Source organism: Hetaerina americana, unplaced genomic scaffold (genome assembly GCF_022747635.1).
Source record: "Hetaerina americana unplaced genomic scaffold, ioHetAmer1.1.p SCAF_19, whole genome shotgun sequence".
NCBI lineage: Eukaryota > Metazoa > Arthropoda > Insecta > Odonata > Calopterygidae > Hetaerina > Hetaerina americana.
This window is the reverse complement of record NW_027286752.1, coordinates 8,699,291-8,814,755: the sequence shown is the minus strand read 5'-3', so window position 1 is coordinate 8,814,755 and position 115,465 is coordinate 8,699,291. Positions and strand designations below refer to the sequence as shown.

Genomic DNA, 115,465 nt, shown 5'->3' with positions numbered 1-115,465 from the left:
CTTACAGTGCCTAGCATTAGCTGTAAATTTACTCAGATTGATAAATTTCTTCATTGTCATCTAGAAAAAAGTAATTCAGCATGTCATTGTGATCTACAAATTAATTTCGCAATTATAACAAAAATTAGCCAAAGGAAAGAATGCTAAGATATTTTACTCTACACACAAAGTTTCATTTCTTTACACGTCACAACAAATGTAACAAGTTTTCTTTTCCATGATCATTCATTTGTAGCCAGGGAAATTTATTTATTAATAACTACAAATAATGGGGATTTCAATCAAAATTAATTATCAATGATAAAAAAAATAATTCAGATATGACTTTAGGAAAGGGAATGGAGTAGAATTGAACAGCTACCTATTTTGAAGTTTTAAGTGCAAATTCAATGCAATGGTCTAAAAATTTCTCTAATTACCAAATGAGAATGTCAGCCTTTCTGCGATCACATTCGGTTATTTATATAAACAGAAATCATAAGAGTATGTTTTAAGTATTGCTCGAATCAAACTAAAACTTGTCCAATATAATATGATGAAATTGTAACACAAAAATAAAGAAGCCCAAGTAAACAAAGCAAAAACTAAGAGGTTTTTAGCACCTTTTCAATGTTGACAAGAAAACATAATTGGTAATCATATGGAGGTAGGCTTCCTCTATAAAAGTGTGATGTGATATAGCACCAACACAAGCACATACTAATACATAAATGACTCCATTAAAAGCTTATTGTTCTTCAAAATCAATTACATTCATTCATTTCTTAAGATTGTACTGTATACTGTAGGCCTTGATTATCTCTATGAACATTGTTCAAAATGCAAATAATTAGTATTACTGTTAAATCATGATAAAAACAAATGATAAGGAACAGTTCTTCATTATACGAATATATTACTTCTATTGTGCATAATTTACAGCAAAGGATCCCTCTCAATGCAAGTTGAAAAATATGATTACAATTGTGGTCAGTATGAGTCAAATTAGTTATTTGAAACTTTTCAAATATATCTACAAGACAATTTTCATTTTATAACACTTCTGCAGTACAATAGTCATGGTATACTATACGCCACCAAGCAATGGAAATTATTACATTTGGGAGGTAAACTGCGGGTGTGCTCAAATTATAAAAAATCACGGTTTAGCTGGACTAATAATTACTAAAATTCAAGAATAGGTAGTGAATAGTTCAAAACCAAAATGAATATAATCTTCAACTTAAAATGAACATTTAATCATTGCGAATGCCTTGAACATGGTACTTATTTACATGTATAGCTCGCATGGAAACAATGAGTTAAACATAAAAGAGTAGATATTAAACATGCAAACAATAATGTTTGCCATTTCCTTATACAATGCTAAGTATTGCATTCTCTGTAAGATAACTACAAGGGCCTACATGAAATTTCCGACAGATATCATTTTGGGATCCTTGAGTTAGCAAAGTCATCTTAGATAAACCATGAATCATGATGGTTCCTAGCAGATCTCACATATCTTGGAAGGAATACAAGTAATGGTTTTTTTGACAAGCAGATGAACTGTGATGGGATGGATGTCAAATTTATGGATCTTAAACTAAGTTATGGACTCTGAACTCATTCCAAATGTCTAGCTATTGCCAATTTATGCTCAAATACTCTTTAACTCTGTGTTGAGGATACAGAGAACATTAACAGACTCCCAGTCCATATTGCTGGGTTGGGGACTTTGTTCTTACTGTGCATATAACTTATACCAGGAAAACAAGGGAACTAAGAACCCAGAGCTGAAAAGTATGTTATTCCCTATGTAGTACAAGAGACTTCAATTTTCCTGGCTCCTCATTACTTCTCCATTTATTAATAGCCTATCTCTTAAACTATATTTTTCTCAAAGAACTCTTTCATTCTATTTGGAAAAACTCCTGTGAGAGTCTAACGAGACATTGAATGGAAAACTTGAAAATAGGCGCTGAAAGGCATTTCATGGGATTTTAAAAGCTGTTTTGACATTAACAAAGGAGCAATGGAAAACATACTCCACCAGCTAATACTTTCAACCTTGGGGATAACCTCATATTATTAAGTCATAATAACTTGAAACACATTGCAACCATCAACAGAAATCCCAATTCTGGGTGTCCCGGAGAGAAGAGTATGAATTCTACGTTTCAATTCTCTTTCCCTGAGGGTTACATGTGTGTGTACACTGATGGAGTGGGCTTTGAGCAGTCCAGAAAACTAAAATGACTGACACCATAAATATTAGATCCATATTTTTTCATTACACTTGTATACCAAATAAATGTAGCTATATGGCACCATTATCGCAGTCTTAAAATATTTTCTACATTACTCTCCATGATATACCAATAACGGCAAGCATTTTATTGAAAATATGAAAGTACCTTTCTAAGAATGAATGACAATATTTTGAACTATGAAGAAAACAGTAAGAAAATTAAAAATAAGTAGGCAGTTTCATTTTAAATTTAAGACTCGAACATGGTTCACATGAAAGAAAAAAGTATTTTGAGAAAGGAAGCAATACATCAAGATTCCTCATTGAAACAACTCAAAATCAGTTTATAATTAAAAATTAATTGATACTAGAACTATAAAAAAATCATCAAAACATAAACTGGAACAAGGTACATAGTTAGGGGAGTTTTAGTCTCAGCTAAACAGTAATAAGCTTTACTGTGGCTAGACGGCATGCTTTTATGCGGCTAAATGCTTGAGTATAAACTGATCTCTAAATCCCCCATAACAGTTTTGGATGATTAAAATATCTGAATCCATAGATGACAAGAATTTAATGCCATCTCGCTATAAATGATACTATGAAACTCACTTTTAAGACAATACTGCTTTGACTAGTTCTCCAGTTTTTACCATGAATTATAAATGGTAACTATTCATTCACAGCTCCTATTACATCTTATAAGTAATACTTAATATTCACAAATGAAATAACAACCTGAAAATCATTATTTACAACAAATAATGGTTTTGTATTGAAAAAGTTTTTCCACTTAATTCATTTAAATTTACATGAATGCAATGCACTTGCTGTACAATCACTAAAAATTTGTTATAATATGTCATAAGAAAATTTTAACCTCACTGCTATTTAAAATAAGGCATGAATTCTGCAGCATTAATATTTACATACAAAATATTTGTGCTAATAGCAGCACCAAAAAGAGACAAGAACAAAGCCATCAGACACTTAATTATTAGCCAAGGCTATATTTCATAAGATCACCCTTAATTATTTGTTTATTTTTATTACAAATATTATCTATAAAAATCATGTCTTGATAAAAAAAGTTCAGTAATCACATATACACAGTACTACATATTAACTATTATCAATACATTATGATGCACAGCCAACAATTCACTTTATACAACTCAAACTTAAATGAATTTCATTGAAAATCACTAATCTTATTTCCGAAAGGAATAAAAATAAGATAAATTACAGAGAGGCTTTAATGAATTGCACTTAACCAATGGTCAATGACTGAGTTCTGGCCAAGGTGTAAGAAAAGAAACCGCAGAAAATAATTCTTTTGAATGAATTGAAGGGGTAAAAATCTGCCTTTGGTCAAAATGGACACCCACATATTTCATTTCATCTACCATCCATTCTTGTGGCTGCTATTTTTCATAGATATATACATACATGCATACATAAATACATATACATATATATATATTAAACTAGCAGCCACAAGGATGGATGGTAGATGAAAATTATTTACTGTACATTCTGTACTGCCTCCTAAGTGCTCATCTTGAACTGGTATTAAAACAATTGCGGTTATAAAAAGTTTCTAAATGTATAAGTGATTAACTTCTAAATTAAAATCCAAATAATATATTCTATTATCATTTGGCACTAAATTAAAGTCTTATTTTATGAAATTCAAAAGTAACTAAATTATAGAAGTGGTCCTTGGCCAGTGAAATGCTCCATACAGTCCTGAAGGTAATGTATATTATTTCTAAGTTTAAACAACTGAAAACATTGAAACTATTACATTGACTGAAATCACACTAATAATTAGACTATTGAAAATTTCTGTTCAAAACAAGCCTCAAACAAAAATTTATTTTACAATTACAATTCAATGTGAAAAATGATATCATACAATCCCTATTAACAAGTATTTAAAACATCTAACTGTATTAAAAATATATTAGTTAAAACAACTCCAACACAATTCTTTAGAGAACATTGCAAAATGATTACATTGGATTACAAAAAATATTATTTAAGCTCAGTCGTCTTACACAACCACCAATGGTTGTCCATTTCCTCTCCTTATTTGATAGTTTAAAAAATATCATAGAGGATATGTATGCAAACCAGTGAAGACAGTGAATGAAAGAGATAACCATAGACAAAAATTCATCATATTCTAATTAACGTTGTTCAATGAATTTTTAAACCAGCAAAAACCTCGGAGTATTTACTCATCTTTAACTTAAAGAACAAGAAATTGATTTGCACAAGTGATGCTTCAGTAAATAATAAACAAACAAGAAGAATATAAAGGAAAAAATGTGATATTATGTGATGAATGGGCACCTAACTTGGAAGCAATCAAACGAATGCTTACAGTATGAGTCTGTTTAAATGTGCACTACATAGACATAGATTAATGAAGGAGAATGATTTTTTATCATGCAGTACAGTTTCCAAAGTACAGTCTAACCTTTACCGCAATCATCCTCATCATCTTCATCATCGAATATGTCATCAGGAGAATCTGTTGGGGGCCTCCAAAGAGGAAAACCTCTCCTTTTGGGATATGTTATCCCACGGTACACAAGGGATAGATCCCAGTTGTTTTCCAGGGCCTCTAAGGCAAGTGCGGCAACCTCCTCCTCCCCACCAGAGAGCCCTTGCCAAAGGTACAAATCACCCACCGACCTCAGTCTAGGGCAGGAGTGTATGAGGGCCCGAAGGCCCACGCTGCCACATGCCCACTCCTTACGGATGACCAAGGATGTCAGTATTGGATTTGGATTCAGTGCCAATCCCTTGACAATGGCAGAGTCATCAATGCCAAAATCATCAACATCATCTTCTTCATTAGGGTTGTCATCTTCTGAGTCAGGAGCTTATGAAAAGATTTAAAAAATACCCATAGTTATGCATTAAATGTATACTTCCCCAAGGGTACTTATCACCATTTAACTTACCTTAAAAAAGCAACAAGAGTAAGAAAAAAGAAGGAATGTAAAATATGATTCATAGAAACACAATTTAAAAATTATATGCTTTCAACAAACTCATTTGATCCTAAAAAATTATCTATGTAGATATGAGGAGACCTAGAAACAGAGAACTTTATAACAATCTTTTAGTTTAATGAATAAAATCTGTGGTCCCAGCGGTTAGGATTGGGTTTTATATGCAAAAAGACTGTGTAGTTATGTTGCCTGAGAGCTATATGAAATTACCTTAAGATTGCAACAAATTTTTCAAAATTCATTTTTTCTCAGTGTCCACTGAGGTACACTGGACCTCCCTGTCCCCTGTACCTCCTTACGTTCCTCATTACCTATGTAATTTTCAATATCTGTGAGAAGTAGCACCATGGTCACAATGTAATATAACTTATGACACTTGGTAAGGAGCATTTGAACTTCAATAGCAGATGATGCTGACCTAAGCAATAAGAAATTCATTTTTCTTTCGGTAATATAGAGATTTGATTATAAACACAAAGGGACTACATCTGCAGCAAAACTTCACCTATCTAAACTATAATAAAAAAACAGAAATACGATCACAGTATAATAATAATAGTATGTTGACAAAATGAATGATAAAAAGTGGTGGCAATGCGGAAGAAAGAAGTTAATGGTCGACTAATTCATGTGTATTGAAGAATTTCTTGGCTCTGTTCAAGCCACTTGCTTGCTCTAAGGGAACATTTTTCCTAGGGTATAAACAGCAATTTTGCCGTGTAGACAAAAATTCAGACCACTCTTCTCTTACTGATATCTCAAGAAACTGGCAAGGTAGGCCATCTAAAAGGAACAGCCGAGGACCTCATCATGATAAAGTAGCTTCATGACAATGCCACTCAAGGGTGTCAGACACCAACACAATTTCTGATGAGCCCAGTATTCTCTTTGACAGTAAAATGTGTTGTTATCGTGGAAAAGTCAAGTTGTACAGCCGTTTTCCCCGGAATTAACTGGTTAACTACGCAAACTAAAATTTAAAATTAACAAATTTATTAATTACATCGGTACTGATACGAGAGAATTAGTCTCATGGGTGTGGAAACTCCCAGAGACACACATCGGCCGCGTCTTCATCCTCCCGCCACTTTGCTTGATGCTGATGAAGCAAGATGACGCTTGCTCGGTGGTCCTGTTTTTCCGAGAGCTTAAACTGTCTATGTGCGGTGCAAGCAAAAATTCGGAACAGTCATCGTCACTTGGCATCATCCGGGCGAAAAAATCTGCCCTCCCCCCTCAGTCTCCTCGGAAAAGATACAGCTGACGTCGGTGTCTTGAAAATAAAATCCTAAAACGCTCAAGATAACCAACGGACAGCATCCAAACGTTTCCCGGCGAGACTTCAACGAGGGCCAGACCCAGGAAATGCAAGACACTAATTTTACAATGTCTTCAGATCAAAGAACTAAGTGTGTGTATAATAATAATATCACACTGGTTCCCACGGTCAATTCGCAACAGGAATGCAGTCGTATAAATGAAGCGAATCAATGCAGTTGATTCAGTTTCGTTGAACGATAATCTCAAAGGTGGGAGAAAGCAGAAATAACCGACCGACAAAATTAATATGGTCATTTACGGGAAAATGTATACATATATATTATTACCCTGAGAGATTTATTTAAAATTTAAAGTTGACATTGCTAGCGACAATTAAAAAAACGATTTAACAATTAAGTCTCGAGACGCTGGTACTCGATAAAAATTAGAATGCACATGCCAGATGATTGTCTTCTTCCAGATATCATTCATCATTTAGATCCCTGTGGAATAGAGTAACTTCGCATATTTCATCTTCGCGATAAATTATGTAAACAATATTAAAGTTTTCAAAATTAAAGTGTCTACGACAAGAGACTAGATATTTGGAAGGGTAGCATATTTTCACAAGGCCGTAGCTATTCTACAATCGATCGTGATTAAATGTGTGGGTAGTTCTATGGTCGTGAAAATAAATAGGCTGAGCCTTGTCGCAACGGGAGCAAAATGAGTCCGGTCAGCCTGGAAAGACCGAAAGAATATTTGCATGCTTAGAATTTCACACAAAGGGTCCCGTCAAATCCCGAAAACATCCAGGATAAATATAAGGTCGTGAGGAACACCACAACGGTGTTGATGCTTTCATCTTTACGCTCTTATCGATTTCCGAACTAGTCAATGTACATGCTGTATACACATTTTTTCCACAAAACGTAAAAAAGTTTCAATTAGCATATAACTGTGAATTATTTTCCAACGCTAAAACCTTGAATTTAAATATATGTATTGTTGTGAGCAGATAATGCAAATTTTGCCAGAAGATTTCCTCGATCAATTTTAATCTTCAACCCAAGTGAAGTGGTACTGTGTGAGGACTATACATCAATAAGTCTAATTTCATACGCATGAATGTTAGCTCTTCGAATCATCAGTAGAAGGCTACATAACAGCACAGACAATTGTCTAGGCAAAAGCTCATTTGGGATTTGGAAAGAGGAGAGGAACATGTGAAGCCATAGCACCAATGAGTACATTAGTAGATAAGTATACAATATAATCTGAATGTCTTTGCATATTGGAATATGGGATAGACTGGAGAGATAGGAGGTGACTAATTCAAAACCTGTAGATAAATCAGACAGCAAAGGTAAGGGTAATAAAGGGAGAATTGGGATGGGCAGTAATAGGCTGGGAAATAAGATGGGGTTGTCTTTTCACTGGTATGTACCTGTATATACAAGAAAAGAACAAGGTTAGCATGAAAAAGATTTGAAAAAGGAAGGGAAGCCTTTAATTAGGAGCCTGATGATTTAAAGTCATAAGGTAAGGCTCTATGAGCCAAAACACTCATGAAATTAAGTTTTCCATTAGTGGAAAATGCAATACATATTGCGTTGGGGTTGTCTTTTCACTGGTATGTACCTGTATATACAAGAAAAGAACAAGGTTAGCATGAAAAAGATTTGAAAAAGGAAGGGAAGCCTTTAATTAGGAGCCTGATGATTTAAAGTCATAAGGTAAGGCTCTATGAGCCAAAACACTCATGAAATTAAGTTTTCCATTAGTGGAAAATGCAATACATATTTTGATTCTGCCTTGAGCATAACACTATAGATCCAAAACCTGGTTTTTAAGACAAGAGGATGAGTATATATTGGAGGCTTTTGGATTTAGGCATTGCAAAGAATGGAGAATGCAAGTCGGGTAGGAGGGAAGACAAATATTGAAGTTTTAAATATGGTGGGGGAAGAGAGGAAGTTGCTATGTGAAAACTGGAGAGGGCAGAAAGAGTGGTAGGCAGACATACTGGGAGATAGAGGTATATTGAAGGTGGTGATAAAGAGAGAATGTATGTATAAGGGGCAGTGGAAGGATGAGAACAGGCTTTTTGGATGATATGAAGGTGGGTATAGTGCAAAAAGAATGAAGAAGAATAATGGTAATAAATGAAAAAGAAAAACTTTGTTCCAACCCACCACTTTATTTCAGTTACGACTAGTTTCGACGCTACGGCGTCATCCTCAGGTACAACGACGCCGTAGCGTCGAAACTAGTCGTAACTGAAATAAAGTGGTGGATTGGAACAAAGTTTTTCTTTTTCATTTATTAAAATGAACTTCCACAAAGTTGAGGCTGAAACTATTGAGATAAGAATAATGGTTGTTAGGGACCATCAAAAACCTACCTTTAATAGGGTATTTGACTTTTATGATGATGATCATGTATATATGTATATCTCATGGCTTTTTGGTACCAAGCACACAATTATTATGCAGTGAATTTTCCATACATAATCAGTAACAAAATGAGCATTCTGAATTCTCCCATTCTTTATGTAAATTCTTTGACAACTTATTTCAATTCAATTTCAAAGACTGACATTTTATGATGAAAGGCCATTACTCTTAGCATAGCGCAAGGACCTTGTACTTAGGAAAAAGTAGAAATTAGAACAAATTCTCATTTTAGTTGGCTCTTCAGCTGTAAAACATACATATCAATCTCCCAACCCTTTCTCAACCAATCTCTTATCAACCAAATGTATGGAAAACTGGGCTTTTATTTCAGGGTCAAAGCTGTAGACCCAGGACTTATCTACAGTTATGACCTTTTCCAGAAAACCAGGGTCATTTTTTGTGGCTTGGAGCAAGTCCCCTGCAACTGCAGCACAAAATTTTCGATTATGAGATAAAAAAGATTGCAATGAGGCAGCTGATGACCTTTCTGAAAAAGGCCTGCCGATTGTTTTGAAAAGTTGAAGAGATGCTGGGATAAGTGTGGCAGATCCCAAGGAGACCAAGGCCTCATTGTTCTAGGGAGGCTATTTTTCTCAGAATATTGCATGGCTGGATCCTTTCTGGACAGACTTCATACATGCAAACCAGTAGTATTATCAGGAAGGGGGGACAGCCTTTAACATTGGTGCTACCCCTATTCCTTCATGCTGCCTTATCTCTTAATTCGACAATTCCGGGTAAGAGGGCCAGTTCCTTTCCTAGTGATAGCTTAAGTATCCCGCACTGTTTTAGTGCCCGGGAAATCAAACTAACATGATTGTACATGGTTTCATACACAGAAAAATCTAGGATGCTTTGATCAATAACCCAAATCATTATCACTCACTATTACTCTTTAAGTATTGATTGAGTGACACTGCAAGATTCCCACTGATGCGAAAAACTCTTTGCAACAGGACCATTTTAATATTCAATCTCATACAACTGTTTTCACAAAGTGTAAGTAGACCTTCTTTTATACAGTACCCCAGTGTTGAAATCATTTTCATCATCTGCAGACACAAACCAAAGTTCAGTCTGGCTGTAGTGGTATTTATAAAACAAAGAAAAATAAGACTGGGCTACTCATTATAGCTCTTGATATTTAATATGCACATTTAGAAGGTCATTAATGAAATCGAGGAAAAGACACGAGGCGCCGTACAAATATAAAATAATAATGAATTAGGATGCTGGAATTAACAGATGGTGTATATATGCTGGGAAAGAAGATGTGACAAAGATACTAAGCACTATGGGGAATTGGATGAAAAGTACAACATACTGGTAACAAAAGGTTCACACTAAGGTAATGGTCTGCAGTCAAAGTAGGGAAGATAATTTCCAGGTAAGGCTAGGGAAAGGATTGTTACAAAAAATGCAAGAATTTTATTTAGACAGCAAGATCACTGGCATAGGAAGAAGTAAAGGGACATATTAAGCAGAAGAGAAATGGCTAATGCTCACAGCAAACTATCCTCCGAAAATAATACCACTAGCATAGAAATAAGGAGTAGATTCACTGAAACTTATGCATGGATAATACCTCCCCATGGCTTTGGACATGGACATTGGAGTGGCAGGGAAAACAAGATCGGAGGTGAAAGAAAAGCAATGCTAGAGAAGAATGTTGAAAATAAAATGAACTGATGTAACATACTCAAAATTACAACCAAGAGTCGGTGAAAAGATATGATTATGGAGAACGCCTATAAATCAAGGGGGGGGGGTAGTAACTGGGCACATCCTGAGGAATGATAATTCATTGAAGACCAAAACGACAGAGACTGGAAAAATCATAGAATAAGACCAAGGACGAGCTACGAGAAGGTGATGGATGGTCTCAGCCCTAGGAGCTATGATGGAATGAAGGAATAAAAAAGTTTGGAGAGCTTCTATAATCAAAGCCTCAGATTGATAATCCACCATGATAATTCACTTGTGACTGTGCCACTACTTCACTTTTTCGGCATATGTGAATGTGCCGTGCAATCAAGAACATAAACTGATTTAAGTTACCAATGACATTAAAAGATTTTCACGTGGCATTCATTTACAGACTTTCATACTGAAATTGGCTCCCAAGGTGAGTGAGCACCAGTTTGCTGCGGTACAATTTTAAATCAAGCCAGAGATTGTGTGAACCTCTCAAGACCTGAAAGTATTCTCTAGGAATTTTCTTAACTCAAATCAATATTACTACGAAATCTCAAACGTATATTTTAGATGGGACCAGTGATAAAATATGTAACATTGATATTAACGCAAAACTGAGGTTGGGGAAATATTGAAAACTGTATACTCATGTTTCATATATGAAAGGATTGCATTAAACAGCAATCAGGTCACACAATTAGGTGCCGTAAATATAAATGATAAAGGCCTAAAACTGAAAAATTTGAAGGGTGAATAACTTCTTATTGAGAAAGTTCTCATACACATGTGTACACCTTTTGTAGAATGTCTACCTCCTGCTTCATTTTCAATGTTTTTCCTTTCTTTTGATCTTTTCAAGGCAACAGTTATGATGATATTTTAAGCTATTCAAAAAGCCCACTCTTTCTAGAGAAACAAAAACTAAGTAATGAAAATAACTGATACATGGAGAACTGAGGGACTGGCTCACGTTATATGAGGAGGAGAGTAAACTTAACACAACTAGGCAGGGAGCAGCTACAATACCATAGGTGTGGGTGACCTCTTGAGAATTTAGTTGTCCCCCAATCTATGCTAAATTTCAGTTGTGTATATGCATGGTATTTTGCCAAACCTTCATTTTCCCAAGTTCTTTCCTGAAATTATCCTGTCTCTTTTTCTACAGGCTGCCTCTCCACATTTCCTTCTTCCATCCTCATAAGGATATTTCTTTGAGAAATTATCAAGGATCATCATAAAACTTCTCAAGTCAAATTTGAGACTGAACACCTGTTAGCAGTTTGGCGTCAATCAACCAGGTAAACTGCAAGGACATAATTATGATATATTTTTAAAACCACTGTTCTACACACTAGCATTATAACTTCAATACTCAAATGTCTACTGGGGAATCATTGAGGTAATCTTCCCAGACAACCCATATCCATGAATATAGTATTTATTAAGGAATAACCTCATAACCAAGCTTTAGCTTGTCAGTCAGCCAAGGGGCTGCAAGCATTGCTGAGTGAATTGGAAATTCAGTGCGACAGATATGGGGTGAGAATCAATATTATTAAAACAAAGGTTATGCGATTTTCTAGAAAGAAAAAGGCTAAGTTAAACATTAAAATAGGAGGGCAAAAACTGGAGCACATAGAAGAGTTTATGTTCCTTAGATTGTTTGGGACCAACACGGTTAAAGTAGTAGGGACGTAAGGAGACAAATTGCGCTAGGCGAAGAAGCTTTCACAAGGAGGAGGGAGTTGATGACAGGGACTTTGATTAAGGATATTAAGAAAAGACTCATAAAAACTTTGATTTGGAGCGTAGCTGTGTACGGCACGGAAACGTGGTCATTGAAGCAGGAGGATAGACGTAGATTGGAGGCTTTTGAAATGTGGGTGAGGAGAAGGATGGAGAAGGTGAAATGGACAGAGAAGAAAACAAACGAGGAAGTACTTGGTATGGTGGGCGAAGAGAGGGGTTTGTTGGGAGCAATCCTATGGAGGCAGGAAAAGTGGATGAATGGGGTATTGACCGGCAGCGGGATGTTGAAGACTGTAATTGAGGGGAGAATGTTAAGCAAACGAGGAAAGGGAAGGAACAGGATAGGGATGTTGGATGAGAAGAAGGGAGGAAGGAAGTACTCGGTGATGAAGAGGGACTTCATGTAGAATAGGTTACTGGATTGTGTTTTGTTAGGAGTCACAAAATATTTAATTGGTAGTTGTGTCCATCCAAAAAACTACCTTGCCCTGTAGATAATCTTATAATAAATAACCTCATAATCATTTCATAAAACAAAACATTACTGGTGGTCTCAGGTGACTCTCCACAGGGCCCATGGCATTGCTTTATCATGAGATTTCAATGAACTGTTGGTAGTACTTGGCATTGCATTCATCCAAAATAAAGTGACATGGGAACATCAAGTTTCAGCAGTCTCCCTAGAAGGCACACCTTTGGTTTGGATACCAGGAAACATGAAGCTCAGTTCCCAAAGTAATTGTAAACACATAGTTCAAAGACAATTCAAAAATTTGATTTACACACCCCAATAAGAAGCATTTGACTAACAAAAGCTAATATAAATGATCAAATATAAAATAAACAAAATTTTATAGCTATAAATGGAATCTGGGGAAAAAATAATAAATATCAGCTCAATATCCATTTGTGGGTTGTTGTAGTCCAGGGGTAGAGCGTCGGACTACTGACCGGAGGGCCTGGGTTCAATTCCCGGGCAAGCCTCTTGGAGCACCTGCAGCTCCACCCAAGCTATGTGATTTTTCAGGTACCAGATTTTCCTGGGAAATCGTAACCGGCACAGGGAAAGGAACTGGCCAGCCCCCCTACCCTGATGCGTGAATTTCACATACCGTCGGGCTTAGTACTGGGTGAACTCTACAATTACCTACAAATCTGACCTTTGAGTTGATTACTGTGTTTATGGTTAATATCCATTTGAGAAGGTGTGATTTAACGCTAATTCTGTGTTTTTCTGGGTAAAGTTTTGCCTGAGACTGTCAACGTTATCAGCTGTTTGGTTAATTATTTTTGTGGTGGCTATCTTTGTTATTGTAAACATTATACTCTCCTAAGTGCTTATGGGAACCTTCCATATTTAAGGTTACTTTTGACCTTAGATATTGTGGTAAATGGTTTATCTAGGGCCCTGAAGATTTACAATTTTTGTATTCAGAGCTAATCAGAAAACAGTCAGGTTTATAGCCTTTTACATTGGACTATAAACATGAAATAATGACAACGCCAAACATCTAAGCTCTTGGTGGGGGAAAATCCACCTCTGCAGGAATCAAACCCGCGGCATTTGGTTGGCCAGGTGAGGATGTTACCCCACCACCACTGATGCCATTTCATAATTTTACCAAGGTGAGGCCATACACTATTTTTCTTAAGGAGGATTTTAAGGTGCTACTAGGAATAATAAGGAGAGTCTTTCCCCCTTTTTTTAAACTTCATGTCCATCTTCTGTATAGCATTCAGCTGGGAATCCTTCACCCCAATCCTTGAATATTTTTAATATTTTAAAGTGAGCCAGAAGGTCAACATTTAATGAAACTTGTCAAACCCTGAGTAGGCTATTGTTCATAAATCTTAGAACACCACCTATTCCTTGATTCCATACATTGACTGCCAAGCTTTAGTTAAATCTAATTTTCATTAATTGGTGGATTACTCATGAATTCATAAGTATAGTCCTAGGCAACAAGGTGGCCTTCATGTACCTTCTTCCAAACCAGGAAACCTGCTTGTGGTCTGAATATATTGCTCTCCAGGCATATAATTAACTTCCCATGTAACTTGAGGTCTCCATTAGCACCTCTTTGTTTCAACTATAAGTGAAAGGCTTTTTACAACCCAAATGTTTTAATCGCTTCAGGGACACTTGCCTCTTAAATTCATTATTTTTTCTGTAACAATATTACTACAATGACAAATTGTATTATTTTGATAAATGACTTTGGCATCAATCCTTGATGTTCCTTATATCTTTACATTCTGCACATAAAATATATTATTATTACTTTCCATAGCAAACTGCATCTGATGTTGAGGAGTATCCTGGAATTTATACAGGGCGAAGGATATAGGTAGAGGATTTTATTTACAGACCACTCAACATATACATACACACATGCCTAATGAACTATCAGTGACAGCAGAATAAAATCTGGCATAGTGCTCAGACTGAACTTGAATGGTGTCATTAGGGGCACAATCAGAGCCTAGCAGAATGCTAATGTAGGGCTTCGAAAAAATAAAACAAATATATCTAAGATCATCAATCCTTCAGATAATATTTCCGACTCAAGACCTCTCTGGGTGTATTTCATTCCAGAGTGGGAGTGTAATACACCTAAAGACTGATTGCTGGTGAGCCAACACCAACAGATGAAAGCAAACAAAAATACATTAGATATACAATTCACAATACGACACAACAATTAAACTGACCTTCTTCATCTTCAGCATCTGACCCTTCATCTTGGTTTTCCCTTTCATAACCGTGGCCAACAACAATAAACATCCGGACTCCAGAGCGACTAATGTCATCTGCATCCTCTGGTGTCAAGTCCAAGTGGCACAACTCTGGACAGCCTCCCAAAACTGCGCGCAATGAATGATTTGATCCCAATCTCAGACGAGCAGTTTGCAAAGATGGCAACAAAGGTTTGCTACCTAAATTGGAGAACATATGGTCGATAAAAAAATAAATACCAATACGTTGTGTAATTACTTGGTTCACACCCAGCATTCACTTGTACCAATAACGGAAATACTAGCTAGAAAAATACCATAAATGCAGATAAACATAACACTGATGAATTTAACACTTATTATAAACATAAGAATTCAAATCTTACAAATTCATTTCATAAGAAGAGTGGACCAACCTTTCGAATTCCTCGTTCCCCATCGACTTCCTCCGCATACTTTTGCACTCAATTCAGACAGTGATGAGCAATATTTACTCAGCATGGACAATGACACTGAATAGGTCTGATCCACCAATGCCAATTTCCGGAGACAACGACCTCGGAACTTAAGATAGGCTTCCATTAAATGAGACTGATTATGAAAGTCGAAGTCGACCGTAAGGGACGTCAAATAAGGGAATGTGGGAGCGCACACATTGGAAAGATGGTCAGCGCGAGTGTAGAGGACCGTCAGGTTGGGAGCGGTTCGTCCTATGATTTCCGCTTTTTCTGGAGGAAGGCATGTGTCCCAAAGTTCAGCCAAGGCAAGTTTTAAGGATGGGAATTTCGAGGCCATTCTCACAATGGCATCGCCAACATTTCGATAATATATGAATCCACCGAGGGAACGAAGATGTGAAACCAACATTAGCAGCAGTAGAACTACTGAGAGAGAGGTATTCGTGTCTTGAATTCGCACCTCTCTCAGTGTTAAGCAGCAGGCATTTCGCTGCTCTAAACTATCCAACTCTAGCCATGAGCACTCTCCCCCAGACTCATAATTATTCGAATCAGGATCAAGAAGCAGAAGCTGCCGAATACCTTTATCATCTACGAGCCAGGATGATGTTAAATCCAGATATTCCAGATGAGGGCAGTTTCTTCCTAACAAGCGAAGAATTTCGTTGTCACATACGCTACGAAGCACCAGTACTTTTAAATGGGTCATTTGCCGCAACGTGCGATAAAAGGAAGCGTTCATGCTAGAAACTTTTTCCAGGTCATTTCTCGGATCAAGTTGTACACGAACGCTGAGTTCCTCGAGACCTATTGCCTGACATTGCTCCAATCTTGAAAATAACCCGGCACATTCCGACAACCACAGACGATTATCTTCGTCAATTGTGTTTAGTCTCGTAGTGTACCGATCCAAGAGTATTTCCAGCAAATCAAACAAAACAAAGATGGTGTTTTTATAATTTCTAGTCGCAATTTCGACCAAATGTTGCTTTATACCGGCATGAAGTGACGACTGAACCAATGTTCTTAGTTTACTTATATTTTCCTTACTCTCACTGAAAACGTACTCGTGTAATATTTTTGTAAAATTATTTACGCATATTATGTATAAAGATGGCACTTTTATATACGGAGGCATAATGACAATTTATATCCAGTTATTATCTGGTATATTCAACTACAAAAATACGCAACTATTCCATGAATATGAATCCAGTGATTCTCCCTATTTATCACATTGCCGAAACTCAACTTCAGCGCGGTCTTAATTGCAATTGTTTTGAAACAGTCGTAATTAGATCATTAACCGCAAAAGAAGTACATTAAACGAAGTTTCATTTCATCATATCTCATTTAAAATAATTTGATGTATTTTGAAACCAATATCTTGCTCAGTCATCATTGGATTTTAAACATCTCATTCAGACGTTAACGTGACTTCCAGTTCCGAATCAACTACAGCTGATGGTAGTCACCAAAAAATAGTTCTGAATCAATTAAGTTTACTGGCAATCAGCGGGACCAAAAAACACAACGTAAAAATAAAAGGTAAATAGGTTACGTAGCCAGCATTTTAATAGCCGTCGTCATTTGTGTTTTTCCAATAATTTAATGGTGTAGTCAAGGAGAATATTATTACGCCCATGTCACCGGTGTATGGTGTTTACTGTGCGTGTGCAGTTTACGTCAAGTGGTTTAAGGATCCGATCCACACGTAGAGGTTGGTCTTTTAGTCCATTAAAGCATATATTCATTGACAGCCATTCATAATATCTCGCATGATGCCACCAATATTCTTTCTGCTTATATAGCTTTAGTTGATAAGATACACGCTGGGCGTGAATACTGACGTCCGTAGGTCTTGTAGTTCTCGCTCCTCCCGTAGTCCCTCCCTATCATGAGCGAATACTGCAAACAGTCGCCATTTTGTGTGTTGCCCGGCTGATGAATCTTTCTGATATTTGATTAAGTTCAGCTATATAAGTTCCGATAAAGGCTTGGACAAAGGAATAGATTTTAATTATAAATTGATTTGTAGGTTATGCTGAGTGATAACAGTTTTCAGTGCCAGGTGAGCTTGATTGAAAGGTGTAAACACGTCGAACTTCACCAACGACGTATAATTTCTTCTTTAAACTTTTCAATTTATTTTTAGTCTTATGTCAGATAAATGTGAATTTAGAGCAGATGATAACCTTTGATGGGTCCATAATATGTTGCTTTATTGTGTGTACTACGTATCAGTTCGTTCGATTGAGTCTCCAAATACCAGTAGGCTGGACTCTGCAATTTGACGTCCGTGATGTCGAGGAACTTCTGTATTTCTTATGAATAAAATAATTGATAATCCCAATAAAAATATAAATTAGAATGTTGGTTTACCATGTTATAATTATGCCAATCAAAGATCGCTGAACTCTGCCCTAGTATTGATTTCAAGACGGCAATGCCATGACTCATAATTGGGATACCGATCTTAAAGAAATGTATTGAGACCAACTTCTAACAGTTACATAGGCAATGTCGTGAAAATAATGTGTAGCATTAATAGGCATTTGGACTCCTGAAAATAATTTGAAACATGGTAACGGTTGGTTGGTATTATTTGCAGATAATGTAGCTGACGCAAGAAGTCCACTTGAAGTTTGTTTTATTGGTTCGATAAGTCCTAGAAAGTCTTATGTTGAGAATTGATTGAAGAACAATGACGATAGACACGAGAAGAGGAGGACAAGGCGTCCTCACGGAGCCTCCCGATGGACAGACGACGACGCAGAATACACAGGTTAGTGCCTACAAAGAATGTTTTGCATGGTAAAAGCTAAAAAAAAAATTGTTTTGTTTTCATTAACATTTAGCCAGTATTTTCCTAATTTTAGTGTGATTTGCATGGGAAATACTCTGTATTAACATACCTCTGCGTATGACTTTTCAAGAAACCATTTCATTCGTGTAAGATAGTTTCCTTAAGAGTCAGGGGTTTAGCAAACGAAATTGGTGTTACCGTTGATAATGTATCATGCAAAACACCAGAGTTTGTACAAATTATTGCAGAAAATTAACCGAAAACCAGTCCCAAATTTTTCTGCGTAATGCATTGCTTATTACGGTATTTTTTCTGCAAATGAATGAAATCATGTGTGTATGTCTTTCAGAGTGGTAATAGTAGCATATTGCCCGAAACTCCGGGTATTGTTGGAACTGAGGCAGAGTCTGGAGTCAGCAGTGGAGTAAGTTTGGAAGCTGAAGACGAAGTAGGGGAACCTGATTTTCCTCATGCTAAATTAGCAATGCTGGAAGAAAAGATATCAAATGCCCGCTGGGTGGTTCCTGTTCTTCCTGATCAAGAACTAGAAGTTTTACTGCAAGCGTCAATAGACCTTTGCCGAAAAGGTTTGTGTATTTTCATTATATTCGGGTGATACATCGTGTCTGGTGCAGAATAATTTATTCCAATTTCCAATCAATTTGTAGGATTGGATGTCAGGAGTGAAGCTTGTCAGCGGTTTTTTCGTGAAGGACTTACTGTATCCTTTACGAAGATTTTGACTGATGAAGCTGTCAACAGCTGGAAACTCAATATACATCAATGTATCAATCAAAACTGTGAACGATTGGTTGAACTGTGCGTTGTGAAGCTAAATCAGGATTGGTTTCCTCTACTTGATCTTCTGGCAATGGTCTTCAACCCAGGGAATAAGTGAGTATTGTTATTTTTTTATCATAAAACATAATAGCCATTGAAAGTGATGATACTATAATTAATGAATGGGGTTATGTTTATGTGAATTTATTTCCTATTTAAATGACCATAATATATCTTGAATGTTATGAGGCATATATTAAAATTGATGACCAAAAGTTGCAAATTTGACTGGAAATACCTTTTGTGCATCGTTAAATTAAGTTTGTCTAGCTTAAATTTTTTCACAAAAATGTTACTATAGACCAAGCAGAATTGTTTCATAAAATTAAATGTATCTGCCTATTTTTTCTTCATTCATCCATAACATCATCTCTCATTTATAGTATGAATAATGGCTGACAAGAATTGATTTTTTTTAGGTTCCATACTTTCAATGTAGCTAGACCTTCTGTTACTGTTCCACCTGGTGTACCAATCAGAGATGAAGATTTGTTTGCAAGACCTGCAATGGACACGAGAGGACCCAAGGGATGGCTTGTTGACTTGATTAATAGGTAATCATGTTCATATATGTATCTATAATTAAGGATACCCAGGTCATTTTCATTTTGTCTCGTGTATATGCCACTGAGAGGAATAGAAACAATAATTGTACATGAGATCAGATTTGGAGAAGTTTAACCATTCTTTTGAAAAAAGGTTTATGGTGCATTTTATTTATGAATTTTAATGATACACTAAAGTTAAGAGCTTTTTTGCATTATATATTTGAACGTTCTCATTAGTTGATAACCAATATGCTCATCTGGTGATGAATATTTACTTTAAATATACTGTCACTCTTTTAAATTTAATCGGTATGCTTGAGAATCGGAAATTCAAACAAATTAATAAACAATATAATTTCAGGTTTAACTTTGTGGAACTCTCCATAATGGAGAGAAATTGCAATTTCCACTGTAGCGTTATAATTTCGAAATGAATACAGAAATACAAAACGAATTCAATATGTCTGTGAAGTGTTTCTATAAGTTATACATGAGAATATTTTCACATCATGTCTTCCACAGTAAAGCATTTTTCATCTATCTAGATATGCTATTTCAGCATGTTTAATTTTACAAGGCAATGTCAATTAAAGTGCTAGAGCAATTTAATACAGGAATCATAAATTAGGGTTCATTAAAACCTCCTCTGCAGGCAAGGGTTTGATTGTGTTTATTTTTTTTCACAGAAAACAATACCTTCCATTTTCTTCTTTTAATGTTTTAATTAGATCTGTAGCAAATCGAGCGTGCTAAAAATTGATTAATTGAAAGCATGACAATCTTCTGAGTAAAGGCAATTATTATTTTTCTGCAGGGATGCCAAGTGGGAGCATACTGTTTTAAGTGAGACATTCCGCATCCATGCCTAGAATTTTGATGATTATTAAGCTAATGGTTGATGTTTATTCTCAGGAATTCTTTTGTTTGAGGCAGTTAGGAAGTATTAGAATTTCATTACCTTTGAGAAAACAGGATATTTCAAAAAATTCCAGGAAACAAAAATAATTTCTTCAAAAATAATTGTTCATATGCTACAACAAAATACCCTCATAGTAATGCACTCAAAATAATCAAAAATAAATATATAAATCAACCTTTCACATCTAAACTACACTAACCTCTTCTTCATTTGTGCATCATTTCTACCTTTTGTTCCATCCAGCATTCCTGTCCTTCATGCCTTGTCTGCCTAATGGTTCTCCCTTCTGTCGTGGTTTTTAGCTTTCCATACCCAATTTAAATCATCTGCATCCACCTCTCCTGCATACTTTGACTTTTTCACAAACATGGTCCCTCCTCTCCTCATGTGTAATGATGGTGCAAATTATGATTTCCTTAATTTGCTGTTAGCTGGATAAACTTTAAAATGTCATTCTGCCCCCGAAGTTTTGACAGTCCATTGGTATTGAGTCTGGGAGATTTGTGGAATTCAAGACATCACTATCTGAAATCAGTTTTTTTACCATCATATTGTTAACATTTTAAGTTATAAATAGAGCGAATTAAATTATCAAGGGCATATTATATCTTAGATGTGGTTGCATTGGTGCTCTATTCTACGTAATATTGGAAAAGCTATGTGGTCTATTTTTGTACCAGTCAAAGGCAAAGTGCATTTATAACGTATATGTATTTTGAAGAAATATCAGATCTCTTTGGGGCATTATAACTACAAATTATTTTTTTTGTTTGTTTGTAACCTGAACTATACTTATCTAACGCTGTGCATTATGCTTTAATATTACACAGTTTTATATAATGGAGTCAGCAAGCATGTTGCTCTTCAATTTTTCCTATTCCTTCATTCATGTGTAGTTGAATAATAGATTTTTGTTTGCAGCTTATGCTCAAATGATGAGTTAGCCCATGGAGTTAAATTGTTAGTCTGTCATTTTTTATTCTACCTGGAAGATAATGTATACGCTGTCCTTTTGAGTGGTTGAGTCACCCTACATTAAATGGGTTGTCTTTTGGAACTATTCATTTGAAACAGATCGATGATCACAATCTTCTTGATGAATTAGATTGTCCCAAACTGTCATGAATTTTTTCATGGTAGATAATATTCATGCTCAATATTAGTTAATAGGCCTTTTTCTTAGGTGGTGGAAAGATAAAAAATGTTGAATTACAAAGAATTCAGCACAAATTAGGGATTCTGGAAAAGTATAGTATTCAGAATAAAACATTATGTTGAGAAACTATTCAAGTGAACCATTAATTTACTTGTAAGGAATTACAAAGAATTTATAAGACAGCCTACATGCGTTAGACCTGCAAGAGCTATAAAACATGATTGAATAGATGATTTTTCTGTCTTTTTGGGAAACTACAGGTAGCGCAGAAAGGAGCTTGCCCCTCACTCTAAGGTTTACATGTTATGCAGGACTAAAGAAAGGTGATACTTTTACCCCTCAGATAAAGCTTTGGATTGATTATTGTGGCTGTGTTACCAGAGATTATGAGACAGTGAAAATTCTTAGAGTATTTATTATGGATGGGGTCTGGATTCAAAATTGTTACATCATATAATTGTATGAGATTCAATCGAGCCCTTCCCTGATGTCACAAAATCTTGAGTCATGGGTTGCATGTTTGGGGCTGGTCCAACTATAGAAGGGTTTATTTACTGCACTGTCCACCTCTACTTTCAAGAGAGAAACTAGATGCTCAACTGCCGCTTTCAACATTAAACAGGTGGGCCAGTTCCTTTTCCGTTGCCACCTGTGGGTGCCATGAAAGTTCTGGCGTCAACTGAAATTCACAATCATTAACTTGAAGGAAAAAAGGAAAATGTTGTGCCATAATAGATGTGCACGTGTTTACACTTAAGTGACGAGAAATTACCGACAGAAAATGTACATGTATTTCAGGAACCAAATGACCTCGCTCAAGTGTCCTGAAAGATGGTGCGTCAATGCAACTATAGTTGTGAAGATGCTTAGAACTGACATGCATTGTCCTGTATTAGAGAAAGATGAGGGGAAAGAAAATCACTGTAATTTGATAGCTTTGGAACTGCACAGGACTGCCGTAACTGTCACCGATTCTTTATTACCAACATTCAATAATGTTTATGTTGATGAATTGAAAATGTAGAAGTACTTCTTAAAATAACCTTTTTTTTCTTTAAAAATCCTGAGAAAGGGTCACCATAGATGACCTTGACCTTAGTTTTATTTTTAGGTGTGTGTGTATTGGCAACTACTGCTCTTTTTCATTATAAAATTCTTTTTTAAGTACATCATTCTTAAATGTCTATTTTTTTCAAATTTCAGGTTTGGCAACCTTGGTGGCTTCCAGATATTGCGAGAAAGATTCCAAAGTGGAAAAAATCTCACTGTGCCTGTGATTTATGCTCTTATCCGACCATTTGGGCTATGTTATGAAATGTTGACTGTACCTACAATAGAAAAATATCTAATGCCTATTATTGTGAGTAAAGTTTATTATCTTGTATGAACCTGCAGTTAATACCTGTAATTTTTTTAAATTTTTGTTATTATTACTTTTCAGGAAATGGTGCCAGTAATTTTATATGATCTTACAGATGACGAACTAAAAAAGGAAGCAAAGAACGAATCAAAAAATGATGCTATTTCAGCAATCATTAAAGCATGCAAGTCTTTAGTATCAAGGGTACCTAATCAACAAGATACTGTAAAAAGTTTAGAAATATTTAGGCTCAAAATGATACTCAGGTAATTCAGTTTGCTTTTAAATATCACATGCATGGTAACTTTATTCTGATTGGAGGATCATTCCATGGCATGTCCGATGATTTTTTAGTATAAACTTGATTTATGATTAGGGCCTAACTCTGGAAACAAAAATACAGCTCTCTGTTTGTAAAACATTGCTGAATATTTCAAATTCTGTAATGCATGGTCAATGGAAAAAGCATTATTTTATAGCATTTTTCTGCACGCCTTTATTTGTTATACCATATTTCCTGACCCATAAGATTCTCTTTTTTACTCCAATATGTGCTCTATAATCAACCGGCATCTTATGGGCCAGGGGCACTCTGGTATAATTTTTCCTGCACAACCTGATTCACCAAAAAAATGCTCATATTTTTTCCTGCATCAGGCATAGAAAATGGTTATCATGATTATAAATTTTGATAATATTTCTGTTTTGAGTCATTTGTAAGCAACAGAGTTAAAATATTTCGTTGGAAGTATTCCTAGAAAAATTCCCAAATCTAAAAATAATGCTCTGTGGCATGTTTAGTTAATCTCACATTGCCATGAAACTTAATACACATTGGGCTGACAGGGATATCACCCCCTTCTAATGCATGCATACATTCTATCTTGCTTAATAAGTCCACGGGTGTTCAACCTTAATTAGTATGACAGTTTTGTAACGGTATAGAATATGGTTATTTTTAATACAAATTTTGAAAATATCTAAATAATAACAGAAACTAATGTTGCATTAAAAGTTAAAATGACAATAACCTCTCATGGGATCGTAAGAGAGAAGATTGTCGAACAATATTGCATTTAAACTCATTATATTTTTATAGTTAAATACATAAACTTTGCTTCAGAAAAAAGAAACAGGGCAGTTGAAAGGCATAGGCCAGTTATGATATATTTCAGGGATTCTTCAATGGATAAATGTTAATATACATTTAGCTGCTCATTTTTTAAATTTAGCAATTCAATTTTATTTGTATTAGTACTTAAGCAAAAACAGAACAATGGAAAAGTTGGTACAAGATAATGTTATTGTTTAGGTTGTTTTGATTCATTGTTTTGATGCAATGTTAGGTAATCCCCTTAATTATCGTCATCCTAGTCTGAAGTGATGGTCGAATCACTCACCTCCCCCTCAGCATCTAAATGGAAAACAAGGTGAATATAAACACTTGTGAAGCTGTAGGAAGGGATAGATGGAGTTACAACCTATGGGTAATGAAAACACATACTTACTTTCATCATCCTCGTCAGCAAAAACGTCTTCATCGTCCTTCTCTCAAAGGAACACATCTTTGATGTCCATCTTGTTGCTTGTACAGCAATTCTTGAAAGTCTTCACGATCCTTTCCGACAGGGTTCTCCAAGCCACAGAATCCCATCATGAGACTTTGTTAGGAGAAGCTAGTTTGATTTTTCCCGTACCAGTTAACTCACACTCAAGTGCAGACGACCATGAAATGTACTGTTCTTGGAGTCGGTCCTTGAATGGCTTATTAATGCCGACATCCATCGGTTGAAGAACAGATGTCATTCCTGCAGGAATGACCACAAGTTCTGACTTCATCCTTCTGGTTTTATCTTTCCCAGCATCTGTAAGATAGCCTTTGAAAGAGTCCAGTAGAAGCATAGAGGTCTGATTCAAACAGTTACCTGATCTGCATCCCCACATGGTGTTTAATCAGTCAGTCTTCTGTCATCCAGCCTTTTTCTTGGGCCCGAACGATGACATCTTTCAGGATCACCTTTCCTTTCGGCATCATTTTTCTTTTTAAGATAAGAAATAGCAGCAACTTGCGACTGTCGGATGTAGTGGCTAACATCACTGTCATTCATAGTTTTTCATGCCCTGTTGTCTTCAGGAGAACTTTTTTGGCCTCTCAAGCATGAAATTTGGCAGCATATCTAAGTAAATTACCATCTCATTGGCATTAGCCATCTGTCCTGGCATGAAATTCCCTTTCTTTCAAATATCTATTACGTGTTTTTGGTAAGACAATTTCTGTTAGAAGTCTGCCGGGGGCTTCTAACAAATTGATGTTAGCTGTCACAATGCTGGCCATGGTCATCATATGAATTGACCTGCTCATCCTTGACTGGCCCAAAATTGTGTGCGAGGGATGTCCAAAGATCTTGCTTTGTTGTTGGCTTCCTGTCGTAGTAGGTAGTAGCTCACCAAAAGTCCACCACTCTGCCTCATGTCGAAATATTCCAAAACTGCTGCATCAACTTCAGGGAATCTTCCACGTTTTGGCCCTGTGAACCTCTTTTGCGAAGACTTGAATGCAAAAATAGCAGTGTTTTTTTGAGAACATTGTCGTACACTGCACTCATTTACACCAAATCTTGCAGCTGCTCTTTTGTTCCCATTTTCTACCATGAACAATATAACTTCATGGTGTACGATTCTTGCTGACAAACACCACGTCTCCGTTCTTTACCAATGCTCAATCGGCCTGCTCTCAGGAAGCTATCTGAATGGATTACATAGTCCAACATTTCAAGAGTCCCTGAGCAACAAAAATCGTGGCATCACCCACTTGGGAAGAATTATGGTACAATTATTCTCACTCTTTTCCGTTCCTTTGTACATGTTTTGCGCATGTTCAAATGTCCAACCCCAATTCAGAGAAATGACCACTTGCTAATCCCTGGTAATCCCCTGAAACATGGGTCACCACTTAACGCTAACCAAGGGAACCCTTAAGAGTCAATGCCTGTTACTGCTCTAAATAAGAGGGTCATCCGGAAAGTAGTACCCGTTCGTGAAATAAAGACACAAAAGTAAATATTAACAAACATAAAAAATTTTATTTGAAAGAGGATACTTTAAACTACTTCTCAACATAATCTCCAAGCAAATTAAGGCATTTGTCATAACGTGTGACAAGTTTCTGTATTCCTGCTGCATAGTCCTTCGCCGCCAGCTCATTGAGATACGCGAGGGACCCATCTTGCACAAATTTTTGCATAATGCAGATGGTGTTTAACAATTTCATGAACAATTGTTCGAGAAACATTGGGAAAATGCTCACAGATGTCATCAATTGTGACGCGCCGATCGTTCCTCACGAATTCGTCAACTGAGCTCACCAGTTGGTCTGTAATGACAGACGGTCTCCCCGAACGCTCATCGTCGTGTGTGTTCCCCCTCCCCATGTTGAAGTTGCGACACCACCGCCGAACAGACGACTCGTCCATTACATTGTCTCCATACACCTCCTTTAATTGGCGATGAATATCACATGGGCGAACGTTTCTTGCATTGAGGAATTTAATCACTGCCCTCACTTCACAACTGGCGGCGTTCTCAATTTTTTTAAACATTGTAAACAATCACAGAAACAACACAGGCAATGCTAGCGTCACGCAACTTGGCTCAGAGAAGGCAGACAAGCCACTGAAGCTATCTGACCTCGTCCAGCGGCTACTCGCGTCGTCAGCACTTCATGCGGCACGAACGGGTACTACTTTCCGGATGACCCTCGTATGTTTCATCTTAGAATCGCCTTTCAACCTTTTTTTTCTGTTTTGGGGTTTTAAAAATTGGGTGTGTTTTGAATTCACGGGCACCTAGATTGGAAGAAATACAGCATATGACACATATATTTACATTACACCCCAAAAATATGTTTTGATGTTATTTCCTGAAAGTTAATGGATTATGAATTGCCGAAATTCTTCACGAAAATTTTCGTGTCATCCTATTCTTTAAAGTGGAAGTTAGAGCTATGAGAAAAGTAATTTTGGCATCAAAATATAGAACTTAGGTGGCATTAAATACTCTTTTACGTCACATTTAAGCATTATTTGTAAATTAGCGCTTGTGAAATGACTGCAGTTGAAAGGAAAAAAGCACATTTACCTGATTAAACCAATGGATTTTAGTCAGAGGTTCCATGGGCCTCGACCATTTTTTCAATTGTTTTTCTGGAAAGTTCTTGGCAAATGGCATCAATAACTGGAAAAAACTCTTTGGGTCATTGATTGATTTTCATCCCTTTGAGACATGCTGGGCTGTACTATCAGCAGCTCCAATCAGCACATGCTATCTGTTGTGCCTGCATGTGTTGTTGTGGCATAAAAACGTTTACTTCATTTTTTGTTAACGTAATGAAAATAAGACCTTTAGGGACATAAAATTGATGTGTTGAATATCTGCTTTAACTAGGTGACAGATGCATCAGAGTGATATTTAATTTTGTTAGCTTTGAATGTTTTCGATGATTTTTCCAAACATCCACTGTATCAACTAGAACACAATATTTTTTAATTGTAAAATAGTCTGACACATAAGTAAAAGGTGTGAGCATTAGCTTCCTCCTCAGTGCCCTTAAACCATGCCATTGTGCCGACTTCAAAATATGGCAACTTGAGAAGAGCACTAATGTGAAGCTTCACTCCGATTTGAACTTAGGGGTTTAATTGACTAAAGGGCCAACCTAAATGAGGTCTTTATTGTCCTTAATTTTTCTTTGCCATGAGTTTTAAGATACTCCCACGTTGATTATTATAGAGAAAAAATATACTTGTGCAATTAAATAATCCCTTGAGTGTGTCTGCCAAATTCAACATTTATTCTCCAGGCATGTTTAAGCCTTCCAGTACCTAGGCAAGTAATCTCATCTTTGTGTTGTGATATGATTAGTATTTGAAAAATAAAAATCCCCAAGTTTGCTTTAGTTACTTATTCTTTGTATATGTTGGTTTGTTTTCTGTTGCTTAAAGAATCACTGGCCGTTTATGTCATGCTATTTATGTTTTAAATGATAGTAAGTCGTCTCTTGCATTCCAAGACCTTTCACTCAGTCAACAGGAACCTATTCAATAGATCAAATCAACAATATGTGTGTATGCAGATAGTGTAAGAATTCTTGTCCTTCTAGTAGTAGTAGTTTTAAGGGGAGGCGACCGACAGCTAAGGCCATTTGCGCCATAGGGGATGGACAGGAAAGGATGAAGGGTGGAGAGAAACCCGGCGTCGGCATTAGCCTGCTCTTTACGAAAGGCGCCAAGGGGTCCGCAGTTTAACGTCCCATCCGACGGACAGCGTACTCACTCAAAGTGCCCTCCACAAAGCACCTCAAGTAGGGATCGAGATACCTCTGAAAAATATTCAACACCGCCGGGATTTGAACCCGCGCCCTCAGGGTGGGAAGCCAGTACGTTAGCCCCCGCACCATCTCGATCCCCTCTTGTCCTTCTAATAGCTCTCCACCTGAAGAAATGCTGTGTAGCATTATGCATGTTACTCATCAACAAAATGATGGTTCATACTTTTACCTGTTATATTATGACTAGGAAATTTATATCAAGTATAAAAAAACTTAAAACTCCCTTGCTTAAGTAAGGACTTAAAAAAGGCATGCATTTGTGAAAATCAACATTTTTTGTTCATTTTAGGTTATTACAAATTTCTTCCTTCAATGGTAAAATGAATGCACTAAATGAAGTTAACAAAGTCATAGCTGGCGTATCATATTATACTCGTCACCCGGGGGTTGAAGAAGAAGAATGGTTAACAGCTGAACGTATGGCGGTAAGTCCTTTTATGCCTATGTGTAATCCCATTTTGTGATATAATATTTTTGGTAGGTCCTTTTCTGAATGTATTTTGTATGAATCCTCATATTTGCATGTGATGCTTTTTACTAAAATAAGTACCACAAATCATGTTTTTTATTATTTCATACAAATAATGGCAGACTCTCTCAAGCTTAATTTTGATGAATTGCTTCATTAATGTGTTAACCTTTCTCCCTATTATTGAAAAAGATAAGTCATGTACTCAGAGAGAACTTTAGTTGTAAAGTGCAATCCTTAAACCTTAGTCTTGGTGAAGAATATGAATGCAACATTGCTTTGGTTAAAAATGCATTTTTTATAGAACTAATTTGATTAATATGCTTATACTGTTAATTCAAATTCCCTTTGAAATTCTTAAAATGTCACCATGTCTCAGTTTATATGTTGAAAGGCCATTAATTGAGCTTTTCACAGTAATTTTTCCAAAATTCTTCTTTAGAGAGAGAATGTTTAGCGTGAGTTATGATAAACATAGCAGTTTTGGGTGTAACTTTGAGGAAGTGATATATGTATTCAAAAGCAACAGGCATGTTACTTTTTCACATTATATATGTATATGCAACTGGTTGCACCTTAATAAGGCACAACCTTCTAAAGTAGGCATCTCCATATAGAGTCAACATGGGCAGGTAGGGGTATTTAGAAGGGCCGCAGGTTGGGGAGGGAAAAGGCAAAAAATGAACCTAGGGAAGATAGTGTGTGAGGTTAGTAATAATAGCCAAAGGATGTGCATTGCACCCCAGATGAGGATGACCATTGGGCTGGGGGAGTGTCAACTTGTTAAATGGCTGCAAGTTGGCAACTTCCGTGAAAGGGTATGTTTCGGAATATGGCCGGAAGAGACCTTTTTAAGGTGAAACCAATTGCATTTATTTAAATGAAATATGTGAAAAAGTATTATATTTGCTACTTCTTTGATTGACCTCTGATGGATGATACTGATGTTTTCATTGAAAATATTATTAGAAGTATGAAGTAATGACCCAGTTTAAAAACATTACTTTGTAGCAGATCAATGTATTTTAATTTTTGTGAACAAATTTAAATACCTTTCGGACTCTGGTAGATTTTATTGCTTGAATTCCCAATTTATCTAAAATTTCCAACTGTAAAGACAACTCTGGTGTCTTCACTCATCTGCATTGTATTATTTTTAGTTACTTACTTTTTAAGTATTATTGCATTTTGTATTCATATTAGACAACCTTGGGGAAATATATAGAAAAAGCTATTTTGGTAGGAATGCTAAATATTGTAACATTGTATTCATTCCATTTTGTGTTTTTACTTCAATATTTGTGATGTTCTGCATTTTAAGTTTGGATTAGATCTTAATATATTTCTAAATTTCGTTCCCTAAAGGCTTGGATCAAGGAGAACAAAGTACTTCAGATTGTCCTTAGGGATTCCTTGCATCAGCCTCAGTACGTGGATAAACTAGAAAAAATTCTGCGATTTGTGATAAAAGAGCGTGCGCTTACCCTAAGTGATTTAGATGATGTGTGGGCTGCTCAGGTTGGAAAGCATGAAGCCATTGTAAAAAATGTACATGATCTTTTAGCGAAATTGGCATGGGATTTTTCACCGGAGCAACTAGACCACCTATTTGATTGTTTCCAGGTAATTATTGATAAAGTAATTCTGCAGTCTTCTAAATTTGTGTTGTTTTGTATTATTTAGCATCATTGGAAAATAAGTACATTCAAAAATTTCACATAATATAAAATTAGTTCACTAAGATTGCAAAATATTTTCAATGCATTTTTTACAATCCTTTGCAGTCAAGCTGGACAAATGCATCTAAAAAGCAGCGTGAGAAGTTACTTGAGCTCATCCGGAGATTAGCAGAAGATGACAAAGATGGTGTGATGGCTCATAAAGTAAGAAAATAGTACCATTAGCGATAAACATATTTTGTTTTCAATTTAAAATGATGATATAATGCATATGATTCAGTATGTTGGCCATACTCCTTTTAACTCAATTCAGGATTTATATTTTTAAATGTGTCCTCATAAGTACATGTCTTTTCTCATTTACAGGTTCTTACATTATTTTGGAACTTGGCTCATTCAGATGAAGTTCCCACAGAAATAATGGATCAAGCGTTAAGTGCTCATGTAAAAATTCTAGACTACAGCTGTTCACAGGTAAAGGATATTTGTTTCCTCATTGGCATCTTTGGTCCTTAATCCATAGTCATTGTTTGTGGTGTTCTATCGAGTGAAGAGTAATGTTTGTATGGTAATTTAAAACTTAATCTTTGTCCCAGGAACGTGATGCACAAAAGACTCTTTGGCTGGACAAGTGTGTTGAAGAGTTAAAAACAAATGACAAATGGGTTTTACCTGCATTAAAACAAATAAAAGAGATATGCTGTTTGTATGAGCCCTCTCCAAATATGAACCATAACCAAAGGACCCACCATGTATACTACAGGTAATATAATGTAAAGCCCTTATGTCTGATGTACGTGCATTCTAGGCTTGGATCATTTTATCTTTTAAATTCACTAAAATTTGTTTCGGGAAAACATGAAAAAATTGCTCCCCAAATCAAGCTCACCCTGTACCCGAGCATAAATTATGTAAAATATGGACAGCAGCATTGAGGTCTGTAAAATATAGAATAATCACGAGTTGTTTACTTTACATTTTTGTGCAAGACCAGCAAATCCAAAAGAAATTTTTAGCGAGGGTTCAACATTTTTGGCTGAGTAAAGACACCTAATATCAAAGTAGCAAAATTAGTGTAAGCTGTCACTGGCCGGCTTAAGACCCCCCCCCCCATTTAGTAAATGAAGATTTAAATGTGGTAAACAACACTTGAAGGATGAATTCGTGCTTTAAAACTTCAGGTTTATTAATAAAAAATGAAATAAGTGGCATAGATGGGAATATTATTACAAAACTTAATTTTGTCTTATATTATTGGCTTATGAAAGTTGTTAGGTTGTTATTTAAGTACTATTTTCTATTTTATTGTTTTCTAGTTTAAAAGTATATAATAAATACCTTATTATTTGTAATATCATTGAAATAATATGTTTGATGAAATATTTAATGATTGTTTATCTTTTACAGGCAAGAAATCATTGAAAGGCTGCAAAATCAGCATACTTTGGTTATTCTGGTTGCCAAAAGTTTAACAGCATACATGGAAAAGGCTAGAATTTTATTCAAAGGTAAATTAAAAGAATGATTCTGCTGCAAAACATACTATTATTGTTACTTTTAACATAGAAGTGGCTGTGCCAATAAAATTTTTAATCTATGTGGCTTATTTTATATCACCCTCCTAGTATTTACTTTGTATAATATTTTTTAAATAATTTGTTAGAAAATGTTAATCCTCGAGTGTTCTTCACTCGGGAGATTTTCTGCTTTGTACTAAATGATTAATTGTCCTTTAGTGGTGTACTGTATTGTAATTGTACATATTTAACTCAAACCCAAGTGTTTTCTTATTTCACAGGGCTGTGAAACTTGTTTTTCAAATTCTGGTTCAAACTTTATTCAACAGTTAATGCTGGACTTTGTATAATTTTCAGTGAATTTGGGTGCATTAATGTGACTTATCCCTTTCAGAAAATCCCAATTTGGACCCTAATGATGTGTACCCAGATCGAAGATACAATCACGTTCAACAGGTTCAAGAACGTCTGAATTTCTTACGGTTCTTACTTAAGGTAAGATATTTTGTTCCAAAAAAACAACGTAATTTTATAATTTTGATACTTCCAACATTAAACCATGTTAAAATTGAAACTTTTCATCATCATTTAAACTGCAGTTAATAGCAAGACAAATAATAATTTTTACATATTTTTAAACTTTGAACTACCATGGATTCCAGTAAGCGCATTATTTTGCATGAAACAGGGAATTCTGGATACATTAATAAGTAAAATGTGAAAACCAGAATTAACAGAGTAATGGTAAAATTTGTTGTCTCTGGCGTAACTTTGTGGAATTTGCATAACATATTGAAATGTAATGAAATAATTGACTTTGTAATTCCACACACTTTATTTAAAAAACACACGACCCAGGTTTCGACGTTGAACGTCATCATCAACCTGGGTCGTGTGTTTTTTAAATAAAGTGTGTGGAATTACAAAGTCAATTATTTCATTACATTTCAATATGAGTAATGGTAAGTTCAATTGTATTTTGGATTTCATAACATTTCCACAGTTTTATAAAATTTGAGTGAGACATATGATTCTAATTGCCAAGTTTCCTTCTCTAAACACTTGCCCAAATTTCACTAGCTATTGTGCTTTCTTCTACTCCCAATTACTTTCATATCTATATTAATGCCCCTGAGAGACATAATAAATAATTTTTAAAACCTTGTAGAATATGCAGAGGGAAAATAATTTAACCAAAGAAAAAGCTATTAGTGTCCAATGAATTATTTTCTGTCATAAAATTCAACAATTATTAGGTCTCATGAAAATGTAATAGTTAATATCAAACCATGCAAAGGGAGAAGAATTGCATTGTTCAAAGTTTTCACTAGAGAAAGGGAGTTGATGGCAGGAACGTTGAGTAAGGATGTTAAGAAAGATCTGGGAAAACTGGGATGTGGAGCCTGGTTTTTTTAGGTGCTAAAACTTAAATAAGAAGGAGCAACAGGAACCTGATCATAGGAATGGGATAATAAGCATAGATAGTAGACTTTGGAAACTTGAGTTTGGAGAAGGATGATAAAGGTGAAATGAACAGAAAGGAAAGTAAACGAAATGATGATATGCATGGTATTGGAAGGAAGAGAGCTGATTATTGGCAGAAATAAAAAGGCTGGTGGGGTGGATGCAGAGCATTTTGATTGGCAATGGGATGTAGGAGAATGTACTAGAGAGGAGAATATTCTGTACGAGGGTGGTCCCAGAAGTACCCAACCCAATGAACAAAACTCAAAAAATTTTGGAAAAAATTTATTTATTTTTCAATATAATCTCCTTTCAGCTATATACACTTTTCCCAGCAATGTTCAATAAGTTCGATACCCTTTTCATATTAAGAACCGTCTTGCTCCTCAAAAAAGCCATTAACTGCCGAGAGCACTTCTTCGCAGTTTAAAAACCTTTGACCACCAAGCCATTTTTTCAAGTTTGCAAACAGAAAATAATGGGAGGGGGCTAAATCTGGCAAATAGGGTGCAGGTAATAGCAATTTAAACTTAAATTCATGAATTTTGGCCATTGCAATAACAGATTTGTGAGCTGATACATTGTCTTGATGAAACAACAAAACCAAATGCGGCCGCTTTTGCTAGATTTCTTCGCTCTAACGTTGCAATAAGTTCACATAATACCTACCTTTGATAGTTTTTCTTTTTCAGGATAGTCAATGAAAGCTATCCCCCGCACATCTCAAAAAAACCGATGCCGTGACCTTGCCTGCAGATGAAATGGTCTTCGCTTTCTTTGGAGCCGGTTCTCCCTTTTGAATCCATTGTTTGGATTGTTCTTTTGTCTTGGGTGTGAAGCAATGGATGCATGTTTCATCCATGGTTTTGAAACGGTGCAAAAATCCTGCTTCGTTGCTGTGAAACTTTGCCTAACACTCAATTGAAACATCTTCAAGGCACTGGTTTTTCTCGAGTGTGAGCAAACGCAGCACCCATCTTGCACACAGCTTTCTCATGTCCAAAATTTTCAGTTAATATGCAATGTACCGCACTTTTTGAAATGCCTACTATGTCTGCTAGCTCACTCTTTCAGTCGCGATCATCCAGTATCACTTTGTGGATTTTCTTCACCATTTCTGGAGTCGTCGCCTCATTTGGTCGTTCAATGCGATACCCATCTTGACAGCTCATACGACCTCATTTAAAGTCTGCTTTCCAATATTTTACTGTTGTAAGCAAAGGAGCAGACTCGCCCAGAGTAGAATCCAGTTCAGCTTTTTTATTGGTTGGGCTAAGGCCTTTCAGAGAAAAGTATTGTATCCCATAACGATGACCAACTTTCTTCATTGTCACAAATTCACTGAAAATGTACACTATTGATGGCTGCCAAACAAATATTAAACTACGTGGCATCTTCAAACTTGAAAAATATGCTTTATAGATTGCATACTTTCTAATACAGCGAATTTTCAAACAACTACTGCCATCTCTAGGTCAGGCTGGGCACTTGTGGGACCACCCTCATAAGCAAGGGAAGGGTAGGAAAAGGACAAGCATGGTTGGAATGAATATAAGAAGGAAGTGTTCAGAATTGAAAAATGGGAAGTGTTGGATGTCAGCTTATCTTTTAGGATAGAGCTGGGAAGTGATGCGATGATTAGTCTGCGTCCATCCAAAAACTACCTTAGTTAGTCAACGGCCTTAAAATAATACGAGGGTAGGCTGAAAACTAATGCCCACATGCTTGTAGGCCACAAAAAAATGATCTTCAAAATCACTTTTGGGGGCATATGGCAGTAACATTCCCCCTCAATACGTATGCGCAGGTTTAAGCTTGTTACATTCATCCAGTGTATTTTAGGAAGTGGAAGTATGGAGGCCTGTTCTAGTGTTATGTCAACGCAAGTTAAACAGCGTGCTATTATTGAATTTTTGCCTTCACCTCATCGTCCAAGGTGTAATGATTAACCCTGGGGTGTTTCTTGAGTTGAGGAAAAAAATAAAATCTCAAGGCAGAAGATCGGGGGAATAAGGAGGGTTTTGTTTGTTCTCTTCCATGGGATGACTTGGTGCCCATCGTGCACAGATTTTATGGTATCCCAATGGTTCAGTAATGAAGCCGACACATTCTTTGGATATTCAAATATGGTTTGCAATGCACTATTGAGTGATTCGCTGGTCATTTTGAATCTAATCTTCGACGAGTTAACGATTTTTATCGTTTGTGGCAGTGATCGGATGTCCGCTGCGTGTTTCATCAACAATTATGGCTTTTCCAGGCTTGAAACAAAAGAAATTTTACTACCCATCAATTTTCAATTGACCAATCAACAGCATCATCACCATAAAGAGCCTTTAAACGGCAGTGAATCTCAGTAAGAGTCACTTTTTCAGCAGTTAAAAATTCGATAACAGCATGTTGTTTAACTCGCATTGACATAACACTAGAACATGTCTCCATACTTCCACTTCTCGAAATACACTGGATGAATGAAACGACCACAAACCTATGCATGTATGTTGAGGGGGAATGTTACTTCTACATGCCAAGGGGAGTGCTTCTGAAGGTTATTTTATTTGTGGTGTACAAGCATGTGTGCATTAGTTTTCAGCCTATAGTACTAGGTGAAAGCAATGAATAAAATTTGATTTAGCTGCTAATTATTTTAACTATTCCGTTTTCTTCTTGTTAAGTATTAACATTAAAATACTTTCTTTTTCTGTCCAAGCCAAGTATTTTTCTTAAATTCCAACCTTAGAAATCACTTTGCATCTTATGGGCTGGGAAATACGGTATTTTCTTTTATGATAGGCTCCGTCATTTATGGGCTATTTATTGATATAAACCAGGAAGATAGCTGTGAAAAAAAGTTATTTTCCTGTAGTGAAATAATGATAACTATAAATGGTAACTTGAAGCAATCCTAGTCCTCTATTATCTATCTAGTCATGATTGGTGAGTTCTTTAAATGGAATGTTACATTGAAATGGTTGTGCCTAGTAGTTTTTTCTGTGAAATCACTTACAGGATTTAGGGTACATGTTTTGAACAAAAATTCACCTTCTTTTTCTAGAAGGTCTATCCCCTAAGTAGTAGGACTGAGTCGAGTGAAATAAATTTATTGCCCAAATTGATACATTCACTCAGAAGTCTTCAAAGTGGCACCCTTGTGCGTCCACACATTGCTGCCAGTGGGTTTTCCATGCTCGGCACACCCTCTGGAAGGTAGAGCCTGGAATGCTGCTAAGCTCCCTTGTCATGACATGTTGTAACACTCATCAAGGAACTTTGTTTTTTCAACATGCTTCAATTATTATACTTTACATTAATTTATATGTGGAAAATTGTTTCACCTAACAAATATTTCGCCAATCGACATGTTTCTATCGTTCTAGCATTTAATTCAATGAAAGAAAAATAGAAAATTGATGATCTACTGGTTCTCGTAAAGTAAAGGGGTGGTTTCCATAGCCGTCAACATTACATTGGTGCAGCCCTTTAAGTAATATTTACCACACCTGCAGTGGGATTCATAGGCTTTCCTGGCCGTTTTTTCCCAGGACTGTTATCCTGTTCCCTGAATGTATTTCCTCGACAGTCAGGGTCCCTTGGAAGCGTATGCATTGTTTGGTGTCTCTAAAGGGCTTAAGGGAGAGTATGAACATGGAATAGTTTACAGTTTCATTGTTTCTTTATGTATGTGTTTCTTTGTATCTTTTGTGGGCTATGCTTACCACCGTAACCTGCTGCCCAACCTTAGGAAACTACCAATCTGCCTCTACCCTTGAGTGGAGTTGTCAATCCCTGGCACAGTGACCTTTAATTCATTTTTGACTACATCTACATAATATCCCACAAGGGCGTGTGGTGGGGGGTGTTAGGTCGCCACCCATAAAATATAACAATACCACATGCAAAAACATCAGCATGGAAAACTACACCCACAGCAGACCACGCACTCATGTAAAAATCCCTTCATCCAACACTCATGCAAACACATATACCATAAAACAACAGACAACTGCACCCCAGGATGCAGCATGAAAGCCATCCAACAATACGCAAGCCAGGACACAACAAGCAAGAAGGTGAAACTCCACCACCACATGAACCTGCAACACAAAATGCTCTCTCCCCCAAAGAGACTGTGAAAGGCAGGGAATGCGACCCAACGTTGCAGGTAGCGGGCAGTTCCCCCCGCAGAGAGGAGCAAGGGATTGAAGGGTAGACTGAAAAACAGATGAACAGAGTGAATCCATTGACTAAGTGATTGAGTAAGGGAAAGAATATACTGTTTGGGCATGAATGGTAAATTAATCAGTCCAATAGAACTAAAGCCTCAAGAGCTTGCTTCCTTCTTCTTTCCTTGAGGGGTGAACCTAACATTCAATTGGTTCCTTGTCGGTATCATTCACTGAAAGTGTAAACAAAAATTTTTAATGGGTCTAGTGATCCAAGGTTAAGATTCTGATTAATTCATATTTTACCCAACATTATTTTCGTGTTGCAATTGACCTAGCTTGAAGTACTTAGTGCTTCTTGGGCATTGACAATTTTTTCTAAGAAATCATTACAGCAAATATGATATCTTCATGATGCACACATGAGACTATTCAATATTAAAGAAGCCTAATGTAATGTAGGTCATGGGGAAAATTTTTTAATAATTAAAACATGTGTGAGTCACAGGACTTGTTCATGCCCTTGAATTTAATTCATGACTGACTGTGATTTATGCATACAAAAAATATTGTTTTGTTTTTAGACTGAGTTTGAAATTGAGGTAGATCCAAATAATGCGGTCACTCTGTATTTGTTACAACAAATTAAAGAAAATAATAGTGATATAAATTATCAAGTTGCATTTTATATGTTATGGCCATTTCATATGAGCGTGTAATGCCTAAAAACTTAAAATGTTTCTGAGAAATCTTGGTCAAACCTTCATAATGATTCAACTGAAAAAATCTTTCAGGGTAGAATTTTTTCCTAAAGAATGAGCTTTGCCTCTAGGAACAGGTTGTGCTTCAAAAGACATTTTTACCTTTTTGGTTGCATTTGCCTCACAACTCATGATGATGTTATTTCAATTCCAATATTTTTGATTTGTTGAAAAGAGAATAATTAAATACTTGACATTCCTCATATTTCTCATTGCTCTTATTTTTCCTTTTTCCATTTGACTATTTGATAGGGCACCACACAAAGCAAGCGCCTTAAAGCTACTATGTGTTCCATCAGTATTCTTTATCTTATAAAGCCTGGGAAATTGTAGGTCAAAGTTGGGTAAATATGGAAAATTGTGTGGTTTGAATTTATTAGTCATGCTTCAGAGAACAACAATGCCATTCAATAAAATGAAGAAAAACACCCATATTAGTAGTATCTAGGGGAGGCGACCAACAGCTGGGGTCATTTGCACCATTAGGGAAGGATGAAGGGTGGAGAAACCCAGCGTCCGCATTAGCCTACTCTTAGCAAAAGGCACTAAGAGTCCGTAGCGTAACATCCCATCCAATAGGTGGCATACTCACTCAGAGTGCCCTCTACAAAGCACCTCAAGTAGGGATCAAGATAGCATTGATAAATATTTGACGACACCAGTATTCGAACCCGGGCCCTCTGGTTGGGAAGCCAGTAGCCATCTCACCAGCAAAACATCAATGCCAGACAAAAAATTATGCGGAAAAATTATATAATAATCATATATGTTTTCATTTAAGAGCTCTTCATATTCATGAAATGTGGATTTCATGGAGTCAAATTAACCCAGTACATGTAATTGACTCATCCTTCATCAAATTTAACCAAGCGCACTGAATTGCATGGGTAATCAGCAACCATTGTGATTGACTTCCATTTGTTGTATTTAAAAATGGGCAACCATATGAAAATATAATTGTCTTTCACCAGAACTCACAATTACAGCAGTATGCAAAACTATACAACATTGTGCCCATGTACAGTATAACTTCATTGAATGAATTTCTGATAACTTAATTCATTTAAATTTCAAATTCACTTAAAGATGTTGTGACAAGAATGTGCGCATGCATAACACACATTGTTGGATGGGATGAAGGGAGGAGGAAATTATTAGAAAAGGAAGAACGACTTATCATGTTAAATGGTGTCATGTCAAGTAAGACATAGAAATGTAGTGTTAGTTATTCTATATATATAAAGCCATAAACACAGTAATCAACCCGAAAGTCGGTTTAGTATTCTTTTTCTGGTATGCTACAAAAAAAAAATTTCAGTGGCTGTTTAAAAATCTGCTGATGAAATCTTGCATTTTTTTACTGATTTCCATGTCACTTAACAAATCAGAGAAAAATGTAACAATTATACACAATGTGGACAATAAGGTTATTCTCAGTAGGATGTTCTGGGGAAAAATTTTCCACTCTTTCTCTAAAGTTAACTTGATATAAGGAAATTCATTTGACATATGTGCATCAAGGCTATGATGTGCTGTATTGACCTCTCTGTTAGGTTTGCCGCCTTAAGTAAAAATAGTAGGTTGTTGCATAGTAGGAAATGTACTGACCTGAAAATAAAGTGAAATTTCTGGGCATTATAACAATTTGTAGTGATAATGGCACAGCCACATGAAATGTAAATTTTAAATATATATCCAGGGCAAGAAAGGTATAAATGAATACCTCTGTCCTTGTTCACAGGATAGGAATCTTAGATGAGGTTGTTGTTGGCTCTAATATATATCTCTTGTTATATGGGTTATAAATCTAGTAATTTCTCAGTTTCAAGGGACTATTGCCAAGTTTTATATAATAAATATGGTTAGCATTCAATAGTTTGCTTAATGTTTGTCTATTAATCTAGGATGGACAGCTTTGGCTATGTGCTGAGCAGGCGAAGCAGATCTGGCAGTGTTTGGCTGAAGAGGCAGCTGTGCCCTCTGATCGTGAGGCTTGCTTTAAGTGGTTCTCAAAGTTGATGGGAGATGAACCAGACCTTGATCCTGCGATAAACAAGGATTTCTTTGAGAATAACATTCTCCAATTAGATCCTACATTACTTACTGAAAGTGGCATGAAGTATGTATCTAAAAATTTACTGTTAAATATTATATATTATTGTGATACCTGTTTAGCATTTATGTTAATCTTTTATTTTAGGTGCTTTGAAAGATTTTTTAAAGCTGTAAATTCAAAAGAAGGCAAGTTGACACCCAAGAAAAGAACCCATTTCATGGATGACATGGATCTCATTGGATCTGAATACTTGTGGAGGGTGAGTTATTAAAATGTTTTATTAGAATATTACTATATTGCCCCAAATATAAGTAATGTGGCTATTTTATTGGCATAATATAAAATATTGTCATTGATTGCAGGTTTGAAAAATTTGGAAAATAATCAGTAACTACAGTGTACTTAAGTAACATTCTCTCTTTCTTAGATTTTCCTACTAGTTTCTCAAGATGACAAAATGCATTATCTTGACTAAGTTTATACTAAAATGTTCAAAATTTCATTTCTTTAGCTCCTTGACATTAAAAAAGCTTACATATGTTTAATTCAGTTAATATGATAATGATAGCTTTATTGGTCCTGAAGATACGGAAAACATGTAAAGGCCCATTTAAATACAGAAGGCCAGCGGATAAAATATCAGTTCACCAAAATATAGTGGCAAATTACGGGTTCAGAAATCCATCATATGAATTAAAGTAATTATCATGGAATTACTTAAGTTTGATTTAAAAATTAGAAAGCCTATTTACATTTTAATAGCTGAAAGAAAACTGTTAAATGATTTAATTTAGTGTATAACATAAGAAATGGGATGTTTTAATAAAATCCTGTCTTTGTCTGGTGTGATAGTTATGAACATATTGTTTGCTGATCAAATTTAATTGAAGATTTTATTCATTGAGGTACATGATAGCATGATACATATAAATACACGCTTATGGAAGAATTCCCAATTGCTTATATAGTTTCCTGCAACTGTCTCATATTTTGGTCTTGCAGACAATACTAATCGCCCAGTTGGTCTTTTGCTGATGCTTATACGTAAACATGAAAAGGATGAAACTTGTCATAGAAATTAGTTCAAGCGTGGGTAGTGAACAAGCATTGTGAAAAGCATTTTAAATATGCATCTCTCCTTTCATGAGAGCCCATTTTATTTTTGTGTATTATACCTAATGGTGGTTGTATTTATGCAGGTTGTGACGTGCAGTGGTGAAGAGATAGCTAATCGAGCAATAGAGCTACTGAAGGAGGTGAGTACAAACCTGGGACCACGGCTCCAAGCAACCCTGTTAGATTTCCATGAGAACTTCATCTCGGAGTGCATGGAGCGACTGCGTGCACATTACGACACAGTGTCAGTGCTGACCAAATGCAAAGCAGACTCTACAAACAGTTTAACCAATGAGCCAGACGCGGCATCCGAGTCATGTCTGAGACAGGAGGCTGTAAAAATGTGTCGTGTGATGAAGGTGCTGCAAGAATATGTGAGTGAATGTGACAGGGTTTTCATCGGCGAAAGGAAAATTCTTCCACTTCATAGGTAAGCATATGCGTGGCTATTTTCCTAGAGTAGTCATTTACAGTCCATTTCTCATTTACTTATGATGGAATGGGCTGTCAGCTAAGTTGGAGATGGATTTTGATATAGTATTTCCCTTCTCTTAAAATATAAAAACTTTTACCATTCATTCCACACAAAAGCTGATGTGGCTAATCCATTCTCCTATTTTATGAGGTGTCAGACATTGGCATGGTACCACTGAGTGAGTTTTTGAGCATTAGTAAGTGACGTCAGTGGAATTACAAGTATTTACAAATAGAATAAGTCTGGGAAGTATGGTTTTTCAGGAAAAAGATTACTCCTGGTGTCAACGTTAATCTGCCAGCTTCAAATTTTCAAAGTTGCAGATTTATTTCTTGTAGATCATGATGAAAGAAGACTCTCGGCTTTTCCACTTAAAATACTTTTAATATCACCTTTGTTTTGTTATAGTGTAACAACTTCAGGTAAATTACAATCATTGGACAACATGTATATATGCCATGCTGGGGAAGAGGGGAGGGGAGAAGAGAATTTGATGGCCACTTCTGGTATCGGCTAGCCTTTGTTGCGTTGCTCTAGCTCATGACATTAGTGTTTAATGAGTGCAGTATACAGGTCCTACTTGTTTGTCAAGAGGAGAATATTTTAATTTGAATGCATTTGTGCATTATGTTGACTGTTAAACATTTTAAATGTAACTTGTTGATTGCTGAAAAAAATTTCTTCTCATGCATTGAGTGATAATGTTTCCTAGAGAATCATGAGTTATTGCATTACTCTTTGTTGTCACAAGTAAACTCAAGTCAAATGTAGGGGGTGTTTGGTCATAGTCATTTGAATTATTGGTCATTATTGTTATTTCAGTATTTTAATGATGTTGGAATAGCCAAGCATGGTGTTTCTTACTGTTTTAGTCAAAAATTTTGTGATGGAAAATGCGCTCCTCATATCAATCCATTTGGTGGTCAATTTCCCTTTATTTCTTGTGGTAATTTTGCCTATCGATGCAATCCACTCCAATAAAACTGTAGAAAGGGTCATAGTAAACATAGAGTAGGGGATAGGTGGAATATTATTAATGAAAGAAGGTATTCGTTTGGATAGAATTAATGAATGCATCACCTTAAATAGGAGTAGATGAGAGAGATAGATGACTAATCCACTGCCAGTGCCTCAATATGGGCAGTATTAGGGAGAAGGGTAAGGCGGGTGTCCCACGTATCACCCATGCTTTTCAATGCATATGTGGAGGAAATGGTGAAAGAGACATTGGAGAGAGGAATTGAAGTTATTGAAGACTTCATAAAATCAGGTTTCCAAATGATGAAGCTTTAATTAGCCCATCAGCCAAGGAGTGTTTCAGTCATTGCTGAGTGCACTAAAGTGTCAGTGTGATAGGTTTGGGGTGAGGATCAGGATCAAATTGACAAAAGTTATACAGTTTTTAAGAAAGAGGAAAGCTAAGTTCAGCATTAAATTACGATGGGATAAACTAGAGCTGGTAGAACAGTTCACTTTACTCATATTTTTTTTTACCAGAATCATCAAATAAGTAAGACTCTTAAGAAGAACTGTGTTAGGGAAAGATCTTTTCGCAAGGAGGGAATTGATGGCAAGTAAGGATGTTAACAAAAGATAAGTGAAAATTTTAATTTTGAGCATGGTTTTGTGATAAAGCAAAGATAGTAACAATTTTCCACAAAATCAGTTTAATGTATGACCAGGTTTTGTTGTATTGCATCATCTCAAATTTAATGCATCGAAACCCAGTCGTACTAGTGGAAAATTGTTACTATTTATTTATTTTAAAACATTATTCACATACAGCAGTAGCGCCTATTTACAGTGAAAAATATAGCAAGAGCATGAAAGAGGACAAAATACAATAACAGCATAACAATAAACAACAAGAACCGAACATAGACTGGGGAAATATTAAATTTATTGACTGGTGATATAAAGTTTGGGTAGTGAAATTGTTACATTTTAAATATAAAGGATTGGCCTTGGATGTTGAGGAGTATCTTAGGAATAGGCAGATGGAGTAGGAAGTGGGTGCGGGAGGATCGGGTTGGTATCCTGAAGTTGAAGAGAGAGAGAGAGCAGTTTAGGGCAATCAATGGTCGAGTTTAGGGTGTTGTGGAGGAATTTTAAATCAGCTTTATGTCTGCGGTTTTGGACACTAGAAATGGATAAAGAAGACAGAACAGCATTTGAGGACATATTGCGGAAATATGGGATTCAGTGTTTAATTATTTGGCAAAGAAGTGAGAGATACAATCTAGGGATTTTAGATTAGTTGGGGGGGAGGTGGATCAAATTGGTGAGCAATATGATTCTATGGGAAGAACAATTACTGAGAAGTACAAATGGAGTACTACTGTATCTTTAATTTCTGTGAAGCGGTGAAGAAGGCCTAATAGGGATTTTGCCTTATTTTTTACAGTCTGAATGTGGTCAGAGCAATTTAGTGTATGTTCGGTTAAATCACCTAGGCCTTTCATAGTTGTTACTATGTTTTAGGGAGGTAAGTTAATGGTGCAGTTGAATGTCAGGGGTTTTTTCAGAGTAAGTCATGATGCTGCATTTTCTAGGGTTTAAGTTAAGCTTCCAGGTATCACGCCACTTTCCACCACCTTGCCCGAAACAACTCAATCGGTTTGTAAGGCGTGGTCACATCACTTAGTTTTTTAAGCTAGATTATTATTTTGGGCAAAGATTAGAAGTTTATGGAATTGGGGTGCAGAAGAAGGAAGGAATAGGACAGAAGGCAAACAAAGAAATACGTACTAGGTATGGTGTGGGAAGAGAGGCAATTGTTGGCAGAGATCCTCAAGAGACATTAAAATTGGATGCTGACCATTTTGATTGGTGATGTGATGTTGAAGACTTGAGAGAGAGAGGATATTAGGCAAGTGAGGAAAGGGTCGAAATAGAATTGGCCTGTTTGATGGAATGAAGGTAGGGTTAAAGTATGCAGAATTGATGAAGAATATATTATAATGTCGGGGGTGTGGTTGTGCTTTATTAATGAAGGATAGGAAATGTATTGTTTTAAGCATGTATTCATCCAAAACCTACCAGGTAAAGGGGAGGTTACCTAATAAAATAAATTTCACCTTTTTCTTATTGCAAATAAATATAAGGGCCCAAGGAAAAAATAAACTGGGTCAAATTTTTACCGGGCGATAACGATGGAGCTTAATTATTGGGGTTATGATGACTTGGATCATATTATGGTAGATAAGAATCCTTGATTTTGGGAAATGGAAAAATCTTAGAAAAAGCCTAAAATTCAGCTTACACTTGGAATTTTTGGGAAACCTTAATTTTACCAGAATAAATTTGCTGGAGTAGAAGTAAAAATGACTCATTTGAATTCAAAATAATGGAATACTCCAGAAACTTTTTTATCTTGTGGATTTGCATGTGTTGTGTAAATTGCAAAATTGAAATTATGCCTCGGATCTACATTTTTTTAAAGGAACATTCATGGAGTGGCTACTTTTATTTATATTAATTATCTGCTTGTGAATTTCTATGCTGTGAGGGGAAATCCAAAAATATTGGCAGGTTTACATTGGAAACCATATAATTTTTGGCCTCACTGCACTGTTGTGATACCATTGATTTTATTTTGGTTTCTTTGTTGACAGTTGTCAGTCAAGGCTGTCCACAATTCATTTGATAAAATTGTCAGGATTGTTTTAAAAATTTTAGGGGAGATAAAAAGGCTGGGATTAACGACAAATAATGGCATAGGTTTGTAAATGTTTACCATTGGTAAATGTTGGAATTCAGACAAAAATATAAAATACAGAATGCACGTAAAATGTGAAAATTATAAGTTAATTTCGCCACTCTTATTCTATGTAAAGTGCCCTGTATAAACCATATATCTAATTTTCAGCAAGGGTCTTACTATAAAATTATGACAACAGATAAATTTTTGTTGCTTGCAAGATTACTCCAATACAAAAACTATAAAAATGGCAAGTGAGTTACACCCCTTATGATCCCTGGGATCCCAATAAGTCACTCCTGGATTGTCCTCAGGTTTCTCAGGAACCCAACTACCTTAGTTTACATATCACCAATGTCAAAGACGGCACTCAGACCTGTAACCTTTCGATTAGAGGGGTGGAATTGAGTTCCTAATATTATTATGCAAATTCTTTACCGTGAGTGAAATTTGAACTTATGAAATCGTGTAAATTAAAGTGAATTAGTTTTTAAGTCAGCCCTTCAATTAACTACAGAGCCACTGTAATTATGCCTCCTCTTATATTAATGTATGATTTTTCACATTTTTTTCAGAGCTTGCAGGGGAAAGCATGTTAGTGTGATAGTAAGGTTTTCTAACCCAGGCCGATCTCAACCACTGGATGACATAGAAATGCCAATGCATAGTCATGAAACATTGGCTGCATTGCGACGCCAAGTCATGCGCCGGTTGAAAGCCTCCCCCACATCCTTAAAATTAGAATTATTCCTAAATAGTGAGCCCTTGGAAACAACAGAAGACCGAAAACTTCTTGCTCAAATTCCCCATAGAGATAAATTGGTGAGTAAAATGGAGAAGTTAGTTTTACCCACTTCAGTATAAATTCATGGTCCCATCAGTGTACTTATGAGTAGCATGTCTAGCACTGAATCGTAATTTTTGTCATTAATTTCATTTTCATATTTCTCAGATCCTGACTGCAAAATTGTGTCAAGTGAGTGCCACCATGCCCAGCTCTCCGGACAGTAGTTCAGATAGTTCCACTAGCTCCCCACATCACCCGTACGATGGTCCTACCATGGAAGCAGAAAATGCCCTTCCTGGAGTGGTGAGAACATTACGAATAATTAGTTACTCTTTAGCCCCAGTTGCAAAATTTTGAGCAAACAGAAGGATTTAAAAATGAAAGTTTGCACTAACACCCCTAAGTGAGGACATTCCACTTAGCCTGAGCCGGTAACCCATGGTCATTCAATTAGCAATCGAGGGTGTTACCAACTGTCTCTAATATCAGCTAATGAGACCTTAGTTCAATCCTGTTTTTAATCAAATGATTGAAAAAGCCAACTGTTGTTAAATGCAGGTATCCGCTTGGGTACTTAGCTGATGCTGCACGTGTTTCGTCATCATCATGTTTATATTTTTGTTATAATTCTTTCAGGTTGCACCTGGCTAATTTCTATGGAAATAATGAAAAGTGTTGCTTTGAATTTTAATGTAAGGATGTATCATTTTATGTACTGAATTGCTCTTAGTTCAAAATCAATAATGAGAAAATTATGGCATCTAACTTGTAACTAAAGAGAAATAATGTGTACCTTTGCTTCTTGCAGTGCAAACTTGAACAAAATTTCAGTTTTTTATGGCTTAATTTTTTAAAAAATTGTTAATACCCATGGACACAAAAAGTAGCATTAAAATATTGTGTATTCTACTTATGTATCACAATGTCCATAAAATAGATCATGTTGGAAAAAACTATTACAAACGAAAATACAAAGCATACATAATGACTTTTTTGGTTTACTACCTTCTAAATTTACAGGTATCTTCTTAAAATATTTGTATTGCTGTGAAAAAGTAGTAATGCAATTGAGCAATTTAAATTTGCCATTACCCAATGAAGGAGCAAATTCATTTGAATAAAAAAATTCTTACTTTGGAAAATCTAATTATAAAATTATGACCCATATATAGTTCCACTATTCAAACCTTCCTATAGTTTCCAATTGTCAGCATTTCGTACATGTATACCTATAAAGCTTCTTGTTGTAGTAACGTACATTGATCAATCTCTTGAGGGTAATGTGTGAATAGCATTTTTGAGTTGAGCATCATAAAAGCTCATATCTTTCTGGACATGATTTTGTTTTACAGACAAAAATTATCATGTGATACACATTTTTGCTACAGTAAATGAACTCTTTGTAAATTAACTTTAACGAACTATCAAATGAGGATAACAATTTTACATATTGCAATGTTCCTAACAGTGCAATATGTTATGTATAATTATGCCGCATATGCAATACAGATTGAGCTAACATTACTCGTAGTTTAATGTTTTTAAAGTAAATTATGCTAATAGAAATTGTTTGAAAACTATATTGAATATCCAATAGGTTCTGCCATAACCATCGCAATAGAATTTCATTGTATCTGGTTTAACTAATATAATGTGAATATTATCTCTTATTTTATCTCACTTATTTAATTGGGTAAAATTATTTTTTCCTATCATTGCAGCTCATGTCACAAAAGGCTCGTTATGCCCAGTTCTTCCTGCAGTTGGCTGATCTAGGTGTTCAAGTTAATTGTGACCCCTTGCGGGACAGTGCTCGATTTCTATTGAAGCTAATACCACCCGACGCTCATACTGTGCACTTACTCTATGAGACCTTTGCCCGTTCAGTGGCCTTGAACTCTTCGCCCCACCACAACCCTTGTGTCAACTCAACGTTTGAGGGATCTTCAACCTCCCAGCTAGCCAATTCCCAACCCCCTGCCTCTCAAGAGGAAACCTCAACACCTGGAAGTGTCTTCTTTGCCCCTTCTCCCTCTCAAGTCTTATACCACCTTGAGGTATGTATGACCGCATTATTTGCTAAAAGGAAAGTGTTTTACTTAACTTAATTGCTTTTCATTGGACTGTGTGTCGTGCTTCAGTTATACCTGGTTCATGAAGTGAATACAAACCGTGAATTTAAATGGTCACCAGTTTAATTTCAGTTTTTAATATATGAGTGGAAGCCAAGGTTTGCATTGCATTCATAGATTACATCTTTTGACCGAAATTGTCCAGCGAGTGTTTCTTCAGGATTGACGTTGTAAAATAATCTTGTTTCATTACTTTTATATAAATGATATAAGCATTATTTCTTTTGACTATTTCCTCTTGTCAGGCTCCCAAAATTTGGCAGCCTATTGATGTGTCTATCCTCTGACCCAAGTTTTTCAGCCATTAGATCATTTTAAATATCAATTTTTTTACTCTTACCCATGTACTCCTAATTCCACCTTAGATAGCAGCTTATTTATGCTGCTTGGGTAGCTAATATCAAGCACCGTACCTAGCTGCTCACCTCTGCTGAAAAAATACCTGAAAAGGGTAGATTGTGTGATATCTAGTTTTTATCCAATTCAATTTATGAACAATGACAGTGCCATAATCTAATTGAAATGGAGTCCTACTGAAAATGAACTAGTCAGAAAAGCATGTCTGCCCAGACGTTACAAATCCATTCAAAATTAAATAAGAGTTTAAATAAGTGTCTTCAATGTAGCAGTGAAAATGTCCAAGAACCCTAGAGGATTTAAATCAGTAATTTGCTGTCTTCAGTTAGTGCCATTCCTGTAATTGCTAAGGGTAATCGGATGTCATGCCACTCCATCCAGCTACAATCTTTAGGGAAGCCATAGGAGCCAATTCTCAAGTGCATATGTAATGCCAATTTGGGTGGCTCTTAACTCTGGGGTCACATGCATTTATCCTTAACATCCAATAAATATGATAGCTCCAAGTAAAGAAATGCTGTACAACTATTTTATCAGTGAGAAAGCTCTTGAGCACAGAAGATTGGTTGAAAAAGTGACTTTTTAAAATTAATTATGGTTACAGGGTTCGTCCGGAAAATAAGTGTACTGTTTTTTCCCGCCGCTCCAGGCGCGCCCAGCACCGCTCTGACGGGCTGCGATTGGAGGGGGGTATGTTGGCAAGCGACGCTGAAAAAGGCAGTCGGCTCTGAGCTGTGGTGTAGTGAGGAGCTCTGTTAACGCGAACCTCCACGCTCGACCCACGTCACGGAACGCGATGCCGAAGTTTTTGGAGCAGCGTTATTCCATCAAATTTGCGGTAAAGCTTGGGAAATCGTCTACCGAAACTGTCGGTATGATTAACCAGGCTTACGGGGAGTCAGCCATGTCCAGAAACATGATCTTTCGGTGGCACAAGATGTTCGTGGAGGGCAGAGAAGAGGTCGACGACGAACCATGGCCTGGACGCCCATCAACGACACTCACCGACGAAAATGTGCGAAAAGTTCGCGATTTACTGAACTCTGATTGTCGTCTTAGTGTTCAGATGATAGCAGAGCAGTGTAATGTGCCAAAAACAATAGTGCACGAGTCGCCCGCGTCCGGCCAGCGATCAAAAACATCTGGCGGCTGCATCACGACAATGCACCGTCTCACACCGCGCTTGTCGTGTCGGACTTCTTGGCCAAGCACGGCGTGGCAACGCTGCCGCACCCGCCCTACAGCCCGGACTTGGCACCACCGGACTTCTTTCTGTTCCCGAAGATAAAGAGGAGTTTGAAAGGAACGCGATACGGGACTTAGGACGCCGTCAAAGAGGCCGTGACGACGTGTCTTCGAGAGGTTCCCGATGATGCCTTCGCGGGAGCGTTCCAGGAATGGGAACGCCGCTGGAACAAGTGTATCGACTCACAAGGGTCCTATTTTGAGGAATATTAGCTTAAGATATGTAAAAGTGTAATAAATTTTTTTTCCTGAGCTCAGTACACTTATTTTCCGGACGAACCCTGTATCCCATAGACTTGTCCTTCAATATGACAGCAAAACACTGCTAGTCATTTTTTGCATTCCTAGTCTTCTATTTTTTATACCTATCTTCATTTTCTATGTACACAGTGGAACCTTACTTAATGAACATTTCACATATGAGCGATTTGCATAACGTGCAAAAATATTTTTCTTGAGATGATTCTTTTAATGAGTATTTTTTTGCATAATGAGGAGAGGGGAATTCCTTGAATGATTGTGTGCTTGCTGTATCAGTTTTTTCAGCACTCATTTCACTAGCATTTTGCTAATCACACATTTTTCCAAACTTGTGTTTGGACATATTATTTGTAATATTTTGTGCCAAGATAATTAAAATGTTGTGCATGGTTTTAAAAAAATTCCAGAAGAAAAATCTGTAGTAAGACAGCCTTAAGAGAATAAAAATAGCATAGAAATTAAATGTATAATCATTGAAAAGCGATAACAAGGTTTGAGTATGGCTGATCTAATACACAGATACAATCAGTGAGCATCAACAATTTGAACTCTTCTCAAGAACAAGTACAAAATTAATGTAATAGATGCTTCAAAGGGAGTCACAAGAATATCTATACAACAAGTATATATTCTAATTGATGTTAAAAGGTTGCTTGACATATGAATAATTGAAAAGCAATTGCAAGGTGATACCATTATTGAAAACATCATTTGTGAGAAGGCAAAAGTAGTTTTCCCTGAACTTATTGAGAAGATTCCAGGATAATCAATGGCGAAGACGTATTTAACAGAAGCTGTGGGTGGTTAATCTAGTTCAAGAGTACAATGGACATCCACAGCCAGACATTGTGAAGCAGCAGACGCTGACTCAACAGTAGCAGATAATTTCATCTGTGACTTGAAGAAATTCATTGAGTCTGAGGGTAACGTGCTGCAAAAGATGCCAAAGTGAACCTATGTAACAACAGGACAAAGCATTTCCCAGCCAAAAGCCAATGAAAAACATTCTCACATTGCTATTGTGCCAACGAAAGCAGCCATTTGAAAATTAAACCACTGCTTGTTTACATTTCAAAAACTATGTATACCTTCAAGAAGTGTTAAGTCCAGAAGAGCAGGCTAAATGTGATGTGGAGGTCATGGGAAAGCATTAGAAACTGTTAGATTGTATCATGCATTTTATTAATTTATTTAAGTATAATGCTGTGTCATCTTCACAACGTTTTGAAATTCTTTTTTGTTTTCTATAAATCAAATTTGCATTCCTAGTTGGTTCATTCTGCAATAAAATAAAAGATGGCAATGTTTCACTCTCCCAAACAATGCATTTATAATTTTATTTTAATAAACCTTGTAGAAAATATATTTGGCATGGCATGCATTATCATATTCTACATTTTTATGTGAGGGTAAGATGAAAAGTTCACAGCCTGACGCAGACATGATGTTTCAGTCAGCAAAAGTTTATGATTGCTGCCAAGGGGTGGGTGTCAAGTTCATTGAACAAGTTTCAACTTGTTCTCTCAAGTAATTTGTTAACACCTTCTGTGGCAGTAGACATCTTTCGTGTTTTTTGTTAAAATGGAAATACTCGAGTTTCATGTGGTCGTAAAATTCTTCGTTTTGAATGGATTAACCCCTGAGGATATTCATCCAAAGTGGGCAAAAGTGTATGAGAACACTTCAATATCAACCATTAAAAATTGGGCAGCTGAATTTAAACGTGTTTACACATCCCTCAAAGATGACCCACGTGAAAAACAGCCATAAACAGCTACCACTCCGGAAACCATCGATTTGTGCACAATATTGTCGGGCAATAGGCGAGTGAAGGTGAGTGAAGGTGAGTGAGATACTTAAGGTCGTGGGGATATCAGAAGAAAGGGTGCAAAACATCTTGCACAAAGAATCAGGGACACAAAAGCTCTGCACTAGGTGGGTGCCGCATTTGCTGAATGCCGATCAAAAGCAAATGTGCCAACAATTTTTGCTGAAATGTTTGGACTGGTTCAAGAGGGAGCCAACTGATTTTCTCCGGTAATTTATCACCATGGATGAGACATGGGTCCACCACTACAAGCCAGAAAGGAAACAGCAGTCAAAGCAGTGGGTGGAAGCTGGTGGTTCAGCTCCAAAGAAAGCGAAGTCGATTGCATCTGCTGGAAATGTCATAGCCAGTATGTTTTGGGATGTGAAAGGGATCCTGTTCATTGATTACCTTGAAAAAGGCAGACAAATTGCAGGTGAAAATTACTCCAACCCTCTGGACCAGCTGGATGCCAAAATTTGCAAGAAGAGGTCTGTCTTGAGGAAGAAAAAAATCATCATTCACCAGGAAAATGCACCTGCTCACAAAAGGTGCATTGGCAATGGAAAATCTACAGGATTTGGGGTACAATTTGCTCAGTCATCCCCCCCCTATTCTCCTGATTTAGCACCCTCAGACTTCCATCTGTTCCCAAACTTGAAGAAATTAGTTTTTGGGAAGCAATTTGCGTCCAGTGAAGAAGATGAGAGGGTCATAGATGGATATTTTCACAGCCTTCCAGACTCTTATTTCTGGGAAGGAACGCTGATTTTTGAAGAAATGCTGGACCAAGTGTGTTGAAGGTGTGGTCAAGGAAAACTATTTAGATTGTGCAAAATCATTTTTTAACTGAAAATCACATTCTTTCATTGTCAGGCCAAGAACTTTTCACCTTGCTTGCAGATGTGGGGGAAGATTGTTTTGTTTGACAAGTGTTATGCTTTACAAGGAAGATTCCATAAAGAATTATGCTAGTTTATATGAGATTCCATTGTACTTTTCTCATTTTACCATTTGCGGCCCTTGTTATCTGCCTTTATAGGTATTCCCTCCTTTCTACTTTTGTACCCCTCTCTTTGTCTTCACTCTGGATTTTATTGTGCCCCATGGTATTTGTTTTCTTCTGCCCCTGTTAAAGCTTCTTTATTCCATTTTTTATGAGTTTTAGTTTGTTTGGTTTCGATGTATAAGTCCTCCCCATCAACAGACATTCTTCATTTATGATGAGTGGCTATTTTTGTCTTTTCACAATAATGAGGACAAATTTTCCATGTGTTGTCTTGAGGAAAGTGATCTCTGTGTAGGGGAAAAGAAATTTGAATGTGTTCCATCAGCCTTGATTTTCATCGTCTGACTGATGTTTTTGATCAGTCACCTATCCAAGGCAACCATTATTAGGTTAAACTTCTTCAATGTTTTTCACCATTTCACATATGATATTCTTATGCTCACACTTTGCCTTCTTCGTATTGGGTGATTTCTTCAGCCAGTGCCAAAATACTGACAGCAGCTTCATGATATAGCTGTAGCCACCCTCAAGAGTGTGTTTAATAATGGCATTTTATTGCCTAAGCTACATTAAGCAGGAAAGGCAGAAGTTTAAGGCAATGCTGTCACAAATTCCTATGTATAGCGCCCCCACTAGCCCGCTGTTGTTAGATGGGAGGAGAGTGAATTAAGCACACGCAGATGAATCTATTTGATACATGATAGGGAAGCCTTTTTCATGTGAAATGTACTAATTGTATGTCATTTTTTAATTTTTCTGGGAGTAATTCTCAAATATTTTTTCATCTTAGTTTTGTGGGATCAACAATTGGGGTGATATTCTGTCGCATTCCTCAATAGTGTTTTTAATGTGGCAAAATAACTTGCATGGATGCCCCACTGGGGTCAGTTGCTTCACTGGACCTGTGTGGACTAACTTTCGTCTGGCTAGTATTCTCTAACCTTTTATTAAATGAAGAACACAGTATTTTTCCACTGTTATTTATTTTGATACGGCTAGTTTCAATGCTTAGGTATCATCAGGTACCTTAACGCCTAAGCATCGAAACTAGTGGTACCAAAATAAAGAGCAGTGGAAAAATGTATAGTGTTCTTCATGTAATGAACATAAACTTCCACAAAGTTGAGCCAGAAACCATCAAATTCTCCAACTTCTCTAGCATGGGTTGCCCTGTCAGCGTAGCATTATTCATTATTCCTGCCAGGATAGCGCTAGAATTCTTCAGAATAATCTAGCCATTCCACAGTGTTGTGGTGTTAGTCTATAAGGAAGGTAGTGTGTTCTATGCATTAACAATCAAGTAAGCATTTCATTAATACTTCAATATAAATTAAAATTCTATGAAAGAAGCTGACTGAGATGTTTCTGACATGACTAGATTTGGATTTTCCTTATGCATATGCCAATATTCCATTAATGCCAAATGTATGTGAAATTACCATGATATTCACCCAACTAGAGAACTCAGGAAAATGGCTCTTCTGGAAAGCTTAGAGATTTTGGTGGGTGGTCTTGAATAATCATTATTTTATAGATTTTACCATTGGAAGTTACTAGTCTGTCACTTTTGAGACATTACAAATGTTCACTTGTGTATGTCTTCTTCTTAACAGCCCCACACTACCCTTGGCTCCATATTGAAAGCATTGCATTGCACAAATTGTGGCAATCCTTACTCTTAGAATGAAGGCTGAAAAGTTTTGTGAATTATATTTTCTCTCAGTTTTATTGGTTTCTTTTTACTGTTGCTTATGTATATTAGTTTTGATTTTTAATAAAAGTTTCTTTTTTTCTAATTGTCAAAAAGTGATTTTCTTGTGCTTGTTAGAGATCTTCAGGTTTCCTGTCAATAAATTAGAATGGTGCATTTTTAATGCTACTGCAATTATAATGCTTTCACTGCCATTAGTATTCTTTTTGAAATGCACATTTTTGGTGAAATATTGCATCACTATTTTTTCAGAATATTGGTATCTTTTTTTAGTAAATTTTACTTTCCTCAAGGGAGAGTTTTCTGTCACTAACTTGTAATTACGAGAGAGATCCTGATCAGTAGTGTACTTGCTGGTTATTCTTCTTATATTTACATAGACTTCAAGTGCATCAGGGTATTATACTATGCGCTCTGTATAACAATAGCACTATCCTCCAATTCTTGTCATTTCTGAGATTGTCAATAATTAGGTGATCAGTATTTGTTAAAATATGAAAACTTGTTAAGGAATGTGAAACACTGGGCAATGGAAAATACTCCCTGAAAAACCTGGAAAATTCAGACTCTTCATAGTTGAACAGTGACATGGCTAATGAAATTATTTGAAATATCATTCATGTTTTGCAGTGCGGGCAACATACTTTGTTGACTTAATATTGATGCAATTGGTTAATATATAGTATAGGTCTTTTTTTCTGTTCTGATTGTGAATTCTATCAAGTGGATTTATATGGTTATATTTCTTTTTCAATTTACAGGTAGTATATGCACTTCTGATGCCTGCTATTGATCCAACTTCAGAAAAGGCATTTGAATTTCAGCTAAATTTCGTGAGAAGTCGTGATGCCTCCATTGTGATTGATATGTTAACCAAGGATAACTTTTTACCTAATGCAGATATCACTACTAAGAGGTACATTATTTCTTAATTTTAATAGTTGTCATTTTATTTTTTTAATATTTTAAGCTAGATTTCATAGCCCTATTTTGATCCAAATTTTAAAACTCACTTTTGATCCAACCAAAGGATTATCCATTCGTGTATATTTTCTGTTTACGGTTATACAGGGAAGTAGTAGTAAAATTGAATGCTTGAAAAAGAGTGTATAAATATTGGAAATTTTTCTTTATAAGTGAAAGAATTATTTTCTTCCAGTAAATACATTTTGTATATTTTTTATCAATCCAGAGTTTTTAATGACATCCTAATATCAATGATATTAAGCCATTTGTTGAAGGTCATGTCATGTGGTACAATTTTGGAACACCATTTCATTTTACAACTTGTAACAGTATTTTGTCACAATATGATAATCTATAAATATCAGAATTGAATGTATGCCAACAGTTCTTGATGATTAAATTATTTATGCCTAAAATAATGAGACATGTATTAACTATAATTTTTGATTTCACAAGACATGTTGGCATTTGATATTGACCACTTTTAAGTTTTCACTGTCAAGCAGAAAAATTCTTCAATATCCATCCTTCTAGGTCTGCATATTTTCCTGCCCTCAAGATGTGTAAGCTACTGCTAACAGTGGCCGGTTATATGAGAGAGATTTTGGCAAAGGATTCACCCACATCTCAAATGCGACAAGAATTACAGAGAGGTTGCCCATCAGTAGCCTCAGTACTACCTTACCCACAGGTGTCTGTGCTTCGCAAAGCCCTGGAAAATATCCCCAGTGCAAGTACGGAACACATGTTACGAGCCGTAGCTTCCAAATTAGCTCACGCCCTGGCAGAAGAGGTAAGTACAACCTTTCAGTAATTCCATCTTGGTTTTAAAGATTTTGGTGATGAATAGCTTAAAACTTCTCAGCTTGGAGAAAAATGAGGAATGAGTTCTTTTACTTTTTTCAGCTGCTCTTTATAATTAAGTGGAAATGTCACAGTGATGAGTGTAGCTAACATACAAATGTTTTAAATTAATTTTAAGTTAACATTTGAAATGATGAATAGCAGAATTCTGTTGTTTTTCTAACATTATGATTTGATATAGGCAAGTGTTAGGTAGGTACTACCCAAAAATCCCATAAGAATCTTGAGCAATTTGGCAGCTTAGATTGTAAAAGGACAGGTTGCCCAGAAATATGGACATTATAGAATATCTTGTTTTTAGAGAGATAGGAAATATTGGGTTTTCAGAAAAGTGAGCAGTTGTTACTTGCAGCACAGGCCTGGAAATAAACACATCATTGAAATATGTATTGGGCTAGTGAAAAGGAGGTAACAAAGAAAATTGGTGTTTTCACATAATAATAATAATAATAATTATATTGTGGAAATGCAGTCTTATTTGCTACTTCCCATTCATTATAATGAAATCTCAAACATTTTGTTCTCTGGACTATATAACACCCTTAACTTCCCACCATACCAAGTTACCAAACGGGCTGGTTAATGTCCCACATCTACTGGTTGTAAATTATGTGTCCCTCTTGTCTATTCACATTTTGAGGACCTACCTTGAATTATGGAAATAGTCATTTTAATTACTGGTTCTCAATGCAAGAAAGGGAGTGGAAAACGCACTTGAAAATTTGAGCCATCCTTTAAATTTTTCTCGCAATCATTATCCTTAGCTAGGAGAAATGTCATTGTTTTTGATTCTGTTGCTTTGCGCAACTTGTGTGTGAGGAATGATACGCGCAATACTGCTAATGAGGAGGAAAATTGTCATTTATTCGAAATGTCCCAGTAAACAGAAAATAGACCTTCTAACTTGTCTCTTCAGATTAGGCACAATGTGTGACTATATACAAAATAACTATTTAATGTTAAGATTCAAATAAAACTTGTTTTCTAAGTCTACACTCCTTTTTTCTTTTGCCTGACTCATTCCCCAGGTTTTCAACGTGCCTTCCTATCTCTCCTCATTGATGAAATGTAGTTTTTGTGAAAATAGAAATTGAGAGTAGAATGATTTTATCTTATTTTAGAACCTATTGTCTTTTAGGGACATTTAGTATCTTAGATCCCAGCCATTGATTTGCTCTCCTTACATCGACTCACTGGGATTCATGAATGATTTGAAATTATTTTTAGTCTGTGAATCTTTGTTAATTCATGCCATAAGATAGTCTCACAAATGTCTCTTAACTGGTAGAATCATTTATATTTACAGTTAGACAATTATTTTGATGTGTAAACATAACCAAAAGTATTCGGCCTAGATATATGCAATTTGAAGTTGTTTTTTTTTTACTTTTGAGAGTAAATTAAAGATGCAGTAAACTCTTTATTGTCAATGCTATCTTGTCCTAGCCTATCAAAATTTTACATTCGTTAAGATAATTACTCTTTAAAACTTTGATGCATCTTTGAAAAAAATACGTTTGAAATACCTGGAAATTCTCGAAAGTTTTTAATTTCTCAAAATAAAAAGTTGTCAGCGGTACATATTTAATATTTTATTTTAAACATATTTGTGCCTTCCATACTTTCCCATTGTCATTTCCCTCACATTTATTAGCCCTGAGAGTTCCATATTCCCCTTTAAGCCAAGTAAATACATAGCGTTACAATTCCACAAATAAGGCATTAACTATCAACTCTGCATTATTTTAAACAGTATTGTACGACTGATATGAATCCATATCAGCAATCCTTTGTAAGTATTCATCATTTGCCAGTCATTTGTGTTTTCCTGACTACGTGATTGATGTAGCTTTCTGAGGAAAATGCATTCTGCTATGTTCATTTTTTTGGGTGACAATTGTTTTCTGATATCCTATTTGTATTTGTGATGGATTGTTTGCTGCACTTGGTGTCACATTTTGTCAGTTACTCTAATTAAATTTTCTTACATAGTCTATTATGTAAAATTTATTATTGATTTTTATATTTTATCCTAATAAAATAACCATCAGTTTATTTTTAAGTTGTTTATTTTAGTTATAATCTGAAAACCACTGTAATATAACATTCAAGACGATGCCTTTATGGGCATTGAGCCAACAATCTCTGGATACCTCACCACTGTTGGTGCCTTGATGTTAGTAAAGAGGTTATTTAATGACATACATGAGATATTAGCAAGGTTACCAGTTCATGAAGAGATAAAGGCACCATTGAGCATTGATTAACCGAATGATTCTGACAGTAATTGTATTATGCTCATAAATTGCTTCAATGAGCTGTAACTGTTTTACATAGTTTTAATTCTAGCGAATGAAACTCTTCCCATAGTAAGGATGATTGATGGCATTTTAATTGGTTGATCTTTGATTTCTTCATAAGAGTCAAACAAAATTGGTTACTTTCAATTGAAAATAATTAAAAAAAGGGGTGTGACGTGTGTTTTTCAAAATGTCAGACAAAAAACAATATCTTCAAACACCTACATGTATGCCAAGTTTGGGGTAACTGACATTAAATTGTGAATTGGAAGAACCTGGAAAAAAGACTTTTTCACTTTTCTACCAGGCTTAGTAATTCTTATTCCCTGCTCTAGAAGTGTTGCATGTTTAAAGAGATTGCTGTTGAATGTAATGTAAGCCAGGAGGGTAACTTAAGGAAATTATTGTATTTGTATGGTGACAAGATTTGCCATGGTTCATGTTCAGCTTTTAGTTATAATTCCGTTATATAACACATCAATGCCTATTTAAATGTGATATATAACCGTTTTTGAAAGCCTCTCAATAATTTGTTCTCCGCTTCTTTAGCACTGTTAAATGAGGAATAAGGATATTTCTGTCACCATCAAATCATGTACTTCATAGGAAAGCGACTAATTTAAAATACTAAGAAATACTGCAATATTATTTCTATTACATATGAATGGCACTCAGCAAAATCTTCATTTTCAATTGAAAAATGTTTCGTGGAACATTCTAGCCAGTTACCCATTAGAGTAAAATTCAAAGTTTTGTGATATTTTTTTTATGACATCAATCTTTTTTGGCAAGCTAGACCTGCCAAATCAAAATTTTATAATTTCACAATTTTCAACCAACCCAGTTAGCATATGTAGAGATAAAAGGTACCATTACAGTGCTAGTATTTTATGACATTTTTAGTTCAACTATTAAAATGTTTCCCAATTTATTCATGGAAAAAATCAAGAGTGGACAAATTGCACATCAATTCAAGTAACTCCAACCGTGACTTTCCTGAGAGAAAATGGAGTGCATAACTGACAACATTATGAAGTAAAAGCAATTTGTGTACTTAAGTGTGACTTGCAGACTTATTATTCAGCTGTCTTTTGGAGGAAAGGATGTATGTGACAAAGAGATTAACATCCTATGAAATGGCTATACCTGCTACCCCAAAAACCTGGGATTTATTCAACCTTCTTGTGGAAAAGAACTGAAAAAGTGAGAATTTTGCTAGAGCATAGCAATTTGTTTCCAAAAAGGGAATGAAAATTGATGACCGGCACAGGATAAACACTCATTTTCAATTTTCAGTGATGTTCTAATTAGTTTTTGGAGGGATTAGCTGTCACAGTATGTTACGTTAAACATATGGCCATATTATGCACCCAATGGAGTTGAGAATTTTTGAGCTAATGCAGAAATACTGGCACCCTTGGCAAAACTGCTTGCGCTGCTCATTAATAATATCAGTGTTATAACTCAAGTTTGTTTTTTATCTTATTTGCTGTGAATCTTTTGGTGATGTATTAACTAATATTTGTGCATGTGAATATCCTGCTATGAATTTCTTCCCTTGTCAAAGACATTATTAATGTCTAAAAGAAATTCTTAATGAACGACTTTTATGAAAAAAAGTTGCCCTAACTACTAAGTCATTATAATGCTGATTTGCATGCCAGCCTTCTCTAAAAAGTATTGTTAAGAGTATTCTTATTCCATTACAAATTGATAATTAAAAATCTGGAAAGAAATCCTGTAGATGCTTAGCCCAAAAGAAGAACTAAATTATTTCATTGATACCATTTTAGATGACTCAGCAGCAAGGCCACTCATTGGCTGTAAATGGCGAAGCCATGTCTTCATCTTCAGCCTCCCCCCCCTCTCCTTCTTCATCTCCTGTCATGTCACCTTCTAACCATTCCCTGGCTGCTAACTCACGGCCTTCTACCTCCGGAATCAAAAAGTGTTCTTCTGCTCCAATCCAGCCCCAGCTAGGTCTAGTGAACCACCAACATGCGAAGGTGATAATTTGGCTCTTTGATTATTCCCAGAATTTTTATTTTCATTGATTTAATAGTCGAGTGATACTTAAGAGATAATTTATGATCTTATATATTGCATTGTTATTGCATATCTTTTTTAGGGTGATGTTAGAATGCTGAGCCAAGTGATTCATGACTGCTAACCAAAATTTTATTTTGATGTGCTTAATTACTACTGTTAATTATTCTATGTTTATTAGGAATTTTACAGAGTGATAAACTAAATAAACTGTACTAACATTTGTACATTAAGGACTAAGGTCAACATTAATATATGTATAATTCCTCTAAATATGAGTTCGGCTAAATTGATCTCCTGATTTCATGAAAATCTTCTTGGTGCATGATAATCTAAAGTGTTTCTGTGATGTTATTTCATTTGAAATCCTTAAATTGATTTTGTTTTGCTTTATTCTGTGGATTAATGTAAATTCTTGATTGTTAATGTGTGTGTTATTTCCTTGTTTCATCATGGCATAGTACAGTGGATTTTCGCATTAATAATAATGATCAATTTCATAAGACTGATCATAAAGGTAAATCCAGTGATGCATTGATTTTCTGTAATTTATTCAGGACAATGCTTTTAATTCTATGGCTGTGCCTGTATGAATTGAATTATATAGTATACAATTAAGTAAACATTAGGGGAAATTAACTTCTGTAGTGATTGGAAATTATGTGTACTGCATAATTAATTATGACTTGAAAATGTCTTGACTTTCAGTGATTGGTTATGTTTTATCTATCATCTCATACTCATGGCTTATCACCAGACTGCCTGCTCCCTTTAGTATAGCCTTAGCCTCAAAATTAAATCATTAGATCTCTAAGGCACTGGAGACTGGTTAGCTGAACTTTGATAGCAGCCGTCTCTCCCCTTAATCTTTCCATTAATCTCCTGTCTCAAAATAATGTTATTTTTGAAATTAACTCGAAGGAAATCTCTAGCGTCAATATGTGAGATTATGGCATTGAAAATTGTCATTAATATCAGATGGAATCAATTATAGCTAATTTAATTATAATGAAAAGGTAAACTAAATTAAACATTTATGATTGCCTTTCAAGTAGAGTGATGGCTTTTACCCTCCTTTTTAACTCATCCTGTAATCATCCACTGTCTTCATCATGCTTAGGTGTTACATTGTTGTGAAGTGCAGAAACTGATGAAATAATCCTTGAGTGAAACTCTAGTGCAGAAAGGCAAAATGTTTTGTAGAAAAGAGGGTAATATTCGGGTTATAAAAAAGTGTGCTATTGCTTGGGCGGAACTTTTTCATGAGGTAATTGCCCAAGTTACGCACCCAAAATATGCAGCAGCAAGTGCACCCCACTCTTTTAACTGTTTCATCTCCATGCACCGATCCATTCCCAATTATTGCCGACTTGCCTCCTTGTTGTCTTAGTGATCTCGTTGATATTTTTCTCCATTGTCGTGAATCTTTTCTTTCTAATGTATTTCATAAACCTTCAGTGTAACTTATAGCTGATCAATAGCCCGAGACCCCAACGTATTAGTCACGTTCTGTGCCATCTTGTTAGAAGTGAGTCGCACCTGTGTTAATCATCACAATAGTGGTTGGGCCAAACGTGGTATTAATAAGTCGCTACACAATGTATAAACCAGTTTCCTATACAACTTTTCTTTTCTCTAACCACTGTCAAAAATGAAAGTTGTCTTACAGAGGCATAGGTTCCTCTTTTGAGTCCCCCTTTCTGTGCCAAGAATGAGGTTTAGTGAGGCATCCCAGTTCAAAGCATTTTCAAGCATTCACCTTCACATTCTAATGTCTTTCAATGGAGAAGTTATTCCCTGTGTCGTTTTGTCTCGGATTAGGTTAGAGTTGTTTGGAGTTAGTCAATATTTAATGACTTAGATCCAGAAACATATCTAAATCCTAAAACAACTGGTGCAGATATTATTTTCCTTTATGGTAAATACTAATTCCATTGGAGATTGTGTTGCATGAATAGCCAAAGATGAAAAATCATTAAAATGAAAGATCCTCTTTGTATTCATTAATGCATTCTTCTACATTAAATTTAAATCCAAATAGTTTTATTTCTAAAGCTGCATCTAGACTCATCAGTTAGGAGCCTAAATCATTCAGATTTAGGGAGGACACCATCTTGAAGGGTGTCCAAATTCATTTTAGGCAGTCAGAGGGTGCAAATTTAGGCATATATTTCGGCCCCTGGATTTGGGGCATGAGAATTGTATCCTAAATACATACCATATTATGACCCCATAATTCCAAGTGCTAGAAGCGAGACAACTAGCAGAAAAATAATCGCCATGGCATGAGGGTATTATATGTGTTGGTCACAATAACATTAGTTATTTTGTGTGAGAGTATACTTTTACTCATTGAAAAAATGGCTTTATTAACGCTTTATTATAATATAAAACCTTTAGCAAGAAAAGTACGCATAAATATAAATGAACTATACACAACACAAAGCATATCTTGAAACAATTACTGACAAGGATTAAGTGCCAAAAAATTACCCTGGAGTAAAATATTATGTAATAAGATAAAAAGTCGAAAATTATTGATATTTAATACTATCTGACATTATAATTAAAGCAAAATAAAAAACTGATTATCAAAAAGAGTAAATATAGTCTAATAATAAGAGAAAATGAGTATGAAACTAGTACTAAAAATTACCCATGTTACTTATTTAAAAGGAAGTAATGAAAGTCTTGAATAAATGACTGCTGAATTTACCAGCTCAAAACAAAAAAAGGGTTTTTTATGGTATGAATCAAATTAAAAATGTTAATGCTCTTGGTCTCATTTTTAGCAAATAAAATAATTTTTATAATATTCCCCTTTTTTGTTTACTATGGTTTCATTTTGTCCCAGTAGCTTATGGAAGCTACTTGAAGATCACATCATCGTCAAATCAAAACCGGTGGTAGCTGTTGATAAAAGTGTGGGTTATTATGCAGTTATTTCATTTGCTAATATTATTAATTTCCACTAAGTTAATCCACCACCTACGTAACCAGGTGGACTAAATCAAGGATATCCTTTAAAGACCTTCTAGACTGAAAATTAAATGAAGATTAAAATGTGAGCTGTTTCTCAAGGTCTGCTTTTCAATTAAATGATTTAGGTTGGGGAAAATGACCAGCAGTCCAATGACAAGTGGCAGTGCCTTGTGGATGGACGACTTCCTGACCTGGAGATGATCCATGCAATCATAAGAATGGCATGGGCAGCATCCAGGGGTAGTCTGCACCTCTTGAGCAGTGATGATCAGATGGATCAAGATGAAGAATTGCTGCAGAGGCTTAATAGAATGTACCTCCGAGACACAACTGCAAAGCCCTTGTCCTTCACCACACTCCCTCCAGATGGCCCCAATTATAGGCAGCCGGATGGAGATGTTGTTCTAGGTAAGCCTTAAACTAATCAACTTATTTTCTTTATTGTTCAAAGGTTAGTACCATTGAAATGCTCAAAATACTACAGCAAATCATAGATGTAGTTTAGAGCCTGAATGTGAGTCATGTCTCTCTGCTCTCCTCATATTTGCTTTCACTGCTTCTAATCTTCCGACTTCCAGCCTTGCTCCTTTGTTCTTGAGAAATGGTGGTACGAATGATGTTTGCATTGGTTAAGTGCTGGAACACCTGCTGACTTTCATCTTTTATTAATACATTAAGCTGAGTTTGATCTTTTTTAAGTCCTTGCATGATTTTACTAATTCCAGTGTAAGCTCTAAAGCCATAATCATTTGATAGTTTTTATCATTTAATACCCCTTGATGAGTTCATCTTTTATAATGAAGTCCAAATATAACAATTTTTGACCAAGTTGACCACGATCGCTTAATGCTTAAGATGGGCAAATCGCCACTACACACCGATGGAAGAGTAATCTCTTGGGTCAAAAATTTCATGGAAGGTCAAACACGGGTCAAATTAGGAGAACTGTATTCTGAAAAAACAAGGGTAACATCTGGAGTCCCACAAGGAAGCATATTTGGCCCGCTCTTGTTTTTAATCTATAAGTAAGTAAGTAAGTAAGTAAGTAATTTTATTTGCCCAGCAGATTTGTACAATTGTAAAAAACAAGCACAGATATAGGACACGTCAATGTTATATAAAGAAATGATAAATACTAAGTACATGTTTAAATACAAAGAAACTCATGGGACAAGAAGTTCATTAATAGAATAAAACATTTTACAGAGTAAATATTTCTGAAGGTTGAGCTTAAATATAGGCAGCTTATGTTGTGCTTTCAGTTCTTTAGGAAGTTTATTAAAAATCCTGAGGCCCATATGTTTAGGTCCATGGGCGGTGGTACAGGTTCTGACAAAGTTTTGGTGGAGGTCAGCAGAATGCCTTGTGTTATAATTGTGAACGTTGGCATTGGAAAGATAACTAGAGAAGTTGCTTTTGACATACAAAGATGCGCAATACATATACACGCAGGGAATGGGTAAAATTTTCAATTTTTTAAAGAGGGGACGACAGGATGCTGCATGAGTAGCAAGGCAAATAAGTCGGATGATCCGTTTTTGAATTTTAAATATAATATTTGCATTAGGTGTAGGGCCCCATAAAAGAATACTATAAACAACATGAGAGTAAAATTCACTATAATAAAGAGACAATAAGACCTCAGTATTGACGGTATGCCTAATGAATCTGATAAGATGACAGAGTGAACTCAACTTATTACGAAGTTTGAGAATATGGTCATCCCAAGGCAGACGACTGTCAATAGAGATGCCTAGAAAACATGATTTACTTTTTTGTACAATAAGTTCGTTATCAATATTTACAGTTATGCAAGCAGCTGATTTATTCTTATTAGCAAAGTAAATTAAAGAAGATTTACTAACATTGAGGAGGAGGGAATTGAGGAGACACCACTCATGTAACAGCTGGGTAACGGAAACAGAGGTTAATATTAGTGTGTCTACAGAGGAGGCAGACACGAGGACATTTGTGTCATCAGCATAGACGACAGGCAGCACGCCTGGTACAGAGTTCAGTAATGTTGGTAGATCATTTACGTACATAAGGAACAAGATTGGGCCCAGGACAGATCCCTGGGGTACACCACATAGAACACTTTTTACTGGAGAAAGGAACTCTCTTCCTTGTTTACTTAAGGCTACACATTGTTTTCTGTCCAGGAGATAGGATCTAACCCAGTCTAGGGAAGTCCCTCTTATTCCCAGGCATTCAATTTTTCGAAGTAAGAGGTTGTGATTGACAGCATCAAACGCCTTTGAAAAATCGAAAAATAAGGCAAGAGATTCAGATCTATTGTCAAGATCAGAAGTTATTTTGTTAACTGCTTGATATATAGCTGTGGATGTAGACCTGAGTTTCCTGAAACCATGTTGGTTGGGAGAAAGTAAGTTATGGGATTCCAGAAATAATATTAAGCGATTGTAAAAAATTAATTCAAATATTTTACCGAATTGGTTGAGCAATGAAATGGGCCGATAAGGATTCATATCGTCTTTAGGTCCTTTGCCCTTGTAGAGGGGCAAGACTTTCGCTACTTTCAAGGTGGCAGGGAATTTCCCTACCTTTAGAGATTTGTTAATTAAAAATAATAATGGATGCTTAATTGCCTCGTAAGATTTCTTAAAAATAGTGGCTGGTATTCCATCAAGACCTGCAGAGTATTTATTACTAATTTTGGACATTGCCTTAGTTAATTCATGTTCCGAACAGGGATATAAGAATAGCGAGTTACAAGAGTTGGAAATAAGGGGATATTTGCCACTGTTACACTGATTTGTAGGAGTTATCTGAGATAGGTAATGTTCATTGAGGGAGGATGCCATCTGTATAGTATTTTGATTGAGCTTTCCAGAAGTATTACGAAGTACAATGTCAGAGTTGACATTTGAGATAGATTTGGTCTTATATTTGTATTTATATATTTGTCTTTGGAGATATATAAATGATCTTCCAGTAAATATTAATTCTCTGATTCTCAGACTTTTTGCAGACAATTCCATTATCTACAGCAAAGTCAAAAATGACAGCGGTCGCGATATATTGCAGAGGGATGTTAATAAAATAGCAGATTGGGTGACAAATAATGGGATGGATATTAATGTTAGCAAATGCAAATCCATCACTTTTAGTAACATGGTAAATGGAAACAATAAGAACTAAAAATTCTCAGAAAATGTCATTCCTAGAAGTGATAGCTGCAAATACTTAGGTGTATATTTAACAAAGGATTTAGGGTGGGGGCTAAACGGGGGTACATTTTTAAGGAAGCTTTCAAAACTCTTCATTGGGTGATGAGAAACCTCAAAGGGAGCATTAGAGCAACTAAGGAAAAGGCGTATAAGACCCTGGTAAGACCAATTTTAGAGTATGCATCTCTTGTATGGGACCCTCATGAAGTAGGACAAATCAATAAACTGGAAAAGGTGCAGAGAAAGGCTGCCCGATATGTACTGGGGAAGCATAGGAGGATGGAGAGTGTGTCTGACATGTTAAAAACGCTGGGCTGGGAACCTCTACCAAGTAGAAGAAAAATAAGCAAACTTTGTGGAATGTTCCGCATTCTGAAGGGGGATAAAGCTTGGGCAGATGTTAGGAAAGAGGTGGGGAACCCAAATTTTATAGGGAGAAATTACCACAAATTCAAGGTAAAATGTCGGGCATAAAGAACAAATAAATTTTCTTTTCTAAATAAAACAATTGTTGATTGGAACACCTTACATTCTAAACTATTCGAGCCCTTTCCTAACAGAGTGAATACTTTTAAGAAAAGATGCAAGGAATTTATTTGATTAATTTGTGGTGTAGAATTATCTGTAACCGCTTAATTTTTTTTCTTGCTGATTGATTGATGTTTAATGGCATGGCGATTTTCTTGTTTTATGAGAAAGATTTGTGTTTGGAAGTTTCCTTTAAGTGTAGTTTTGTTTTACTGACTGATTTTATCTATTATCATTTGTGATTACTTGGGACTTGCGTGCCAGCTGACGCTATCTGAACGTATAAATTTTAATAATTATAATAATAATATAACAAGTGTGGAACATTAAAAGAATCTAGATATAATAAGCCACAGAGAAGGTACAGTTAATTACTCTATGGTTTTAATGCAAAACAAATCAGTAATAGCTAGGCCTACCTATTGCTCCCACGACGGTTTTTTCTTATATTTAGTAGCTTCTTGAAAATGGAAATCGTAATATTTCACTAATATTGTATGTTCAAGAGCATATATTTTCCACCATCTCGGATGGCCAATATTTTCTCCCTGGGCATACATGCTTTAATGGCTCATTTTTTTCCATGCAACTTCAATTACAGTCGGCCCATGGCACTATCAGCTCATAAACAGGTTCAGATTAAAATTTTGGACACCTCGATGTATACCTTTGTCTGTTGATTTTAATCAGCAGCTATCAGTGCCATAAGTAAGGTAAAAAGCTGAATATGTTGGTGAGGGAGAAAACTTGAGAGTTAAAGCATTCGGATGATGAATTAACTGGGATCAGAAGACATGTGCAGAGACGGCTACCAAAGTGAGGGCTCCACTCTAGAGAGGACATTTAAAGTAGTTATGCCTCTATGCGTTTGCTATAAAAATGCTGTCCTGCAACCTCCTCCATCACCGAAAATCACCAAATGGTGGTGGATGCAGAGGATTATTTTAATGATTGGGAAAAACCGTCTCAACTTAATTCATCAATAACCAATGTATATGATCTTATTCTCATTTGACCCAGCATTTGAAGTTCTTTTATTGTGCATTTACAACTTAAAAATTAAGAGCTTAAAGTATAAATTTGAAAGTCTTTGCGTGAATCAATTACCAATCAAATTAAACGTGTTTTTAATCCCACATAAAATAAATAAGAAAGTTCACAGCGTAACTAGTTTCACCGCCATTGGTGTCATCAGATCTACAAGAGGTACTCTAGTCTCTCTTACTTCTATGTGTGAAATGTGTGTGTGTCAAATATGCATACATATGCAATGAAAATTTATGATTAAACTATTAATAATTTCGGACTTGATATTCCTGTTAAATGTCCATTGCAATGACTATGCTATCCAGAATGGTTAAGGAGTGGCAGACTAGCTATTGAATGATCATCTTAAGAAGTGATCAGAGTTAAGCATAGTAAATAATATATTTAGAAATGTGCACACGAAAGGCTAAAAACTTAATTTACGTTAATGATAATTTCAGTGTCCATAATTTCATAGTGTTTGTGAAATCTTATTGGTACAGTGGATTATGGAAGTAACTGCTGGTCATTTTGTGTTTAATTATAAAACATTAAAATCTCAATTAATCCTATGGCATCTTTCTCCATTACAGTCTGCAAAGAAGCTCTTGAGGTGCTCACAATTGCCTTGGTACTGAATCCAAAGACATTAGATGTATTAACTAAGGAGAAATTATGGCATTCATTTATTATTGATCTACTTCTGCTTTGTAAAAATAGGTGAGTGCACCTTGTATTGGATGAGAAAAAGTGTGTTGTTCTGATTTTCTCATCTTTTTGTCTTCATGGTTTCAGAATGTTTGTGACTTTTTATTATATTTTAATTACTAATTGACTTTGTGGGGTTATAATTTGAACTCAACCAAGTTCTTTAACATCCAAGTTGAACTTCAAATATAAATTTTGGTCACTTTTAAAAACTAAAAATTTTTCTAATTAAAACTATTTCAGTACAATTTACAATTTATTTCAATTAACTTCGAACAAAAAAGGTGATATTTTTCATTGCATCAGTAATAAATGTAGCTGAGCATTCCACAGAATGTGTCATGGTAAAAAAAACTGAATTTCAGGAAGAAATTTCAGGATTATATGAAGATATGGATTGATTGATAAGTTCGTGTCCATAAAAAAACCATAGTAGAACATTTTCAGAATGCATATATTTTAACCATAGTGTTAATTAGAATGAAGTTAAAACTTGGAATACTTGACAGTGCAAGATATCAGTTGAAATAATTGTTTAACCTACCACTTATATAAAGATTTGGAATAATCACAGATCAGTCACTATTCTTAAAATCATTTAAGTTTCATTTTCAGTGCATCAATTGCCCTTTTTTTTCTTCTTGAAGAAAAACAAGTCCACCAAGCAAATTCATGGATGGACACAGTCAGAACAATGATACCTTTCAAGGCACCTCATAGCAAAACAACCTGACCAGCAATGCTTTAAGCCTTGTTTAAATTCCCCCCTTTAATATGTCCTACATGCCTGTTCTCTTCATCTCTATTACATTCTTCAACATCCCATTGCCTAACAGAATATTTTGCATCTATTTTTCCTGTTAGCTATGGATTTCTCTGAACAATTCTCTCTAATCTCCCACCATGTCTAGCACTTCCTTCCTTTATTTTCCTTTCTGTCTATTTATCATTTTCCATTCTTCTTTATAATCAAATTTAAAAAGCTTCAAATTTTGCTTCAATGACCATGTTTCCACTTATATTAAGAGAATTATAAGAAAAGGATGCAATCATGTGTTGTATTTTAGCTTAGCAGCTTGTTTCATTTTAAGAATCTCCTATTCTCCAGTAATGCCTTCATAATTATTTCTTCAAAATCATATTGCAACAAAAGTAAACTTTGTCGTAATCTGAAGGTAGTGTGCTTGGTGCAAGTACTCAACCTTTTCTTGCTCTTCACAGGATGGTGCGGACAGCAGCAGCGGAACAGTTTCTTTTGATATCCATGTGGTGCAGTGGAACACAACAGCCACTTCAGTTTTGCATTACACTACTGTTTACTGTTCTAAATTCTATAGTGGTTGACTATGCTCGAAATTCCCATGAGTACTTTCAGGTAAATATGCATCTTCTCCTTTAAATAGGAGTCTGACGTCTCAATTTGTATAATTAATATTGAATCAACTGAGGGCATTTGCAGACTCCGATAGGTTAGGGTGATTTTGATGAGAGGATGGAAAGTTTAGAGTAATTAAAAAAAATGCCTAACGCTTGTGCAGCAAATTATTACCTGTATTCAGGCTGAATTCATAAAAATTGACATATTTTTGGTTTCCCATGAATGCTAGAACAGCTTCTGCATATCACATTAAAAGCACTTTTTTTCCAAAAATTATTGGAAATTTTTGGGTGGCAGGCTGAATCTGGTGTCAACTGTCGTATTTGGGTTAGGAACATGCAAATTTAGGAGAAGTGTAATAAATGGCTAGGAAATGCGTATATTCATACATGGCTAGCACTCTGTTTACCATGGGATCCATAATGATAATTTTAATAATATTAGGCTGCACTTGCTCTTTTCAGTCCCCCCAGTGTGCTTTCTTCATTCTATGCCTTGTTGTTATTTCCTTTAAGGAATGGCATTGTGGTATCTTTAGTTTTTAATTAACTCTGCTTCAGCCAAAATATGGATGTACATTTGAGAATATAGATTTAGGACTTGGTCTTACATTATAATATTAATATGTCATGATTTGTGCTGGTTTTAGATGTTTTTAGATCTTCACAAAAATATGCTATATTTAGATGGCATATGATAAAATTAAATAGGCTGGGGCTGACTACTTCTGGGGTGACTGACTGAATTGGTTAGGCATTAAAGGAGTCCAAGTGAGTGGGGAAGACGTGAAAATATGAGAATAATTATGTGATATCAGTATCAACAAAAAGAAAACTAAGATGCTTGCGAAAGTGCTTTTTTATAATAACCAGTATCAAATGAAAAACCAGAATCATTCATTTCCATTGAAACAATGCTTCACAAAAAATGCAAGCAAACGCTCGAATGATGATAGCCAATTGATCTGAGACTGATTTACTCCATTATCAACATTCATCCACGGAAATTAATATATAATGAAAGTCAGGTACCCTTAACCAAAATGTGCTGCAACATCGCAAAGCATTATCTTAAATATTCTCAAATATTTTTTAGCTTTTCAATTTATTTTGCCAGTGAATATATTTAAACAATGGATTGTAAAATTTAAGTAATCTTGAAATCAGTTGAAGTTAAGCTCACCTTTATTTAAATAAAAATGCGATCAATTAGTTATCTAAATAATTGAAATAAATTCTATAAATGAGATAGTTAAATTAATTACCCATTACCATTGGTTTTTTTTCTTCCAAAGTTACAGACTTAATTTTGGTAGACAGCCTGCCCTATATTTTATTAAATAAGTTTATTTCATAATTTAATGGGATCTTATACTTTTGGGCTGAAACATACCTTAGGAGTCATTAGAAATCAATGAAAATCAATGGTACACAAGATTCAAGAGGGAAATGTTCCATGGGGTTGTGTGCATTAAAATCCTGTGTAACGGAAATTTCACTTCCCAATATTAATCCAGATTAGGGAGGGTTTACACTATTCTGATTCTTTGTGTCTGAATGTGCTTCACCTCAAATACTTTGCCCTTCACTTAATGAGGACACTATTTATGTATTGATATGAAAGGAATCGTACGGAAGATTTCTCTTAGAAGTAGGTTTGCCACAGTGCTTATTTTCATTGGTGGTGTGTTCGACCATTTAAACCATTGTAATTATTAACTAATTTAATTTCATTTTTGTGCAATAAGCATTTTTGTATTTAGTATGTGTTTATCATCTTCATCTCTATTTGAGGAATGAATACCCACGAGGAATTGAAATTCCATGTGATGTAAATATTTACATATATTACCTGTAGTTTCAACAAAAAGGTGCTCTAGAAAGAGCTGTTTCTATTAGGTTTTGACAGTTAGGTAAAAATGCTCTGCATGCCAAGGTGTTATGTTTTATAGTTAAATTAATTACTGTAGGATTTAATAGCAGTTTTTTTAATACTAAATTGAATTGTAAATATAGCTCTAGACTTAATTGTTATTTCTAATCTGATCTGTGTACTTACCATGAAATTTATTCTTTTGCAGTTGTTATGTAGGTTGTTAAATTTTGCATGCTGTTCAGGCTGCCCACTGCCTACAGCAGATAAACTTCTCAGTAAAGAAATTGAATGGCTTAAAAAGGTCAGGGTAAGTAATCATTTCTTTTTTTTTTCATTTTCCCATTCGATTTTGTAAATGCTTCCTATGATGTTATTGCAAATATGAATATATTTATTCCTCCAAAATGGAACACTTAGCTTGCCAATCAATCAATATGCAATAAAATGATTTGAAGTTGAATGGTTGCTTGACCATTATGTTAATTTTTTGTTTTAACTAGAAATGCCCTTGCTCAAGTATTTTGTTTTAATCAGCCACCATCTTGGAGATGGAATCATTTTTTGCCGCTGCGACCAGCAAAAAAGGGTCTGTAGTTTTATAAAAGGGTTGCTGTGTTGCCACTGTTGAAGGTGAAAAGTTCAGGGTATGCTGTCTTGCACAGGCTTATAAATGGAAGACATAAAGTTGATAGGTTGAACTGCAAAGGTATAATATATTTGAATATATATTTTCAAATATATTTGGAAAATGCACTGCTAGTATTGATGTTCATAACAAAAATTTAATAAAATAATATGGTTGAGTAGTTGCCTTTTCATGTTGAGCTAATAATCCCGGATAAGTCTTTTTTGACCACCAATCATAGAAAATATAAATGTCTCTATTTGTTGTCTGACCTCTGGTAATGTAAATATATATAAGATGCCTTCAATGAATAAAATATATTTTGGCTTTTAATTTCTCTTTATGCTAGGGAATATAATTAGTTGCATTAAAAGTAATTAGAATCTCCTGGTTGAGAACTGTTTATTTGGGCTGTAGTGGTTAATGCCCCTTTTTATTTGCAGGAAAATGTGAGGGAAACAGGAGAATCTCAAGTTGATGAGGCAGTACTGGAAGGGCACTTGGGGATTGCTCGTGAACTCCTTTCATTCATGTCTCCTGAAAAGAGATTTGAAATAGGATCTGATGAAAGGACAGGCATTAACCTTATCAAGGTAAGCTTAACTAATTCCAAGAAACTGCAGGAGATGCCGCAACAGTAACTTTTTAATGGAGTCATCTGCTACATGTGCATTACAACGCAGCATTTTCAGTGTAAAAATCATCCCGGTCAAGGTGAATGATTTTTACACTCTGAAATTGTTGCATTGTAAGCTTAACTGTTGATTTTCTAGTGTGATCAATTATGTAGCTAAATATTGTTTATCTAATATTTAATTTAAATGTAGAGTGTTCACCCTTTTCATATCAAGGCAGTGTTAACTCCAGATAAAAATTTTCTCTTGGCACAATAGTTAACTCATGTGTGTGAAAATTTTCTTTGAACTGACTTCTTGAATAAACGATTTTAATTGTAATCAGGTCGTTGGAGTTATAATATTGTCAAAAAAATTGCTCCCAAGACCAGAGGTGAGTTTCAAACCAATATATGGTATTGCAGAATTGCACTTCTTCATGAATTGAGACACTTCAATTGGTTTAGTAGTAAGTATACTCAGGATGAGTTTAAAGTGATCTTCCTACTCATCAAAGAGTGAGAAAATTGATGGCTGGCATAATTAATTTCTAATGAAAACTTACCATTCAAATGAGATATCATTTGAACTACATTCAGATGTTTCAGAAACATGTATTACAGTGTGTAGAAGTTAATCATTGAGGCAACTTTGACCCCTCCAGATTTGAATCCGTATAATTTAGTCGCTGATGTTTGTCAAGCAATAATATTAGGGGTTTTGGAAGTCAAAAATTGGAGATATTAGGTGTGAGTTGAGCACAGGTCATGGTTTTGTCACACTAAATTTCAGATTTTTTCATGGGGACCTATATGAGATATTTAATCTTTCCAAGTGTCACAAATGGCCTAGTTTGACCCTCTGCCGAGAAAAAGGATGTGTTTCTAAGCCATGCTTATTTTCAAATTCCCTATGGGTAGACATATTCATTAAAAATTTGAAGCCTAATGTTAAACCCCATCATGCAAAAATTAAGACTCCAAGATTCAAATTTTTCTTCTTTGCCCAAATTTCAGCCTATATTTCCAGTATGAATGAAGTGATTATGAGCTAAACTTGCTTAAAAATATTAAAGTATCACTTGAAAATCTGCAAAATAGTTTTGAACCACTAACCACTATAATTTTTGAAATATCAAGGCTACCATGTACAGTAACATGACCATTAGCCATGTCAAAGAAATGGCCACTCATGAAGATGTAAGCTCAGAAATAGTTTTCTAAGATATGGTTCTGATATGCTAAAAAATACAGGATTTCCTGTAAGAGAAATGAATTTTCTAAAATGGTCATGCAAGCAATTTAAATATTATGATTATATATGGAATGGTTCTGTATGTAGTTTTCTATTGAAGTATCATATAGCAAATCAACAAATGACAACTTCAAAATCTGGTATAATGGACTTTTTTCCGATTAAATTTGCTCATTATTATTAAATTTTTTAAGTATAGTCATCATTAATAGCAAGTAAAAATCTTCCGTGGTCTTGACCACTGTTATTATAAAATAACAATTATTGCTATTAATTATCACTGAGCTTCTCGTAATTCCTCTTATTGTCTTTATCTATTGTATTTGATGTAATGAGAAAAACTATCATACATACTCAGTTTTCTGTTCTAGGTAATCAGATTTTATGAAATTTTTTTATGTTTATCACCCTAATTTAAGTAAATGTATCTTTACCCACATGATTCAATTTGCTAGACTTTTGCTGGAGTCAGTTTGACATTGTTAATAATCCTAGTAATAACCTCATTTGTGGATCAAGTTTAACATCTCTTGATTCTTCTGTTCCAACGCTCAGGAATTGGTCGAAGACTTTGTGTTTCCTGCCTCCCGTTTGATGGTGAGGTTGCAGCAGACGGGTGAACTAGAGGGAGAAGGGAGTGATGGCGGTGGCCCTCTAACCACACCAGTTTGTGCATCTCCTCCCACCACCAATGCTGCGTTTGACCTGCTCGTTGCACTCTGTGATCACTGTGTACCAAATATGCACCTCCTTGTCCAAATGCTTACGGATATGTTCTACTCGGGTAAGGGTGGTATCTAGATTGTATCTTGTATTTATTTATTATAACTCCTGTCTTATGATATTGATGATACTGTAGTCTGTCAGTATTATTCAGTTAGAGTAATGTGCAGGCAAGCTAGTTCAAGGATTGAATAAAATGGTGTTAGAACCTTATTTTTTTTACTTTGTCAGTTGGACACTATGAACTTGGTGAAAAAGGTCTGTAATTGGTCCGTATGTTCATGAAATTGACTTCTGCTGCAAGTGGCAACACTGAAATAACCTGTCCTACATGTCTAAGGTTCCATAGTATTTTATACCATCATGTTATTGTTGAGTTTTAACATAATGGTTTTAAAATGCAATTACCATTTTTAATATATGCCTAAAGTTGCTGAACACATGCATTAAGTTGTTCCCCTAAGCGAAATGTTAGCAAAAGTTTGTATTTGGCATATATTGAGTTTTGTTTTTAAATAATAATAATCGAGATTCTTCTAATATAGTTTAATCAAAGGCCATATTGTAATGACCTCGAGTAGTATTAATTTAATGTTTAGGTGCCTCAAGGAGTAGCTCATCTCAGTTTTAAAAGTCTAAAGTTAGTTGTGATAGGCTTTTCTCCAAATGATTCATAGTGTTCAGTGATGTGGTTTAGTGGTTGGCATTTGGTGATGAATGACCATCACACATTTCAAACTCAATTTTTATAAGTATTTTTTGCTATGCCGTGTTTACTATTTTTCGTTCACGTAGGACAAATGAATATATTTTTACTCTTGTCCTTGCAGATCGAGAAGAGCCCCTTGTTGAGTGGGACTTTCTTCCTCCTGTTGGTCCTCGACATCCCAAGGGGTTTGTTGGCCTGAAGAATGCAGGCGCGACATGTTACATGAACTCAGTTCTTCAGCAGTTGTATATGATAGCGAGCATTAGGACAGGTCTCCTGGCAGCAGATGGTGCGGCAACTGATCTTTCAGAAGACTTCAGTGGGGTAGATCGGCCAGAGGGCGAGGTACACATTGGCATTAATGGTTTTTAGAAATATCAATGTTAACTGTAACTTCTTTTTCATATATAAGATCACACAGTTCATTGTTATGTCAGCAAATTAATCAGAGAAGTGTTTTATTTTATATCATATTTACATATGAATGGTATGGTGTGCATATATCAATGATAAATGATATCAGATTATGTTGATTTTGGAACATAAATACCATATAGATGTAAAATAGGGTAGATATTTTTTCTGCTGCTTAAGGAATCAAAAATGGCAGCTGGTCATTGTCTTAGGAAATTAACCCTAGAATGCAACCTGCTCAACCATAGTCACATGTTCAACAAATGATTCCATGCAAGTGCTTTGTGTGTCATGACTTAAACCCATATGATCATAACCAAATATATAGTAATTATGCTAGCTAGTCAGTACAATGCCTGAAGTTATACAAGGTCTGTTCAAAAAGTATTATGACTTTTGTGTTTTTACAAAAATTATTTATTTAGTCATGAATACCTATTTTGTCCCTTCAAAGTAATCCCTATTAGATATTATTCACTTGTGCCAATTTTTTTTCCAACCCTTGAACCACTTCAAAAAATCATTTTTTGTGATCTTGTACAGCTCGTCTTTCGATGCCATCTTTATCTTGTCAATTGTAGCATAGCGTCATCTTTTCATAGGCCTCTTCAGTTTCGGGATCATAAAAAAGTCAGTGGGGGCCAGATCTGGGGAATACGGTGGCTGCGGCATCATTAGTGTGTTGTTTTTGGCCAAAAATTCATGCACAAGTAACGATGTGGGATCAGGGGCATTGTCATGATGCAAAAGCCAATTTTTGTTCTTCCACAAATCCGGGCATTTGTGGTGGATTGCTTCATGCAAATTGCGCATAACTTGCAGGTAGTATTCCTTATTTTCCGTTCTACCCTATGGCAAGAACTCATGATGCACCATGCCCCTGCAATCAAAGAAAGTTGGAAGCAAATCTTTCACAGTCCACCGAACTTAGCGTGCTTTTGTCAGTCTTGGCTTGTGCTGCAGCTTCCATTGGGACGATTGAGCTCTAGTTTCCACGTCATAACCATAAACCCATGATTCGTCGCCGGTTATGACCCTCTGGAGCAAATTTGGGTCATCGCGGACAGAGTCCAGCACCTCATTAGCAATGTTAATGCGTTGCTGTTTTTGGTCGAAATTGAGCAGTTTTGGTACAAATTTTGCAGCGACCCGTGTCATGCCCAAATCTTTGGTAAAAATCGAATGGCACGAGCCAATCAATATGTTCAGGTCCTCAGTAACTTCTCTAACGGTGATTCGACCATTGGCCAATACTATTTTCTTCACTTCATCAATGTTTTCGTCTGTTGTTGAGGTGCTCGGGCATCCGGCTCGCTCTTGGTCGTTCACATCTTCTCGGCCCTCTGAGAACATTTCGTACCACCAATAAACGTAGCTTCTCCATATGCCACAGTCAACATTCGGAATGCATCTGTGAACTTAATTTCGTTTTTCTCACAAAATTTGATAGAGATTCTTGGATCCATTGTTTGGAACAGGCAAACATCGAAGAAAAGCCAAAACACATCCAAGCAAAACAGCTGTCAACAATTAACTGAACATTCAAAATGGCCGAACTTTTCGGCATAAGGGAGAGACATAAGTACCAACATAACGCCACAAAAAAATCGTAAATGAAATATACGTAACCTGCGAAAATTCAAAATTTGCGATAGTTTTATAGACCCCGTATATTTTGTCTGTTGCCGCTGCTCTTTTCACAAACTCAGTAGTCTCAAAAGTTAATCCTCGTTGTTGCAAATGAGGTCATTGAATTGGGGTCTCTTCTCCAAAGAACCAACTATGAAGAAATTAGGATTTTCATATTCAGGTTATGATAGATGAGGAGAGACCAAGTTGTAATGCCCCTAGCTTTTAATGGATGATGTTCAATTATATATCTGGTCTCTAATTCCATGTAAGATGTGCCTCAATGATAATTTTTCCTTAATAAACTTCAAGTGTTATCCTTGCTTCCTCTACATAAATTGTATTTAATTCCTCTGAGGGTGGAATCTCAATGTTATGCGGTATCACAATCCTAAAAAATCACTGTAATATTCTCATTATTTTCTATGGCAATTTTTTATCACTATCAGCTAATTCATATAACTCATAACAGTGGGAATTTTATGTCAGAAGTATAGGTCTGTAATCCAGGAAATTTTTATCAAGAATTATCTTATAATTTTGTGCCTTTACGTTATTTTTATTGCATGCATTGTCATATTTTGAAGTTATAAATATTTGTAGTAATTTATTTGAGTCATAGCCCCATTCTGATACCTCAAACATGGCATGTCAATGACCAAGATTATAAATCACATCTGCCAGCGGGTCCAGAATGGAATCAACAAATCATTGACTGAAATTGTTCACCTTTTTCTTTTCCAGATTTTTGAAAACATTTTAAAATTTTATAAAGAAATGATAAATGAGAAAAAATACAATATATATTATCATTTCATATATTTAATCGTATATCCAATGTGAATTTACCTACAGCCTACTTTTGCCAATGATCATCCTCCACTATAATCTATACCCGCTTGCTTTTGGCAGCTTATCATACAGGCAAATAATTCACCATGGAGGAAGTTTTAGGACAGTCCTGTTTTATCTCTTTAAATAAATTATGTAGGCATTATATCCAAAAATATCATCAAATCAGGGTCGAGCCTTCAACACCTCACATTCATTTTCTTTGCTTCAAGTCAGTTGGATTGTTAGAATGTTTTATTAATTTATAGGTAAAATTTTTTAAAACATGAACAAAAAAACAACTCACGACCCATGTTTCAGGAAATGTTCATCTTCAGGTGTAGCTTTAGCAAGGTTGTTTGTCTATACATTTAATTTAGGGATGGATTGAGGAATAAGAGTGGGAGAGAAATTGCTTTTTTTACATATGATTATTTAAAACTAAGTGGAAGCTCGATATAACAAGGCTTCACTGTCACTTCAAAATAGCTTGCTATATTAAACTCATTTTTGCTGATGTTAATTCCATAATCGTCCATTTGCTAATCCCTATTTTTTTGCAGCATATCACTGCTGTCAGTCAAGTAGCCATGGAAAACTTACATTTGTGGGCAGATAAACTGCGGAACTATCAATCTTGAACTGAGTGGTCTATATGTTTCAATTGCTTTGATCCTGGCCATTGCTTCATATTTTCACTATTGCTGCCATCTAACACTTGTGTTTCTCCGTAAATAATGAATGGTCGCTGGGCAAAAATGTGTGTGCTTGACAATAAAATAATGATATTATTTTATTATTTCCATGTTCTCTCAGTTATTGATCAGTGGCAATTCACTTGTAATATTGAATGGCCACTGTGGGTGCCATGTTATTAATGATTAATTTAACATGTGAATCATAGGGCAATAAAGTGAACTTTTGCCATTACTCATTACATCAGAATTCTTGTTTTATGCTATACTCCATATTTTAGTCTTTCACTCAAAGTTTTTAGTTTTAAGTGAAGGGGATTGCTTAATAAGTAAGGGGAATTTTGTATTGTGTAATTGTAAAAATTACTCCTAGCACGATTAATGTGTACATTGTTTTTCCTTCCCAGTTTATTATCTTATAAAGAAATGGTTCGACATTTCTTCAAAATTGACGATACAATGCCTTTAACAAGATGTCTGCCTAACACAAGATGTACATTATATTATCTGGCAAAGAAGGAGAGGAGAAATCAACTGAAAAGTATGCAGGTACATTTATAATACAAAGTTCCTTCTGTGTAAATTTCAGGGAAACGTGGAATCAAGTGATAATGACTGCAATGATGAAAAATCTGGCTTGGAAGAATCTCGAAAGGAATACAATATTGGAATCCTCAAACAAGTTCAGGCCATTTTTGGCCACCTAGCCTACAGCAAACTCCAATATTATGTACCAAGGGGATTATGGAAGCATTTCAAGTGAGTATTTTCTGAGTATTGAGATATGGTAGGTAGAGCTTTCTTATACAATACTTCTTTTACTTTTACTTGTACTTGCCAAACAGAACTAATCGAATTAAACCCACTTTACAAATGAGTAAGTTTAAGAACATGCCTTAAAGCATGGAACCTTAAGTGTAGTAATGATGAATGGCTTAGAAATTAGAGTGCAGCTTTTATGCTTTATTCCCTGACGACAATTTGTGTATGATGGATTGGAAACTCCTTGTGTCATATTTCTTGGATTTTGTGGCAAAAGTGTTCTTAAATGTGATTATGTTTAAATATGCCAGTGTTACTTGCCTAATAATTGATGTAAACTCCTTAATTTTAATTTTACTATCATTTTATCATGTTCAACTTGTTTTTTGCTCTTAATTTTGGAGGTCCCTTTAAGAGTTAAAGATAGAAGTTTCGCTTTGAGTATATTCTTAGGTGAAACCATAGCCAAGACATTTTCATTATTAATACACCAGTCGTCTATAATAAGTCAGTTCACTGAAGTGTGATGTCTTTCATTCAAGTTCAGGTTGTTCAAATGTAGCACATTTCATGATGCCTTTGTATGAAACTAAAATTTGGGACAAGTTGAAGATTTTGCATTTGATTCTGACAATATTTCTCAATTAATTTATTTCAGCCCTTCCTAGAAATCCGTGTTCAGTCCTGTATGGAAACCATACTAATAAATTACATTCACTTAGTTTTTCCTTTAAAATCAAATGCTCTGTAACTTTTTGTGTAATGTGAGTAAAGCCCCCTTGTGTTAGTTAAACATCCCATAGGTTCACAAGGAATTTCTAACCATTCTGTTAATATTTAATGCTGTGTATTATTTCTCCAATTCATCTGCAATTGAAAATGTTTTCAAATTTATAAAGAACTGGAAACCCATAATTATTATTGTAAGTTCGTGTAATTGTTATATATTTTCTGGATTTGTCATGAGTTGGTGGAGAGTGATATTTTGTATTTTAAACTGTGAGGAATTATTCCTGTCTCACACTTAAGACTTTCTCTTATTTTAGTCGATCATTCACATTGAATTGAAAGTATATCAAGTGATATTTCAGGTTTTCCTAGTTGAGCCCTGGCATTTCAGGGCTTTCATTTTATCAGTAGGTAGCTTGTTAAAAAATACTCATCTAAAATCATATTTTTGGTCTCATCCCCCAAAAACCATGATTGAAGATGAGAGTCCATGGAAGAGTGAATTACATAAATTATTAGGGAACCTGGTTATAAAGATATAACTGTAATGAATCCTCTTCTGGCATTGTAGACTTCAAGGTGAGCCTGTGAACCTTCGGGAACAACAGGATGCAGTTGAGTTCTTCATGAGCCTTGTAGAAAGTATAGATGAAGCATTAAAGGCATTGGGCCAGGAACAGCTGATGGGGAAGATACTGGGAGGATCTTACTCAGACCAGAAAATTTGTAAAGGCTGCCCGCATAGGTGAGTGTAAAACAACCTATTAAGATGTGATATTTTAAGTTTGTTGTGCTTCAGAACATTGCAGAATTGATTGACATTCAAGTTAAATGTAAATAAGGTCTTCATTAATGTTATGATTATGTATTTTGGTATTGTTCCTGAATAGTTACAACGTTAGATGTCAGTCTGGAAATACAGTAATATCTTAAAGTTTTCTGCCTTGCTTAAGTTTTCTTTTGGGTCTGCTGGAACAAATAATTTAATTATAATTTATGATATCTATGAACATAGTCACCTGGTTTCATTAATTAAAAGCATTTGAAATAAAAATGTTTGACATCTGTAAGGAACTGTAGATTATATTTTGATTATAGAAATTTAGTGAATGATAATTTATGGCTCTCTATTGAAGTCTCTTTACTCAAGGATTTAATTTCTGTAGAGTGATCAACTCTTTCTTTCCACTGTCTTTACCAAATGCCGGGGTAGGAGAAAAAACCGTTTTTTCCCATTGATAGCATGCACCTAATGTATAACGTGCACCCAGAACTTTGTAGTTATCATGATTTTATATAGATACTGCACACCGAAGGCTTCATAGTTATCTTGAATATGTATAGATGCTGTGCATCTGTATGTACATGTATATATGCATGCAAAATTTATAAATAATGCACGTAAAAATATGTCTACATCTGATCTGTGTGTGTAAAAATATGTCTGTTTGGATTTTTTCAATTTTCATTACATAACGCGCATCCTCATTTTTTCGATCATCTGAACATTTTTTTATAGATAACACGTGGGTTATCGATCGGAAAATACAGTAATAGACTTGTGAAATCTTTCTAAAGTAAGCCATTGGATTGATTGCTTCATACTCTTTTGAGAATTTTTAATGTGTATTGACATGACAAAATATGAATGAACTTTAAGGCTGTATGAATTGCCTGTAATGTATACCAAGACAAGTATCTTTAATAGCTATTTTTATTTCATAGTCTTGCGCATGCCTGGTTCATGAATAGCTAAGATTTCAGCAGATGGGCTTATGCTCTGTCTCAAAATTCACAATTGGCAATGAGAGCAGTGTGCATCAACTGAAGTTATCTTAATACAAATACACAAAACTTCTCATTGAGTGTTAAAAGGTGTGACCTACTTTTTTAGTTAGGTTATACCCAAGTTTTTCTAGGCATATGCCCACCAATAGTAGTGATATAAAAATGAAGGCATTCGAGCTGAGCTGCCATGATAAAAATATTTGGAGAATTTTTTGTCTGTGAAAAACCTTCCCAGTTAATTACATTGGTATAATTGTGTTCATAGAGACTGCTATTGAAATTAATTTTACCAATAATAATTTTCCATTTTAATCCCAATGAATACATATTTTGCATTATTTTTTTGTGATTCGAGAATTTTAATTTAGAAAAGGGACTTACTGTAAGTTACTGTCCTGTTGTTAGCATAATAAGTTGTCTCCCTTTTTATTTTTAGTATCCTCTTCTCATGTTGGGATGTTTTATTTCAGATATTCCAAAGAGGAACCATTTAGTGTGATAAGTGTTGATATAAGGAACCATAGTAACTTGCTGGACTCGTTAGAGCAATATGTGAAGGGTGAGCTTCTCGAAGGTGCTGATGCGTATCATTGTGAAAAGTGTAATAAAAAGGTCAGTATACCCTCAGGTACTTGATATTATTTTGAAAATTTTGGTGGAATTAGTTTCATGATTTGATGATGCCCTAATTATTTGCTAACATAATTTTTCTATGTATCCTTTAGGTGATGACTGTAAAAAGGCTGTGTGTAAAAAAGTTGCCCCCAGTTTTAGCCATACAATTAAAACGCTTTGAGTATGATTTTGAGAGAGTTTGTGCCATGAAATTTAATGATTATTTTGAATTTCCAAGAGATTTGGACATGAATCCATATACAGGTGAGTCTTTAATGTTTCTTTTACACACAGTCATTATTTTATTAAGCATTTAAGTATGTGTTAGGTGATAGATAATAATTTTTGTAAATTGTAAAATGGTTTTAATATAACTTGTAATGATATTTACAGTTGCTGGTTTAGCTAAACTTGAGGGGGAAGATATAGATCGTGATTATGAAACAGCAAAACCTGAAGTTTGTACCCGATACCAGCTATCAGGAATAGTGGTCCACAGTGGTCAAGCTAGTGGTGGCCATTATTACTCTTACATCCTCCACAGGTAAGACTTCATTCAATTAAGAATATTACTTAAAAATTCATTCATGAATATTTATTCAATATTGATTGTAAGTCAGGGTTTTTTCTTCAAAAAGTCTGCGACAGATTCAGCAATGTGTTTAGACTCTGTATCTAAACACATTGCTGCAAAGAAAATAAAATGGAGTATACTATTCCCACAATACTAATATTTAAACTAAATTGAGCATATGCACTCATATAAAAGTTTGAAATATAAGCACATAGTTAAAGTAATTTGTAAGAGAGGCATTTATATACGAAATAGAGAATTATAGGGATGCATTCATATGAAAATTATTACATATGCTTCCACAAGAAAAATACAAGATAAAACTGCAGTAAACAGTGAATTTAATCTCAATGGGTATTGGATTGACACAGACTGAAGATAGCTACAGTTCTAAGCTCAGCTCTAATAAGGCACAACTTGACTCTCTAAACTAAATTGAAATGTTCTTCAATTCTGCATACTTACTATATCATTTCATTCTGTCCCACATGCATATCCTTATGCACCCCCATCTCACCTGCCTAACATTTTCCCTACTGTCCCCGTTCTCCCCTCACAGTCTTCAACATTCCATCCTTAATTATAATGCTAAGCATCCATCTCTCCTGCCTACTTTGGATTTCTCCCAAGAATTCCCTCTCCTCCCCACCCAAATCTAGTGCTTCCTTGTTTCTTTTCCTTTCTGTTTACTTCTCCACGCTCACATATCAAAAGCCTCCAACCTATGCCTCATTGACCTTGTTTTTGTGTCGCGTAAAACTATGTTCCATGTAAGTGTTTGAACTAGCCTTTTCTTAATATCCTCACTAAACGTCCCTGTCATAAATGCCCTCATCCCTGTGATAGCTTCGTTGCCTTATAGTAATTCTTCTTATAAGGAAACAATTTTGGCCCAGAAAACTTCCGAGATAGGTGGACTCTTCATCTGCTCCAGTTTATGAACTCCTATTTTAATAGTTTACCCAGCCTTTCTCTTTCTGGAAAATCGCATTCTCTTCATTTTATTTTTATTGATTCACATTCCATGCCTATCGTCCTGATTTTCGAATGCGCTCACCAATGCTTGTAATACCTTGGCTGAATGACAAACTAAGCTTGGTCATCAGCAAACCAAACTGATGTTACGGATTCCCTGCCGACTTTCATTCCTATCTCCAGTTCTTCCCATGCCTCTTTATCATTTCCTCCACGTATATGTTGAACAGCGCAGTTGATCATGGACACCCCTATCTTACTCCTTACTCTACTATCTTATTCCTTACTCTGCCCATCCCAACTCCTTCCTCCAACACACCTGAACAGGTGTACGTTGTATACAGGTATATGCAATACGTAAATATGTTGCCATATTCAAATTCTTTTTCCTAACAGTTCCCATATCTTTCTATAGATGCTGTTTTTTAAAAACATCTTTTTGAAATTACTTAAGACCTATGGTAACAAGACTTGTCAAAGTTCCGATATGTTTTAAATATGTAGCTAGGAAGCACATGCTGTGTATTTAGAAAGGAGAAAATATTTTGAAAATGTAGCTGGTGAAGACATAATTAGTGAGAAATTTGAAAAATACCACCAATATATTTTATCAAATCATCCAAGAGGTTTGGGGGACTTCTAGACAACCTGCAATGCACGTGTGTTGTGTGTGTGTAGTAGGAGCAAAATACAGGATGCCAAAACTCATTGAGGTGCATTTGAAGATATTAAGCTGTTAATTAAGATGAGAGTCATTCATTTTTAATTTAAAACTGCCTGGTAACTGTTAAGCGTTCTTTTAGGTCAGGGCACTGTATTTAATTTTTTAAAAATTAGAATATCACTATGCATTTAAAGTTAAAACATCATGGCCATCCATTAGCTTTTCCTGTAAGCAAGTTAAAATTTTTTTATCTATGTTTTGGAGTCTGTAATTGTATTCTTTGTGGTGAATTTTTAGCCATAGCTTTGATGAGTGCAGTCTTGATTGAAATTTTGTGGTTCAATTTTGATAACGTTCTGTATACTTTTTATTAGAACCATTGTGTTAAAGTTGTTTATTAATATTCTGTGAATTTCCATACAATAAGGAAATATAAAATTTCGAGTCAGTATATTAATAATTAGCTAGTTTTGGAGCATACTACCTTGATCAAAAAGTTCCCGGAATAACCACCGTGTGGCGCTCCCATCGTTCCGATTTGAGTTCTGTTTTTTTTTGTTAAATTGGTACATCTGTTGTTGATATTCCCTTTAAATCTTAGTGTCATAACTTGACATTTGCAAAAGGTACGTAGCCAAGAGTACATCTATCTCTGTGTGTGTTGGCGATTTTTTACAATTTCAGAAATGGATTTAAATTTGCAACAACGAACTTGTATTAAATTTTGCGTAAAAAACGGATTTAGTGGCGCACGGACGTTGGAAATGTTGGAAAAGTGTTTCGGCAACGATTCTCTAAAAAAAACGGTCGTTTACCAGTGGCACGAGCGGTTCAGAAGTGGTCGTGAGTCAATCGAAGATGATGAACGCAGTGGCAGACCATCGACATCGAAAGTCGGTGAAAAAATTGATAAAGTAAAAGAAATGTTGGTCAATAACCGCAAATTAACCATCAGAGAAATAGCGGAGGACTTGAACATTGCCTATGGATCCGCCCAAGACATTGTGGTTAATGATTTGGGTTTCCATCGTGTAGCATGCCAAAAGACCTCAATTTCATGCAAAAAAGAGACCGTGTTGACGTCGCAAAAGACATGATTTGCGAGGCTGAATCCGATCCCACATTCATCAAAAGGATCATTACTGGAGACGAGACGTGGGTTTATGAGTACGACACGCAATCCAGACATCAGGCAAGTGAATGGCGTTCACCAAATGAGCCGAGACCAAAAAAACCACGTCGTTTTCAGTCAAAAAGGAAGGCAATGCTGACGATTTTCATGGATTACAACGGTGTAGTGCATCATGAATTTTTGCCAGAAGGCCAGACAGTAAACAAAGAGTATTATTTGGGCGTTATGAGACGTTTGCGTGAAGCAATTCGCCGAAAGAGACCAGAAATGTGGGCAGAAAACTCGTGGATTTTGCACCATGATAACGCACCGTCGCACAGTGCTATCATTATTCGTAATTTTTTGACGAAAAATGCAACAAATACCATCCAACAGCCACCGAATTCACCTGATTTGACTCCCTGTGACTTCTTTCTGTTCAATCGAGTTAAAAAACCATTACGGGGAACGCGTTTTAGCAGCCGAGAGGAAGTAATGGAAAAATCGCAGGAAGCACTGATGGACATACCGAAAACCGACCGTAACTTTTGCAAATGTCAAGTTATGACACTAAGATTTAAAGGGAATATCAACAACAGATGTACCAATTTAACAAAAAAAAACAGAACTCAAATCGGAACGATGGGAGCGCCACACGGTGGTTATTCCGGGAACTTTTTGATCAAGGTAGTATGTGACTGACATAAAACATGAAAATAATACAATAAACCCTCACGTAGCGCGGATTCATACAACATGATTTTCTCAAAATACAGGTTATCTTTGTCGACCCAGTTTCACAAGATTGGTGAATTTTCTTGCCAAGGTGTGGTGTCATTGATGAAACAAGCTTGCACATGTCTTTTTAATGCACCACATAATGTCAATATTACAAAGTCAAAGTGCTATGGGATTAAAACATCACATTTTAAAAAATACAGAAAACAGAAGCATTATGTGCAACAATTTTTCTGTGCAATCTTCATGTTGCATTTAGTGATTAAATATCCATTTTCAATCATTGTTACTGAGCAATATCATTTTGCTTTTTGTGGTAAATGTAACATTTCCTCTTTAATTGTGAGTTGCTGCCCTTTTCCACTCCATTTATTGTAATAATCTTTTTGGATACACACAGTCTGCATTTGACAAGAATCCCCATTTCTGTACTTTATGAAAGATCCCAGAAAGAGATTAACTTCTATGAAATATCTAGTATGAATCAGTATCATTATGTCCTGTTGTTCATCAGTAAACAGTTCAGTGTGTCAGTGTGCAAGATGCTACCCTAAATTTTAGTCACCTTCAGTTCCAGTAGTCGTGAAAAACAATTCTCAATGGAAGAAAAATGTAAGAACTGGTAAGGCAAATAGAAAAAGTGGAGTGTACAGCTATAACATTGGGCTAGAGAATTAAAATTTTTGAGAGAAAATAAAATATGGTGTAATAAGCCAAATGCTGAATCTACGATTCAGAACATAAGGAAAAATGAGGATACAACGAAAGCTAGTGTATGTATAATTACTGTTGGTGTAGCATTTGTGGCCAAACAATTGTCCATGTGATATTACGGTACAAAACTACGACACATGTGGATAAAAAATCAAAACCAGAAAAGATTGCCTTTGAGTTCAGCCATCCTGAAAGACAAGGTATTCCATCATGTATAAACTGTAAACTTTCATTATTATCGGAGTGCTAATGGATGCATGATGAAGCATCAATAATCGAAAAACGTGGATTACCAAAATACACAGATAATTTGGTCGTGATGTAAGCAGAGACTCCTTTTTCATGGTGTTAATAATTCCAGTTTTTTTAGCAATGGAAAGTACATTTTTTCAATTTTTCAACCATTTTTATAAGGGTAGAATAAAGTTTCATAAGATCAGAGAGCTATCATCAAGTGAATAGCAGAATGCATTTTCCTGTAAAAACTATCTGAAGCTAAAACCAATCATGAAGCCAGGAAAAAACAAATAACTGGCAAAGGATTAATTTTATAAAGGATTGCTATTGTGGATTCATATTCATCAGATGATATGGATGAAAATAATTCAGTGTAGATGGTTAATGACTTATTTGTTGCATAATGAAACTATGTATTGCCTAGCCTCAAAGGGGAATATGGAATTCTCAGGGCTAATGACTGCAAGTAAAATGATATTGGGAAAGTTCGGATAATTCAAAAATACTTAAATTACAATATTAATTACTACTGATAACTTCTGATTTTGTGAAATTAAAACATTTTAAGAAAGCCGAGGTATTTCAAACTTGTATTTTTCATGAAGGTTGTTGAAGTTTTTAAATTGAAAGCATTTAACTATCTTTACAAATGTATTTTATTAAAATTTCGAGGTGCTGGAGAGAAAAGAGAATAGCACAGATAATCTGCAAATAGATAATGGAGATATTCTATTGTTTCAGGCTTAACTTCGTGGAAGTAATTAATATCCATTACTAAAAAAGAAAGAAAGACTCGTACTTTTCCACAGATTTTTTAAAATCTGTGGAAAAGTACGAGTCTTTCTTTCTTTTTTAGTAATGGAGATAATGGAGAGTTTGCTGTACATTCATATATTCTTTGAAAACATTGTCTAATCCAGACAAAAATAATTAGGTACTATTTGTCTGACCAGTAATCAAATACAAGAAATTCAAAAGTATTTCCAGTATGTAGGTAATTAGTGTCCATAAAATACATGGCCAAATTGAATCCAATAGTTTGCAAATCAAGAACAAAATTCTGTACTTAACATGTTGTTATTGCTTTTCAAATAGTACCATGTCATAGCACAGTATTTCACCAACTGTTGGAAAGAGCATAATCACCATGCTCCATGTGTTAATTGCATTTAACGTATATTTTCTAAATTCTACTTAATTCAATTGACCATCTAACCCCAAATGTTATGGCTGCCAAAAAATTATTTTTTTTTTGATTGGAGGGCAACTACTGCTTAATGGAATGTCAAGTGATTCGTAGCATATAAACACATTTTGGGAAAATTGCTATAATACATGCAGGTAGTAATGGTGGCCCTCTGTTCTAAACTGAATTATATCCATCGACAGCAAGAAAAAGATGCTTTGAGAGTTGTTTTTCTGCCTAATATTGCATATTGCTCTGTTCTCCAGACTATCATTTTAATTATTAAAGTGGACCTACATGTTTGCTGATTTCAGACACACAGATGGCACATGTAAATGGTATAAATTTGATGACAATGAGGTGAGTGAGTGTAAAATGGAGGATGAGGAAGAAATGAAGACTCAGTGCTTTGGTGGTGATTACATGGGAGAAGTATTTGACCACATGCTGAAACGAATGAGTTATCGCCGACAGAAGCGATGGTGGAATGCCTACATGCTCTTTTACACCAGACAAGATGCAAGCAATGAAGACACTGCCCTTCTTGCTAAGTCACTTGATGAGCTAACATTGCGTAAGTAGTCTTCATATACATCAAGATTTTTGTTCATGAGATATCTCTCAGCTTTATTTTTATCAATTTTGATAGAGGGTGATGCGTTTTCATTGTGCAATTCAATTAGAGTTAGTATAATTGTGTGAATGTATGTGAGCTGTTAATTATAATGCACTTGCATTAGTAATCTCTTTTATCTGATCTAATTTGCAGCAGATGCAAAGTTGGGTCTAATGAAAATGCCACCAGCAATTGAAAGAAGTGTTCGGAAGCAAAATATAAAGTTTATGCACAATCGCAACCAATTTGCTGCTGAGTATTTCCAGTTTATTCGAAAGCTAGCATCATGTAACATCCCAACCATCCCAGCAAGGCATCCACACATCCTTGGAGGCCCCTTGCACTCTATACAGCTCCAGCACCACAATGCCCTGGATAAACTGGTGAGCAGGCTAGCCCATGTCTTTAAGGACAGAATATCCTTGATGTCAATTTCTATGAAATGGATGATGCAAGTGGTGACATAGCATCAGAAAAATAATCAATGGCTGAATAAATTGTACAAATTCATTTAAGATAATCTTTCCATAACTAAAAGTCACCAAGGAAGTTGAAAAAACAATTATGCATTTCAAACTTTAGTTTTTTGATCAATTACATCCCAAGTGCATTCCTAACCATACCAACTGGCCCTCTACTTATGAATTGAAAGAAATTTAAAGCAAGTCACTACAATGAAAGTAATAGAAGTGAACAATCTTGTCAATATATTGCATTAATACTCTTTAAGGATTCCATTAGCTGAACAGCTTTAAAGTTATAAAACCATTTCTATCAAGTTTTGTTTAAAAATTTCATTGATAAGCAACTCTAAATATTGGTATGCATGGTTACTTGAGTGCATGACATAGGTTTTTTTCCAATAACTGGAATTAAAAACAATTCTCAATTTAGGAAAGATTGATAGATGAAATCAGACAATTTTTTTCAACATGAAATATTCTTAATTGGTCATCTGTGATAATATAAGATATTTTTCCACCAAAATGTGAAAATGCTTATCACCCTACATAAATAAATTATTTTAGTCTGTTATTGTAATACTTAGCACAATATATTGGACACTAAATTGCTCTCGTAGTGATTGCTTGTAATTGCAAATTATTCAATGAATATATGAAATTGACAATTATAAAATTGCATCCATATTTTTTCTAATTGCAATTATTTTGAGCCATATGTTTGTGAAGGCTCATTTGTTTCACAAAAACTTAGTGACTTATCTGGCCTCAGTACCTCATGCTTGTAAAAGGATTTCCAATAAAATTCTGAGCATCTTCAAAATCACAATTAGTCAGCAGCATGAGTGGGTCTCCTCAAATCAGCTGATCATTATAAACTTTTAACATTCCTAGAAATAAGTTTTGACCAGGCGGTCATACTTACTATAGTATTATTTTAATAGTTTTTCCCTTTATTTGGGTCATTCTGGAGTGTGCAGTACTGGAAATGTTACTTGAGTTCGTTTCCCATAAAATTATGCTGTCAAGACACATTTTGTAGCAGTTAAATTCCCATTATGAATGCGGATATATTTAATAATTCAATGTCTTTCTCTGCATCTCAATTGCAGAGTCCGGAAGCAGAAGAGCTCAGTATGCTTAGCATTCAGTTAGCAGCTCGTTTTCTCTTTCACACTGGCTTTCATACGAAGAAGAGCTTAAGGGGGGCAGCATCGGAATGGTATGATGTGTTAAGCCATCATTTGCGTGCATCCAAGCACATCAGGGAATGGTTTGCTCATCACATGCTATTTGCTCATCCGCATAGGTGAGTACCTGATGGTGAAAGTAAAATTGACTTCCATGTATTACCAGAACAAGTTGCAGAATGACCATGCACATATCTTTGGATTTCTTACGAGGGTGCTGTGCTTGAATTGTATTTGACTCACAACTTCACAGTCATGTGTTTTACTGCTTAAAACCAAGCCTGCCCAATGTTTTCTCTCAATTAAAATTTTACTTGTCTACGGAATGGAAATTTCCCTGTTCCTCCATGTAATTATGTGTTCATGTCTCAGACTAATGTACAGTAGGGTCATAAGAAAACCACACCAATTCAGGTGTTAGCCACACTAGCACAGGTATTGAAAGTATGAAACTGAAAATTATTTAGAAAGCAATAACATGCATACAAAAACCATTCTTTAAAGTAATATGCTACCTATTTGTTTTCCGTGAAAAATATGAGAATACCTTGAAATGATGCGTAATGATTAAATCAACTATTTTGAAACAAATTTCTACTGATTCTTTTTTCTACATGGATTGGTAAGCTCACTGTTATACGATATCATTTTTTAATATTTTCATAATAGTATTTTGAAAAGCTCCGTAATGACTGACCATAAACACTAAAAGATTCACTTTGAATGTCTAATAGTCAAGAGGCTGGACTCCATATCAGAGTGTAAGAGTTACACCATGAAAATTTAAAATTTTGTTGAAATAATGCATACTGACTAAATATTAGACCTGGACGTTATTGTCATAACTTAAAGTTGCATAATCTTCAATTTGGGTAAATCTTGAAAATTTTCACTTCTTCATTGTTAATTAGTTTATGCATAAACTAATGGTACTGTTGTCTTTAAAATGAAGCCTGCCCCATGAGAAGTAACACCATTAATTAACTAAAAAGCAGTAATTGGTATTTAATCTTAAATATCGATCTAATGAAGCCTATATCTACTAGTGTTTTAAAAGTTGAGGGGGAAGGGAATAGCTGCAGAGGAGTTCATGTGAACTGTTGTCACTGTGATGGTTGGGAGTGGTGATGCATTCCATTGGTCCCTTAATGCATGCAGTTAAGGGGCCAACAGAAGTGCGCTCTACTTTCTGCATCATGTGTAGGAAAGTTTTATTTTCCTCAGTCCATACAGTTGTGCATGATTTGCTTTTTCTGTGGTAAATGAGGAAGAACAAGTGGTATTTTCTGTGCCATATGGAATTGAATTGTTTTGACATTAGTTTGATATCCAATTGGGACATGTATGTCATGACTTAAAAAAAATAGTTTTGATGTTAACCAAATAATGATAATACAAAAAAGTATGGAATGTAACAAGAATTTCAACTACAGTCAAGGGAAAACTCATAAACTATTTCAGTTGAACTCTGCTTAACAGGCTTAATTCATTCTGTAATCTTTCTTGTCAAATGAAAACTCATTAAGCAAATCAATTTTCCCTTATAAATTGATGTAAATTACAATAATGCATTCCATTTAAAAAATAGATTATGTACAAGGTTTGTTCAAAGAAAATTGTATGTACATTTTTTGGGGCCGTGAATCATCTTCATCTTTTATTCTATCACAGAATGAACCAACTTTGGATGCAAATTAGATTTGTCGGAAACAAAAATAATTGAAATACTTAGTTTAACGCATAGCAGTTTCCCATGCTCTCTCATGACCTCCGCATTACATTTAGCCTCTTCTGGACAAGATATTTCTTGGAGGCCCATGGAGTTTCTGAATGGTAAACAAGAAACGCATGCATTGGCACAAAGTAGCAGCGTGATACAATCTTCCATTGGCTTGTGGCCGGGCAATGAATTCTTATTCGATTCTATATAGGTTTGCTTAGGCCTCTTTTCCCAGAAGAGACCCATTTAGTAACAATTAAAAACATGTTGTGACTTGTGACCCTAAGAATCTATGAGCATCTTGAATTTGCCAATGAAGTTCTCTGCTGCCTTCGTGTTAGAGCTTGTTTATTAACCATGCCTCGCAATGCTGTGGATGCCAGTTCATTTTAATCTCTTAAAACACCCTTGGCTTCTCTCAAATACTTCTGCAATTGTTAATGATCCTAACATTTTAACAAGGTCCATAAATATCTCTTTCACCTTCTCGCCAATGGTATTTTCCTCAATAGTGTCTTCCTACTATTGCTTCTTGTTTTTCTGTGTTAGTGTCAACCATTCAACATCATTGGGAATATGTAATTTTGTATAATGCAGCTTTTTCTTTGGGGGACATTTTTGCTACGATTTGCATAAAAGATCCCAAATGGTGCAACAATGACAACTTTTCACAAAAAAAGATCCAATAGTATGTCTGAACACGACTTTAGAAAAATGTGTGATTACTGGCAACACTAAGATGATAGTGGAACAAGTGCTAAATACAGACTGAAGTAGCAGACGTACTATCAATCGAGGAATCCTCCTCGCCTTGTCACTCACTATGCAAAGAATCACTTGTTTAGCGAGTCTTTTCTTTTTATTTTTTCTCATTACGCAATGTGCTTGTCAAGTGAGATTCCACTGTAGTTAGGTTGTGAGCTGGCAATCTTCAGAGGTGGTGGTGTATAATGCATTTCAACAGCATTTTCCAGTGAGCTACAAGGATGGTTATTTCCTTTCTCTTAGAAATGTATGTTAATTGTTCCCTTTGGGATGTCAATCAATACCTTTTGCCCTCACTACATTTGTTTCTTTTAGGTTTTTTGAATACTTGCTCGTCTGCCCAACAACTGAAGTTCGTTCCGCCTTCATAAAAATTATAGTCCTACTCTGCCACCTCTCTCTCCAAGATGGCCCTTCACCATGTACTCATGTTCCTGGAGTTTGTAAGTTCAGGATTATTATGTTACTATTCTAATTGTGAGAATTATATGTTTGTCATCCTATTTGCAAAAGTTTTCATATATAATATGTCGTGTTTATAATGATCTCAATTTTGCCCTTCTAGCTATCCTTGTGGATCCAAATGCTACCCTGAGTGATCACATTCTTCATGCTGTGCTCTCATTGCTGCATAAGGAAGTTTCTGACCATGCAAGGCATCTCCCGCACTATTTTTCTCTCTTCTTCATGTATGCCAGTCTTGGTATACAAGAAAGGGCTCAACTTCTCAAGGTGATGTCATTTTCCTGGTTGCTTGAAAGTCATTGCACCTGTGTTCCTTAATCTTATATGTGAGTTTGAACTAACAACTTAATTTAGGGTGAAATAATTGGGTTTTGGATTGAATATGCTGATTTATGTAGCAAAGGCATGTGTCTAGTAGTGTGGGATACTCTTTTTTATCAGACTGCATCATTAGTAGTCTTCTTAAAATTGACCAAATGAGACAAATCTTCTGGTGAAGTTCATTGAATGAGGATTCAGATATCATAAAAACATTTCTATTGCATCTAACTCATTGAATTTGACTGGTTTATCTTATAATTAATCTAGTTCTTAATAAATATCAAGTACCAATCTCCTAGAACAGCGGCATATTTCTCTTTTATTATAAATTTTTTTCAATTTTAAGGCATTAGAAAGTGAAACTAATTGTGCCCTCAGTTTCCTCGTATTTATGGTATTCTGAGCAGAAAATGTAGGGTTTACTATGTGCAATACAAAGTGACCAAGTCATCTTTTGTGTGTGATATCTGCTAAACCTGTAAACAATGGAATAGTCGTGAAATGTTATCTATCTGAATACACCACTGTGTAGAGGGATGTGAAATGTTAACATGAACCAAGTTAATTCTCTGTATTCACTTTGTTTGAATTTAACTCCTGCCTCAAATAAATTCTCCCAACATCTGTCATAAAGTAAAGCAATTTATATTGTTTTATTTTTAATTAAGAGAAGTTCGTATTTTAATAGAATTAATGGTATTTAAAGTACTCATACAATTCACAGGATCTATGATAATGGCTTGTGATAAATAAATGTGTAATTTAAATTAAGTTATGGATTTTGATATGTAACTATTTATTCCGATATCACCGATGACACGTAATAGACATCTGCTCCTACAATTTGGGCAAAACCCAACTTTTCTCAGCACTAATAAGCCCTTCATGATAAAATAAATTATGTGAAAAGATATTGGAAGTAAAATTATTATTGTTGCTTTTAAGAGTGCTCGTGGCAAAATAGTTAAGATTGTGTGTGAATTGTGGAAGCCATTTTTATTTTAGAACACCATGATTTTTCACTGTACCGTCATGTAAATGTGTAATGGATGCATAAGGCTCGTATTCTAGGTTGTGCTGGCATTCTTTGAACATTTCAGCATGAATTCTACTTAAAAAATAATTTTTAAAAAAATTCTTGAAATATATGGAGAAGGGGAGACATCAATATTCCCCGAAGTACAAAAATACTCCTATCACGATTTTAAAAGTTTCATACGATCTTTAAAATAATGTATGACGACCTTAAAAAGGGGGTCAGGATGGTGCTGGGGCTAATGAATTGGCTTCCCACTGAGAGGTTTTGAATCCTGAAGATGGCAGATATTTTTCAGTGGCATCCCAATCCCTACTGGAGGTGCTTTGCAGAGAGCACTTTGAGTCAGTGCACCATCCATTGGATGGGACGTTAAACTGTTGACCCCCTTGGTGCCTTTCATTAAGAGTAGGCTAATACTGACACTGGGTTTCTCGTTACCCTTCCTCATTTCCCATCCATCCCTAATGGCGCAAATGACCTTAGCTGTCGGTTGCCTCCTCTAAAAACTACTTTAAAATATTCTGTGTATATTTTTTGAATGTCTAAAAATCTACCAAAGGCCGAAAGAAACTTGTATATTTGCCCCCTTATCCATTATAATTTTCAAGTTATAAGTTAAGAATGAGCTATATCATGTAAACATATCATGTTAAAAAGGAGCTTTTTCTGTTAATTTGGCAAAACCAAGCCAATCTTTCAGTATCTTGCCACTTAGCTGTGTTCATTTTCTTGGAAACCTCTTTCAAATATGTTAATGATTAACCAACAGTGTCTATAATAATTAGTTATTAGTTGCAATTACTTTTCCATGCTAAGAATTTTCCTTTTAATTTTATCTCATTTTAAAATTTTGTTCTTGCTATTAAATGTAAAACAATAATATTTAGATTAGTTATATTAATTTGGTTCCTAATGCCCCCATTTAATTTACTGAATTTCTTTACTCCACAGCTGAATGTTCCAACGCTTTTCATGAAAGTGGCTTTGGATGATGGTCCTTGTCCGCCAATTAAATATCAATACCTAGAGCTTACTAAGTTGCACCAGGTTGTGGCGCAGTTGATTAGGTGCTGTGATATCAGTTCAAATGCCATATCTTCGCAGCAGGTAATGATTCCCTCTTAGTTCAAGGTTTCACTGCATAATTATTGTGCCAAAATATGTTGTTTTAAGTCCTGGTAAGACCTTAAATTGTCGTATGTTGCATGTACATTTCAATAAGAGTGATAATTTTGTGCTTTGTTGCAAATGTATTCATTTTGATTTTTACCCAAATAAAATAACTTGCTTAGTATAAAATATTCATAATCATCAAATTCTATTAATTCGGTCGTGATCTTATGCTGATATTTTTGATGACCAGTAAGTAATCTATGGACATGCATTTCATTATTTTAAAATTTACATTTCATTCTTAAGTGTTATGTGATTTGTTACACAATGATACATAAACATTGATCTCAAAAGCATTGTGGCAAGAGCAGCTTAATGCTTGACCTTGTGTTAGAACTTTCTTAGTGGTTTTCATGGAAACTTCTAAATTTATACCAAGTCATAGTTACTAGTTTGGATTAAAAGCAAACCAGGAGAGTGAATTATTCTCAAGCTGTTTTTAGAAAACTTACGTATTTGATGGCTATTTCCTTGACTTCGACCTTGCCAATCCAAACTGTTGTAAATCAGTAATGTTTATTTGTGCCTGGTAACATAAATATTTATCTCAGTTATACATTTTTAAAGTTTTATTTGTGGAAGTTTATTATTGCATATGTACTTAATTTTTCAATTGAAATTTTCCTTTCACAGCAAGGAATGGGGCTTGTTTTACCCAACCCTTACGGAGACCCTAATTGTCCAGAATATATAATGCCTGTTCAGACCCAAGCAGCTGAGATACTTTTCATTGGAACCCAGTAAGTGACTACTTTTTATGTAACAGCTTTGGTTTTGTGTTAATCCTAATCATATTTTAGTTAATAATAGTGTTACAAGATAGTTGGCATGGTTCTCTTCAAATGTGATTAGTTTTCAATCCACCCAACCATTGTTCTTAAATGTTTACCATACATTTAAACTACAGACATTTTTTTGAGTACTTGAATTTTATACATATATTTTTGATGTGAAGAACATTATATTTTATTCCTTAAATGTAAAGATTTTTCAGAAAATTAATTTATTTTTTAAATTAACCTTAATTTCGTTTCATAGTTATGTGAAGAAGATAATAGAGGATGTGAATCCAACAGATGAAGTAGTAAAATTGCTTCAGTTCTGCAGTTGGGAAAACCCTCATTTCTCGCGAACAGTGTTAAGTGAACTACTTTGGCAAATAGCATACACGTATTGCCATGAACTACGGCATATCATGGACCTATTTTTATCCATGCTCATGCTTGAAGACTCCTGGCAAACTCATCGAATACACAACGCTTTAAAAGGTGGGTTGCTCGTTTAGTACCTTTTATTTCTAACTTAAGTGAACCCATGCCTCCAGATTAATTTCAGTGCATCTGATTGATGAATGAATATGAAGAGTTATTTGATCAATTAGGTTTACAAAGTGTAGCTGTACTTCCATTCATAAAGAGTTAGGGTAAATCTACAAATAAGTTATTATTTGATTTCAATTCCCGCAATTCCCTTCTCCCAATCAAGTAATCTTCCATGGTTCAATTAATTATTTTCCTGACTGATCTTTGATTGGTTTCATGAACTTTCCCTTCTTACTTCTTGACAGTGCTTTCACCGTCCCCCATAGCGCTTCAATTTCACCCTTAGTAAACTTTCCATATCCTAGCATACTGCATAACGATACCCTGCTTCTGTCACCCTTTTAGTTTCCGACTTCAGTTTTTATTCAATTCTTTGTTGTTTCTAAGTGTAAAAAATTTTGTGAATTCAAAGTTCTGCCTACTTTGATCGAGGGGAAATGTTATTTAAACCAGGTGTATTGACATGATTAAAATTCAAGCACTTACAGCATGGCAGTAACAGCTGTATACCATAGTGTTTAAATCGAATTAAAGAGTGAATGGTTTGTCTTCAAAGTTATGTGTAAAAAACAGGTTTTCTTAAATGCAAAAAAGTTATATTTCTGGAAGAAATCTCGAAAATAATTAATTAGAGCTTTGCCGATAACTCTAGTGTGACAAAATTTGATTCCAATATTTTTTTAATGACTTTCTTGTTAATAAATATGAATTAATAACTACTGAATAAGTAAAATAATGGACTTATATCAAAATTAAATTTTATAAATGAGTATACTCAAATTGTTTATTTTTGCAAATAATTTTCCTTTTTGAGCACTTTCTGCTGGTTTCTCCATTTCAAGGTGATAAAATAGAAAAATCGGAGACAGGGTAGAAGAGAAGATCGTGGACTTTTCAGAAAACCAATTAGTAGCACGTAAGGCTGCATTGGGAAAGTGGTTCATTTTCCTTTTCAGAAAACCAATTAGTAGCACGTAAGGCTGCATTGGGAAAGTGGTTCATTTTCTTCTTAAGTCGGTAAATTTTACTTGACCTGTCAAAATACAAGAATTGAATTTTCACTTATTTTTATCAGTGAAGTAAAAAACGTTTTCCTATGTTTTCAATCAAGGAACCCTAAAGTTAGCAGTATTTGGCAAACAAAAACTTATGTATGTTAAAGTATGCTGGCCCCCCTGATAATCAATCCACATTTGTACCATTTCTATACCTGTGTGCATGCACATCTGTATGCATTAGGTTATAATTATTTGGCATTTTGATAAATGAGACAAGCATATTAAATAATATTATATGAATGCTAGTTCTTGATTATTCAGTGCAGCATAACTCTAATGATAGTAATCTTTAACATTGGGCAAAAACATTGTAAACGTCAGCATTTAAGGAGGTTTGGTTTTTAAGAAGTCAATGTATGCCCCCCTTAGCTTACTTATAAATGGGCTCAGCTGTAGTATGCTTTATTTACTGTACCTATGTATTCCGAACCTCTTGAGTATATATAGTCTCTGTTTCAACAACATATTATATTACCTGATCCAGTGTTTCATTCTCTTCTACTGTGATGTAACTATATCATTTTCATAACTGCTATAGTTTTCGACAGGTTGATTTTGTTGCCGAGTCATTTCTTTTATTATTTTTTCTCCATATCAGCAGTACTTTCCAATAATTTAATCCACCATTGAGCCGTCATAGATCTTAATTGGTGGTTTAATTGGTCATTTAATTTTAATAATCCTTCTTTTAAAGTTACCTGATTGATCTTAATATAGTTGCTCCTTCTAATGAAAATAAAATTTCGTGAGTGAAGGAAAAACTATATTCAGTACAATATGTTGTTAGTTGTATTCATGTTTAAATTAATTTTTTGTTTCCTTTCTCAATCCTCACCAAGTTAACAATTGTTAATCATTTACATTGACATCCTAATAGCCTCAGGAAAGAGTAGTGCTAGTTGCCTCTTTTCTCACAACTAAAGTGAATAGAAAGTCGTGTCATGAATCATTATGTCTGCACGTTTTTATTGCTAATTGAACCTGAGATTAATGTAAATCTGAAAATTTACTTAAAATATATATGCTGACATAAGTTGCAGAAAATTTGCTTTGTGGAGTCCATTATTCTAATAAGTTTTCAGGAGAATTGACTATATTGCAATGAAGATAATATATATTATTGAATTCCAGGAGTCCCGGAGGAAAGAGATGGTCTATTTGAAACAATTCAACGAAGTAAAAACCACTACCAAAAGCGAGCCTATCACTGTATTAAGGGAATGGTAGCTCTATTCACCAAGTGCCGTGCTGCTTATCAAATCCTTGTATGCAATGCAGAATTGAAACGGAAGTGGTCATTGGCTGTTGAATGGCTCCAGGATGAGTTAGACAGGGTAACTATGGCATAGAATTGAAATGTTAACTTTTTCTCAGGGATAGAAGGAATTATGTTGATATTTAAAAAATAAATGGATACATTCTGTATTTATTTTATTCCTTCAAAACCCTTTATTATCAGTATAACATAATTTTTTTTGTCTTCCATAAGCAGCGACCATATGCCCAGAACGCACAGTATAGTTACAACAATTGGTCTCCACCAGCGCAATCAAATGAATCTGGGAATGGATACTTTCTGGAGCGATCAAACAGTGCTCGGAAAACATTGGAGAGGGCATTAGAACTTTGTCCAGAGGAGGCATGTTACTAATAATTTAATTTAAAATAGCAAGTCAATGCCTAGCTTAAGTTTAGATATTTCATTGTGAATATTTATAATAAATAATTGTTAATTATCATTGGTTATTTAAATGAACTTCATTGCCATTCATTTATTGTAACACTATACAGCTATATATATTTAAGCTAAATTCACCTTGACTTAATATATTTGAAGTGATCGCAAAAACAACATTACAGCTGTATTAACACAAGTCTAAGAAAATAACAAAAAATGCTATGGCAATCAAAGTTCATTTTGAATTACAAAGCAGTATACTTTTGTTATCCCTTAAGTCCGTCATCACTGGCACCTTTCATGATTTGAATCGTTGACGAGTACAAAAGAGCAATGCTTATCCAAGGAGTGGATTATCTATTTTTTAAGCAAAAGTTTTCCTTCCCCTCTCTTCCATTCAAGTACTTCCTTATTCTCGCATCCGTGCAAGCCTCTGATGCTACATAATCCAATATATCCCGTTATCATGGCTCTCAAAGCATATGCAACTGTCTTGTTCATTCTCTACCACATAACCTTCTTGAAGTGTGATGTACAAATTTTACTATGTCCATATGTTAACACTTCTGCTTTGGATACTATCTGCATCTAGGAACCAGAGGTGGATGAAATGTCGGAGGAAGGAGACAGCCCGCAGCCCCCAGACGAACACCACCCAGTCACAGGAGTTCAGAGCCAGGAAGTGAAGGTGATGGTTAGGGGTTCTCCGAAGCCCTTCTTCAGCCCAACCCATGGGCACCCGAATATGGCGCAGGTTCAGCAGCCACCGCCAGCACAGTCGACGGCTGCCCCCACCCATCACGTGCAGCAGCAGCAACCCCAAGTCAATCATCCAATTACCACGTCCCCTTCGTCCTCACCTTGCGTGGGGGGAGGGCCATCTCTGCAGGGTGGCACAAGGACCATACCCTCTGGATACAGGTCAGCCCCTTCTCACCTCCCAGCAGAGGCTATTGCCTCTCCTTTCCAAAAGCAGAGAGCCTTAATGTTCATGGCTCGAAAATAAATTAAAGATTAACAGGAATTAGTTTGTTTTTAAGCAATCGCATTCCATTTCCGGTACGTCAGCCTGACTAATCCTTCACAAATTTATCCTTGTTCACTGTTTATTTATTGTTCAACTCTCTTCCTCTGGCTTATTTTTATCAAGGAATCTCCTCCAAGGCCCTGAGTACACTTAGCGTAGATTTTCTGTCAGGTGCTGATTACTCCACATGCTGTTTTATCACCTATGCAGAAGACTTTAGTGAGCACTCTCCCTTTTACCTAGTGTGTCACAGCCAGCATATTTGCTTATTATACAAGTACCTTTAATATCTAACTGTTCCTTTCAATGATAGCTGTGATTGCTGTTATAGTGGTATATTATGACACTATTACAATGTCCTAATTCAATAATGTTTATTATTTAATGGTGAAACTGTTTTCTAATGTTTGCAACTTAATTTTCTTTTACCTTCAAGTTGAAAAAACATCTTCCTATTTTGGCATTATATTTAAATAAATATAACTAAATATTTATAAATAAATATAAATTTTAAATAAATTCTTACATGCAATTCATGACAAATATTTATTTTTTTTAAATCCAAGTTTTGAGCCTGCATTAATGATTTATGAAGAGTATGAAAATAATAGAATGTAGCATTCTCATAATTATTTGATAGCCCTAGATGTATTTGAATCCCAAACATTTGAGTTCAGCTAAGATCAAATCAGTTAGTCATTAATTTTAAGTTTTTCATGCTTGAAGTAAATTACATTTTGACCTGGAAACTTGAATTTTTTTCAGTCTTGTGTCCTTCCAATGCTTCAGGCCAGAAACCACAGCCTTAGCTGAATGCTCATTGACGTATTCTTGATAATTATTATTTTGTCAAATTGATGAAACTGTCGATGACTCTAGAAACAAAGCTAGAAAATATCCTAATGACCACAGTTTTGGTCACATCTTCATTTATAGTCCAAAGAGAAGGAATTAAATCTATGTACTATCAAAAATGAGTCGCCTCAATGTCATATAGGACTTTTTCTGTGTGACTGTGTATCAGAATCTTAATGTTCATCTTCACTACCACTCCTCATCAATATTTTATGTATTTTTTATTCAGTATTGAAAGTTTTCTTTGGTATGTTTCCTAGTAATAAAGAGCAAGTGAGTCATAGCATCACAAATAAAATGCAATGTGGATTAGGCTAATGAAAAATAAAAAAGCATAATTCTCAAACTGGAATGTCCCAAGGATAAATAAGAAATGGGTTTTCCAGAGCCCATTCTTTAGGAAAAACCTGCTAGAAAAGCGATTGATTTTGAGAAAACCCTCATTATCCAAATGCATTCATGCAAGAGGTAAATTTATATCAGAAGATGGAGATCATTAGAGCAATAGCACAATCACTGCCCATGGGGAAGCCATACCATTGCCTCATTTCAGGTACGGAAAGGAATTTAAAATGAATGCTGAGGGTTCCCTTAAAGCAATGGCATGGTGAAACATGAGAAATCACATTAATTGAAGACAGGAAAAGTTCATCCAAGAACAATTTTAAGAGTTTTATTTTGTGAGGTATTCAATGCTGATATGTTTGTGTTTTAATGATTTGTTTCTGAATTTTCCACTGAAAATGAGCATAAATATAATAAAGTTGTGATGGAGGATTCAGGAAACCAGTAAAGATGGATGTGAGGGTTGTTTAAAATTTCTCCATTGATGCAATATTTTTTTTTGAGGACTGAGATCAGATTTAAAAAATGTGGTTGAGCTGAAAGTACACGGGCACATTTTATGAATTAAGCCTTCAGATGGCTGCATCATACAGTGGGCAGGGTTTGTATAGCTGCTGCTAGAGAGAGAAGAATTTTCAATGCATAAAACGTCGTCAGTTAATGTATAAGAGTTGTAAGTAATCATTCATTTTCCCTTGTGGCATGGTTTGACATCCGTGTAGAAATCTGCCATTGAGTGAAGCATGTGGTGATAGTTTAATGGATGTGAAAAATGCTTGTAGGTGCAACTGTTGGAAGAACACCCAGTCATTCAGTTCTAATCAAGTCGCTCTTTCATCAGCAGTTTTTTATTGGGAAAAAGGGACGACTGTAGAAGTGTTCGCAGTGGCCATGAAGTAATGACACCAGTGTAAAAATTTGGCTCATCTGCAGGAAGATTATGTTTAGAAGTAACGAGTTTCAACCCCCCAATGCAACTAGTTAGAAAGACAAAATTATGAGATCTTAGAACATGAGCGTGCCTTGTGCATGGCAGCCGTAATTGAGGCAAGAAAAGAATTACTTCAAAAAAATAACTAGGCAAAATGTAAAAATCAGTTCTAGTTAAAACTAAAATGAATCAAGGTGTCATCTATGAGCGGGCAGGTAGGTCGGGCATAAACGACTCATTCGACCACCTATATATGTGCTGAGTAAAGGGTAATCCTCATTAAATACGTGAAAAATCCTAAGAGAATGACAAAATAATTATGATGAGGAATTAAATATTTTTGGAATAAAAGAACATAATTAATATTCTATAGAATCTCTGATACCTAATTATGCAAAGTATTTTAAAATAGACACTGCAAGCTTAAAACCATGGAAATTTAAGTTGTAATCGTATTTTATACAACCCTGAATAGAGCTTTTTCATTCATTCAGGTTTTGAAATTGCTGAAGAAAGATACATTGAGGGTGTCTAGTATCATTAAAAAGTAGATTGAATTATGGTTGGATTTTTAAATGGCCTTAAACGATGCATTGAATTAAGAGACTCAGGCCATGTTTTATTATTATTATTTTTTTACCAACAGGTTCAAAGTTAAACGTTTTCTTCTCTTTTTATGATATTGTGAACATAGATATAAAATCTATAATAAAAATGGAGCAATTTGTAAAATATCCCTTCCATCATACACTGATATCCAATTTTGTATACATGGAATATCTTTAGGTTGTTTTCAAAAGTTCATTGATTTAGTAGTCAGGTTGGAAATGTTTGTTGGTGTCCACTCAGTCCAGTCATTGCATGGGACTCGGACGAGTGAAGAAAGGAGACACTTTGAAAATCGTGGAATATTTTCATGAATTTTACCAGTACCTTTTGGATTATTTTATCCTTAAACCTTTAAATAATGGATTTTTTTTAACTCTTCGCCTCACACCATGGCTAACGCTTGTTAACAACGCAATGTGGCGGAAGCTTGCCACCAAAGAACACAATTGTTAGGAAGAGTGAGTGGTTTTGTGTTTGCATATGCATGCCCATTTCTCATTTTATTTTTTCCTCCTCCTCCTTCCCCCCCCCCTCCCTGCCATGACACTTACAGGGCACGCATGGGTGTGGTGAGGGAGAGTGGTATTGGTCTGATGGATCTCGGTCTGGCTGTGGAAGGCATGGTGAGCGGCTCGCTGGTGGGTGATGACAGCAGTAGTCGGACAAATGCCGGATCGGGCGGGGAGGACATTTCGAGTGGGAGCACGGGTGCACCGACGCCCTCGCCCAGCCACCCCTCTCCCGACAGCGGGAGGCCCCCCACGCTGGAGGCGTTGGTGTCTGGCTCAAGTGTGGTCGGGGACGAGGGGAAGAGTGAGGTGACAGGGGTCGAAGGCGAGGGCAACGGCAGCGGCAACGGTGGCAGCGAGAGCTTATTGGCCAATGATAAACCGCAGAGGTCTTCCAGCAATCCAGATTTGTTAGCATAGCCCCTGCCCTGTTTGTGTAGCCCCCTCCCCTCCTGGATCCCATGCCCGACCTTGCCCCAGTCGGTCAGCACCCGCATTCCACTTAGGGCGCAGGTCAGCTCCATCTACGGCTCTCGGGCGATTCTACCAGAGTTGGTTTACTGACTTAAGCATGGCATGAGTGGCAAGTTACCCAGCTGCTCATGTAGTCTTGGAGGGGCACTTGGCCAACAATTGATGCTGTCGCCTTCTGCCTTTGGCCCGTTGTGGATTTGAGCACTCGTGCACCCTTTCTAGTCTACATTCTTTCCCTTTTTCAAAGTTCCAGTGGCCTCTTGTCGATGAGCTGCAGAGAGATAATGAGCAGATGATTGGACCCAGTTGGTGGTGGTGGTGACACCTTTATGTTAGGGAGTGACTGTTTGAGAGAGAGAGAGAAAGGATTTAAGTCTTGATCAGACCACTTTCTACCCCCCCACCCCCTTCCCATGCTGCCTCTGGAGGGCTTTCCAAAATAACCGTAACAATTAGTTCCAGTGATGGTTGGATTTTAATGTACAGAAAAAAAACCTTTTAAAAAACTCTCCGGATCCAGTGGTGGATTTCCAGCCGGGCACGTGGAGTCTTGTACACTTTGAGTACACTGCTGATAACTTACATTCAATTTTCTGTGGAAAAATGTGAGTTACTCGTTGCACGTTTGAAAGGAAGAGATTTGATACCAAGAGAACCATGATGAAAATGAAGTCTGATGCGTGCTGAAGTGTAGTCAGGTAAGAAGCGTGGTTCAGAACTCAGGATGTGCCATAATATATTGTGTGCATGTTGTGCCAAGGTTGATGATAGTGAAGTTGGGTGTTAAACAAGAAAGAGAGAGAGGTGGTGATCAATATGGAGAAATCGTAGGGGAAGAAAATGAACTATTTTTTTTATTTTCTTTTCTAGACTGTGGAAAGTCAAGGATATTATCTGCAGAATAGATTACTGTGGGTGTGTTATCCTACCATCAGATGTGTGAATGTCTAAGTGAGAAGGGTAGTGGGTTGGTATTATTGGACTTGTTTCATATAATGTTGAGGATTTTTATTTTTTTGCTTTGAAAATGAGAAGTGACTGTTTCAATTCTTTCTTCAATTCAACTACTTTTAAGCCTGACCTACATCTGTTCCGTATGATGTTGCCTGGGCACTGGCCCATCGTCCCTGTCCTGCCCTCCCTTCCCTCATTTGCCCACGCCCCCTCCTGTGGCCACCCCTTTTAACCTTTGCCCCAATGAACTGATAGCTGGGGCTCAAAGGAATAGTGGTGTGGTTTTCCTGTTCTTGTTTCAACAAAACCATCGAAGAAGATAGCTTTTTCTAATGCAGTTGGTCCAATGGAATGGTGTGTTTTTAAACAAAGGAACTGTGTGGTCACAATTTGTGTTGAACAGATGAATGAAAATTGTGGTGTTGTTGTAAGTCAGGTTGAAGATGTTGAGAAGGGACTAAACGACTGTGTATTAAAATAGACTGCTGGACCCTGCCTGTGCAAAACTTCCCGTAGCCTCTGGAGACCTTTCTATGTCTTTCTACCTCGTTATCCTATTTCCTGGCTTTCATTTCAGTAAGTTCATAGCCTTGCAAAAGATCTGCCCACAGTACAATATTGCTCCAGTCCTTATTTTCTACTACCTTATCCCCAAGCTGAAATTCCAATGGCCATTTTGTCAAAAATATTTCATTTCCCATGTTCATCTTGATAAATCAGGAATTAATATTCAAAAGTTACATTTAATTTACTGTATGTTTATCAAATGGGCAAGATTACTCCAGTCAAGGTGGTCATTATGTAAGGAAATTGTTTCTTCAGGGCTGGCCTTCATAGTTGCTGCTAAGAAAGGAATTTCTCATGTAATGCCACCTCAAACCCCCTCAGGTATTTCATCTGTTTAAACATAGTCAATGAGTAGGAATAAATTCCTTAAAAATTTGTTTAATCCATCACAGGTTGTGTAAATTTCCCCCCGGAATATTCACATGCAAGGCTAGCCATGAAAACAATGCATTTTGTGACCTCCTAATTTTGTGAGGAATAGTAGAAAAACATCCATTCTCTTGTTTATTGTGCCTTCCAGTTGCATCTTATGCATATTTTATCATCTGGCCCCTCTTTGCATTATTTTATACCTGTTACATTCTCCCCCAAAGCAAGCAAAACACGCCAAGGGGGTCACAGGCTCTTTAGAAATTAACAAACTGTGTGTGGCTCTTGAGAACTTGAGCAAGGAACTGTGTGCTGTGATTCAGGGATTAAATTTGCCCCTGTGCCAGCAACAGTTTTGATTTTATACATTCAAAAAGCTCAATTGGAATGAGTGCTATAGCCCAATAGTGTATGCTAACTATCAGAAATTTATATTTTAATCCACTCTTATCTTTTTAAAAGTGGCCTAATTGTGGCTGATATTGAGTTCCTCAAGGGGGTTGGCGTTTTGTATATCTTTTATTGTTTTTGATCATTGTTGATCTTATTTATTGTCAGACCCCTTGTATAGTCTAAAAGATTTTTTTTGCTCTCTGGGTTACTCATTGCCTTGGCCCAGGTTGTTTTGGGGGTTCGTGATGGGCTCTTTATAGCTGGTTACATGGTGTTAAACCCTGGGGTTAATGGTGACCTCTTTGCTGATAATTATGGCATTCCCCTTTCATGTACATTGTAATTATTGTTGGTATTACCCTCTATGGGCCTTCAGAATACAATGTGGTCCATTATTTCTTAAGTGCCTCAAATACTTCTTAGGCCAGTCTTCTTATGTAGTCACCATTTCCAAGTCTTCCTTTTCTATGTTTTTGATCCCTCAAAAATTCTGTTGCTTAAGTCAGCACTGTATGTCACAAGCCTTTTGTTTTAATATCCTCATAGCACTCCAGGTTTTCTTGGAACACCATTTTGTGAATGCTTGTCAAATAAGGCAATTTATGCATTGGAGTGCCCTGGCAAAGGCCAAAATCCTCTTCCTTGTGTTCAGCATGCAAGTGATTGACATAATTGTTTGGCCAGAAAGCCCCAAAAGAAATTCAGTAGAGCCCCACCTATCTGAATCTCTTCATTGGCAGTGATAGCAATCGTTCTTTCTTTGGTCAGAATTTTTTATATTAGTGACTTCTAGGCAGAGTCCAACATTAGGGCACTAAAACATGGAACTGTAATAGTATTTCATGTAAAAACTTTCGATTAATCATTGTGTTGCACTTGAATAATGTCCACTCCACATCCAGTGAATACAGATAGTTGGGGTTTTACCACATGCAAGGAAATAGGTCATGCATTATTTCATCGCTTGCATATCGTGAGAAATTTTGCAAATCTATATAATGAGTTGTCTCAACTCTAATTTCTTACTTCTATTAAACCATAAAACAAAGAGGGCAAAACTCTAAATGGGCATTTCTTTAGTAATTTGTTCAACCTCACCTTGCTCCTCCAAAGAGGTTTGACTCTGGAACTTTACATATGGGGTTGTGCGAGGGAATTCGCTCCACCCCTGAGATATGACCCTAATCCTCCACCAAAAAGTTTTTACCGAGTGAGCTCCTGCATCCTTTGCCCTGAAACCTGGCTTAAGGCTACCTGCATATCTTGTTTGGTGCGATGGATATTATTTCTGACCAAGGGAAGAGCTGGAAGCTCCTTGGTCACAACCTTCTGTGGCACCTGCCTTAGAGGTGGGTTGTTTAGTGAGGGTAGTGAATTATGGAGGGTACGAAATACCTCCCGAATCGGGAGTAGATGAAATGCATATTGGTTGCAGTGTCAGAAGTTGCTATGGCCAGCAGCTTTATTTGTTGATTTGGTTGAACATATAATATTTGCAAATGCCAATTGTAACTAAAAATAAAAAATATTAAATTATGCCATATCTCGTGTTGCGGCACTTATAATTTATGTTTTGCTTGTATAGTGCTTGAAGTGTAAGTTTTTGTAATACAAATTGTCTACCAAACTCCCATTGTTTAATCAATGCAGAATAGGTGTACAAATGTAGATATTATTGAATGAACTACCAGTGTAAAGGTAATTAGAAGTTGTCTTGAAAATGTGGAAAAAAATGAGTGAAATGCTCTCTAGCAGGAAACTTGCCTTAAAAGGGAGGGGAGCACAGCGTTCAAAGAAAAGACTGCAGAAAAATGTTTTTTACTCTGGTTAAGGCTGTTCATTACAAGGCCAGTGATTTTCAGTGAAACCTCTTATGAATCTGAGCAATTTAACAATTTTTGCAAGTTCCAATTTGGGTTGCAAAACCAATTGAAACAGTATGTTATAAGAAATTTAGTCTTTTGCTTACCAAAATAAATATTAACTGAGATCTCTTGGAAGATTCAATAAGGCAGTTACTTAATACATGTTGTATGCAATTGCCCTAACTTGATTTTTTTCAGACATACCGAAAGTAATTGATCTATTATTTCTTATGCAAACATTGCACAAAAAAGATTGAATTTCTCCTATTTAAATTTATTCTATATTACTCGGTGAGAGTCAAAATTTCACCAAGTTGTGCATTTATCTGTTGTTGTACTTATTTATCATCTTGATTTTAAACCAATTAAACATCTAAAAGTCTGTGAATCAACTTTGACTTCCATCAAGTTAATTTTGTGGCAAAAGTCAAAAGATTATGAATTCATTTTAGTGGAGTGATGTTAGTTTTTTCAAAAATTACCAACTCCATTGATCATCGCAAAGGTAAAAGAGACCGGAGGAAATGTTAGGTGTCCTCCCAGAATGGACAAATGATGACAACATAAGTACCAGTACACACACCAGCCTTTATGCCTCCTAGCACTTGTGGCTGCGAATTAGGTGAAACTGAGAAGCTTGGCATTTCAAGAAAGTATATTTTCGGGCTGAACGTGATACATAAGCCTTTACAGAATCATGTGGTACACACCATTTGCAGTCCTAAATCTAATATTTACATCTCTTAATAAAGATTTCCATTGAAGTATTGACGTAAGTGGAAATGATTTTCATGCTTCACAAGTTCCACATTAATTTCCAGGAATAGCAGATCCAAAAATCCACTCTTCTTCTGCTTTTCCATGATCAAAATTTCATGGCTGATCATTAATAATACTGTCGCTTTGCTTCAAGTCTAACTTGGAAAAATATTGTAATACCCCAATTACAATTTAAGTATACGTAAAACTCTCCACCAGAAAATATAGTGACAAAAGAGGAAAGGTTTGAATCTTAAAATTTCTCTCTAAAGGTAGACTGGTAAACAATGAATGGCTGCATTTGGAATCAATCTCCATAAGCACTAAATGAAGAATTGGACAAAATAAATTAGTACAGTGTGTGAAATACTTTTGAAAAGGAATACAAAGTGTGGCATTGTTTTTGGTGAGTTTGATTGTGCGGGATGGAAAGGTTTGGTGTGATAAAAATTAGGTCAAAAGCATCAGCTTTCAGATTTTACTTGCAAAATCTGAAAAAATCCAAAATTGTCACTTAAGTACCAAAATAATGGAAGCAAAATAAAAGATTTAATAGATCGATTTTCTGCACTTAAGTAATATAAAAACATGATGACCTTTACAGACTTTCCTTTTTTTATTGCTATATGTTTTATGATCATCGAGAGTAATATTAGTGATACGGTGTGACTGTGCATAAATAGAAGGGTGTTCTAAGGGGCTGCAATTGGCTCCTAGATGCTAATACCGAGCATCTGAATTAAGGTATTCTTTTCGCACTCTCCCAAATTTTTATAGCTTTGAACTTCATCATTTGACGTACCCAATCTGACACCTTACCCCTAGGGTTTCCCATTCCCTGACATTTTGTAACCTTCGGGAATATAGGATGGGAAATCGTATTTCTCGAGAATTCCCAGAATGATCTTTTTTATTTCATATTTGTTTATCATCTGTAGTAATGGCTGTAACATAAAATACTAAGAAACAGAAGTCGTAAAGAAGGTGGGGCCAACTGGGTTCCTGGCTCCGGTGCAGTCTTTGAGGTTTCTTGACACCCTTATAAGTGATAAGTCAAAGCAAAACATGAGTTGATGAAATTTCAAAAATGGACGTCGACCAGAATTACATGACTAGTGCATCTTTTGCTCCGAGTGCTTAACAGGGGTCACTATAGCATAATTTTGGCTAGTTTTCCCAAAATATAAACTTAATTTATACAAACTTTATATGGCCAAGCCTAATAGTATTCAAACAGTTTTTACGTATGCATACATATTTTACACAATGTATTAACATTCTCACTCTCATTTAAATATTTTATTTATTAACTTGGGGATTACTGGAAAAGTAGATGCAAATATTATTCGTTTGAAAAATAGTTTTTATTCGTCATTTTTTAAAAATGAAACTTAAAGGAAGCATAGAGAATTGATTCCCCAATCAGGCAATTGTGATATTTGCTTTGTAACAATTATACTTTATGTGGAACAATTACTTTCATTTTCTGTACGCCTTGGTCTGATTGTTTATCGCTGCATCTAAAAGCATCTTCAAGTTGCTAGTGAGAGAATTTGTTGCTTCATGTAAGGTCATTTCCTTCCTCAGAGAAGCAAATATTTTGCCTACCTGCATAGGGTTAGGCTTTGATGTCTAAGTTGATATTTCTTTGGTCAATTCACACTTCAGATCAGATTCTGATTCCATCAGAACTCTCTACAAGGACATCCTAAATTTCTTTTCCTGGAACTTCTGCTGTTAATGTTCCTTTAAAAAGTCTTTCCATCAATGACTTCATCAATCGTGGAATTTCATTCTTACTTAACTAGTCAAAAAATTCATTCTGTTCCATCTCACATAGACAACTAATATTGCTTAAGTACTTCATGAGATACAGGATCTCTGTTCATACGTTTAACCATTTCAAATTTTATTTCCTATAGAAGCATTTGGCTCATTTAAGAATTCTGTTTTTCTAGGTTACCAAACAGGAACTTAAAAATTCCTTCACCTGTGAGAATATTAGCTTCTCTATTTCTTAAGGCTTGAACAGCTAATCTTACAGGTTGTAAACAATTCAACATACCTCTCAATATTTCATAATACCCTTATTTCCACGATTGATTGAGTTTCAACTCTCGTAAAACAGTTGAATTGGATTTATCATCTTTAAAAATCTCTGTATCATTCTCTCCAGTGTGTTCCACCACATTTTACTGTCCAAAATAACTTCTAGTTCCCTAATTTCATTCCTGGTTACTTCTTGCTGCAAATTTCCTGACCAACTTTTCTCAGAATTCGGGAATGGGAAATCGATAAAAACTCCTGAGAATGGCGGGAAGGAATTCCCACCCGGTAACCCTATCTTACCCCTTCCAGAAGTCCTTAGATTCTGGATACTTCCTGCCTCCACACTGTCTGACAAGCCTACTTTCTTCCTCTCATGCATAGCAGTCACCTAGAGGGCCCGGGTTTGAACCCTGGTGGTGTTGAATATTTTTCAGTGGTATCCCGATCCCTACTTTAGGTGCTTTGTGGAGGGCACTTTGAGTGAGTATGCCGTCCATCGGATGGGGATATTAAGCTGTGGACACCTTGGCGCCTTTCATTTAGAGTAGGCTAATGCCATTCCGGGTTTCTGTCCACCCTTCATGCTTTCCTCTTCATCCCTAATGGCGCAAATGACCTTAGTTGTCAGTCGCCTCCCCTAAATAGTACTACTACCTAGAAGTCTCCCTTCTACCAGTCTTTGGCATTTCATTGCCCATCAAAGTTCCCTGTATCTACTTTTCATGCTGCTTCTTAATTTCTCTTTACAATACCTAGTATGTGACACTTGTCTGAACATGCCTAGGATCTAGCAATTATTTATTTTCCTTTCCTTACTTTTTCCATGCTTCTTAACATCGAAGTTAAAACAAAACTTTTGAATTATCAGGAGTTTCATTGTATTCTCTTTGTATTCCTGCTCAACATCCCCACTATCATATCCCTTATCCTTAAAAAAACTTCTTTTCCTAACAATTCTTTTTACTCTTCTAATATGTACTTAGACCATGCTCAACCAAAAAACTTTCAGAATAGTTGAGTCACTGTAGTTTGTGGCCTCCAGTTTTAATGTTTAACTTAGCCTTCTTATTCTTTATAACTTAATTATCTTTCCAAAGAAACTGCGGGAGATGCCGCAACAGTAACCTTTAACGGAGTCATCCGCTAATGTGCATTTCAATGCAACA

At 35.6% G+C, this 115,465-nt stretch overlaps 2 protein-coding genes across 6 annotated transcripts; one reads left to right on the top strand and one right to left on the bottom strand.

Annotated features, from left to right (window-relative positions):
* Positions 1 to 4,295: 4,295 nt before the first annotated feature.
* On the bottom strand, positions 4,296 to 16,845 carry LOC139687279 (uncharacterized). The gene is made up of 3 exons (XM_071584419.1): positions 15,569 to 16,845; positions 15,129 to 15,353; positions 4,296 to 5,123 (listed from the first exon to the last, which is right to left on the bottom strand). The coding sequence occupies exons 1-3, from the start codon at positions 16,746 to 16,748 to the stop codon at positions 4,711 to 4,713; spliced, it is 1,818 nt and encodes a 605-aa protein (XP_071440520.1). The 5' UTR covers positions 16,749 to 16,845; the 3' UTR covers positions 4,296 to 4,710.
* Positions 16,846 to 17,070: 225 nt separating this feature from the next.
* faf (ubiquitin carboxyl-terminal hydrolase-like faf) lies at positions 17,071 to 111,169 on the top strand. 5 transcript variants are annotated; one of them, XM_071584509.1, is made up of 47 exons: positions 17,071 to 17,158; positions 18,222 to 18,395; positions 18,766 to 19,003; positions 19,085 to 19,310; positions 19,676 to 19,810; positions 23,083 to 23,239; positions 23,321 to 23,505; positions 28,915 to 29,050; positions 30,460 to 30,717; positions 30,879 to 30,977; positions 31,140 to 31,247; positions 31,370 to 31,536; positions 32,181 to 32,281; positions 32,685 to 32,785; positions 40,583 to 40,797; positions 40,879 to 40,993; positions 41,934 to 42,280; positions 46,601 to 46,847; positions 46,978 to 47,115; positions 48,534 to 48,869; positions 56,096 to 56,250; positions 56,835 to 57,093; positions 61,258 to 61,470; positions 64,618 to 64,900; positions 69,831 to 69,957; positions 71,167 to 71,320; positions 73,404 to 73,505; positions 74,267 to 74,416; positions 76,247 to 76,475; positions 77,245 to 77,468; positions 81,282 to 81,451; positions 82,755 to 82,928; positions 84,442 to 84,583; positions 84,697 to 84,850; positions 84,980 to 85,130; positions 91,100 to 91,359; positions 91,555 to 91,784; positions 92,975 to 93,171; positions 95,853 to 95,980; positions 96,103 to 96,269; positions 98,314 to 98,469; positions 99,169 to 99,275; positions 99,574 to 99,803; positions 102,047 to 102,249; positions 102,405 to 102,554; positions 103,186 to 103,514; positions 106,914 to 111,169. In XM_071584509.1, exons 2-47 carry the CDS (start codon positions 18,315 to 18,317, stop codon positions 107,287 to 107,289), a joined length of 8,610 nt encoding a protein of 2,869 aa, XP_071440610.1. In that variant the 5' UTR covers positions 17,071 to 17,158; positions 18,222 to 18,314; the 3' UTR covers positions 107,290 to 111,169. The 5 variants fall into 5 exon arrangements, with proteins under 5 accessions (XP_071440610.1, XP_071440611.1, XP_071440608.1 ...); XM_071584510.1 differs by lacking the exon at positions 17,071 to 17,158 and adding an exon at positions 17,258 to 17,330 and having other exon boundaries at positions 102,408 to 102,554; XM_071584507.1 differs by lacking the exon at positions 17,071 to 17,158 and adding an exon at positions 17,258 to 17,330.
* Positions 111,170 to 115,465: the final 4,296 nt, after the last annotated feature.

What these genes read in the sequence shown, in the direction of transcription:
- LOC139687279 (XM_071584419.1), bottom strand. Translation starts at nt 16,748, where the DNA reads ATGCCTCCGTATATAAAAGTGCCATCTTTATACATAATATGCGTAAAT. An exon ending in GGGAACGAGGAATTCGAAAG is followed by an intron (nt 15,354 to 15,568) that starts GTTGGTCCACTC and finishes TCTCCAATTTAG; the next exon opens with GTAGCAAACCTTTGTTGCCA. An exon ending in AGATGCTGAAGATGAAGAAG is followed by an intron (nt 5,124 to 15,128) that starts GTCAGTTTAATT and finishes TCTTTTCATAAG; the next exon opens with CTCCTGACTCAGAAGATGAC.
- faf (XM_071584509.1), top strand. Translation starts at nt 18,315, where the DNA reads ATGACGATAGACACGAGAAGAGGAGGACAAGGCGTCCTCACGGAGCCT. An exon ending in AAGTCTTATACCACCTTGAG is followed by an intron (nt 48,870 to 56,095) that starts GTATGTATGACC and finishes TTCAATTTACAG; the next exon opens with GTAGTATATGCACTTCTGAT. An exon ending in GGACATGAATCCATATACAG is followed by an intron (nt 84,851 to 84,979) that starts GTGAGTCTTTAA and finishes TGATATTTACAG; the next exon opens with TTGCTGGTTTAGCTAAACTT.